Here is a 133,127-nt window from a genome sequence, read left to right on the forward strand (position 1 = left end):
CGGGTGGGGGGATGGAGAGCCCGGAGCCCACGGCACGCAGATCTAAGGACGGGAACAAGGAGCCGGGTGGGGGGATGGAGAGCCCGGAGCCCACGGCACGCAGATCTAAGGACGGGAACAAGGAGCCGGGTGGGGGGATGGAGAGCCCGGAGCCCACGGCACGCAGATCTAAGGACGGGAACAAGGAGCCGGGTGGGGGGATCAGAGAGCCTGGAGCCCACGGCACGCAGATCTAAGGACGGGAACAGGGAGCCGGGTGGGGGGATGGAGAGCCCGGAGCCCACGGCACGCAGATCTAAGGACGGGAACAAGGAGCCGGGGTGGGGGGATGGAGAGCCCGGAGCCCACGGCACGCAGATCTAAGGACGGGAACAAGGAGCCGGGGTGGGGGGATGGAGAGTGGCCATGAAACGGGAAGTGGGTTCTTTAACAAGGGCCACAGGCTGGTAGCCTCCGCCCAGACTGGCCAAGGGAGACCAGCCAAGACCAGGTGGGCAGTGTCGGCCCACAGACTGCAGAGACGCGGAGGAGCCAGGCAACATGGGAGACAGCAGGAGCTGAAAGCCAGGGCAGCCCTCCTCCTCTCGCATGGAGTCGCTGGTGCACCCTGGCACACACGCCGGCAGAGGGAGTGAGGGCAGAGTCAACCCTACGCAGCCTCTCCTGGCTGGGACGCAGGGTGCCGCGCCTTGCCCTGGCCGGGGCCCAGCAGTGCATCTGGGGGAGCCCGGGCGCTGTGGTCAGCCGGGCAAGCCGGGCTCAGACTGGGATGTCAGCCGCGTCCTCAGTAGGTGGCCCCACGGAGAGACGCAGGAGAGGCGTTGGAGGACTCCGCACACGCACGTAAAACTCAACCACCAGGAGCGGGGAAACTTTCTTGACCTGATAGAGAACATGTGCAACAAGCCTACAGCTAGCCCTACACCTTGATTGCTTTTTAATTTCCTTATTTTTTGAGAGACAAAGAGAAAGAGACAGAGATTTGCCCCGTGTTGGCCCGCCCCCCAAATGCCCCAGCAGCCCCAGGCCAGGCCAGCAGCTGAAGCCAGGAACTGGGAGCTCCGTCCAGCTCTCCCATGTGGTGGCAGGGACTTGAGCCGTCCCCACTGCCTACCAGGGTCTGCACTGGCAGGAGGCTGGAGCCAGGAGCCAGGCACTCGTCCAGGTCCCCACAGGGTGGACGGGGCCCAGCCAGGAGCCAAGCACTCACCCAGGTCCCCGCAGGGCGGAGGGGGCCCAGCCAGGAGCCAGGCACTCACCCAGGTCCCCGCAGGGCGGACGGGGCCCAGCCAGGAGCCAGGCACTCACTCCTGCAGTAGCAGCAGCCTCCTGGGGTCTGCACTGGGCAGGAGGAGTGGACCAGGAGTGGACCAGGCTCTCCAGCCGGGGGCAGGTTTCCCAGGCACCAGGCCAGGGTCAGCCGCCTCCAAACCAAACCCTGGAAAATGTCACCTACGGTCGACAGACGCGAAGCTGAACAATCGCAGGATTTTTACGCTGGAAACCAAGCGCCCTTGTAGCTGCTTCCTGATGGAGTAAGGGGAGGGGACACAGCTCCGCACGTGACCGACAGCCAAGCATCCGGACTATCTGCAGATACGAGAAGCGTGTCTATTTATAGCCGCAGCAATGACCCTGTTAACCCGGCTGCCTCTGCAGGGTCGCCTTCCAAGTGAGGCCACTGCCGCTGGTGCCGAGGGGTGGGGATGGAGCAGGGCCTACCTCCCCCTGGGGTCCCGGCCCCCCTGGCAGGGGAGACCTCTGGGGGGCGGCGCCTGCAGGGGCTGCCCCGCTCCTGCTGCTCCTGCTGGAGAAACCCGCACACACTGTGTCTGAGCACACGCAGGCTCCTCCCACACGAGGCTCCTCCCATGCATGGCTCCTCCCACATGAGGCTCCTTCCACGCATGGCTCCTCCCACACGAGGTCCCTCCCACACGAGGCTCCTCCCAAGGCTCCTCCCATGGGCCTGAGGTGCTGGTGGTCCCCATCCTGGCCATCACAGCTGCCATCTGCTGGGCCGAGCTCCCAGCTGGCTCAGAGGCTTCGGCTGCAGTCAGGACGGTCAGCCCGGGCCCCTGGACGAGCCCATGACGAATCGACAGCCGTCGTCGTCATAACCACATCAGGTACGGGAGGCGAGACAGCAGGGGGCACAGGAGCGGGAGCGGTCAGCAGAGCCCGTCGGTCATTCCGCCAAGGCCAGAGCTGAGGGGACCCCAAAGCCAGGGGCCGACCCCTGGGACAAGGCCGTGTGGCTGCCGAGCTCAGTGCACAGGGTGGAGGGAGACGAGGAGGGGGAACTGAGGCTGCTGGACGCTGAGGTCAGGGGGAGCCCGAGTTGTAGTCACACGTCCTGGCCAGGAAGCAGGTGTCCTACGGGGGCGGTGCTGCTGACACGAACTTCCTGCATGTGGAGGCAGCCGGAGAGGTCCCTGGGCATCAAGGCGGGGGCGGGGGTCTCCACTCCCTCCCACTCTGGTTCCTGCCAACCAGAGCCTCCCGTGCTGTCCACAGTGCAGGCAGGCATGTGCTGAGGCAGTGGGGGAGCTGGCTCTGGTCACGCTGGGCCTTGAGGACAGCATTCTCGCCGCTCTGAGGACCCTCCGCATGGAGCTGGGTTTGTGACCGTGGTGAGTGGCCCACGTGGCCCATGGTCAAGGGGCAGGAGCTGTCCTGGGGCCTGACTGCCCCAGCCACCGAGGAGCCAGGTGAGCCTGTAACATAAGAGGAGGACAGTTTGAGACTCACGGGGCTGGGGGACATCAGGTGGGGTAACGTGTGCCAGCCCCTTCTGTCTGAGGGGAGTCCCCTGTGTGAGGGGCTGCATCACCACCTCCACCTCCATCACCACCACCACTATCACCACCATCATCACTGCTGGCATCACCATCATCACCACCACCACCTTCACCATCACCACCATCATCATCACGTCCTCACTGTCTCAGGCCCAGAGCCTCTGGGGCAGGGGAAGGAGGTGGGGGCAGAAGGACACGTGCCCTGCCCTGCAGACCCTCCCCCAGCTCCTCCCACAGGCTGCAGGCAGCACGTGCAGCCTGGGGCGGGGTCCCATGAAGACCTGGCGTCTTGGGGCCGGCGCTGCACCCCCACCCCGCCCGGTGCACCCAGAGCCCAGGGAGATGGGGCCCAGTCTCGGGCATCCCCAGCAGGGGGCAGGCAGGAGTGGCTGTGTGGACTGAGCCGAGGTGAAGGGGAGGTGTTGATGTGCAACACAGCCTGGGTCCCAGTGCGGCTTGGGGAGGGGTGGCAGTGTGACATCAGGGACAGCGGGCGGGAGGGTGGGTGCTGTGGGTGAGAGGGGAGCCAGCGGCACCCCCATCAGTGAGGGGAAGGAGCCTGAGTTCGCTGGGCTGGGGGCCTCCCCTTCCCCCCACCCCCCGCTCTGTGCCCAGCACCAGGCGTCCTCCGGGTGTTAGGTGCGAGGACTCACCTTGCCCAGATTCCAGGCAAGGCCAGAGAACGGAACAGAAGATGCACCTGCCGACCTGGGTCGGGGTGGACCAGGCACCCGCTGGCCTGGGTCGGGGTGGACCAGGCGCCCGCTGACCTGGGTCGGGGTGGACCAGGCTGACCTGGGTCGGGGTGGACCAGGCACCCGCTGACCTGGGTCAGGGTGGACCAGGCACCCGCTGACCTGGGTGGATGGGGAACGTGTGACTCCCAACTGCTTGACCAGAGCCCAGCTGCCCCTCCAGAGGTCCAGGGCCTTGGCGTCGGACGCTTTACAAACATACGTGGGAGCAGGTGGGGACAGCCCCTGCCTGGCTCGGGGGCTTCTGAGGTGGGAGTTAACTTAAAAACTCGACTCCGCCTCTCGAGCCCCTCGGCCACAGGCATGCTCCTCCATATGGCCATGGGTGCCCGGCTCTGGGCCTGCTTCCCAACAGGAGCCGCCCCATCCTCACCCCGGGCCAGGCGCTCTCCTGGGTAGTGGGGTCAGGTTCAGGGCCTAGGGCAGACGCAGGTGCAGGGACTGACACCTTTCAGGGGTGCAGACAGCGGGGCCTGTCCTCTCTGGGGAGGGGGCCTTTCACAGGAGATCTGACCCAGGACAGTAGGCAGGTGTGCTGAGGGTGGGCGGGGCATGGGGCAGGTGTAGGGGAGGGCTGGGCACCTGCGGCCCAGTGGAAGCCATGGGGGAGGGCTGGGCACCGACAGTCCAGCAGAAGCTGGGGGGGGTCTGGGTCCCCTGGGCTTGGGCTGGTGGAACACCACTCCCGTCCTCCCCCGGCCTCTGCCCGAGGCCACGCAGTCCCAGCTCTGCAGGGCAGCGCTCCCTGTCCGCTTTGGTTTTATTTCCTGTGGGGCTACGGGTGTCTGGGGGGATGTGTCCGGGGTGGTGGTGCGCAGGGGCAGGGCAGTGACCTGGGCCAGGCACCATGCGGGCTCCTGCTGGCCAGGGCGGCAGCCAGGTCCAGCCCTGTGTGCCGGCTTCGCGGAACAAGGGTGCAGGTCCCCAGCATCCACGGGCAGAACTCAGAGGCTCCGCGAGGCCCCGTGGCTCCACTTGCCCATCCGGGACTTCCCCGGCTGGGCCTGTTGGGGTGGGCTGGGCAGTCTCCACCTGCCCCTGCCCTGCCCCGGAGGTCTGGGGGCTGGGACCCTCCTGAAGTGAGATCTCCTGGGGAGGCTCTCAAACCTGCGAACGCTGGCCGGCGCCGTGGCTCACTGGGCTAATCCTCCGCCCGCGGCGCCGGCACCCTGGGTTCTAGTCCCGGTCGGGGCGCTGGTTCTGTCCCGGTTGCTCTTCTTCCAGTCCAGCTCTCTGCTGTGGCCAGGGAGTGCAGTGGAGGATGGCCCAGGTGCTTGGGACCCTGCACCCCATGGGAGACCAGGAGGAAGCACCGGGCTCCTGGCTTCGGATAGCCCGCCGGTCATAGCGGCCATCTGGGGAGTGAACCAACAGAAGGAAGACCTTTCTCTCTGTCTCTCTCTTTCTCACTGTCCACTCTGCCTGTCCAAAAAAACAAAACCTGCAAACGCTGGCAGACCCAGAGCACAGCACCACCTTCCTGCCTGTAGGGGTTCCAGGGGTCCCGCTCTGGTCCCTCCCCAGGGTGGGGCTCCCCAGGGAGAGGCCTGCGGGGCACTGGGTCCCCAAGCAGAGGACAGCGGGGGAGTGGCAGCACCAGGACCCGGCCCCCTCTGGCTCCTGCCTGTCGCGGGGCCCAGCATGCCGCAGGCCGCAGCCAGATCTATCTGCGGCCAGAAAAAGGAAAACTCTGCAAACGGACGCCAGGCGGTCGTCCCCGCCCGGCCGGGAGATGGTCCAAGGCCTCCCAACAACAGGCAGGGCTGTGCCAGGCACCGGGGAGAGAGACGGAACCGAGCAGCGGTGCCGGCCCCCAGCAGCCTGGGAACAGAAAGGGAGGCGGAGGCCGGTCCAGCTGGGCATCCCTGAGAGGAAGAGGAGGGTGGGGGGTGAAGGTCACGAGGGTGGAGGTGGAGGTGACGTTCAGGCTCACGGGGCCCCTCCTGGGAGCTCAGCTGGCTGAGCCGGACGTGAGCAGGGAGGCTCTCCCCAGCCTGGGAGAATGCATGGCCACGCTTGGCAGGGAGGTGCCGCCGGGGCCGGCCTGGGAGTGCTGGCCGTTGGTCTCCTTTCTGACTGATGGGAGAGCATCTGGACTGGAGACGGTCAGCAGGGTGCAGGGCCAGCACGTGGGCTGGGAATGTGCCCTCCGGCAGTTTGGGAAGCCGAGGCATCCCGGAGTGGGGACCGGGATCTGCGCCCTGGGTATGGAGGGGCTGTGATGCTGGGGGGAGCCCTGGGGTCCTTCCCTCCGGCCGGGTCCAGCTGGATCTTCCCTGGTCACCTCCCGAGGCCCCTGCACCAGCCCTAGCTCCATGCCCAGCCCTCCCGTGGTGGGCAGGGACAGGTGGCGCCGGACCTCGTTGCATCCAGGAACCTGGGCTGGGGTTTCCCCCACAGGGACTGCTGGACGAGACCAGAGGTGGCTGCTTCGGTGGGGGAACCGCTCCCGCCTCTCCTACTGCCTGTGCTCTGCTCCTGGGTCAGCGGGCAAAAGTCCAAGGCTCGGCAGCCCCGGGGCAGCGGCAAGATCACTGGCACAGGGACCTCCGGCCGAGAGAGAGGAGAGTGACCGCCAGGAGTTACCAGAGACCGGGTGCAGGTGTGCCGGTGCCGAGGTTCGGCCAGCGCCAACTTCCGCCTCTCACAGCAGCCAGCGGCTTTCCCCGTCACAGCTGCCCAGGCCCCCAGCGGCAGGGGCAGAGCAGGCTTTGGCCCCCAGCCCTGCCTGCCAGCGCCGCGTGGACTCCAGACCAGCAGCTGGCCGTGGGGCCGAGCGGAGTGCCGAGACCCATTCAGCTGGCCGCGAGCCCTGCTCCCCAGATGCAGATCCGGCAGGGCGACGGCAGGCCGCACAGGAAGCCCAGGTGCAGCAGGGCCTCGGGAAGGGTGGGGGCCGTGCAGAGACCCGGCGGCCGGGCAGGAAGGCCACGGGGCAGCGTGACCCCGGGCGGAGGCTGCAGGACACCAAGGTCGCCCAGGCCCGGAGGAAACCTCTGTGGCAGCTCTGCCCTCCCTGCAGGTTCTGCTTCCTGGCTCTGGCCCCGAGCCCGGGAGGTGACCTGCTGTGTCCCCGCCCACCCTTCCCCCATGTGGTGTCCAGGCTCTTGGCCCCGCCTTCCCACCCCTTCCCCACAGAGCAGAGGTCACCTGAGCCCCCCCACCGCACCCACCCAGCGTCCTCAGCCCCCCGGGCCAGGGGACTCACCGTGGCCTGCCCCAGAGCCACAGGGGTCTCAGGGCCCCTCTGGCCCCAGCCCCGCCCAGCCTCTTGACGGGCACCCAGCCCCCAGCCCCCGCTGTCCCTGCGCTCACCTTGCCCGGGCGTGTGGGGTGACACTGAGGAGGCACTGGCTTTCCCTGGGCCCCCCTCCCAGGTGCAGACCAGCAGGTGCAGTGCCCCCCAGCAAGGTGGGGAGGGACCCCCTGGGCTGAAGCTGGAGGGCCCCTCCCCCAGCCAGTCCCGGGCCCCTGGGATATCCTCAGCCCTCCACCAGCACCGAGCATCCTGATTTCGGCCAGTGGCTGGTTGCCATGGAAATGTCCTTGGGACGTGGCGTGGAGAGGGCAGGAGAGGGAGAGGGAAGCCCCTCCACTCCTGCGGAGCCGCTGTCCGGGGACTCCCCTTCCCCGCCCACCAAGCCCAGGGCACCGGGATGCCAGACCGGCGTCTTCCTCCCTGGAGAAGACCCTGCTTGGGCTGCTGCCACTCTGCCTGGCGGCCGGCGCAGGTGGGGAGGGAGGGGCCGGGCAAATGAGCGAGTCAGGCGGTTAATCCTGCCGCAGATGTGTGCGAGCCGCGGCACACGCGCAGCCCTGCCTCCGGCTCCTCACTGTGCTCAGGGCGCTGGCCCCTCTGGGGATTCCTGGCTGTTCCAGACGCCGTCCAAGACGATGCACCTGGCAAGCCCGGGCGGCACAAAGCCTGGGGGGAAGCTGGCAGCATGGGGCTGAGCCGGCAAGGAGCTCGTGGCTCCACACCGCGGGCTCGGGCACAGCCGCCCGCCCAACACGGCGGTCCTCGGGCCACGTCTGGGTTCTGGCAGCCGCCTGCAGACTTGGAGGCCTCACCCGAGCCCCTGCGCTGTGACCCACGTGCCTCCTCCCGGGGGTTCCTGCTTCTCCCAGCTCCCCTGCCCCTCCCCCTGCTCTGACTCCAAGCCCAAGGTGAACGTCCAGCAGGGAGCCTCCCTGCACCCCAGCAGGAGTGGGAGACAGCACCCCATCGTCCCTGTGTGAGCCGGCCAGAGCCCCTTCCCTGCGGCCAGGCCAGGGCACCCACAACTCTGCCTCTGAGATGCGGCAGCTGCTGGCAGAGACGGCCGACGGCCCGAGCACTCGTGGCCTAGCAGTGAATGGAGGGGAGGGCGTGGACTCTCGGGGGGCTGTCCAGGGCCGGTGCCAGGCCGGGAGGCAGAGGATGGAGCAGCGGCAGCCGGCCTGGCCTCGGGTGGCCCCAGCCCGGGGAGCAGCAGCGGTCAGCAGGGCTGGCCTCCTCCCTCCCCTGCACTGGCCACTGACAGAACCTAACAGAGGGGTGCCCAGAAGAACCAGGGGCAGCAGCCTGGCACTGCTAGGGCCTGGGCGCCGCTGAGGAGTGGGCAAGAGGAGTCCTCCCTGGACAGCTCCCCTGCCTGCAGACACAGGGCCAGCAGCCGAGCCCCCGCCCCCCGCCCCGTGCCCTGGAGGGGCACTTCCAGCGGCCACAGGCCCTGCCTGAGGAGGTCAGGAGGCAGCCAGGTGCTGCCCCCAGAGCTGGCCTGTGCTGCCATGGCACCCCTCCCCCACCCACACTTCCTCCGTTCCGGAACTCACGGTTGGAGGTTATGGGAGGCCCACTCGTGTGGGACAGGCGGGGGAGGGGAGCGGGGCAGAGCAGGAGAAGCGTCCTCCTAGCCCGAAGCCCTGAGAAGGCCAGACGAGGGGGAGGGTCCGGGGCCCGCCCCTGCTGGAGGAGCGCCTTGTGGGGGGGGGGCCGGCTGGTCGCTGCGTGAGCAGCAGACTCCTTCGTCCCTGTCTCCGGGGCGTAGGCACGCGGAGGTGGACACTGGGGGTTTCTGCTGAGCGAGGATGCGGCCCTGCTTCAGACCGAAGACCCCTCGGCCGGCACCGGGCGACCCCAGCAGAACGCGGAAGCGGACGCTGTCTGCACGCCACGCCGTCCAGGCGGCTCGGGGCCGCGCGAGCTGGGGCGGGCGGCGGACCCGGCGCCAGGCGGGACCGGGGCCAGGGGCTCCCCCTCTGCAGTTTGGCCCGCGGGGCGCGAGCGTCTCGCTGGGGAAGACGACGGGAGAGCGGGAGAGCGCGGATCCCCCGACAGCGCAAAGTGGCTGGGGCCGGAGCTGACCCGGTCCCTGCGGGCGCCCCGGGACGCTCCTCCCCGCGCGCGGCCGCCTCCTCCCCCGCGGCCTCGCTCTCCCCCTCCCCGCGCCGCAGGAGGCGGGCAGGTCCGGGCGGGGCCGAGCGCACAGCCCCTTGCTCGCGGCCCCGCCGGGCGGCGCCGTGCCCCGCAGGACCAGCTGCGAGCCGGGCCGAGGACCGAGCCGCCCGCGGGCGCGGGGGACATGAAGTTGGGCACGCGCGGGCCTCGGAGCGGGGGCGCGGTGGGCGCGGGAGCCGTGCGTGTCTAGAATCCGCTCGGTGCGCCATGGAGCTCCGGGCGCCGCCGCCGCCGCTGTTGCTGCTGCTGCTGCTGGGGGCCGGCCTCCTGCCCGGTAAGTTTCGGGGCGCTGGGTGGCCCCCGTCGTTGGGTGCCGGGCAGGCGGGCATCCCCGAGGCGCCGAGGAGGGGCTGGCAGGCTCCCGGCTGCGGTCCCAAGCCGCCGGGTTGCGCAGCCCGGAGGCACAGGCTGCCCTGAGGCGCGCGCTGAGCCGGCCAGGAAGGAGTTAACCTGCTCGGGTGTCTGCAAGAGCCGGTTTGGGTGGGTGGGAGGGGGGGTCCGCCGGCCCTCTCAGGGGCTACAACTTGGTGGAGGTGGGGGCGCCTCTGCCCTGCGCCCTCCCGCCAGACCCCGCCTCCCACCTGCCCTGGTGTAGGGGCTTAGAAGGGTGGCCTCTACAGCCTCCCGCCCCCCCAAGCTCACGGGCAGGGGAAGTTCCCGCTCCCTCCGCCGCCCCCCCCTTTCCGGTGCCCTGTGTGGGTGCAGACAGGGGCTTCCTGGAGGGAGTTCTCCCCCCTGGAGCTCAGTGGGGAGTGGGGAGCATCTTACAGGTCACAGGGCCTGGGACGGAGGAGGGTGGGCTCTGTGCTGGGAGCTGAGAGCTGGCGACTGGAGCAGGACCCCCAGGGAGAGGGGTTTCCCCTCCCTCTCCAACCCCCAGGACCCCAGAGCTCGTGGGGAGGTGGGCTGGGCTGCACCGCTGTCCAGGAGAACCCCAGGGTGCCGGGCTGCTGGTCAGCTCTGCTCTTCAAAGGCCCCTCAGGCGTCGGGCACAGCCTCTCCCCTTCCTCCACCTCCCTGCCGGGCCCAGGGCACAGCCTCTCCCCTTCCTCCACCTCCCTGCCGGGCTGGGCCCCGTCTCCCACGCGTCCCCCGGCCCCGCTGGAGACAGCTGTCGCCTCTACAGTCAGCTGGGAGACGCGCCCGGCCGGTGCTCACGGGTAAATCTGGTTTTATGGAGCCTCACCCAGGGGGCCACACAGGGCCCTGGGGTGGGGGCCCTCAGGTGGCTGAGGGGGGCTGGCGAGAGGCTGGGGGACGCCCGGAGCTGAGCCGCCTCTGCCCGCTGTGCAGCCAGCGGCCGCGTGGAGACCCGGGCCCACGCAGAGGAGCGGCTGCTGAGGAGGCTCTTCAGTGGCTACAACAAGTGGTCGCGGCCAGTGGCCAACATCTCGGACGTGGTCCTCGTCCACTTCGGCCTGTCCATCGCACAGCTCATTGACGTGGTAGGTGGGGTGGGCTCCGCGGGGCTGTGTGTCCGGCCCGTGCCTGGTGAGCCACCAGCTCCGCCCACCTGGCCACAGCAGATGCGCCTGCGTTTGCCTGGACGGCCCAGGCCCTGCCTCTCGCCCTGGCCGGGCTTCAGCTGTCAGTCACACTCACAGAAGCCGAGACCGGGAACGGCCTCTGTGGAGGGAGGGGGCGGTGCCGTGGCCTGTGAGTGACAGCCGTGGGGGCCGTTTGTGCCGCTGCTGTGGCATCTGGGGCAGGACTGGGGCCCCACAAAGTCCCCACCCTCAGCCTGGTCCCTGGAGCGCGGGGTCTAGAGATTCTGCCTCGGTTTCTGTTTACCTGGGGCCTGTTTGCCTCCCTGGTGAGGGACCGGGGAGGATGCTAGGGTCTGGCAGGGGCCCCTCGGTCTGGACAGGAGCCCAGGGAGCCCCAGGTGTGGGAGAGAAGGGGGGAGGGGGTGGACTGTGATGCCAGCAGCCCGCGCCCTGTGCTAGGCAGAGGTTCTGTCCAGGGCCTGCGTCCTGCCCTCCAGTGGGCACGGCAGCACAGACCTCAGCTGTCCCTGGTCACCTGCAGGGGGCGAGAGCTGTGGATGGGCCAGCAGGGGCCGAGGAGACAGCCCCCATCTCCTGGTCGGCGGCAGCACAGCCGGCCTCGGGGGCTGCTGCAGCTTGCTCAGAGCCGGGAAGAGGGGCAGGTAGGGACCCTTGGGGTCCAGCTGTGAGGGCTCCTCCCCGGGGTCCCGCTCACTCCAGCCCCTGACACCAAAGCCTGGCTCGCCAGACCAGGGGAAGGGGGGCTTCCCAAAGGCTCCCCCACACCCCACAGGAACCCAGCCCGGGGCCTGCTGGGAGGGAGAGCTGCTGGCTCCAGGCTGCTGCTGCTTTGTTGGGTGGCCACCTTGTGGCTGAGGGGCAGGAGCGTCCCGGGGGCTGTGGGGGCCGTGGGCGACCCCAGGCTGTGCAGAGCCGTGCGGCCTCCACCCTCAGCGTCCTGGAACTGCCACGTGTGTGCCAGCTGTGCCACCCGCCGAGGGCTGCAGACGCACAGCGCTGGCCGGCAGAAGCCTCAGGCCTCGTGGGAGCCCCCCGGCTGCCGCCCCCCGGCTGCCGCCCTGAGCTCCTGAGAGCTCACCCCATTGCTCCACTCTGCCACAGCGCCCCCAGCTCGTCTAGGAGATGCCAAGGCCTGGACCCAACACCAGGCTCCAGGGAGAGTCCTGGAGCAGCTCCCGGCCTGCTCTCTGCCCTGCAGCTGGCCCAGGACACATGGGAACACACACAGACACACGTGTGCACACAGCTGCACACGCACATACACGCAAGGCCAGGCCCCGGTGCTATGCCGCGGGTGGGGCAGTCACACTGTGCCCTGGGCTGCGTGTGGGTTCACACCCCCACCCTGGCTGCACCAGAGGCTGTGGGGTCCCCAGCGGCTTCCTGACCTGATGCTGTCCCCATGAAGTGTCCAGACAGGAGGGCCGGGCTGCGGCTGGACTCTGCAGCCCTTCGTGGGGGGGAGGCTGCCCTGCCCCAGCTCCCTGGGGCGAGGCCGTGCAGGCAGCTGGAGGGCACGGCTGTGCTGAGGGCGGCAGCCATGTGCTCTGCTCCATGCCCCCCACCCCCGGCGTCCTGGGCAGCTGGGTGACCTGCCTGGCTGGCTCCACTGGAGAGCAGGGCCCGAGGCCTCTCCGCTTTCCCATCCCCGGGGGCCTTTCCTGCTCGTCCCTGGTCTGGGTCTGGTACCGGGGCGGGGGGAGGGGCACTTTGTGCAGGATGCTGCCCAGGCCTTGCAGCAGGGCCCGTGGGCAGGGTGTGGGCGCTAGGAAGTGGGCAGTCAGCACCCCCCGGTGAGAGGGGTGGGACTTCCTGTCCCTGCAGGACAGGCCATGCAGATGGGGGCCGGGGGTGGGGCCTTGGCCGGGAGTGGCCCTTCTGCTCACGCCCCCGAGTGCCCGCCCGGGCTTGGTTGCCTCTGGAGACGAGCCGCTCACTCCGTCCTGAGGTCCAGGCCCGGCCCGGCGCCCATGGTCAAGGACACGCAGGGCCAGACCGAGCTCCTCCTCCTCTGTGCCCTAGGACGAGAAGAACCAGATGATGACCACAAACGTGTGGGTGAAGCAGGTGAGTGGGGGGCTGCCCCGCCCCTCCCGCGGCCCCGCCCGGCCCCTGACCCTGTGTCCCCACAGGAGTGGCATGATCACAAGCTGCGCTGGGACCCGGCTGACTACGAGAACGTCACCTCCATCCGCATCCCCTCCGAGCTCATCTGGCGGCCGGACATCGTCCTCTACAACAAGTGAGTCCACGCTGCCTGGCGAGCGGAGGCGGGGGCGGGGAGCGGAGGCCGGGGCCGGCTCCAGGGCTGCGGGCAGAGCCCGTGGGGCCAGAGTGTGGACGCTCACCCTCGGCTCGGCTGGCCTCTGCCTCTGTCTTTCTCTCTGTGCAGTGGGGGGTGGGGGGTCAGGCCCCCTGCCCCACTGATGACCTCCAGCCCCAGGCTGGGAGGTTTTCACGTCAGGTGTCCCCGCCGAGCCTTGCGCGCTGTAGCGTGCCCAGGGTGGACCGAGAGGGCCCAGGAAGCACTGCCCTCCTTGCCTGATCCTCAGGGCTGCCCCCCCCGCCGCGTGGGCCCCCAGGCTGAGGTCCCCCCAGGTGGGACGCCCAAGCTGGGATCCTCGGGGCTCCCAGGACGCCGAGCTGCCATCTGGCCCTGGAGGTTCCCATTGACCTGTGGCCTCCAGCTGTGGGCTCCGCACTCACAGTGCAAATGCAGTCACCTCTGGCCCCAGCCATCTGCCCACAGCCCCTCAAAGCCCCCGGGGCACCTGCTTGACCTACAAACCTCCCTCTTTGCTGGAGTACCAGGGGCCCCTCCCCCATCTTAATTGAGTCCTGGAATGGTTGGGAGAGCATCGCCTTCCCAGGATGCATTAGGGAGGCAGGTGGTGCCTTGCCCTCAGGGCGGGGTCTCTGACTCCGTGAGTGAGTGAGATGAGAGCCCCAGTGCCTCCCTGGGGGACACTCTCAGCCCCCGACCCCTCCCCACCCTGGGGAGAAGGGGGAGTCCTCTGGGCTGGACTGGGCCAGTGAACAGCCCCCTGAGGCCACCCCACAGATCCCCTGCCTGACCCCTGGGAGGCAGTGGGTTGGACCCAGCTTCTGTGGGTCTGGGGTCAGCGCTGGGGCCCTCTCTGGGCAGGGAGGCCACGGTCTGGCCATAGCCAGCACACTGACTGGGTGATGGCCCTGCTGCTGGGCGGGGCGTCCTCTCGGCAGGAGACCCTGCTGTCCACCTGGGCTTCCCGAGGGTGGCCTTCAGCCTGCGGTGCTGGTGCCGGGGTCAGGGGCCTCACTCCCGTTTCCGTCGTCCCGCCCAGTGCCGATGGAGACTTCGCAGTGACCCACCTGACCAAGGCCCACCTGTTCCACGACGGGCGGGTGCAGTGGACGCCCCCGGCCATCTACAAGAGCTCCTGCAGCATCGACGTCACTTTCTTCCCCTTCGACCAGCAGAACTGCACCATGAAGTTTGGCTCCTGGACCTACGACAAGGCCAAGATCGACCTGGTGCGCATGGACAGCCGCGTGGACCAGCTGGACCTGTGGGAGAGCGGCGAGTGGGTGATCGTGGACGCCGTGGGCACCTACAACACGCGCAAGTACGAGTGCTGCGCGGAGGTGTACCCCGACATCACCTACGCCTTCGTCATCCGCCGGCTGCCGCTCTTCTACACCGTCAACCTGCTGGTGCCCTGCCTGCTCATCTCCTGCCTCACCGTGCTGGTCTTCTACCTGCCGTCCGAGTGCGGCGAGAAGATCACGCTCTGCATCTCCGTGCTGCTCTCGCTCACCGTCTTCCTGCTGCTCATCACTGAGATCATCCCGTCCACCTCGCTGGTCGTCCCGCTCATCGGCGAGTACCTGCTCTTCACCATGGTCTTCGTCACCCTCTCCATCGTCATCACCGTCTTCGTGCTCAACGTGCACCACCGCTCGCCGCGCACGCACGCCATGCCCGCCTGGGTGCGCCGCGTCTTCCTGGACCTCGTGCCGCGCCTGCTCTTCATGAAGCGGCCGTCCACGGTCAAGGACCACTGCCGCCGGCTCATCGAGTCCATGCACAAGATGGCCGGCGCCCCGGGCTTCTGGCCCGAGCCCGCGGGGCCGCCCGGCCGGGGCCCCGCCCCAGCCCCGTCCTTCTGCACGGCCCCCGCACCCCCGGCGGAGCCCCGGCCTGCCTGCCCGTCACCCTCCAATAAGGTCCCCCTTCAGCGGCCCGCGGAGTTGGGGAAGCCCAGCCCCTGCCCCTCGCCTGGCCCTGCCAGAGCCAGGTCCCTCAGTGTCCAGCACGCACCCCGCCCCAGCGAGGGGGCGGAGGACGGCCTGCGGTGCCGGTCTCGGAGCATCCAGTGCTGTGTTCCCGGGGACAAAGCTGCCCCGCAGGCGGCCGGCTCCCCCGGCTCCCCTGCCTCCCCCGGCTCCCCCGCCTCCCCTGCCTCCCCAAAGGCCCTGCCTGCTGCACTCCCCCCAGCCCCGCCCTCCCTCTGCACCTGCACCTGCACCTGCCGGAGGGAGCCGCCTCGGGTGCCCCCAAGCACCACGCTCAAGGCTCCGCCCCCGCCCCTGCTGCTGTCCCCAGCCCTGGCGAGGGCTGTCGAGGGCGTCCAGTACATCGCTGACCAGCTGCGGGCCGAAGACGCAGATTTCTCGGTGAGTCCGCCCCGCGGCTGTGGCTGGTGAGCAGATCTCGGCTTCTGGGGAAGATTCCGGAAGCCTGGGCCGCTGGGTTAGGGGCACGCAGCGGCTTCTCTGACACGGTAACCCTGCCCGAGCCTCCGGGGAGGCTGCAGTCCCGGGCCGAGCCCAGGCTGAGCAGGGGAGGGGTCCAGAGTGGCAGGGTCGGGCAGCTGCTGGCTACAGTGTTGCAGCACAGCATGAGGTCTTCCTGGGGGTGCCCTGGGCGCTCTGGCTGGGACTGGGGACGCCTGGGTGATGGGCGAGGGTGGGGGTGCAGCCCTCTCCAGGCCCTTCTTACTGGGGGAGGGGCTGCGGTGAGAGAAGCTGGGACAGGATGGAACAACCTGTGAGGCCTGCTTGGAGGAAGAGGGCACCGCCCAGCCCCCACTCAGTCCCAAGAGGCCAAGCTGGGGGAGGGGCAGGATGCCGGCCAGCTGCCAGGTCCCTGGGGACGGGTGGGCCCCAGACAGGGTCCCGGGCCCGTCCGCTCCCTGCTGCTGCTCAGGCTGTATGTATTGATGGGACAGAGGCTGCAGGCCCCCATGTCCACTGGCACAGTGTCCCCCTCCTCACCTCACTCCCGGGAGCTACAGCACCAGCAGGCCTGGGTGGGGCTGGGCCAGCTCTCCCGGAGCCACCACTCGTCCTCCCTGTCCCATGTAGGGAGTCACACCTGAGGGTCTCAGGGGTCCAGGGCTGGGTGTTAGACCCTGTGGAGCTGGGCCAGCCAGGCTGGGGAGGGGAGGTCCTCTCCTGGCCCACAGTGAGCACGCCCGGAACCCCTGAGGCCCCCGCTCCTGACCGTCCTGGGTGCTGTCCCAGGGCCCCGCCCCTCCATCAGGCTGGGTGTCACACCTGAGACCCGTGAGCGTCCCGCCCCGCAGCTCCTCTGGTCCCCAGAGACAGAAAAGAAACCCCAGGAGGCACTGGAAGGTCCCGTGTCACCGAGATGCGGGGGGGGGGGGGCAGCTCTGGGACACGTTTTGCTGCAGCTCCGGCACAGAGGCAGCTCCTGGCCCAGCCGTGCCGTGCTGTGCCGAGACCAGTGGCCGGGCCGGGCAGCAGGTGCACGGAGCCTTGGGAGCAGAGCCCGGGCCCCCCCTCTGGCTGCCCCCCATCTGCCAGCGGCTCCAGCTGCTTGACCTGGTTCTGACTGGGGAGGCAGAGCCGACTTCTCGGGAACCGGCCCGGAGACAGCAGGGTGGCTTTGGTCTCTGACCACGTGTCCTCGCCGGGGTGGGAGGACCCTGGGCACAGAGGGCAGGGGCCAAGGAAACTGGGACAGGGCTCTGTGGGGGCCACACCCCAGCCTTTCCGGGAACAGGGGTCCTGAGGGGGTCCCTTTGTGCTCAGGATTCCCATAAATAAACTAGCCGTTCCCCTAAAAACCATCAGAATCCCAGTGGTCAGAGCAGAGCCCACAGACAGGGAGGTGGCCGGCCTGACCACTCACATCCATGCACCTGCTGGCCCAGGGCATGCTGGGAGCTGTTCTGACAGAGCCTGGAGATTATTGCAGGCCCTTGCAGACAGCTGACCGTCCACAGGGACAGGCAGGGCGCTGGGCAGTGGCAGGACACCCACACGCCTCGGCTGCAGAGGGCAGCGGCTATGCTGAGAGTGACACCCTCACCCCAGGCCTGGGCGGAGCTCGGTGCTGCAAGCACATCCGCCCCCCCAGCCTGAGCCTGTCCGGAGATGCCGCCATGGGGCGGAGCCTGGGTGGGACTGACCTGGGACTGGCCACGGCCACCCCGTCCTCCCTGCTGCGCGAGGGTTGAGTGGGTGGCAGTGGGCAGCGCCCACACTGGGTCTGGAGGACAGTGTGGATGTCGGCCTGTCGGCTCTGGGGACCTCACCCACCGTGGGGTCCTCAGCGGCCAGGCCGTGCTGCCCAGCGAGCTCTTGGCCTCCTTCCTGGCCAGGGATTGTGGGCTCCACTTTCTCACCTCCACTGGGCCCCCAGCCTGGTAACGGGGGCGTAGGTCTGTTCACAACCCCGGGCCACAGAGTCCCCCAGCAGGCTCTCTCCTCTGCTTCCTTTGTTTAAGAATTTATTTATTTGAAAGGCAGAGTTAGAGAGACGGAGAAAGAGAGACAGAGGGACCTTCCATCCACTGGTTCATCCCCCAAATGGCCGCCATGGCCGGGGCTGGGAGCTCCATCCAGGCCTCCCGCAGTGCAGCAGGGGCGCAGGCACCCGGGCCATCACCTGCTGCTTCACCAGCCTCAGACCCGTGGTTGTGCAGAACCCAGTGCCGCCGCCAGCCCCTCTCTCACCTTCCCTTCCTCCCTCCAGGCAGGTGAGGTCAGGTGGGGACTCCACGCTAGGGTCCCAGGCTCCCACAGTGACCTGTGGACCATGGGGGCCTCCCAGGGGGGCCCTGCTCTGCCTGAACCCCACAACCCCCTACACGAGTGCCCACGGCGCCCCGCCAGCACCTGTGGCAGCTCCGCCCTCTGACTCTGGCTGGCCGGGTCGCTGTGCCTGCAGGTGCCCTGGGCGGCAGGCGGGAGGCGGGGCCCGAGGCTGACGCGTCCCTGTTTGCAGGTGAAGGAAGACTGGAAGTACGTGGCCATGGTCGTCGACCGCATCTTCCTCTGGGTGTTCGTGGTCGTCTGCCTGCTGGGCACTGTTGGGCTCTTCCTGCCACCCTGGCTGGCCGGCATGATCTAGGCCCCAGTGGAGGGAGGCGCCCCCGCCGCTGGACGCCCACCTGCCCCCTCGCCCATGCCCGCTCCAGGCACGGCCGGGGAGGCCAGGCGGGCTGGTGAGTTCCGTCCAACAGGGCAGCATCACAGGCGACTCGGCCACCTGCTGGCCTGCAGAGGGGACTTGCCAGGTCCCGACCGCCCACTGCTAGCCCCACACGCCCCCTCGACCCCCTGGGACCCCACAGGCCTCCGAGGAGTTGAGGTCCTGGCCTCTGCTTCTGCCCTCCCCCCTCCCCAGTCCCAGGCCCGTCCTCCTTCCCCCTAACGTGCCAGGAGTGAGTTCCTGAGTTCTCCACGCTCTGCCCAGCGGCCTTGAAGGAAGGGGGAGGCACCCGGAGGGAATCGGGCAGCAGACCCCTCCCCCGGCAGCCCCAAGGGCACTGACATTTCATGACGTCCCAGGGTCTTGGGGGCTGCAGAGTGCCCAGGTCCCAGGTTCTGCCTCCGTGCACAGCCTGGGGACCCTCTCTGGGGCTGTAGAGAGATGCAGGAAGGACTTCCTGTCTCATAGGCCAGGAGAGGCCAGGGCTGCCTTGAGCCCAGCTCACGGGAACAGTTAGGGGCGGGGGCTGCAGATCTAGGGGTCCCTGGTCCAGCGTCCTGCCTCATCTGGGATGGGGTGCATGTGGGTACCTGCTGCCTGGAGGGGGGGGCCACGCCTCACCCCCAGACAGCATTTGGTGGGAGGAAACCCCCCCTGGGGCCACAGGAGTCTCTGGACCCTCACCAGCCGGGGCCAGGCTTGGGGCTGAGCCTAGGGCCTCGGTGGTCTCCTCCCTGGGGCAGCGCCTGGCTCCCAGGGCCTGAGAGGAGTGAGTGGACCTCTGAATGACGGCTCGAGGCCTCCAGCACCAAGCCTGGCTGGTGCCGGTACAGTGACACGGGCCTGTGTCAGCTGCATCTGCCCACACACACGCTCAGCTCCCTTGGGCACCGGGGACCCGCCTGCTGAGCTTGGACCTGCCTGGCTTCTGGGAGCTGTCCAGGCATCGACGCGCTGCGGACCCCGGGCTCTCAGGGCGAGTTCACCCCAGGACCACGGGGTGAGGCTGAGGACACCAGGCCTCAGAGGAGGGCATGGACACAGACCCCAGACCCTAGTCCATGCCACGTGGGCAGATCAACCGCCAGCCTCAGGAGGGGCCTCGCTGTGGGCGGGTGGCCAGTGCCCCTTGCTGGCCAGAAGACTGTGCCGCATGGACACTGCCGGCTGCCGGCCACCACTGGGACCCTCACTTCTGTCCCTTTCAGAAACGACAGAGATCCCAGCACCTAAAGCAAAGCCACGGCCACCCCATTGTCCCCCCATCCCCCGTCCCTATTGTCCCCCCACCCCCACTGTGCTGTCCACGGGCACCGCGCAGGCCCTCAGTTGGCTGAGAACTGGCGACGCCGCACCCAGGCCGCGCCTGCAGGCCCCCGTGCGTCCCCTCCCCCAGCTCCCAGATGCTCCTGTTCCGGAACCTTGAGTGGTGTCCAGGGCCTGGCCCTCAGTAGTCCCATGCTGTGCCCGGTTCCTCTGCCCCAGGGAAGGCGCTGTTGGCCCAGGCTTGGTGCCTGTGTCTATGCTGACCGCGTGCTCTCTGTGTGTCAGGACGCTGGCCTCAGGGGGCTGGTCAATCCCTTGTCCACCTCACAACAGCGTTTCCCACTCCTTAGAGACTGGCTGGGGTGGGTGGATGGCAGGAGCCTCCTGTGGGACCCCCAGGGTGGCACACACAGCCTGGCCCGGCCCGTGGAAGCCCCGGGACAGGACCCAGGCTCCCCAGCCGTCCTGCCTCCTGCCCAGCCCCGCCCACTGCTCCCTGGAGGCAATAAACCGTGTCAGGAGCTCGGCCTCTGGGGTCATCACTGTCTCCCCAGAAACCGGGGACACCCCGGCAGTTGCATGGGACTCGGCCAGTCTCCCTGCCGTCCACGTGGGCCACGTCCTGGACACCAGGCCCCGGGTGGCCGGCTCAGGTCCAGTGCCGAGGCTGCGGCCGCTGCAGCACACACGCTGTGCCCCTGCTGCTCACTCCCACGACAGCGGCTCCTCACCATCCGGCTGACCCCGGGCCCATGGGCGGTGCCCCCATCGCAGGCCGCTGGCCCCGCTCTGAGCCGGGGTCGGAAGCACTGTCCTTGGCACAGGTCCCAGCCGTGGATGCAGGCAGGGCCAGCAGGAGGCGCCCTGTGCCCCCCTCCTCCTGTGACAGCTGCTGCTGCCCTAATCCTGCTGACTCTCGCTGTCCACACACAGACCACAGCGCCCACGCAGGGCCATGCCCGCCCCTCCCCCACCCTGGCTGCACCGACTACCCTCAGTCTGCAGGGTGGGCCCTACCAGGCTCTCCCCCAGTGCTGCCCTGGCCAGGAGCCAGCCCCCCGCTCTGCAGGGCTCCGCCTGCGCCTGGACTGACCCGCCCCCCCAGGTGTGGACAGGACGCTGGGCAACACCAGTGCTTCCGGGGGCCCAGGCCTGGGCTCTGGGCTCCTGGAGGGGGCGCAGGTGGTGGCTGCCTGGACTGCCCAGGTGCAGGGAGCCATCAGCCCTGGCCCTGCTGAATGGTGCGGCTCCCGTCCACACCGAGGGCCTCTCCGTGTGGCTGCTGTCCCACAGCGGGTGGAGCGCATGTGTCTGACCGCATCCTGCAGGCACCGGTCCCGTGCTTCGGTACTCACAGGGCTCTCCCTGCACGCCGGTGCCTAGGCGAGAGGGTCCTGACAGCTCCCTCACCGCGGGGCCCTCTGTCCCGGCCACGTCCCTCACTGTGATGGCCCCTCTGTCCCGGCCACGTCCGTCACCGTGATGTCCCCTCTGCCCTGGCCACGTCCCTCACTGTGATGTCCCCTCTGTCCCAGCCACGTCCCTCTCTGTGATGTCCCCTCTGTCCCGGCCACATCCCTCACTGTGATGGCCCCTCTGCCCCGGCCACGTCCCTCTCTGTGATGTCCCTTCTGTCCCGGCCACGTCCCTCTCTGTGATGTCCCCTCTGTCCCGGCCATGTCCCTCTCTGTGATGGCCCCTCTGCCCCGGCCACGTCTGTCACCGTGATGTCCCTTCTGTCCCGGCCACGTCCCTCTCTGTGATGTCCCCTCTGTCCCGGCCACGTCCCTCACCGCGAGGTCCCCTCTGTCCCGGCCACGTCCCTCACTGTGATGGCCCCTCTGCCCCGGCCACGTCCGCCACCGTGATGTCCCTTCTGTCCTGGCCACGTCCCTCTCTGTGATGTCCCCTCTGTCCCGGCCACGTCCCTCACCGCGAGGTCCCCTCTGTCCCGGCCACGTCCCTCACTGTGATGTCCCCTCTGTCCTGGCCACGTCCCTCACCGCGAGGTCCCCTCTGCCCTGGCCACGTCCACTGCGGGTCCTGTGTGATCCTCTTTCCCCAGGTCAGGTTCTTTGCTGTGGTCCCGGAGGTGACAGCTGCTCGCCTGCACCTGTTCAGGGGCCTTGGCCCGGCAGGTGTCTGGGGGTCGAGAGGGGTCTCCTGGACGTGCCCTCCCCACACCGTGACCACGCGTCTCTGCTGCTGGGGTGAGAGCTACCCCCAGCCGTGGGTGCAAGACCCTGATTCTGGCTCTGTGCTGTCCTCTCCCTGCAAAACCCCTGCACCTGTAGGGGTCACCGGTCTGTCCTGGGGTCACCGCCGAGGGTCCTGCCCCGGGGCTGTGTTCTGGTTCCTTTTGGAACCTTTGGTGGTGCGGTAAGGCGGGGTCTTTGCTCACTCCTGTGTGGCTGTGAGGGGGAATGAGAGCCGAGTGCCCCAGCCCCGTGCAGAGCCCTGGTGTCTTACAGCTCTGAGGTCCATCCCGTGACACGGAGCAGAAAGCCTCGCGTGAATAAAACGTGTGTCACTATGTCACTGTGTATGTCACTGCATGTCACTGCGTGTGTCACTGTGTGTCACTGTGTGTCACTGTGCATGTCACTGCATGTCGCTGTGTCACTGTGTGTCACTGTTACTGCATGTGTCACTGTGTCACTGTGTCACTGTGTGTCACTGTTACTGCGTGTGTCACTGTGCATGTCACTGCATGTTGCTGTCACTGTGTGTCACTGCATGTCACTGTGTGTCACTGTGCGTGTCACTGCATATGTCGCTGTGTCACTGCGTGTGTCACTGTGTGTGTCACTGTCACTGTGCATGTCACTGCGTGTTGCTGTCACTGTGTGTCACTGCGTGTCACTGTGTCACTGTCACTGTGTGTGTCACTGCATGTCACTGCATGTCGCTGTGTCACTGTGTGTCACTGTTACTGCATGTGTCACTGTGTCATTGTGTCACTGTGTGTCACTGTCACTGTGTCACTGTGCATGTCACTGCATGTTGCTGTCACTGCGTGTCACTGTGTGTCACTGTCACTGCATGTGTCACTGTGTGTGTCACTGTGCACTGCGCATGTCACTGCGTGTGTCACTGCGTGTGTCACTGGGACTTCTGCACCCCTCTGTGTGCAGATGCTGTCTGCCCCATGGAGGACCCCTCGTCCCTGTCCCCACGGCTGCTCTGAGCCTATGTGGGATCTCGCCCCAGAGCTCCTGGACTGGCTCAAAGGCGCCTGCAGACGGAGCGGCCCACGCGCAGCTGCTTGGGGTCAGCGGGGTCTGGGGTCCCAGCCTGCTCCAGGCCGTGGAGGGAGCTGCAGCGAGGGGCAGAGGGCGGGGCCGGGAGCCTCTGCTGAACGACAGCCTGGCTCCAGGACCCGAGGGGGGTGTGGGGTCTCGCCTGGGGGCCGGCACAGAGGCTGCCTCTTGGGGTGATGGGGCCGCTCCTCGGGGGCACTTCCTGGGAGCCTGGCACCCGGGGATGGGGTGTGGGGCGGGCTGCTGGCAGGAGGCACGGGTGTGCCAAGGCCCTGGGCGGGGGCGGCCTGCGGGGGCGGGGGTGCCTCAGGGTCTGGACTCAGCATACAGCCAGGATGACCTCCTGGGCCCTTCACTGCCCGCCATGGGAGACCACCTGCTGTGCTGGACAGAGCACGGCTTGAGGGCCTGAGAAAGGGTCAGGGAATCTGGCGGGAGCAGCTCCTCCCTCGCCAGCCACCCACTGCCCGCCCCCGAGACCGGGTGTTGCGGAGGCCTCCTGGGGCGTAAGCGTCCAGGGCGAGGGACACCGAGTGGCAGCTGTCAGTGGTTTAATTGGGCTTGGAAGCTCTACAGAGGGAAGGTCCCCGCTCTCCCCCGCCCCCCCTCAGCTTCTTCCCGAGGGCTCTTCCTGCCGGTGTCCAGCCCAGCCCAGGGCAGATGGCGCAGGGTCACTCGGGCAGCACATGGAGGGTCCTGGCAGGACAGAGGGGCATTAGGTGTGGCAGGGGCCCGGGGGAGTGCCCCACCCACCCAGGCCCTGCCCACCAGGCCCCGCCCACGGCCCCTGCCCACAGCCCCACCCATCTAGGCCCTGACCGTCCAGGCCATGCCCTCTGTCCCGCCCACCCAGGCCCTACCCATGGACCCCTCCATGGGTCCTGCCCATGGCCCCACCCACCCAGGCCTCCTGCCCTGGCCGTGCTCTGGCTCCAGCACCCACTGGAAGATGGCAACCTGAGCCCACCTGCGCCTGGGCCCAGCCCCTCTGGTGAGTCTGCCTGGGGCATCACCCCAGACCCCGCCTCCCTCACCTACACACCCCAGGCTTCCCGGGTTCTCCATACTGAAGCCCCCATTGCCCCTCCCCTGGGCCCCTGCACCTGGGCCAGGTGTCCCTGGGTAAACGTGAGCCCCACCCCTGCTGCCACCCCTCCATCGTGGACAGAATGGCCCTGGCCCCTGGCAGCCCCGCGGCTGGACGGGGCTCCCACAGCCGCAGGCCACTCGGCTGGACTGAGTCAGGCTCCCCTCCCGTCCCCAGCTCCTTGAGGCCGGTCAGGGAAGGGAAGGATTCGGCAGGCCCCTGACAAACAGGAGACACAGCACATGACACAACATACATGCTGCATGCAACACATGATACATACAACACACAGCAATGATGCACTATACACAACATACATATGACATTCAGCAACACTACACACACCACAAGGCACATGACACAACACTCACTACACACAATACACACATGGCACATGACACAACACTCACTACACACAATACACACCACATGGCACATGACACAACATACATACAACACACACCACATGGCACATGACACAACACTCACTACACACAATACACACATGGCACATGACAACACTCACTACACACAATACACAACACATGGCACATGACACAACACTCACTACACACAATACACAGCACACAGCACATGACACAACATACATACAACACACAACATACACAGCACACAATACAACATACACAACACACAGCAACACTACATACAACACATAGCACATGACACAACACTCACTACATACAATACACACATGGCACATGACACAACACTCACTACACACAATACACAACACATGGTACATGACACAACACTCACTACATACAATACACAGCACATGGCACATGACACAACACTCACTACATACAATACACAGCACATGGCACATGACACAACACTCACTACATACAATACACAACACATGGCACATGACACAACACTCACTACACACAATACACAGCACATGGCACATGACACAACATACATACAACACACAACATACACAGCACACAATACAACATACACAACACAGCAACACTACATACAACACATAGCACATGACATAAAACATACATTACAACATACACATTACATAGAACATGCTACATCAAACACACTGCACACAACATATCACTACATACAACACATCATACACACTACACAGAACACATGGCATACAGCACACATAGAATATACTACACACAGCACATAACACACAGCACACCATACACAACACACTACACACAACAGAAATGAGATACCACAACAAACCACATACAAACATATCAGGCACACAAAAGACACAAACACACGAGACACAGACATTGCCCTCGCCCAGGGGTGCAACTCTGGTGAGGCCTGGCCATGCCCCCCATTGGTCTCTGCGCTCTCCATCTGGGCCTGTCTCTAGCTCCTGCTCCCTTGGCCGGCCCCTCCATCTGTCCACCTGTCAACCCCTCCATCATCCGTCCATCTGTCCGTCATCCATCATCCATCCATCACCCATCATCCTTCCACCCATGTATCTGTCCATCCATCCATCATCATCCACCCTTCCACCATCCATCTGTCCATCATTCATCCATCATCCATCTGTCCAGCCGGGACATCTATCCATCCACCCGTCTATTCTTCCATCATCCATCCGCCATCCACATGCCATTCATTGCCCATCCACCCATCCACTCATCCATCCGTCTGTCCGTCCGTCCATCCAGCCATCCACTCATCGACCGTCTGGTGCCTGGGGACGAGCTGATGGTCACCGGGCCAAGCTTCCTGTGGCCTCTGCACGAGGGGAGGGAGGGAGCGTGTGAGGAAGAGGCGGGGAGGGCAGCAGGGCAGCCGGGCTCTCGTGGTCGGGAGGGGCAGCTCCTGCTTCCTGGGGGTTGGGGAAGGGGCCCCTACAGGACCCCAGAGGCCCAGGCAGCTTTGACTTTCCCGTTGTGACCGAGTGCGAGGCTGGGCAGTGTCTCAGCAGGGATCAGGCCCCGCCCAGCCCAGGACTGGGCAGCACCTGCTCTGGCACCTCTGTCCACAGAGTGGCGGCGGCCACGGGCACGGGCTGCAGGAAGCAGGGCCTCGCTGTGCACAGCAGGGGGCCCCAGGCGCCCAGGCCCCTCCGGCCTTGCTGTCTCCTCCAAGATGGGCATCGGGGGCCTGGCAGTCTCCGGCAGGAAGGAGCTCAGCTTCAACACGTGTGCTGGGGGCGGGGACAGAGTCAGCAGGGGGCATGCAGGGACATGGGGACCAGGGGGTGGTGCCGGCACCGGCTCCTGGGCCTCACTCACCCTGGATGGCCGACTCGCAGGCCTGGCTCACCAGCTGGAAGATGGCTGTGAGGGACTGGGGATCCCCCTGCAGGAGACGGTGCTGCCTGTGGCTGAGCGAGGGCCCCCTGCAGGGACCCCCGGAAGCCGCCGACCCCCAGCCCCAGCCTTACCCACCTTCTCTCCTCGCTCTCCTTTGGGACCCGGCAGCCCCTGGTGCAGGAGGCAACGGGGGGCCGAGTCAGAGACCCCAGGCAGTGCCGGCAGCCACAGGCAGCTGAGGGTCCTGCCCATGCTAGGCCGGTGCCCACCGGAGTGACCGCGACCTGGACACCTGTGCCCCCGCCTGCCCCAGGCCGGACACCGCAGCAGAGAGTCCTGCGGGGTATTCTGGGCGTGCTGCCCAGATCAGCGACCCCCACCGCGGGCCTGGAGCCAGGCCGGTGCTGGCCCCTCCAGCTCCCTGGGGCCAGCAGAGCTGCAGGAGCCCCGCCCTGGGGCTGCCGGGATGGGGTGGGGCAGAACCAGCCCTGGCTCTGTGGAGTCTCACAAGCCCGACACGGAGCCCTGGCTGGGGCTTAGGACAGGCCTCTGTCTACGGCAGCCAGGGAGGGGACTTACCGTGGGCCCCACAGCCCCTGGGGGCCCTCGCTCCCCACTGGCGCCCCTGGCCCCCACCGAGCCCTGGAACCCCTGCAAAGGTGCAGAAGGGGCTTGGCTCCAGTCCTGGGGCCCCTCAGCTCCCCCTCCCTCCAGACCCCCTCCCTGTGGCAGGGCCCTCCCCGCTCCCAACCCCCAGCCTGGCCCAGGCCCCGCCTCCAGCTGCAGGGAGCTCCAGTGACCCAAGTGTGACGAGTGGGGCTCCCCAGGGGCAGCCTGCTGGCTTGGGACAACATCCCGGAGGCTCTGGCTGGCTCTCAGCTGCGCCCCGACTCCCACTCCCCAGCCTTTGCGCCAGGGACTGACCAGGGTGGGGGCTGCAACCCCACAGCCAGCCTGGCCCCGCCCGGCCAGGAGCCCAGGGGAGGCAGAGAAGGCATCGACCCCCAGGACACGAGCAGGACACAGCGGTGGGCACAGCGTCCACTCTCCCTCCCAGGCTGGCCCCTGTGCAGCCCCAGGGAGCCCCAGGGAGCCGGTGGAGCCAGCACCTACCCGGGGGCCGGGGGGGCCAGGCAGGCCAGCTGTGCCTTCCAGGCCTCTCATTCCCTGTGGGAGAAGGCGTGAGCTGGGGTGGGTCCCCCACAGCCTCCAGGGTGGCCGCCAGTCTAGCCGACCCCGTGATCCCACATGCCACACCACGCCCCCCCATGGTGACAGTGACCGACAGGGCCACCTCTCCCTGGGGCTGGCCTCAGTCCCTTCCTGCCTGGCCAGGCCTTGGGGTGGGGTAGAGGAGGAAGCCCCTCCCCAAACCCAACCCCAGCCTCCACCTCCAGGACCCGTGGGGGCAGAGCCAGTACCTTCGGTCCCTGGAGGCCAACTCTCCCGGGGGGGCCCTGTGGTCCAGGGTGGCCCTGGAACAGGACAGAGGGGGCTGCCAGGAGGGGCCGGGGTCACTCTCAGAGGACAGTCCTGCCCAAGGCCCTCACCGGCCCCGCACCTGTAAGCCGGGCAGTCCAGGGTCCCCCTTCTCTCCTTTGACCCCTGCTGGACCCTGGGGGTGGGGGCAGAGATGGACGGGGCGTCAGGGAGGAGGGAATGGCGGGGAAGGGGCGGGGACAAGGGAGGGAGGGGTCACGTACCACAGGCCCCTGGACAGTGCGGCCCTGCGTCCCCGGCGACCCCTGCTGACCTCCAGGGCCCTGAGGTCCAGTCTGTCCAGGTGGCCCCGGCTCTCCCTGGAGACATAGGTGGGGGAGGGCCTGAGCTGGCCCAGCCCCCGCGGCCCTCCTGTTCACCAGGGAGCGCAGTGCCCGGCTCTGCTCTGGGAGGGTTCCGCTGAGACCCAGCTGACGATGGCGGCAGAGGCTCCAGGCGAGGGCGGCTCTACCCAGCCCCTCTGGGGACAGCAAGAAACCCCCGGGGGCTCCAAGAGAGCGCAAATGCAGGGGGTGGGGTGGGCACATGAGGGGGACTCCGTAGGGACTCAGTGGGATGGGGGGGGGGCGCCTCCCCTGCAGAGGCTGGCGGCCAGGACAGGACGCCCTCCCCTCAAGGCAAGTGCAGGGCTGTGTGCAGAACTCTCCGGAGGCAGGAGCCCACCCAGGCCTGGGTGGACATGACTCAGGGCCACACGCCCAGCCAGGGTGAGAGGGGTCCAGGCCACCCCTTCCATTTGCCTGGCCTCTCAGGACCCCTGCCTGACTGTGGGGTCCTTTCTCAGCAGGTGCGATTGGGCCCAGCCCCCGGCTCCCCAAGGGTCACCCTGGGTCCTAAGAGGCAGGGCTGAGCCCCCAGCACCACCCAGCCCTGGGCCCAACCCCCAGGGCCACGACACCCTGGCCCACCCTTCCCTCTCACTGCCCGGCTCACAGATCTCACAGTTCAGACCCCAGCCCCCTCTAGGCGAAGCCCGGGGATCCCCTGCTCAGTGAGGGGCTTTGCTGATGCCTGCAACAAGGTCCCCAGCTCGGAGAGGCCCCTCCCTGGAGGCCTGGGCGGAAGGGGCACCCAGGATGGGCAGGCCACCAGCTCAGTCCTGGAGACCAGCTGCTCCTGGGCCTCCCAACAGGGACACGGGGACACGCAGGATCCCAGAGCGGGGGTGGTGGTCAGCGCCCTGTGCATGAAGCCAGGGTGGGGGAGGGAGGCCTGGCCACGGGAAGAGAAGGGCTGGGTGGAGACTCAGGGAGTGTGTCCTGCCTGCCCTAGGCAGCTGGGCTGTGGTGGGCGGGCCTACCCCACTTCCACCAATGGCAGCTTTAGGTCAGGAGAGGTTCCCGGACTCACGGGAGGTCCTTGGGGCCCTGGGGGCCCCGGGGTCTCGGAGGAACAGGTGCAGGTGGAGGGGAGAGCCGGGCACGTCTGTCCATCCCTCTGGAAGGAAAGAGGTCCTGCTCACTCATTGGCCGCTGTCCCTGCTCTGCCCAACCCTGGAGCTCAGCCAGGCAGAGCTGGGGCCAGACCCTCCCTCGGGGAGGGGGTGTGGAGGGCCTTCCCCTCCCCCACTGCCCTCGCAGCCCACAGCCAGGCCAGGCTCAGCACCAGGTGCGCCGGGCGGCTGCAAGGGCCTCTGTACACAATGGCCCAAAGCCAAGTCCTGCTGCGGCCTGGCCCTGCTGGCCTCTGCACCGTGTGGCTGGGTCCCCAGAGACCCAGCAACTGCTGGGCCTGGCCTGTCCCCAGGACTCCCACCCCCAGCCAAAGCCACCTTCCCCAGGAGGCCCGCCCTGATCTCCCTGGGACCCTGGCGTGGCCGTTCCCTTTGCAAACACCAGGCCCCGTGGCCAGGGCCACACTGCCACCTACCGCCGCGGGGAGCTCACAGCACCGGTCCTCGTCGGCCCAGGTGTCGCTGCACACGACCTGCAGGCTCTGGAGCTGGAACTGGGAAGCGGCGGAGTCAGCTGGACGCAGCCCCACCCGTCAGGCCAGCAGAGCCTGGCAAGCGGAGGCCCAGGCTCACCGCGGCCGAGCTGCTCCGGGGGCCCCGGGCCTTGGCCAGCCTGCCCAGGGTGATGAAGCCGTTGGCCGGCGGGCTTCCTGCCTCCCCGATGGGCCTCTCGGCCACCTTGCGACAGTCCACGTACAGCCTGACCCTCGAGCGGCCCACAGCCACGTGCACCTGACAAGACAGCACAGCGGGCTCCCGAGGCCGGGCCCCCACTCCCCCCGCACTCTGGGAAACCCCTCCCCAGGCCCTGCCCGGGACCCTGCTGCAGGGCCTCCCAAAGAGAAGGGCGGGGACGCTGTGACCCAGAGCACGGCAAGGACCACAGGACAGAGGGCAGAGGCCAGGGGGCAGAGGCCGGCGGGGAGAGCGGGGAGAGCGGGGCAGGGGCCCCGGACAGGCCAGTTCCCGGGGCCGGGGCCGGGGCCGGGCGGGCGCTGCGGCCTTGGCAGGACCTTGTGGAAGCTCCCGAAGAAGATCTTCCTGACATCCTGCAGGTCGAAGGTCACCTCCTGCAGGGTGGCCCGGGTGTCGTGGCTGAAGTAGGTCAGCGACTTCCTGCCGGCTGGGCGGGGGAGGGGCGGCAGTGAGTGCCCGTGCGGGCAGCAGCCAGCCCACGCCGCACCCGAGCCCTCGGAGGAAGCCTGGGGGTGTCCCAGGCGTGGACAGCAGAGCGAGCGGCTTCCCTGAGGATGCCCGGCTGGAGGTGCCCCGGGCATGGATGGTGGCCCCCGCTGGGGCGGCGCTGACTCCCCTGGGGCTGCCCTGAGCTCCTCGGAGCATGGCCCCGCCCCCAGCCCCACAAGTCTCCCCCCGCCCACCCGGAGGGGACTGGGGGCCCAAGGTCACCGTCCAGCAGCACCCCCAGGACTGGCTGCAGGTCCTCGGCCGTCATCTGCCACAGCGCAAAGGCCTCACGGGGCGTCTCGGGGAGCAGGCGCGCCAGGAAGACGACCGTGTGCTCCGGAGGCAGGGCGGCCAGCTGGACGTCGCTGCGGGCACGGCCAGGCCTGAGTGGACAGCAGGGCAGCCCAGGCCCCCAGCCCTGCCGCCCGAGGCTGCTCTGCCGGCCATGGGGGACCCCTGCATTCCCTGTCCAGCTGCAAACAGAGCTCGGAGCCCAGACTGGTGGGGTCACAGGGCAGGGGTCTCCCAGGACACACCGGGAGTCCCCATGAGTCTCACGGGGCAGGTCAGGTACCTGGGACGTCGGGAACTCAGCAGGAAGAGCCGGAGGCACCTGGCCCAGCACACAGCCTCCGCCTCCCCCCAAGGCCTGGGGGGAGGGGTGGGGCCGGGGGAGGAGAGCCTGCAGCCCCCTGCCCGCAGTGGAACTCCCACCCCACCCCCACCCCGCTCCTACCAGACCAAAGGCCAAGGAGAAGGAAGGGGGCAGGTGATGGAAACCTGGATCAGCCTCGATGTGCCCAGCGATGGGTCGATGGGTCGGTGCCCAAGAGCAGGTGGATCCAGCCACGCCTGCCACACCCACCACACCCACCACACCCACTACACCTGCCACACCCACTACACCCACTACACCTGCCACACCCGCCACACCCACCACACTCGTCACACCCACTACACCTGCCACACCCGCCACACCCACTACACCTGCCACGGCCGCCACACCCACTACACCTGCCACGCCTGTCACGCCCGCCACACCCACCACACCCACTGCACCCGCCACACCTGCCACACCCACTATACCTGCTACACCCACTACACCTGCCACACCCGCCACACCCACTACACCTGCCACGCCTGTCACACCCACTACACCTGCCACGCCTGTCACGCCCGCCACGCCCGCCACACCCACTACACCCGCCACACCTGCCACACCCACTATACCTGCTACACCCACTACACCTGCCACACCCGCCACACCTGCCACACCCACTATACCTGCTACACCCACTACACCTGCCACGCCCGCCACACCTGCCACACCTATGCTGCTGCCAGTCCAGTGGGGAGAAAATGCACTGGGAGAGATTCTGGCCCCTGAGCCTGGGGCGGGGCCCTGTGACCAAGCCCCACCTGGCCTGCAGGGTCACCTCTGACGCCTGCTCCCCGGCCGTTTAATGTCCTCGTATAAACGTTTATGTCTTCATTGTGGAATTCCTGCGAGCCAGCGTGGCTCCCCTTTCTGGCCAACGCGCCCTAGGAGCGGCTGTGATGTGGGTGGTCCGAGTTTCTGGTTTACCACAGCCCTGTGTCCAAGGGGCCCTCAGGGACGTGGAGCTGGCAGGTTGCTCTGTCCGGGGCAGGAGCAGAGAGTGGCCCACAGCAGGACACGCTGTCCACCCCTCCTCCGGCCACAGTGCGACGTACGCCAGGGTCTCCAGGGCTGCTGGGCCCCGGGAGCCGCCGCCTGCCCTGCCTGCCAGGGTGGGGGTGTCTCCTCCTCATGCCCGTGCCCTGCCCACTGCGGGTCCCAGCACCCTCTGCCCTCGAACCTGGCCCTGCGGGTCAGCTGAGCATCCTTGAAGAGCGTGAAGGTTGGAGTCCCGCCCAGCGCCGAGGGCTCCATGGCCACGCCCCGGAGGGACGCGTACTCCTTCCCCACCAGGCCAAAGGCCACCATCAGGTCGAACCCTGTGGGACTCGGAGGGAATCCAGGGACCACCTGAGGGTGGGGGCGGGGGGAGGCAGGGAGCAGGGGGTGTGGGGGAGGGGCGCCCTGGGGCTGGGGAGGGACGGGCTTCTGCCTGGGTCAGCACGGAAGGAAGGCCCCACCCCTTCAAGGCCCCTTTCCAGTCAGCAGCCCCTGGTCCCTGTGCGGGCTCAGAGCAGCTGCGGCCCCAGCACTCACGGGGCCCTCACCATGGGCTCTGGCCACTCCTCCCTGTACCTGGGGCGCCGTCTCTGCTCAGGGAAGCCCCCCGCCCATGTCCCTGAAGCCAGGTGGTGTCCACTCAGCCTCTCCCTGGGGGCGGAGGCTCCCAGCCCTGAAGGGCAGGGCGGGACCTACCTGGCAGGAGGCCGTCTGTGTGGAGTGGGGGGCAGGCTGCTGGGGGGCAGAGAGCAGGGTGAGTGGCAGGGGCTTGGGCCCCCCATCCCGTGCCCCAATGAGCCACCGTAGGGGGCTTCATGGGCAACGGCCACCCCTCCCACAGCCCACGGTGGCCTCTGCCTTGTCCCTATCTGCTGCCCGCAAGGCCTGGAGTGGGGACGCAGGGACGGGACGGTGCCCGGCCTGTGCCAGGGAACACACAGTCCAGTAGGGCTGAGGCCGAGGCCAGGGGCCCCTGGGTACTGCACCCTGGGAGGGTCGTCTGATGGCTGCCGGCTCTGGGGGGCTGGGCCGCATGGGAGGCCAGGGCTGGGGTCCCAGCGCCCACTCACCAGTGCGGCCCGTGGCTGCCACAGCCACACTGTCCCCTGACGCGTAGACGGCTGAGACCAGGACCCGGTACTTGGTGGCAGCCAGCAGGTCCTGCAGGGTTGCGTTGTTCCTGGTCCCTGGCACAGAGATCTGGGGGGGCGGGGTCACCTGAGCACCGGGCCTCGATCCCACCTCGGAAGATGGGTGATGGGCGGTCCCACACCTCCGGAGACTCACCGACCGCTCTGGCCCTGAGCCGGAGGCCGGCGCATAGGAGAGCCGGTAGTGGAGGACGTGGCCATGGGGTGGTGCCCAGCTGGCCTGCAGGCTGCTGGGGGTCTCGGAGGCCAGGGCCAGGCTGGATGGGGGGCTCCTGCTCACTGCGGCTGGGGGAGCACACCTGGGTGGGGCTCGGGGCCTCCAGGGAGGGCTAGAGGACCAGTCCAGCAGCCCCGACCCAGAGCGGGGGGCCTGGAACCTGCTGGCACCATGGGCTCCCCGAGCCCCGCTGCCCGAGAGGCCCCCCCGCAGTGGCGGGTCTCCCAGGACAGGGGTTTGGGCCCTGGCCCACCCCAGGCGCACCTGAGGGGTCCCAGGCCTGTGGAGTGGGTGAGTGGGGTCCCCTGGGGTAGGGGAGGGGTCACCTACAGGGGGTGTAGTGGAGGGACACGGGGTCACTGCGTGCGCCGTCCCTGTGGTAGGCCCGCATGCTGATCTGGTGCTCTGTCTGCGTCCCCAGGCCCTGCAGGACGGCGGTGGCCAGGTTCCCTGGGACGGAGAGCTGGGGGAGAGGGCTCAGGGTCCACCTAGCTCAGCCGGGCCTTGCACACAGGTGTCCCCGACATGCACGACCCGGCTGGGTCCACACGGGGCCCACCCCGGCCCGCTCCCACTCCACACCTCGTGGGCCTTGCCCTCTCCCAGGGGCGTCCACTTGATCTGATAGACACGGACGCCGGACGAGGCTGCAGCCGCCCACGACAGCTGGACCGCACCCCCCGGCAGCTCCGTCACCGACAGCCGGCTGGGGCCAGGGGCCTTCTCTGGAACAGGGAGGGGCTGTCTGGGCACCTGCTTCCTACTGCCGGCCCCGCCCAGCACCAGCCCATCGCTCACTCGTGGTCACGTGGCCGGTCAGTGTGGCAGAGCTGCCCCCAGGGTAGAGGCAGCTGACGTGGACGGTGTACCTGGTGGAGGAGCGGAGGCCCTCCAGAGTGGCCGAGGTGGCGTTCCCGGGGACCTCCACCTGCAGAGGGGACACGGGCAGCCCAGAGGGATGGAGAGCCAGGCCCTACAGCCAGGACAGGCCTGGGAGCCCACGTGCGCAGTGGGCAGGAACTGGCACAGGATCAGCCCACTGCGCCCCGGGCCCGGGCCTGGGCTGCCTCCCCACACCGGGTGCCAGGCGTCCCTCACTGTGGCCCCACTGACGGTGACCCCGATTTCTCTGCTCCCGCCTGCACCCTGCCTCAGACACCCACTGCACTTGGGCCCTGGAGGCCGAGCCTAGGGAGACCCCCGTGCAGGATGGAGGGGTTAGGGTGGCTGCAGGAGGGGCTCAGGGGTGGGGCTGAAGGCACTGGGCCATGGGTGGATGCCAAGTCCCTCTGTGACCGCCCAGGACACTCAGGCCCCCGTGGTCTGCTCTCACCTGGCCTGAATGGCCGCCCTCGCTGGAGACGTAGCTGATCCTGATAAGCCTTGGCGGGGCCTCCCAGGACACGCGTGCCCAGGACACACGTGCTGAGTCGTGGTTCACGTCTGTGAAGCCCAAGTCCCTCAGGGCCTCCAGGGCAGCTGCGGAGCACAGCACGGCCTCAGGAGGGGTCTGGGGTCCCAGCCCCGTGGACAGCTCAGGAACCAGAATGGGGGAGGGTGCAGGCGGCCTGGGGCGGCACACTCACGGGTCCTGGCGTGGACTGCCTGGGCCTCACTGGCCTCCACCCCACGCAGGCTCTGAACGGTCACCTCGTAGTCCCTGCCTGGCTCCAGGCCGTCCAGCAGCACCTGGGGCTGCGTCACCCGCACCTGGAGGGCACAGCGCTGAGGCCACTGCCCCGCCCGTCTGTCTGCCCCGCCCCGGCGCCCCATACCTCTCTCGCAGTCTCCTGCTCGCCCCTGGGGGCGGTGGGTGAGCACCGCACTAGGTAGCGGGTGGCCCCGGCCGAGGGCTGCCAGGTGAGGTGGATGCTCCTGGGTGTCACTGCAGCCGGAGTCAGCGCCCGGGGCGGGGGCAGCGGTGCTGGGGGGGGCGACCACCGTAAGGGCCCTGTTCTGATGACGGAAGGGCCCCACCGAGTCCGGGCCAGCGGCGCCTGGCTGGACGCACGGGGGCGGGGCACGGACGCCCAAGTCGCTGTCCCAGCTTCCCCATGGCCTGAGCGTCCCGGGCCACCCCAAGGTCCTGTCTGGGGCCTTTCGCCCTGAGCAGGGGAGGGACGTGGCTTCCAGCGGCTTAACGGCCACATCCGTGTGGACAGAGAGCTGGGGAGGGGTGGTCCCACCTACCTGTGGTCACCAGGCCCTGCAGGCCCTGGCTGACCCCGCCCTCGTGGACAGGACGCAAGGAGACCAGGTATTCAGTGCTGGGGGCAAGGTTGTGCAGCTCGGCCGAGGACGCGGGCCCCTCCACCACCACCTGGGACAGAGGGACAGACAGGCAGGAAGTGACCGCTGGGGCCGGCGGGACGCCTCGCCAGTGCACGGGTAGGGCACGGGACACTGCCCTCCTTGTCCTGTCCCCAGCACCCGACGCATCCCATCCTGTGCTGTGCTCACCCCTGCACTGGCCCCCGCTGCTTCCACAACCGTGTTCTGGGGCATCTGCCTCGGTTCTCAGCATGGACGCGGTCATTGGTGACCCCTGCCCAGCCTTGGCAGTCCCCGGCCCCTCTCACCTCCTGGGGGGCCCCGCCCCTGGAAGGCCGCCACACGATCAGGTACTTGAGGGGCGGCTGTGCGGCTGGAGTCCAGGACAAGAGAATGCTGGAGGAGGTCACCTGGGCCACGACCAGGCCACTGGGCCCGAGGAGCGGGTCCGGGGCCGTCTGTGGGACTGGTGTGGAGGCCGCAGTCAGGGGTCTCAGCCGAAGTCCACTACGAGCTCTGCTTGCGCCCCCTGGTGGCCACATGAAGAGGGACAGGAAAATCGGCCCTCCCGGCTGCCCTGGACAGTCCTGGGGGTGGCGGGGGCCCCGGGGGTGCTGACGGCCCCGCCCTTCACCTGTGCCCCTGGGCAGGCCCCTGGCCTGGACTTTCTGGCAGATGAGGCGGCTGAGCAGGCCGGCCAGAGTGCGCAGCTGCGGGAAGTCCAGGACACTGTGCACCGTGAGGTCCAGCGGTGGGGACGCCAGGAGCTTCAGCTCGGCCTCATCTGCGTTCTTCACACCTGCGTGCAGGGCCCCCGGGCTGAGGCTGGGGCGTCCAGGGGGAAGTGGGGGCTCTGCCTCCACAACTGACCCATGGCACAGAGCGGGTGGGTGGCCGGCACAGGGGCCAGCCCTGGGGCTGCTCCGGGCTGAGGGGGACCCTGTGCTGCCTGGCCCTCCCCAGCCCGGGGATACAGAAGCCAAGGCCCAGAGGACACGGCGGGGCCACGGCAGGGGAGGAGTGAGAAGCCCGACCAAGGGCGGGGCCGCCTGGGACTCACCCACGGCAAAGACATCAACGTCCATCTCCCTGAGGACGCGGGCAGCCGCACGCACGTCATCCTGGGACTTGCCGTCCGTCACCAGGAGCACCACTGTGGCCGCCTCGGGACGCAGCCCAGCCTCTGGCCTCAGGTTCTGGTCCAGCAGGTGGGCCAGGGCGAGGCCTGGGGCCATCAGGAGCGAGGTCATGGGAGGCCCGGGCACCCTGCCTCCAGGCACTGTCCCCACAGCGAGCATGGGTCCTGGGGCACCCTGTCCTGGGCCGTCCTGCCTCTTCATGCTGCGGGCGCCAGGGGGGCAGAAGGCCCCTTGCCCTTGGCTGCCAAGGCAGCAGCCCCCGCGCCTGCCACCCGCCAGCACCCAAGGGTGCAGAGCCGACCAGAAACTGGACCGCAGGAGCCCCAGCTGGGGAGAGCACCCGGCAGAGGCAGGGGGTGTGGCCTGGGGTGTTTCCTGGGCAGGGCGCGGAGCGGCCGCACCTGTGAACGTGTTCCCGCCCTTGTAGCGCAGGCGGCGCATGGCGTCCTGCACCTGCTCGTTGCTGCCGAAGGAGTTCAGGGCCCACTCGGTGCGGGGGTCTCCGCTGTACTGGGTCAGGCCTGGGGCAGAGGGGGCAGCTTCCAGGGCTGCCGCACGGCGAGGCACTGCTCCCAGCCAGCAGAGGGAGGCCAGCCAGGGCAGCACAGCACGGCCGAGGCCGTGGTCTCCGCCCAGGGGGCCGCGGGAGGGGCGGGCCTGGCCGGGAGCACCCACCTACTTGCACCTTGTCCGGCCCAATGTCAAAGGGCGCGATGACACTGGCCAGGAAGGCCTTGACCTGCTGGAAGTGGACGTGGCCGACGCTCCAGGAGCCGTCCACCAGGAGGACGATGTCGGCGGGCGTAGGGGGTGTGCAGCGGAACTGGGAGTCAGCTGCGTTGGGGGAGGGGGAGGTGCTGGGCCAGGCTCACTACCACAGCAAGACCCCAGACCCTCTGGGCCCAGCTCCAGCCCCCTGGGGCTTCCTGGGGAAGGGGCCAGTGGTCCTCAAGAGTGAGGTGAGCCTGGGCCCCAGGTACCGGGGTCCCGAGGGCCTCAGGGCTCCCCAGGTTTGGAAAGCCCCACGTGGCCCCTGGGCGGTGGTCTCGGCCAACTGGACCATCCCCCGGCAGCAGAGGGTGGACACCGATGGCTGACGATAACCCACGGCACATGGCCACCCCTGCCCTCCCACCCGCACCCCGGGGGCTGACTCGGGGTCAGCACTGCAGACAGTGCCAGGCACCCTGTGGAGCTGTCTGGAGACCAAGCACCCACCTCGGTCCAGGCTCCCTAGTGTTGCCCAGACAGATCCAGGGCAGACCCCAGGGAGACCCCAGGCGTGGTCACAGTGGCCCCTTCCCCAAGTCCACAGTCCAGCCTGCCCTCAAGGCTCTGCCCTGTGTCGCGGGGACTAGGAGGGGCCCAGTACGGTGAGGGGGGCAGGCCCCACCTGAGGGCCACGAGCCATGGACGTGCGAGTTCTGGGGGACACGGCCCTGCCTATGGGGGCCATGGCAGACTGACGCCCCCCATCTGTCTGTGCCCCACCCTCTCACCAGGGTCTGGGCTGGCTGGGCAGGGCCTTCCCCCCCGGGGCCCCCCTGGGCCAGCTCCACGTGGGCACCTCTGGGGGGTCCTGTCCATCACCGCCCAGCTCCCAGGCCCAGGCTGGGGGTCAGGCCTGGGTGTGGGGAGGCCCAGGAGCCTGACAGACGAGCCCAGGCCAAAGCGGGGGAGTGTGGGGCCAGGTGGGAGGTGGGACTTCCTGGCCCACAGAACTCACGCTCGCTCCACTTGGGCCCCCCGAGCGTAGGCGGACCCTTGCTTGGGGGGCCTCCCAGCTCCCGCGGCTGCTCAGGGTCTGGGCTGCCCCCGCCGGTGGGGCTGGGCTCCTGGGCCACGCCCCTGCTCACCGAGCTGCTCCTCAGGGCCTGGACTGCAGCCGGAGGGGAGGACAGTCAGGGGCCCTGAGGGCTGCCTGCCCACCACCCCCCACAGGCCCCGGGGATGCTGGGGGAGGAGGTGTGGCCGCGGCGGCCTCAGGATCCAGGGTGGGAGTCCAGGGGGGACGAGGACTCACTGACAAACTCCCGCCGAGCCAGCAGGACGGGCCCCGAGCCCGTGAGCCGGAACACCTGTGCGGCATAGGCCTTGGAGGGGCTCAGGCCCCCCACAGTGGCCCTGGGGGTCTTGGTGGTCAGCTTCACCTCCTGCTCCGCGTCCCCTGGGGGTGGGAGAGGGCGGGCGTGAGGTGTGCACGTGTGTGGGTGGGGGGAGGGGCGCCCTCCAGGCAGCCAGACCTCCAGAGTGGGAGGAATGGCCCCTCCAGACCAGGCGTCCGTGCCCACCACGGCTGAGAGAGCAGGGGCCCAGGTCCAGCTCTGCGCTGCCTGTCGGAGGCAGGGGAGCACGGCGGTCACTGATCGCTGACCTTCCCTGAACACCCGCTGTGTGCCTGGCACCCCCAAAGTACGTCAGCGGGAAACCCATTTCACACACGGGAAGGCTGAGGCACAGGGGACCAGCACACAGCTACTCAGAGCAGGACACTGCCTGGCTCCGCCAGGCTCCCGAGCCTGGACAGTGCCACCCTTGGAGAGGCCACGAGGGCATGAGGCTCCACCCCTTGCCCCCTGGGTCAACACTGCCATTGTGGTGGGTGTGCAAGGCCACCAGCCTGCAGTGCAGCGTGGACAGGGTGACACGCGTGGGACAGTCCAAGGGCCTGGTGATGCCTGGGACAGCATCAGAGTCGCTGTGTGCACTCAGGGTCTGGCCTGGACGCTGGGCAAGTCCTTAGCCAGCGGAGAACACGGGCGGCATTGTCCCTGGGAGACCCTGGCCGCAGAGTCAGGGACGGGCACCAGCCCCTCCCGCAGGCCAGGGGTCCCCAGAGCAGAAGTGAACACAGCTGGGCAGAGGGGTCGGTGCAGCGCGCAGCGCCCCCCCACAGGACACAAGGCACCCAGGCCTCAGCACCGGCCGGCCAGGCCTGGCTGTGCCGATGGAATGAGACAGCTGAGGAACGATGGCAGGGTCAGGGTGGACACTGGGGTGGCAGGGTCGGGGTGGACATTGGGTGGCAGGGGCCGGAGTGGACACTGGGGTGGCAGGGGCCGGGGTGGACACTGGGATGGTAGGGACTGGGGTGGACACTGGGATGGCAGGGGCCGGGGTGGACATGCGTGGCAGGGGCCGGGGAGCAGGGGAGTGGACATGTGGGGGCTGGAGAGCTGGACGGCCCCGTCCGGGGTGTCCACGCCTGCACCGCTCTGCGCCCACTCAGACGCTCGCACTGCTGTCTCCTGTGCGGGTTAAGCCCCGGCCCTCGCCGAGACCGGAAGCAGCAGCCCCACAGGACCCTCTGCAGCAAACCGCGGCCCCGCCCCCCAGACAGGGCTAGCAGGGGCCAGAGCTCCACCCACAGAGTCGGGCTGTTCCCAAGCCTCCCCCCCCACCCCGCATGCCAGGCACGGGCGGGAGAAACCTGCCCCCCTCGCAGGAGCAGGGACAGGCGAGAAGGTGGACACAGGCCTCGTACCTGCCAAGGGCTTCACCTGCACCAGGTAGCCCAGGCCGCTGCCCTCTACCTCTGTCCACTTCATTTGCAGCCGGTCCTCGGGCAACACAGCCAGCCTCAGGTGGCCACTCGCTATACAACGAGGATGTGGTAGTCAGGGCTGGCCCCGGTGGGCTCGCCTCTGCCTCCACCCAGCCAGCTGCGGGGGCTTCAGGGGCACCTGCCCTAGGAGCTGAGAACCTGGCCTCTTGGGGGTGCACGGGGCCAGACCCCTGGTGGTCTCTGGGGGGTCTGGCTGCCCCCAGGGCGGGCCCCTCTAGCCCCAGGAGGCCCAGGCCAGCGCCCGGGAGGGAGAGTGACAGCCCTGTGAGACCAGAGGCCTGAGAGGCAGCAGCCACTGGGCCCTGGCTGGACCAGCGTCCACGCAGCTGCAGACCCAGACCCTGCACCGCTCACGCCACACACGAGCTGCCCAGGCCACGGCTGGGGCACGCGGCCCTGGGGGCAGAGGCTCCCAAGCTGGTGGCTGCCTGTGTCCCTGTGCACAACGCAGGGTCCGCGTCCGTGCACACGCATGCGTGAGTGCCGCACCAGCATGTGCACAGCTCTGCCCTTGTGCCGAGGCCGGAGGGGGAGGCCTCGGCCATCTGGCGAGAGCAGGGGGCAGGGGTCTGGGCCGGCCTCGGGGAAGCTTCCGGGGGCACGGGGTGGGGAGCAGCTATTTTCAGAAAATGGGGACAGAGCTGGGGCTTCTTCTGGCCGCCCCGCTGAGGACCACGGGGCACGGGTACACAACGGCCCATTCAGAGTGGGCGCAGCTGGGCTGAAAGGCCAGCCTGTGTCGGGGGGCCTGAGGAGCAGCCCCCAGCCTGCTCCTCCACTGGGCCCACCCGAGCTCCCTTCTGGGGCCAGCCCACGGGAAGACCCCACGGGGGGCTGCCCCCTCCCTTCGTGGCCACACCCTGCAGGCCACGGGGAAGGGCCATCTGGTGTGGACCCCACCCCAGGGAGCGGCACCCCTGCTCTGCCTGAACCCTTTGGACTGGGCCAAAACTGACCATGGAGGTTCCTTTCTCCGTAGGGCCTGTCCCACTGAGAAGGCCCAGGGACTGCCCGCCTGACAGGCACAGCGCCACGCCTGGGCAACTCCCCCATTCCTGGGGCCCTGCCCCATCTGGGCCTGACTCCCACCACAGAGACCGCAGCGGAGGCCCAAGGGGCACAGGTGCAAGCCAGCCTGGAGGCCGGAGCACAGCAGCCTCGGCAGGAGCCTGGCTGTGAGGGGTCCCGGGACCCAGAGCCACTGACCGGAACCCACCTGAGCCACTGCTTCTCAGTGGGGACCCCACCCCACCCCTGCCTCTGGGGGCTCGCACACACGGTGGGCGCGCGTCACCCTAAAAGGGAAGCCACTGAAAAGCCCAACAGGAAGTGGCCACGTGGAGGGGATGTCCAGAGGCCCTGACCGAGGACGAGGCGTGCGTGGGACGTGCAGGGGAGGGGCGGCTCTCCTCTGCAGACCAGTGCTGGGGGTGGCTCTCGGCAGGGCACCGGGACACACGGAACTGCACACACGCCATGTTTACAACAGAACCTCCCCCAACGCAGCCCGGGTTAAGCCCAAAGCCCAGTGGGGAGGGGGCTGGGCCACGGCAGACCTCGCCTGGCGTCCTGCCCAGAGCCTTTGTCGGCGCTGCTCGGAATCAGCTTGGGGGCCCAGGGCAGACGTGGCCTGGTCAGGTGGGGCCCTGTCCCCAGGAAGCAGCCCCCTCCACTCACCTTGTCCCCCACGTCCCAGGGTGGTGGCCAGCCAGAGGCAGAAGCTGAGACAGAGGCAGGGGCTCCTGACAAGGCCTGCGAGGAGAGGAGTCGCTGTGGCCCTGTGGCCGCCGCCTGTCCACCCGCCAGACCCCTCCCTGACCACAAGCCACAGCTCCTCACCCGTGCCCCCAGCTGGCCAGGGCCGAGGACCTGAGGCTGGAGCTGAAGTCGGCAGGAGGGCTGCTCACAGCCACACAGCTAGAGCGGCTGCGCGAGGACAGCGCCTCCTGTGCGACCACCCCATGCCCGGCACGGGCGGTGGCCAGAGGGCCCGTCCATGGGCTCTGGTTTGTGGGTGACCCGGGCTGTGGAGGGCTGGGAGTGGAGTCCCTGCCAGCCCGAGCCTCAGCCCAGCAATCGAAGGGACCTGGTTCAGGTGCCGGAGAGCGGCCCAGCGACAGGGGTGGGCAGGGAGGCCCAGAGGCCGCGTCTCAGGTACTGAGTGCCTCTCGCCTCAGGTACTGAGTGCCTCTCCACTGGGCTGGGGCCGTGGGAGGCCAGGTGACCCGACTCCCACCTGCACCTGCGCTGCAGGGAGACCCCAGGGGGCGGGCTTGTACCCACCTGTGGGCTCCCCTGGTCCTCCCAGGCCCCGTCTGAAGGCTCCTCGCAGCCCGTGCTGTGTGTGTCCCCTCCCCAGGGACCCCTCAGGCCCTCAGTGTCCACACCAGGGCAGGAACCCCTCCCTGAGGGGTAGGAGCAGCCACCCACCCCCGATGTGAGCTTCCTTCCAGGGAATTCAAATCAAGGTCCCAGAGGGGCCCAGTGACTAGCGACAGGCAGGACAGACCCAGGCCCTGGCGTCCTGGTTGGGAGACCCCTACCTGTGGGCACATCTCTAGATGACCAGAGACCCCAGGTGCACGCCCCTGAGCATTCGCTGGGTACGTGGCCTCTCCCACCCAGAAAACTTTCAGGCACAGTGGACATAGCCATGAAGACAAGCCGGGCGCTCTGAGTTTAAAACCCCAGGGCTCAGCCAGAGCCTGGGGCAGCCCCTTGGGGAGTTCTCCCAACCCTCCCCAAAGGTCAAGGTCAGCCTCGGACCATGGACCTGGCATCCCACCCCCACCCCACCAGGCCCCAGGCCTGCAGGTGGCACCGACCTCCTCCGTCGTCCATGGACAGTGTCCCTGGTCAGCTTGGTCCTGCTGTGGCCGCAGCGAGGCAGGGGCTCAAGGGAGGCCCCTCAGACGTCACAGCTCAGCCCAGCCCCCACCTCCTCCCTAGCCCTGGCTCCACCCTCCCTGACCACTGCCCAGGGCGGTATCTCGGACAAGGAGGGACACAGTGGTCCCAGCGTGACAGCAGGCCGGACGCCTGCTCTGCAGAGCAGTGGCCCCGGGCCAAGAGCAGGCAGACACCTGGCGCCACCTGAAGGCAGCAGGTGGGGGCTCCTCCGGGCCCCCTGGCCAATGGCAGCAGGGGCCACTCCAGCCTCCCTGTCCTCCAGGGTTTTCCACAAGCCCTCAACAGCCCCGCCCAGGACACCTTGCAAGGGCTGTTTTCCCCGAGAGCCACCGTGTGCCCCACCCTCCCCCAGCTCCTTCCGACGGCATGGGCTCCTTGCCGGGGTCACCCCTGCACCTCGAGCCTGCACTGTGTACCAGGACGCAGCAGGGCCAGCCCTGGGGTAGTGAAGCTGTGGTCCCCCGAGACCCCCACTAGGTCAGTCACAGGCCCCCGGCACAAGCTTGTGTCAGTGCGTCCGGTCCACCATGGGGACACCCAAACACCCCCACGGTGCTCTCAGACCACCGGTGATGGCAGGGCCTAGACAGGGAGACCCTGGGGCCAGGGGTGGGGGAAGTCTTGCAGCCCCCAAACCCAGAGCTCTCCCCCTCCACGGGTGGGGTCAGAAAGGGCAAGGCAGGGACCCACAGAGACCCGCTGCTTTCCCGCCAGGCCACACCGGATGGCTGGGAATGGGCGCAAGGCGGGGCAGCCACACAGGGAGGCAGCTCCCAGGCCACTGTCCACACACGCTCCCGACAGGCAGGGCTCCATGGCTTCAGCCTGGCCTGTGACTGCCACCTTTGCCTTATCGTGTCCTGCAGCTCATCCACCCTGAAGTGCTGACCAGGACAGGACCCTCGGGTGGCCACCGGTGGGAGACAGCGGATCCCAGACACAGGCTGGGGTGAGCCGAGGCCACGTTCCTCCACCGCCGCTGCCTGCCAGACCCGGCCCAGGGGCTGACACGCACTGCGGGGGGAACCTGGGCCCCCCAGAAAGGCCAGGGAGGCAGCGGTCCTGCCACATGGGGACGGCCGGAGCGGCGAGGACACTGGCTCACGACTCGGCTTCCGCAGACGCACAGGCCTGCCCCGCCCGGCTCAGCGCTGCGCCCGCCACGTACACCTGTGCTGGTGACGGGCCCCTGGGCTCGGCAGGTGTCTGTGTGTTCCTGTGTGCCGCGCAGTGCTGTCCCGGCACAGCCCAGGTCCTGCCAGGCCCCCACAGGACACAGCCTGGCAGCCCCGCCTGCCCTCTGCGGCAGGGGCCGTGTCTGAGCCCTGCAGGTGAGGCTGGGAGCGCAGCGGCCTCGCTGTGGGAACAAAGGCTCAGCATGTGCAGCACCCACACTTGCATGGGCCAGGAGGCTCTGCTCCCTGGAACACGGCCAGCGCTGGCAGCCGTGCGGAGCCAGGGGCTGGCGAGGGGCAGCAGCGGGAGGCCCAGCACACCCCCTGGACAGCCGTCCTCACGGGGCTCAGCCAGCCCCCGCCCTCCCAGAGGCCACTCCCGCCTGGACCCCTGCCAGGGCCCCAGGCCCCCTCCTCTGCAGGGGGCTACAGCCCCCGCCCCAAGGTGGGCCAAACCTCTTCAGCACACAGGGTGGGCGGCACAGCCACTGCTGGTCAAAGTGGGTGCCAGGCAACCGAGTGACGCCACAGCAGCTGCCACCGGCCACTCCTGTGCCAAGCAGGCAGGTCCTGGGGCGGCCAGCGTGTGTGGACAAGGCCACGGGGGGGAGCCGCATGCTCAGGTGCGGCAGGGGCACTCGCGGGTCTCGACTCCACACGCCCAGGCTGGCAGGGAGTCCTGGCCAACGACCCCTGCCCTGGGGGTGGCACTCCAGGGAGAGCGGGCGGTGACCCGGGGACGGTCTCCACCTCCAGGCCCTTCCCACCCCAGGACAGGGAGAGGCCAGTTGCCCCGCCCACACCTGGCCCTGGGTTTGCTTCTGAGACAGCTGAGTGCAGGTGCAGACAGGTGTGCTGGGGCCGCGCACAGAGCCGGCTGCAGCCGCCAGGGAGGGCTTGTGGGGTGAAGCTGGGGGCTGGACAGGGCGGATGGGGAACCCCTGGCGGGGAGTGGACGGGAGGTGGGAGCCAGCCGCTGTGGCTTTCGGTTTCCCGCCTCTGAAGCCCCCAGGGTTTTCTCCAGAAGGAAAGATGAGCGAGCGCAGACTCTCAAAGTTAAAAACATTTCAACGACACCAGCACGGCTGACACGCTGCCCGGGCCGCGGTCCCAGCCCCTGGGGCCGCCCGTGACACGGCCTCGCGCCCAGCCCCACGGAGTCCAAGGGCCGCTCTGGGTCCAGCGGGGATGCACGGACGCCTGCCCACGCGCCGAGGCGCTCCATGCCAGGCAGGCGGTGCCGAGCCCGGCGTCCCCCCAGACAGTCACCGGTTCTGGGGTCAAAGGGGAGGAGGAGGACGGGGCACAGTGCACAATGGTGGGCGCCCGCGGCTCGCCCTACCAGTTCTGGTTGTCCCAGTCCTCCTCGGCGGGGGCCGGCACCGCCTTCTTGGCAGCCTTGGCCCTGCCCTCGCCGCTGGCGCCCTCGCCGCTCTCCCAGCCGTCGCTGTTGCTGTTCCTGGCGGACGAGCCCCACACGTCCCAGCTGTCCGAGCTCCGCTTCTCGGCCGAGGCGTCGGCGCAGGTCCAGCTGTCGCTGCTCGGGGACTTGGCCTTGGGGGGCTCGGGGCTGCCGAAGGTCTCCCAGAAGCTCTGGTCCAGGGCGCTGCCCTGCGCGCTGTCCCCACCGCTGTTCTGGGAGCTGCGAGGGGCAGGAGCTCTGGTGATTTCCGCAAAACTTCACAGCCGGCTGCTCTGGGCCCACCCACCCCCAGCCCTGCGCCACCCAGCAGGGGCCAGCGCCCCGCGGTGCTGTGCCGCCAACACCGGGGCAGAACACAGGGTGAAGGCAGGGGACAGAGGCCTCCGCAGCCGCTGTCTGTCACCGGGGACGGCACTCGGACAGCAAAGCGCTCAACGCTGGGTTCTTACGGGGATCAGGACAGAAAAGCCCAGAAGCCCTCAGGCCTTCCCACCAGCCCCAACCCTGACGGTGACTCGGGGCAGCAGGGGCGAGGCCCGGCCCTGCCCTCGCCCTGGGCCGCGCCTGCGCCACGGGGAACGTCTGCCGCCGAGCAGCCGCTGCCCGAGGCCGGGGGGAGTGCGCCAGCCACAGCCTCGGCCGGGCGCCCGGGGGCCGCCTACCTCTCCTCTGCTCTCCCAGAAAAGAAGGTGGTGACGTCCCTCCAGCCTTTGCTGCTGACTCCCTGGACCTGGAGGGGGGGGGCTGGTCAGACCCTTCCAAGCACACGGGTGCACGTGCCACGCAAGCACACGCATGGACAATCGCAAGGTCCCACGAAGACACAGACAAGACTCAGAAGTAAGGGTGTCAAACGTCACACACAACACACACACGTGCCGGGAGACACAGCTCTCCCAGGCAGGGCCGCCTCGCGCCCGGCTCACCACACGCAGGGGACAGCGCAGGCCCCACCCAGAGCCCTCCCTGCGAGTCAGCAGCTCCAGGACCACCCCGAGGCCGTGCAGCAGTGGCAGGCGTGTGGGCACTTACCACGGGAAAGGCCACGGCAGCAAGGGCAGAGGAGGCGACAGGTTAGCGGCTGGCAAGTCCCCGCCAGGCCAAGCTGTCTCCATATTCCGCAAGCCAGAGGCAACAGGCACATCCCTGCCCCCCTGCACCGCCTCGAGGACGGTGGTCCCGCCGCAGCTGGCTGAGGCCGCCGGCCCTGCCCTCAGGGCGGCGCCCGGAATATGGAGACTGGCTCGGCTGAGCCCACGCCAGGCGGGGCTGCCCTACCTTGGACGCCAACTGAGAGACCCCACTGGACACATCATCAAAAATCCTTCCCTCCTTCACCTGCGTGGAGCAAACGTCCCTGTTGGAGCAGGTGCCCAGGAGCGGGCTGTGGGCCAGCAGCGATGCCAGCATCAGGACACCGCGTCCCCAGGGGCCCTGCGCCATCGTGACAGACGAGGGGCAGCAGGGGCCCGTGGCTCCCTCAGGGCAACATCAGGATCCCGAAACCCCCACCTACACCCTCAAAGCGGGAATAACAAAACAACTCCCAGGGAGGGAAAAAGATCAAGGAGGGGGAGAAGGCGCTGCAGGCACCAGCACCGGGCAGCGGAGAGCGCAGGACGGCCAGCTGGGACCCGGCACAGCCTGCGCCGTGTGCGTGAGGACAGCCTATGCCAGTGTGCGTGAGGACAGCCTGCGCTGTGTGCGTGAGGACAGCCTGCGCTGTGTGCGTGGACGGCTGGGACCCGTGTGTGTGAGGACAGCCTGCGCCGTGTGCGTGAGGACAGCCTATGCCAGTGTGCGTGAGGACAGCCTGCGCTGTGTGTGTGAGGACAGCCTATGCCAGTGTGCGTGAGGACAGCCTGCGCTGTGTGTGTGAGGACAGCCTATGCCAGTGTGCGTGAGGACAGCCTGCACTGTGTGTGTGAGGACAGCCTGCGCTGTGTGCGTGGACAGCTGGGACCCGTGTGTGTGAGGACAGCCTGCGCCGTGTGCGTGGACAGCTGGGACAGCCTGTGCCGTGTGTGTGGACGGCTGGGACCCGTGTGCGTGGACGGCTGGGACAGCCTGTGCCATGTGCTTGATGGAAGCTGGGACAGCCTGTGCCGTGTGCGCGGACGGCTGGGACCCATGTGTGTGAGGGCAGCCTGCACCCGTGTGCATGATGGAAGCTGGGACAGCCTGTGCGGTGTGCATGGACGGCTGGGACCTGTGTGCGTGGACAGCTGGGACAGCCTGTGTCGTGTGCGTGATGGAAGCTGGGACAGCCTGTGCAGTGTGTGTGGACGGCTGGGACCTGTGTGCGTGGACGGCTGGGACAGTCTGTGCCATGTGCGTGATGGAAGCTGGGACAGCCTGTGCCGTGTGCGCGGACGGCTGGGACCCATGTGTGTGAGGGCAGCCTGTGCCGTGTGCGTGAGGACAGCTGGGACCCGTGTGTGTGAGGGCAGCCTGCGCCCGTGTGCATGATGGAAGCTGGGACAGCCTGTGCTGTGTGCGTGGACGGCTGGGACAGCCTGTGCCATGTGCGTGGACGGCTGGGACCCGTGTGCGTGAGGGCACGAGGGGAGGATGCGCCTCCCCCGGGCGGTGGTGACTGACCCTGGAGGCCAGTGTCTCCCTGGGAGCTGGGCTGGAGGTCCTGTCTGAGGCGGCCCCCTGCCTGTAAGACCCCTGGAGGGGTGAGACCACCTCTGAGCTCGGCCCTGTGGGGGCCTGAGCACACGCAGCCATGAGTTACTTGGCCACGTCCCTCAGCCACGAGCCGCCAGCGCCCAGCCCCAGCCCCAGCCGGGGACACGCACGGCAACACCTGCTTGTCCACTGGGGTGGCCCAGGGTGCTGTGCCCACCCCTCCCGACCGGGACCCCAAAGCGTAAGCAGCCGTCTTTTACAGGACTTTGGTCTCGGAGTTCCAGACCTGAGGGGTTCCAGCGCTCGCCCGGGACCTTGGAGGCGGCTCATGCAGAGGCCCCTGGCCACAGAAGCCCCCGCCCCTCCCCCACAGGCCGCCGGCCGCGGCCGCAGCCCCGTTACCTTCTCCTGGGCTGGTCGGAGAATGTTCTCGTTCAGGCTGTGGCCCAACTCAGAGGCCTGTGGGAAGGAAGCCGCAGAGCTCACGGGTGCCCACGGGGGGTGGCAGTGGGACCGGCGTGCCCAGGGCCACAGAGGAGGGCAGCAGGGGCCACCCCACGTGCACGTGGCTGCTGCCCGCCCCAGGAAGGGCCCCCATGACAGCAGCGGGGCCCCGGGCTTGTCCCCACAGCTGCTGGCGGCTCAGCTTACACAGACACATCTGGGCGGCCCAGGCGCCCTGACCTGAGGACAGAACTGACCTCGCTCCCGCCCTACCGGCCGCACTGGGCTCCCAGAGCACCCTGACCCAGGCCCTGACCACCCAGACAGAAGGGAGGACAGAGGCCGGGGCTCCGGCAGACGCTGCTAGGGAGAGCCACGTCACGGGGACAGGAAGCACAGGCCACCTCCCCGTGGGCACCAAGGGCGGAGGGAGACCTCCCAGCAGCCCCATCTCGGCGGCCAGCGGGGACGAAGCCATTCTCCGCGGCCGGCAAGAGCATGCACCGCGCGGCGTGCACCGAGCACAGGGCTTTACCGGCTCTGGCTGCTGCCTGTGACCCCAAAACTCGACCCAGACAGCGAGGAGGCAGGTTAGGAGAGAGAGAGAGCGAGGTGCTACACGCAGCTTCCACAGCGCCCAGGAACACCTCCAGATCTCAGCCCTCGGCTGGACTGAGACCCCCCCGAGCCAGGGCGTCCCGGCCTCCCCCCGGCTCCAGCCTTCCAGACCTGGGCGAGCACCCGGGGAGGCAGCATGGCGGGAAGACAGCCCTCCTGAGGAGCTGTGCCAGCGGCCGTGAGGGACCGGCCTAACTGCAGGGCCTGGAGACTCCCCCAGGGACAGCGGGGGCCCTGGGCCCCAGCCCTGACCACGTGTCACGCACGGGGGTCACCAACCAACAGAAAGGCCATGGTGGACCCCACCGCCACCCGCAGCAGAGCTGCACCCCAGGGGCAGAGCCCCCTGCCCCGTTCGCCTGCTCGGTGAGGAGGCGGCTCCTGCCGAGGCAGAGGGGGCCCACCCCACCCTGACTCCCCGCTACGAGTGCTGGCGGGGGGCCCTGGAAGAACCAGCAGCGCCCAGAGCACGCGGTGGCGCCGTGAGGAGGCCTCAGCACGCGCCAGGGCAGAGCTCCTCGGTTACCTTCTGACTGGCCTGGGATCCGAACTTTGTAGCCTGCGAGGGAAACAGGGCTGGTGAGTCCCGGCCGGGCCTGGCCTGGCCTGGCCTGGCCTGCGCTTCCTGCCAGTGGGCTCCCACGACTCCGTCCCAGGGCCGGCTTCTCACAGCTCGACCAGCAGCGGCTCCCAGGGCCGCGCCGGCCGAGCGCCCTGGGCCTTCCCCTCAGGGCCCACCCACTCATCTCCTGTGTCACTGTCTGTCCCGACCGAATCCCCCCTTCACACCCAGGAGCAGGCAGACGTGAGAGAAAACCCAGCCCCTCCGTGTTCTGAAAGGGCCAGAGGCTGGGGCTCAGGGACACAGGAGCCCACGGCCTGTCCACCAGGTGAGCCACGTCTGCCCCGCCACAGGCAGCTCGTCTCGGACCCTTGGAGACACTGCACCTGCAGCTGCAGCTGCCAACGCCGCAGGCCACTCTGCTGGGGGCGTGAGGCCCTCGTGGGGGGTGAGCCCCGGGGGTCCCGACACAGCCCGGCTCCCAGGGCCAGGGCCAGACGGCACCAGGTACTTACGCCCTCCTTAGCTGCTGAGGCGAACTTGCTCGCTCCGGTGGTAAAACTGCTCCAACCCTGAGAGGCACAGAATGGCAAGGTGGCCGCCTCACTGTGACCGCCCGACCCCGCTGACTGGCAGGCCCCGCATGACCGCCCAACCCCGTGTGACCGCCAGGCCCCGCGTGAGGCTCTGAGGACCACACCTGCTCACCGCCCGCAGCCCGTCTCTGCACCTCACTTTGAGTTAGTCTAAAAAGCCCTCCCTGGGCCGGCACTGTGGCACGGTGGGTAAAGCCACCACCTGCAATGCCAGCATCCACGTGGGCACCTGTTCCAGTCCCCGCTGCTCCACTTCCCATCCAGCTCTCTGCTGTGGCCCGGGAAAGCAGTGGAAGGTGGCCCAAGTGCTTGGGCCCCTGCGCCCACGTGGGAGACCCGGAAGAGGCTCCTGGCTGTGGCCTGGCCCAGTCGTGCCCTTGCAGCCATTTAGGGAGTGAACCAGTGGAAGATCTCTCTCTCGCTCGCTCTCTCCTTACTCTCTCTGTAACTCTGCCTTTCAAATAAATAAAAAAGAAATTAAAAAAAAAAAAAAAAAAAAGCCTTCCCCTCGTCGAGGAACGGCTGCGCCAGCTGCACGCGGTGGCTGCCGTGGGCCTCAGAGGCGTCACCAGAGCGTGAGAATCCGTCTTAGAAGCAAAGTGCCCTCAGGGAACAAAGGTGACGCCGCGTCGCCGGCACCAGCACGGGCATCAGCCTGACCAGGCCTGGCAGTGACAGCGCAGCCGGAGGAGCCCTCCAGCTCTATCCCCCCTCGCTGTCACTCTGCCTGTCAAACACATCAACCTCAAGAACAAGAAACCCCAGCCCAGATCCGTGTCTTGGCTGGACGGCACTGGGGGCGGGGCAGGGGCCGCGCACCGCGCTGCAGCCGGGCACCCACCGAGCAGAGCGAGGACATGGCGCTGTTGAGGAAGTCGTCCTCTCTCTTCTGGGGCGGCACCGTGTTCCCAAACCCCACGTAGCGATTCTCCTGGGCCCTGAAAGCGAGCGCTGACGTCAGCCCGGCGGCTGCGGCACAGACCCCGACGCGCCTGCGCCCGACGGAGTGCAGGGGCCCACAGCCACAGCCGTGCTGTCCGTCTCCAGAAGGTCCCAGCCACCAGGACGGTTCACCCGGCGACTCCCTGATGGGCAGATTCCAGGGGAAGGGCCCTCTCCCTCCAATCAAACCTGGGCTGGCCAGGGCTCACCAGTCAACCTCTAACCCCGCACCCTCCACAGAGAAACTGGCCCTGCCCACGGGACCCCCAGCCGGGGAGCCCTCACCCCTGATAGGAGCCGAGGTCGTCGTTCAGCCAGTCCTCGAAGGCCTTGTCTGCGGACGCGGACGCGTTCTGAGTCTGCCCGGAGGCCCTGCGACCGAGAGCCAGTGACACCGACAGCCCCAGCAAGGCCACGGGCACGGCGACGGGGCTCGGGTCACACCGGCCCCAGCTGTCTGAAAGGCTGCTTGGGCTCAGCTGTAGGGGCCTGAGGGCCCCAGCACTGCGGCACCTGTGCTGCCAGCACCCCATCGGCTGCTGGGTCAAAGGGCACAACTACCCGAGTCCCTGCACCTGTGTGGGAGACCTGGACGGAGCTCCTGGCTCCTGGCGTCAGCCTGCCCAGACCTGGCCGTGGTGGCCATCTAGAGGGTGACCCAGTCCCTGCACCTGTGTGGGAGACCCGGACGGAGCTCCTGGCTCCTGGCGTCAGCCTGCCCAGACCTGGCCAAGGCGGCCACCTGGAGAGTGATCCACGGTCTCTCTCTGTCTCCCTTCGCTGTTGCTCTGCTTCTCAATCTTTTTAAAAAGCACAGAGCTGGCTTCCCGGCAGCCCTGCACCAGCGTGTGGCGGGGAAGAGGAGAAGAGGGGAAGAGAGGAAGGGGTGGCCCCAGCGCCCACTGCAGCCCCCACACAGGGTGCTCCCCGCAGCGGGACGTGGGATACAGCCACTCTGGGGTCAGCTCAGCGGTCACAGGGCCGCCCCGGAGGACGGCGACGCTCAGAGGGACAGCGTGCCGGCGACACACAGCCCTGCTCCCCAGGCTGCAGGGGGGCAGTGTCTGTCTGGGAGGGAGAGCGGCGCCCACGCTGGGCAGGGGGAGACGCTGCTCTCACCCCACTTATTTCGCGCCCCTGCTTGCTAAGGGCTCGTCCTGCTTCGGGCATTTTGGGGGCACCACAGCCGCGCGGGGATCCTGAGCTGCGCCCGGGGCTGGGCCAGGAAGATTAGGGGCGTAGCTACCGGTGGGCAGTGGCCAACGACGTCCTGGGCTGGGGTGGGGTCCAGTTCTGGGCAGGTGACGACTCCAGAGACCACGCTCTGCCTTCAGCCAGGGTGGCCACCTGACGGGGAGCGCAGGTGGTCAGGGCGTGCATCGCCTCCACGCGCCCCACCCTCCCCCAGGCCCCAGCGTGGGCCAGCGTGGGCCAGCGTGGGCCAGCGTGGGCCGTGGCCGCCTCAGTCTGGCCGTGCTTGGTGAACGGTGCAGCTCCAGCTCCAGAGTACAGGGACCCCACGTGAACTACGCCACGGCTCCACCGCTCCTCCGACGTCCTGACCCGAGAGGAGGGGCGGCACCGCACGCCGCAGTTCCTCGTCGCCCCTGCAATCGCGGCCCCAGGCCGCCCACTGCCCTGGCCAGGGCAGGGGCCACGCCAGCCCCACGGCCGGCGCGTGAGAACTTGCCTTGTCCCTGAAGAGGGCCGCGGCCCTGCTCTCGTACTTGTCCTGCAGGGACCAGCAGGGGTCGTAGTCGGCCTGGGACTCCAGGAACTCCCGGAACTTGGCGTTGCCCCCCACCTTCATCTTCTCCAGCTCCAGGTCCTTCCACTTGTCCATCGTGACCGAGCGCACGAAGCTGGAAGCCGGAGGTGGGCACTGGCCTCATTACCAACCCCCCGCCCCGGCCCCCCCAGACACGGGTGCAGGCGGGCACTGACCTGAGGTGCACGCCCAGCCCGCGGTGTCTCCCCGAGCACTCTAGGCAGATCCAGATGCCGTAGGTCACACTGACCCACTGCGGGTTGAAAGCGCCACACTCAAAACAGACCTGCAGAGGGGGCCACACACGGCTCGCCGGGGGCTCGGGGCAGGCCAGAGAGCCCGACGCCACACACAAGGACCCCGGGGGAGGAGGGAGGCCCAGGCGGCACGGCAAGCCTGGGCGGGGTGGCCGCTGATCCTGCCAGGAAGCCAGCACGAGGGGCGAGCAGCCCCAGGGGAAAGCGTCCAGCAGGAAGGCCAGGCAGACGGCCCCGGGCGACAGGAGGGCCGTGGCCCACGGCAGCCGCAGGCGGCCCCGACTCACATTGTTCTCGTCCCGCACCCTGACCTCCTTCAGAACTTTCCGGGTCCTCGGGCTGGCCATGACGCTGTGGAGACAGAACGGCCCCGTGACAGACCCACACGCGGTCCCTAAGTGAGCCATCGGCTCACGACACTTCACACCTGCCCCTTCACGAGGCCACTGGCCCACCGCGAGCTGCCCAGGCCACCCGGCGTCCACGTGCACGTGCAGCGAGGCCAGGCCGAGCCAGGTGCGTCCTCGTGTCCCTCTGCTTCAACCCCACGGCCCGCCACGACTGCGAGAGGTTCACAAACAGCTGTCTTGTCAGCGGGGGAGCCCCCGCCCCAGCACGCGCTGACCCCTGGCAAGGGCACAGCCCCCCGCTCCCGCATGCCCTGACCTTCGGTGTGGAAAGGCCAGCCTGGGGGTCTGGGGCAGGTCCTCGAGGGGCCACCCTGAGCTCCCTCTGGGTGCAGCAGGACCCCCGTGACCACCAGCAGGGACGGTGGCAGCCAGGCCCAGGTCCAGCAGAAAAACTTCTCATTTCCTAAGGATGCACTGGCTTCGGCGCGTGGCCGATTGACTCGCAACCAGAAAACTCACACAATCCAAGCTTCCAGCTGCAGGCAGGGGCGGAGCCCTGGTCCCGCGCACCCATGGTGAGGTGAGCCCGGCCTGGTCCCGCGCACCCCTGGTGAGGTGAGCCCGGCCTGGTCCCGCGCACCCGTGGTGAGGTGAGCCCGGCCTGGTCCCGCGCACCCCTGGTGAGGTGAGCCCGGCCTGGTCCCGCGCACCCCTGGTGAGGTGAGCCCGGCCTGGTCCCGCGCACCCCTGGTGAGGTGAGCCCGGCCTGGTCCCGCGCACCCCTGGTGAGGTGAGCCCGGCCTGGTCCCGCGCACCCATGGTGAGGTGAGCCCGGCCTGGTCCCGCGCACCCATGGTGAGGTGAGCCCAGCCTGGTCCCGCACACCCCTGGGCCTCAGGCCCCCTGCACACACACACTCCGTGTGGCCCCTGCCGTGTCCCCTCCTAGTCACACGGCAACGCCGGCTGCGAGGACACCGGCACCCAGCAAGCAGACAGCCCGCAGGTGCCACTTCCTGTCCAGATGCAGCTTAGACAGAACCACGATGGACCCGCCCACTTCATTCTGGCTCAGGACGGCCTGACCCCTGACCCCTGCACCAGCACCCAGCTTGACGCCATGTGAAGTTAGGAAACAGACACCGGATTCTGGGGTCCAAGGGGGAAAACCAAGCTTGCGCCGGGCACCCTCCTGCGCGGAGCCCGCACCCTCCTGCCTGCCGGGCCTGGGCTGGCACCGCTCGCCAGGTCTGCGGTCACAGTGGCCGCACGGGGGCCCGGGGCGCATTTGAGGGCGCGCGCCTGGGCGAGGGGTAGGGAAGTCCTAGGCCAGGGCTGGGGCAATCGCCACAGCGGCCGATCCTCAGGCTGATGTTACCGACGTGCAAACGGCCCTGCGCAGGAACGCAGGGAGCTGTGGCGGGGACGCGCGCACGGCCGAGGCCCCGTTCGGCTCAGGGAGGCCCCCGGGGCCCACGCCGACGTCCGCAGCCCCCGCGCCCTCCGCGCCGCCCCCGCCCACTCTCCGGAGCGTCCAAGGACCCCGATGTCCCCTCCTGCGGGGCAGAACGCGGGTGCCCGTCTCGCTCGGAACACCGCACGCGGCGAGGACCCGCGCCCGAGCCCGGCCCCCGCCGCCCCGAAGCCCCGCACCGCGCCAGCCGCTCGGGAAGGGTCGTCCCGCCGCCCTGGCCCGCAAGCCCACGCACGCGAAAGGCCGCGTGAGGAGCCCGCCCCCGCCCTCTCTCCCGCAACACCAGCGTCCGCACCAACGCGGGGGCCGGCAAGGCGGCTGCCACTCCGCGGGCGCCTGCGGCCGGACCGCGGCCTCGGAGGCTGCGCCCCGCCCGGCACCGGGCCCACGCAGAGCCGCGGCGGGCGGCGCCCCTGGAACCGCGGGCGGACTCAGGCTCGCGAGGGAAGGGGTGCGGGGGTCCGCCCGGGAAGGCCCCGCGCGCCCGACAGCGACGTCGCCCGACAGGGCCGGGAGCCCGCGCCAGGGAACTGGGCCGCGCGCTCACCTGGAGAAGAGGCCGGCCGGGGCTGGGGTCCAGGACAGGCTTGCTCCGCCACCCGCACCGCGCGCGGATCGCCCCCCGCGGCCACCAGCTTCCGGCAACGTTGCGCTTTGCAAGGCCTCACGGGAGGCTGTCAGCGCGGCGGGGCGGGACTTCCGGCCGCCACCCCAGCCGGTCGCCATGGAGACGCACCTTCCCTGTGGTCGCCGGGGTCCGGGCGGGAGGAGGGTCGGGGCTGCGCGGGGGCGGGTCCCGGGCACCGTGAGCGGGGTGTCCCCGCGGGTCGGGGTCTCGGGAGGAGGAGAGCGGGTGGGTCCCCGGGTGCCCTGCGCGGGTCCGTGGGGCGGAGTGGACGCCACTCAGGTTCCAGGCCCAGGCAGGTGAGCGGTGGAAGCTGTGGGCTTGGTGACCTCTCGCTGTCCATGGCTTTTGCTTTGTTTTTGACTGTGTGGTGGCGTCGTCGCCTACAGCAGGAGTTAAACTCAGGGCTGGCAAGTGCCAATGACCTTGGCCGTGAGCGTGGCCTGCCCGCTGGTGTCCACCCGGTCTCAGCGTGGCTGTCGCCCGGGATGGAGCTCTGTGGGCGCACCTTCCTGGTGGCGCCTTTCACCTGACAGGTGTACTGATTTAAAGGGCGGAGGTCCGGAGAGATCACCTTCCCTGCACTGCTTCACTCCCCAGATGACAGCGGCTGGGCCAGGCTGGAGCCGGGAGCCCGGAGCTTCTCCCGGTCTCCCACGTGGGTGCAGGGCCCAAGCACCTGGGGCATCGTGTGCTGCTTTCCCGGGTCATAGCAGGGAGCTGGGTTGGAAGTGGAGCGGCCAGGACCGGCACTGATGCCCACACGGGTGCCAGCGTTGCAGGCGTCGGCTTTACCGGCTACGCCTCGGCACCGGCCCCTTGAGGCGACTTTCTATTCCTGTCAGCTGGCAGAGCCCCACCCACAGGAGCCCTGGGTCTCCCTGGGGACTGTAAGCTCACCTGGACAAGCACCACGCCCATCTCCGCCCCAGGGCCTTTCCCACAGGTGTTTAGGGGGCTGTGGACCAGGCAGGCCCTCAGCATCCTCCAGGCAGTGGCCAAGACCCCTGGGGCTCCATTGGAAGTAGCCATCCTCCCCTGTCCTGGGGGTCATCAGACCGCGCCAACAGGTGGGCCAGGTGCGAGGCTCCCAGCAGGAGGCCACGGTCAGCATCATATGTCCCACAGAGTGGCCCAGGGCTGCCTGCCTGGGCAGCCTGGGTCCCTGACCTCACCTGTGATGACCATGAAAGAGGGAAGTTCCGTGACAGGGGGCCGACGGGAGGGGACCGTGTGGTCTGGGGATCCAGGCCTACCTGGTCAGAGGAGGAATGGGGCTCCCCTCCCCCATGCCAGGCCGGTGGTGCCTCCAAAGGAGCAGCACGGGACAGCGGGTCCGTAGTCCAAAGGACCCACTCCCTCCCTCAGGCCCCTGTCCGGTGCAGAGCCCTGAGGGTGCGGAGGCAGCCCCGCCCCCGGGCTCTGTGCCCACCTGGACTTGCTTGCCCTGAAGGGGCAGCAGGGGCTCACGACGTCCCCTCTGGGGAGCGGCCATCATGCGGACGGGCCCCTGTCTGTGGGGCTGGGCACCACACGCGCCCCTGCCGCAGCCCTGCTGTGCCTCCAGGTCGCCACAAAACCAAGCCCCAGGCGGCCTCGGCAGCAAGTTCCCTAACCCTAGCGTGGGCGGGGAGAGGCTTGGCCGGGCAGCTCAGCTCAGCTCACCAGGTCTCCCTGCCGCCAGCTGTCCTGGCGCCCGGGCCCAGACCCTGGTCTAGTCTCCCCCAGCCACTCACAGAAGTGAGCTCGGCGAGTGGAGGGAGGGGTGCGGCCGGCCCCACAGGTCCCCAATCGCTGGACCCGTGAGGTCATTCATGTCCCCTATGGGTGACATCCTCGTTGGTCTGTGCTCAAGGGGCTTCCCTCGCAGGAACTCGAGGTTTGGGGCAAAAGATACCTCCCAGCTCAGCTGCATGTACGCCCGCCCGACCAACCGGAGCCCACTCTGCCCTCAGAATTCCCCAGAGGCCTCTCTGCGGGACCGGCTTCAGGGGGAGGCAGGAGCTAGGTCCCGGCTCCCCGCTCTGCACTTTGTAACAAAGCCCTGCTTCTCTCCCCAGCCCAGGCCGTAGCTGGCTTGCTTTGCTGTGTGTCACCGAGTGGACTCCCTTTGGGGGCGCCTGCAGCAGTTTGTGAGGTGGGTGGCACGGGGCTCGGTTCCCACCTTTGCCTCCTCACTTCGAGCAAGGCTCATGCCGCCTGCCCAGGGCCCCCGGGGAGGGGAGAGCTCGCTGGAGCAGGAGCCCGGTTTGCTCCCGCCCTCTCCAGGTGAGGCTGGTGGCAAGTGTAACGCCGGGAGCACAGCCGTTACAGTGTAGCCGGGGTCTGCTCCCAGAAGCGGGGAGTTGAGAGCGCTTCCTGCTCGCAGACTCAGATGGGACCCAGTGCCCGGGACCTCGGGCTGGAGGCAAAGAAGGCGAGATGCTGAGGGTGTGGGTGTCGGGGTGCAAGGTTGTGGGTTTTGTTGAAGGGACCAGAGAGTGCTGCCTGGGCCCCCCGCGCTCCCCTTTGTAAGGCAGAAAGGGAGGGGGCGCTTACACGGAAGGTGCACGGAGCTGGGCCCCATCCGCAGGCACAGGGCCCACCGTGGTGTCCTTGATAACCAAGGGCCCCGAGCCGCGTGAGCCTCCAGGAAGCCCCTGCCCGCCTGTGGGAGCCCCCAAGAGGGCAGGTCCCAGCCAGCTCTGCACGGTCAGCATGGACACCCGCTCTGAGGGACAACGAGGGGGGCCCAGCGGCAAGTGAGGCTGGAGGGCGACCTGGGAGGACAGGCCAGCCACCGCCCCCTCGGCTCCCTCCAGACCCAGCCACCTGGGGTCCGCACCGCCGCCAGGGGGCGCTGTTGGCCTCATGGTGTGGGAGAGCAGATTCCCCACAAGGAAGCCAGCAGAGCTGAAAAGGTGGGTGGTGGAGGGAGGGGTCATGCTGACCGCAGGCGGTTCTGCCCGGATGGGCCCAGGATTCTGAGGGTCCCACAGGTGAGGATGGAGTCCAGAGCAAGAGCCCACGGGGAAGAGTGGCCGCTGTGGCCCCGTCCCGAGGAATCTCCTAGGACCCTGCCCAATCAGAGCAAGCGCCTGGGTGTCCCCCGCAGCCAGCCCTCACTAGAAGGGCGGCCTCTGTGGCGGTCCGGAGCCGGAACCTTCCTCCGAGGACTGAGAGGCTGGCCTGGCTGTGCTCCTGCCCTGTCCCTTCTTTCGGGAGGGGGAGCGTGGACCTCCCCGCCTGCAGCCTGGGGTCCGGTTGAGCGCTGGCGCCAGTCGTCCAGACGGCTGATCTTGGAAATGTCTCCTGATTTCACCTGGAAACGTTGTGCCCCTACAGGGGGCCCGAGCCCTGCCGGGGGGCTGCACAGGCCTGCTGACAGCCTCAGCCTGAACCGCAGCCCCGGGGGGCTCCTCCTCCTGTGTTTGCCACAAGGAGGGCCAGGGCTGCCCCCTCCCTCTGATGCCGCATTGGGCTCCCCATTGTCCAACCCAGGGAGTTCCGTGCACACTGCCAGTCTCTGGGGCTGAATGGCTCCTGCCAGGGCTGGGAGGGAATCTCGGTGGCTGCCCTGTGGTGTCGAGAGGCCTCTGCTGCCTTCAGCAGAGAGAGGTGTTGGAGCCTGAGAAGCGAGGAGGGGCCCTGGACTGTGGCCCCAGGGCTCAGCCCCCATGGCCCCCACAGTTGCTGCAGGGCGTGGCCACTCCGGCCAGCTGGCCGCGGGCCTCTTGGGCCTGCAGCCCCTCTCAGCTTTCCTTGGACTGGCACCGTGACGCCGGGGACACTCGGGTGCCCGTCACGGCCCTGCCAAGGAGGAGCAGGACGGGTGGGTGCCCTGGTGTCGGGGACGGAGTCGGAGGTCAGGGCCGCTGTCCCAGGAGTCAGGCGGCCGTGCACACAATGTCCAAATGGCACCCCAAGCCACAGCTCCCAGCTGCAGGCCCTCGGCCCCTCGTGCTGGCCCTCGGCTGCAGCAGGCCCTCCGGGAGACGAAGGAGCCGTGCCTGCCGGTAGCTGCAGCACAGAGCCGCATGCCCACGACTCAGAAGCGCGTGAGCTTCGCCCAGCTGGCACCCCCTCTGCGGTGGGACGTGGCCTGGGGGTGGGGTGGGGCGCCCTCAGGCCTGTCCTGCACCTGGGACCCCTGGGGCTCTCTCAGCCACTGGGCAACGTGGTGTCGGCCATGACCTTGGCCAAGGGGCTTGCTCTCCATTCTGCTGCCCTCTCCCATGGCTTGGGTTTATTGTATCTGAGTCAATTTCTTTCAGTGGATTTCCTTGGTGGATTTGATCCAGTTTCTCTCTACCATGACCACGGAAAGCCCCCGGCCGCTCATCCAGGCAGGCGAACTTGTGTGAGCGTGGCCTGCAGCACGGACACTGCACGAGGCCTTGGGGGCCTCCCGGGTGGCCTTCCATCCACCCGTCTGTCCGTCCCTCTGTCCACCATCCACCTTCCCTCCCGCCCTTTCTCAGGCCAACTTCCTGCCCCTCCAGTGGCCCTGGGGCTGTACCGGTGCAGCCGGCGTGCTGCAGGCTCCCTGCTCTCTGTCCATAAGTGAAGGCCCCCGCATACTCATGGCCAGCCCAAGGGCCACCGCTGAGGCCTGCCACAGCAAATCCAGACCTGGGGAGGGGAGGGGCCTGCACGGCCCCGGCCAGGGCAGGCATCAGTCGCCTGCCCCCACCCTGGTGGGCAGAGCTGGCCAGACCTCAGGCTTGATCATATCTGCAGTGGGGGCTGGGCGGTCGGAGGGGCCCAGGGTGAGACCCTTCCCCGGCTGCCAGTGGCCCAGACCCCACTCCGATGGTTGTGGTCCTGCAGACAAGACCTCTGCCCACCCGGGTCCAGCCCTCACTTGGCAGAAAGCCCAAGTTCTCTCCTTCCTTCCCCAGCCCAGGGCCTCTCTGACCCTACTCTGTCCCCACAGGCCTGTGGGGTGACCGCCATCCTCAACAACGATGAGAGGACCCAGGCGTGAGGACACAGCTCACCTCTGGGGACACGGCTCACCTCTGGGGACACGGCTCACCTCCAGGGGGACACGGCTGACCTCCCTGGGGGCATGACTAACCTCCATGGGGACACGGCTGACCTCTGGGGACACGGCTGACCTCCAAGGGGACACGGCTGACCTCTGGGGACACGGCTGACCTCCAAGGGGACACGGCTCACCTCCAAGGGGACATGGCTGACCTCTGGGGACACGGCTGACCTCCAGGGGGACACGGCTGACCTCTGGGGACACGGCTGACCTCCAAGGGGACACGGCTGACCTCCATGGGGACATGGCTGACCTCTGGGGACACGGCTGACCTCCCTGGGGGCACAGCTCACCTCCAAGGGGACACGGCTGACCTCCCTGGGGGCACAGCTCACCTCCAGGGGGACACGGCTGACCTCCCTGGGGACAAGACTGACCTCCCTGGGGACATGGCTCACCTCTGGGGACACGGCTGACCTCCATGGGGACACGGCTGACCTCCCTGGGGGCACGGCTGACCTCCTTGGGAACATGGCTGACCTCCCTGGGGACACGGCTGACCTCCATGGGGGCACAGCTGACCTCCAGGGGACATGGCTGACCTCCATGGGGACACGGCTGACCTCCTTGGGAACATGGCTGACCTCCATGGGGACACGGCTGACCTCCCTGGCTGGAGGCACCTGCCCAGCTTGCAGTGTCTGGACACGAGGGGCAGTGGGGTAGGGCAGCGCTGGGGGCAGCTGCAAGATCATGATTTTCTTTTTCCAAAAAGAAAAGGGAGAGAAGGCGAGAGATGAGAAGCGCTCCCCCGGCAGGGCAGGCCCCACAGCAGGTCCATGGCGCCCGGGAGGCCAGTGGCCCTGCAGACTGCTGCTGGGGTGAGGCTGAGGCAGGGCAGCTGGAAGGGCAGGGGCCAGCCCCGTGGGCCTGCAAGCACTGGGCACCTCCTCTCTCCACGACCGCCCTGCCGCCCAGGCCGGGCAGTGGTGTTGTGACAAGTGGGTGGCACCGCCCACCTGGGAGCCTGCTGTGCCCAGGGTGGGGAGAATCAGCAGGTGCACAGCCCTGCAGCCCCCTCCCCCCACCGCCTGCCCACAATGCACTCAGAGGCCGGTCCACACTGGGGGTCCCTAGAGCACTGGTGGGAAGATAAGAACAAGGGGGACAGGGACAGCACTGTGGCGAAGTGGGTTAACGCCCTGGCCTGAAGCGCTGGCATCTCACATGGGTGTCGGGTTCTAGGCTTGGCTGCTTCACTTCCAGTCCAGTTCTCTGCTGTGGCCTGGGAAAGCAGAAGATGGCATAAGGCCTTGGACCACTGCACCCACGTGGGAGACCTGGAAGAAGCTCCTGGCTCCTGTCTTCAGATCGGCACAGCTCCGGCCGTTGCAGCCAATTGGGGAGTGAACCATCGGATGGAAGACCTCTCTCTCTCTCTCTTTCTCTCTCTCTCTCTCTCTCTGTGTGTAATTCTGACTTTCAAATAAATAAAACCTTTTTTTAAAATTTAAAAATTTTTTTAAATTTAATTTAAAAATTTTTTTAAATTTATTTTACAGGTAGAGTTAGAGACAGTGAGAGAGAGAGACAGAGAGAAAGGTCTTCCTTCTGATGGTTCACTCCCCAAATGGCCGCCATGGCCAGCGCTGCGCTGATGCGAAGCCAGGAGCCAGGAGCTTCCTCCTGGTCTCCCATGGGGTGCAGGGCCCAAGCACCTGGGCCATCCTCCACTGCACTCCCGGCCACAGCAGAGAGCTGGCCTGGAAGAGGACAACCGGGACTAGAACCTGGCGCCCATATGGGATGCCGGTGCTGCAGGGGGAGGATTAACCAAATGAGCCAAAGTGCCGGCACCAAATAAAATCTTTTAAAATAAATAAATAAAAACAAAGAACAGGGGGGAGGAGGGGAGGGAAGTGGGCTTCCCCAGATGTGAGCGGGAGCCCGGGAAGTGGCCTGGGTGGGGCAGGTGTGGGGACCTTTCGGGGTTGGGGTGTGGTGGGAGCGACCGCCTGGAACAAAGACTGCAGGTGCTGTCCTGGGGAAGCCGGCACTTTTATTCTTCGCCCAAAGCATCCAAATGGGAAAGGAAAAGCCCCCGTGGCTTCCTGTGCTGAGGCCGGGAGTGAGGGTGCTGGGCGACACCGGCCCGGCTGTCCGGTGCAGACCCTGGGACAGGCGGACACGGGCAGGTGTCAGGCAGCAGCCCACAGCGGCGCAGAAGGCAGTGAAGCGTCAGGTTCCTGGGGAGCTGCAGCTTCGTCCCTGGAGAGGCAGATGCCGGCGAGGGCGCCGCGGCCTTCAGTGCCCAGGGGAGGCTGTGACGCTGCCTGTCGGGGACAGGGGGCCCGTCCCCGCCTTCCCGTGGGGCCTCTCCTCCAGCCTGTGGCCCCAGCCCTCCTGCACTCCCTGTCCCGCCCCAAAGCCGCCCTCCTTGGCCTGGCTGCAGTCCTGTCACCCGGGAGGCGCTGGGGCAGAGGCCGCCAGGCTGCTTTGAGGCCTGGGGTCCAGGCCAGGGTGGGAACACTGCGGGAAGGTGACGGATCCGTCCAGGGCCGTGCCCGGTCACATGAGGGGGGCCTGCTGGGACACTCACCCCACTAGGACAGGAAGGTGCGCACACAGCTGCGGACAGGGGCCCGGCAGATGGGGCACAGGTGCAGGTTGGGGGCGCACTGGGTGCAGACCAGGTGTCCACACGGCACAAAGACGACAGACACGGCCTGGTCCAGGCACACCTTGCACGTCCTCTCCTCCTGCAGCCGCCGCAGCTGCTCCTCCATGGCCACGGCCCCAGCTCCTGGGGGCCCCGAGAACACGCTGGCACCCTCAGGCCGGGCTCACCTGGTGCCTCCAAGGCAGGGGGACCTGTGGCCCCGATGCCTGGCACCTGCCAGCCCCCCAGGTGCCGTCTGCCCTCCCGTGCCGCTGGCCTGGGATGCAACAGCCCCCTCCCCCACCCCCAGGTGGGTCCTTACCTGCACCTGGTTCCCGGGCGCTTTCAAGCCAGGGCTCTGTTCTGGGTGTGAGCAGCTCAGGGGCCTGGTGCACAGGACCTGTGGGCAGTTGGGAACGTGTTCAAGGCCCAGCCCCAGGGAAAGCCAGGCCCGGCCGCCTCAAGGCCGTTCTGACCAGGAGATGGGGAGGTGAGCATGGCACAGGCTGAACTCATCACCGCCTGGTGGAATGCAGAGGCCAGGGTGCTCCGGGCGTGCAGCCCCCGGGCAGGGCTGGGCTCTGTGCCAAGGGGCGGGTAAGGTGAGAAACCAGGGGAAGGCAGGCAGCATCCGGGGCGGGCGTGCCCCTGCCCTGGCTGCCCAGCCCAGCTCTCCTCCTGGAGCAGACTGGCCATCCGCCGCAAGGGGGACACGCCCACTGTGTCCACCCAAAGCCCCCAGCGTGGGCGCTGGCTCCACATCAGCTGCTCCAGGCCACCCCTGGGGGCCGCCGGGCCTCAGGGTCATGGGAAAGAAGCAGGTGGCCTGCTGGTGTCCACCAGCACCCGGCCGGGGTTCCTGGCATGAAGGCACAGGGCAGAGCCCGACCCTCTCACCCCCACCGAGGGGCCTGCACTCGGAGGCGCCGCCTCACAGGGAGGGCCGTGAACCTGGTCACCTCGGACCCCAGAGCGTTGCCTGGGCCCCAGGGCACTGCGTCAGCAGAGGCAGGAACCCTGGAGACCCCACCCCAGCCCGGGTTTCTGGAGTTTTCCGGAGACCCTTCGGCCCCAGCCCGGGGCCCAGGCAGGGACTAGGAAAGCCGGCTACTGTGACTCCAGGCCTGGCTGCTGGCCGCTCCCCACGTGGCAACCATGGCAACGGGCTCGTGGTGGCCCCGGGGAGCAGGGTGGGATTCACACCACGGTGCTCACCAGAGGGGCTGGCGGGGGCTGTGTCTTCCGGTTCTTCCCACAGGTCCTGGAAGGAGAAGAGCTGTGCCTTGAGTTGGGGCGGGTGGATTGGGGGGACCCGCACCCCAACAGGAGGTGGGACTCACCCAGGGGCCGAGCAGCTGGGAGCCAGACTCCTGGATGCTGTGCACAAAGTCTCTTCCTTTCGACCGAAGCAAGAACTGGCACCTGAGGCCGGGGATGGCGGGCGGGGCTGACGGAGACCCCGCCCCTCCCCACCTGTGGACCCCGCCCTGGCCCAGACCCTCCTCCCCCAAGGTGGGAGCCGGGTCAGACCTGCGGCCGCCCCTGGGGCCGTTACCTGGGGAACCACTTGGCGTGTTCAGTCCAGGGGTCGTCTCCTCGCTCCCAGCTCTGCAGACCCCCGTAGCAGAAGAAGCACCTCACCTTGTCCTGCTGACCTGGGGGCGGCAGAGACGCTGGCCCCACAGCCCCAGTGCGCCCCTCAGGGTGGGCGTCCTTCCTGCCAGGGAGCCGGGGCGGGGGAGACAGGACAGCACCGAGGGCGCCTAGTGGCGCGGGTCAGTGACTGATGGAACGTTCAGGAAAGCGCTGAGCTGGCATGCGCATTGTTCAGAGGGGCCGTCACAGCCCAGGAGCTTGGGGGCCGGGGTGAGGTGGGGTCTGCCCCGGTTCCCGGAGAGAGGGGCAGGACACAGCCAGGCCAGTGCCAGGGGGTGCCGGCCTCCCCTTCCCCAGCCCTGGCCTCTGCTGGGCCCCTTGTCTGTCCCTCATGCGTGAGGTGCCCTGGGCGGCTGAGGCCACAGGTGGGGCCTCCATAGGCCCCTCCCAGCATGGGGCGCCCCCGCACCCCACCTCCGCCCACCTAGCGCCCAGCATCCGGCCTCCCGTCAGTTGGGCCTCTTACCCAGCAAGGAAGAAGGTGAGGGGAAGGTGAGGACTGAGCCCCACCCCCGCTGCGGTAATGACCACAGCAGCGGTGCCTCCACGGGGTCCCCCAGGGGTCCTGCTGCCCGGCAGAGCTGGGAACCCCCCAGCCACAGGACAAGCCAGCCCAAACCGCGACTAGAACAGGTGCCGGGGACACCTTGGGGACTGGAAGCCCGGCTGTGTGTGGAGAGCTGACAGAGGCTTCCCACCAGGCCGGGGGCCACCCCCTCCGCTCTGGGACACAGGCCTGGGGAAGGGACAGGCCCGCGCGATGCCAGCCCTGCCCAGTGTCCCCACAGTGGCTCCCAGAGAGGCAGGACGCAAGATGTGGCCACAGAGGATCCCACTTGCCGGGCCCACCCTGCTGTGGGGGTGTGGAACAGCATCCAGGCCCCACAGGAGGAAGCCCCAGACTCACCGGTGTGGAGGAAGCCCCAGACTCACCGGTGTGGAAGAAGCCGGCAGCGGCCAGCGGCTCGGGCCGCACCCCCGCAGTCAGGGGCCAGTCATAGAAGGAGGCCAGCCGCAGCTCCTCGGAGCCCATGCCAGGGCAGGCGGCCCCCGGGGGCGAGCTGGCCCCAGCCCCCTCCTCCTCCTCTTCCTCCTCTGCCAGGGTGCGCAGCTGGCCCAGGATCTGCCCGTCCACCTGGTCGTGGCCTCCCCGGGGGTCCTGGGCCAGGACACGGCCCCAGGGAACGTGGGGTTTCCGGGGCTCCCAGGCGGGGCCCTCGCCTGCTGCCCAGCTCCAGCACTTGGCCCTGTCTTCGGGGACCATGGGGCAGACACCTGCTCTGGCCAGGCCTGGAATGCGTCCAGCCTGCCCACCTCGGGGCTCCTGAGCCCTGGACACGGTGGTGGACTCGCTCTGAACAGCTGGCTGACGAGGGTAGGGACAGTCCAGCCCCAGATGCCCCGTGGGGAGCGCACAGGGGCCCACTGTGTTCTGGAAGGGGCCAGGCGGCAGCGGGGTCACATGCTCTGCCGTGTCATGGGGCCCCGGCAGGGCTGAGGCAAGGCCGGTGGCGGGGAGTGGTCAGGTTCTGCTCCCTTCCACAGGGGCCCAGAGGGGCTCACGGAAAAGGGCATGGAGACCCCCCGGAGGCATGGTCCAGAGGGCCTGGGGCAGGAGCCAGGTGCAGCTTCTGCGTGCAGAATTTAGAGCTCAGGTGGGGGGGGGGCAGTCCCCTCACAGGGACACCCTGCTGCCCAGGCCTGTGCAGGTCCTGGCCTGAGCTGTCCCCCCGCCCTCGCTGGGGGCACCACACAGGGCAAGCTCTGGGTTTCTGGAGGAACTGGCACAGAGCCAGACCTGAAGCCTGGGGCCGACCCCAGTGCTGTCTGTCTCCCTGGGGCGGCCCCTCCCTGTTGGAGCAGCTCAGGGCCCAACAAGCTGGGGGTTGGGGGGCTGTGCTTGATCCGGTTCAGAGTGGAGCCAGGCGGGCTGAGAAGGGGTCCCCACTCTGCCACTTCACCTGCCTCCGTGGCCTGGCCCAGGTGTCTACACTCACCCGCGTGGCTCTGCTCCACACTCAGCATGGCCTCGGCCTCCCCAGGGCCCCCAGCACTTCTCGTTGCATCGACCCTCAGCCCCAGGCTGCCAGGGACCCCTGAGACCCCAACCCTCTGTTGTTGAGGACCCAGAGCCAGCTGGGTGGTGTCGGGTGTCAGCCACACCCCTCCTGGCTCCAGGGCCTGGCGGGGGCCCCAGGGTGGGGCGGACATAAGACAGAGGGTCCCCACATGTGGCTCTGGGTGGCTGGGGGCTTCCTGAGCCTCCCTCCTCCCAGCAGCCTGGACCCTCAGGGCAGTGCCAGACTCTTTTGGCCGCTTCAGCCCCACTTTGTGCCCCCCCACGCCCCGGGCCTGCCGCCTGGCTGTGTGGGCAGGAGGACAGGGTCAGCTGTTTTCGAGGAGGGGGCCACATCCAACTCCAGGTTTGCCCAGAGCCCTCTGGACTAGGGACCCCCACAGTGGGCAGGCACAGGGGCCCTGGACCCCTCCTTCCCAGGCCACTGCTGGACACTGCAACTGGAACCGCTTTCCTCATTGCAAACAGGATGAAGGAGCCTGGGGGCGGGGGTGAGTGAACCCCTCCTGGAGCCACCCACAGGGCCCTTAGGGGGTTGGGGCATCGTCCCCTCTCCTCACTGCCCCCACCCCGCAGTCCACTGTCTGTGCCACGTAAGATTCCCGCCATCGGGAAGTCTCCCTGTCTTGCTTATGTAATTACAAAGAAGAAACCGGGAGCTAAACATAGCGGCCATGTGCCTGCTCCGGAAGCCGTGGGATGCTGAGAACAGAGGAGAGAGCGCCCAGCGCGCCTGCCCCGGCCGTGGCGCCCCTGCTTCTGAGGTGAGAAGGGGCGCAGGGCCCTGCCCACTGCCGTGTGCTCCTTGTGAGTCTTCGATTCTCTCCAAAGAAGAGCTGGGGACACTGCCGGCCTCCTGGCCGTGATGGACCTGGGACAAGACGAGGCTGCGCCAGAGCCTGGGGGTCCTGGGCTCCGGGCCAACAAGGAGGAGGAGGAGGAGGAGGAGGAGCAGGAGAAGGAGGAGGAGGAGCCTCCCCCGTGGCTAGTGTTCCTGGGAGCCCAACCGGAAGAAACAGTGCCAGGCATCCCACCCCCGCTGAGTCCCCAGGCCCCTTGGGGATGCACGCAGGGCTAAGAGCTCTGCTGCACACTGGCCTGCCGTGGCCTGCCCATGTCTCCACGCCAGGCACCTGGGTCTCTGCCACCCCAGCTCCCCAGGCAGAGCCCCTGCCCGCCCCGCTGTGAGGCCTGTGTGTGCAGGGGACCTTCTGGTGGGGGGTCCAGCCCGCAGCCACCCGCCACTGCGCTCTCTGCTGCCTCCAGGAGTCCTGGGATTTCGCACAGGTGGCCTCAGGAGCAAAGACGGGGGGCCAGCACTGTGGTGTAGCGGGTAAAGCCGCTGCCTGCAGTGCCGGCGTCCCATGTGGGTGCCAGTTTGAGTCCGGCTGCTCCACTTCCAATCCAGCTCCCTGTTGTGGCCCGGGAAAGCAGTGGAGGATGGCCCAAGTGCTTGGGCCCCTGCACCTGCGTGGGAGACCCGGAGGAAGCTCCTGGCTCCTGGCTTCAGCCTGGCCCTGCCCTGGCTGTTGTGGCCATTTTGGGAGAGAACCAGCAGATGGAGGATCTCTCTCTCTCTCTCTCTCTCTCTCCCCCTGTAACTCTGCCTTTCAAATAAATACCTAAATCTTAAAAAAAGAAAATAAATAAAAAGCAGCAGCAGCAAAGACTGGCAGGCCACGAGCTCCCCGCACTGGAGGCCAGGGCGCCTGTCCTCCGTGTCTCGGACCTGGGGTCCCCGCAGGGGTGAGGGGGCAGGAATGGGGGAGGGGATGCTGCGCTAAACTCCTGCACATCCGGGCCCTGGCCGGGCTGGACCAGGGTCCCCGCAGACTTTGCCAGGGCAGTGGATGCTCCCTGCCCGTCCCCTCCTCGCCTGCCTCCTGGCTCGAGAGCTCCAGGCAACCCTGTCAGCACATGCATGTGGTCATGGCTGCTGTCTTGGGGCAGCCCACCTGCTGACCACACACCTGCACCGCTTCCACGTGCTGTCCCAGCAGGTCAGAGGCCACGTTCCAGCTCCTGGCTCGGAGCTCCCTCTCCTGGACATACAGAAGGTGACAGCCCAAGACACAGGCCCCGTGTGTCCCCAGAGCGAGCCACGCTGGCTCCGGTGGAGGCACAGGAAGGGCCGAGGGGGCCATGCCTGTGGCCGGCGCCGTGGGACACGCATGTGAGGCTGCAGAGGTGGACGGGGTCAGAGGAGCCCACCTGGCTGCAGGCCCAGAGGAGCGGGCGAATGGGGCAGAGGCCTGGGCGAGGCCGAGCCTGTGACAGCCCCCGGGGGTCTCTGGTTTGGGCCCGAGGCGCGCGCATCCTCTGTTGGGGCTGGGACTCAGCCGCAGGCGACAGAAACTCGAAGCTGTGTAAAGAGGAAACGGGTCAGCCAGTGGGCTGGGCCGGCCCCGGGTGTCCCCAGCCGTCACCGCCCGCAGGCAAGGCGGCTCCCAGGCCTCTGTGAGGGCGCAGCTCATAGCCAGGGGCAGCGCCAGGGCGCCTGGGCCCCTAAACCACGGCAGAACATTCGCGGCCGTGGGTCGGAGGGGCCAGGCGCTGGCAGGCCAGATGGGGTCACGACGGCCAGGCACGTGTGAGGGGGACAGGGGGCCACTGCTGCCCCCTGAGAGGGGCTGCACTGTGCCTGCCGCGGCCCCTCCAGCTGCCAGACGCCCCCCTGCACCCCCAGCCCTCCAGGGTGAGCCCCGCTCACTCACATTCTGCCCCCAGCAGCCGTCCCGGGCACCGCCCCTCCCCCGCACCACCTGCAGTGCGTCTCTGTCACCTGAAGGCGGTGCTCCCTCCCCACCCCCGCTCGCGGCCTCCAGGCCTCACTTCTGTCCCACAGTCCGCAGCATCTGGGCGGCTCTGGGGTCTCCAGGCCCAGGTGCCTCTGACAGCAGCTGCGCCACCTCAATGCCGAAGGCCGAGGCCACTGGAGCTGGATGCTGTCCCTGCGTCCAGCCCGGCTCCCTCAGCTCAGCCTGGGGGCTCGGGCACAGTGAGGACAGCCGCCCTGCAGTCTGCAGAAGCAGAGGGCGGCAGAGGCTGGGCTGCCGGCCCGCCACCGGGAGGTCGTGCAGGGGGGCATAGGCAGGGTCTCAGGAGCAGGTGCGCCGGCCACGCCCACTGCGGGCTGAGCAGCTGCTCACTCAGGGGGGCCCTCGGGTGTGGTCGCCTTCCCTGCACCCAGCAGCGCTCCCTGCACCAGCACTCAGCCGCCAACCAGGGGCGGTGCCTGCTGCTGGAGGTGACCTGGGGGTGGGCAGCTGCCTCAGTCCTGGCTCCCACTGCCCCTCTCTGTCTCAAGAGCCCAGCCTGGCTGGGCACCCGCTCCACGCCCAAGTCCGAGTCTCAGTTCAAGGGTGGGTTCCTGTGAGGTTCCCGGTGCTCAGGAGGGGCTCAGTGGGCTGAGCGGGGCTGCAGAAGTGTCCCCTGCTGGGAGCTGCCCCCCCCCAGCACTGTCCACACGCTGGGCAGTGGATGCTGCGATGGGGTATTTAAGGACAGGAGGCTGGAGCCTGCGAGGTGCAGTGCATCACAGGGGCACGTCCAGGTTACCCCGAAGGCGTCGGGGAGGTTGGGGGAGCTCCGAGGACAACAGCAGGCTCGACGAGGATGAAGCAGCCCCAGCGCGAGGAGATGGTTCGGGAGGAGGCCGCCCGCCCCACCAGGGGAGCCCTCGATCGCAGCCGGGGTGCTGGCAGGTGGGCGACGCCCACCCAGGTGGACAGCGTCTGCGGCCAGCCATTCTGAGCCCAGCTGCTGGCAAGGCCGTGTCCAGCTGTCAGGAGGGCCTTGCTCCAGCCAGGGGTCATCTTCAGAACCCCCCCCCCACCCGCCCAGCTCAGAGGAGGGTCTCCTGGCTAGAGACTTTGGCACAGCCTCTGTGGGGGACATCTGGCAACACCGACAACCCGGCCAATGCCTCTGGACCTGGAGTCGAACCTGCGGCGGCCTCCCTCCAGGTGTCCTGGCACAGGTGTGCCCGCGCCTCAGGGGCCCCTCCCTCGAGAGGGCGAGGCGCCGGCTGTGGCGCTGACCATCAGGGGCTGTGGATCCCCAAGTTCCAGCTTTCCAAGAACTGGGGTTCAGACAACGGGCGAGGCAGACAGAGCAGCTGGGGGCCTGGGGGCTCCCTCCAGAAGGGGCTGGGGGTGGTGGTTTCTGCTTCCCACCTAGTACGCTCTGAGGCTTTTTAAAACTATGTGCCTGCCTGACTTCGGAATAAACAAAAGCTGAACCCTTTCCACGCTGCGACACTGGAGAATTCCACAGCTGTGGAGCGACAAGACCCCCGTCCGCCAGGGAGGTCTGCACAGGAGCCTCACTCTGCCCACAGCGCAAGGAGCGGCATTTCCCTGGCAGGGAGCACCAGCTGCCCCCGATGTCCAGTGGGCCTCCTCAGTGCTGGGGGCCTTCCTGCCCCCAGCCAACAGGGCCAGCCCAGGCTGGGGCTGTGCACCACAGCAAGCTCCACCCCCTGACCTCCTCCCGGGCGGCCCACAGCCCTGCCTGCCTCCCCGTGCCCCGGACAGTGAGGGCCCCGCCCATGCGTGCACTATGCAGGTGGCCACACGCCCCAGATGTCCACAGCCGCACTCCAGTCCCAGAAGGGCCAGGGGCTCTGCAGGGTGGGGAGCCCACCCCTCCAGCCACCACCATCAGCTCCTCTCTGAGGCCACAGCTCCAAGCCATCAGCCACAGCGGCAGGGGGCCGAGTGCCCTGGTTCCTGAAGGCTCTGTGGAACTGAGCCAGGGCCACCTGGGGGCTCCGTGGTCTGACCCTGCTCCTGCCGCAGGAGTGGGGCTGGGGGTGAGCCTACTGCCCACGCCCACCCCACGGCGGCCAGACCGTGGCTCTCTGCAGTCAGACCATCAGCAGAGGCGTCCCCCGGGCGCGGCTCTGGGCTCAGCCTCTCAGCACCGTCCCTTCATTCAGTCCCTCGGTTCCCTGCCAACCAGCAGAGGGCAGGCCTGATTCTCGCGTCCGCCGGGTCAGCATTCCGGCTGCAGAGAGGTGGGCAGCAGCCTGGAGGGGGGCGGTGGCGAGCAGGGGCTATCGACCCCACCCGCCCCTTTCCTGGCCAGTGGAGGCCTCTCCTGGCCACACTGCCCGCTGAGCCCCGGTCAGCACCGCAGTACAGACCTGACCCCCACCCTCGCAGTGTGCTGGGGAGCCCCCCACCAAGTTCATGTCCTCCTGAGACCCCTGAGGCAACCCCATTCAGAAACAGGGTCTCTGCAGATGGCACAGCAGTGGGAGGAGGTTGCCCCGGACTCAGGTGGGCGCTGAACCCAGCGACAGAGACGCCAGTGAGGCACAGCCGGGAAGCCAAGGGCGGCCACTGCAGGCCAGGAGCCCCACACAGAGCGCGGCACTGCCCGCGCCTGATTCCAGTCCCGGGACCCTGAGCTCAGACCCCGCCTCGGCCGGGAGGAAGTGAGGTCCCCGTGTTCTGTGGCCCTGGTCCCAGGGCCCTGGCTGCCTCAGCCCTGGAAACGAAGGCACCCGCAGCCCACACCCGCCCGAGACCCCAGCGGCCAGTGTGGCCTCCTGCAGCTGCCTGGGCATGCGTGCAGGTGCCAAGTGACAGCCGGTGTGTGGGGGCCATGGCCTGGCGCCGGAGGCTGCGTGCACCACTCAACCCTGCGAGGGGGGGAAAGGTGGTCCCGGGGGCCGAGAACCTCGGAGTGGCTGTGTGGAGACCCGGGGGCCGAGGACATGAGTGGCTGCGTGGAGACCTCGGGGCCGAGGACATGAGTGGCTGCGTGGCCCCACGCCCCACCAGGGGCCACTGCCCCGTCCGCCAGAGGGAGGTGAGCTGGGGAGGCAGGGGGAGGGGCTCTGATCATGGACACTCCTGGGCCCAGAGATGGCTGCCCTGCCGTCCTAGACCCTGGGAGCAGGTGTGCAGCCCCCTCTCCCCATGTTCTGGGCTCAGCCACAGACAGGCGGAAAGGCTACCCTGCCCCTCAGCACCCTGCTGGCCACCGTGAGCCCCGTGTCCTCCTGTGCCCACCACCAGCCTGGACACGCCTCACTCGTCTTTGGACGCAGCCCAGATAAAAGCACTGTCTCCCCACGGCCAGGTGCATCCAAGCCTCAACCGTCTGCACCCAACCTGGGCGCCAGCCGTCCCTCCCGGCTCGGTGCTGCAGCGAACATGCCCGCCTGTCCAGCGCTGGGCCAGCGCTGGAGACTGGAGCCGAGGCCGGGAGCCGTGGTGCGGGCCTCCCCTGAAGTGGTGAGATGTTGTCAGGGCCCGGCTGAGCCGGAAGCCCAGGCTGCCCTATCTCAGGGGCACAGGGACTGCCCGGCCCTCACTGCGGCTTAGCGCCTCTGCTTGGCCTCTCTGGGGTCATTCCTGCCCCTCGTGCCGGCCCAGCATTCCCTGCGGCAGGACAGGACTGATTCGGGCCACATGCGTTCATGGCACCTGCCAGGGCCGAAAGAGAACAGCCACCTGGACGCCATGGTGGGGCGTGGCCGCGGTGGGGCCGAGGGGACACCTCCGGGAGTGACCGGGAGGGGCTACGGGCAGGGGCCTCCGCGGGGCTGGCGAATGAGAACGGGGCCGGGAAGGGGCGGCCTGGCTTGAAGCCCGCTCCCCAGCCCCGCGCACCTGTAAATGCGGCGTTTCTCCTTCGGACCCCGGGATGACCCCAAGGCCCATAAAGATGGACGTGCCCAGGGCTCCCGCTGCCGTCGCCGCCAAGCGAACCGCACAGGAGCAGGTGCACAGCGGGCGCCGCCGGGTCCCAGCCCGGCCCCACCGCCCTGCGGGGCGCGCCCCACGTGACTTCTCGGGCTCCGCCCCCGCCTCCGCGACCTCGCCCCGCCCCCGTCGCGCGAGACTGAGACCCGGGAGAGAAATCCGTCCCGCAAGGCGGGGAGGCGCAGGCGCGTGCGTGCCGGCCGGGCGTCATTCCCGGCGTGCCTCGCGCGCGCTTACGACGCGCAGCCTCGTCCCTGCCGCCGCCGCCGCCGCTACCGCTGCTGCCGCTGCCGCTGCCGCTGCTGCCGCTGCTGCCGCCATTGGAGTTGGCGCCCCCTCTGTGCGCCCCCCGCCCGGCTGCCGCCGCCGCCCCGCGAGCCAGCACCGCCGCCGGCGCCCGGGAACTTGGCGTCGGGGGCCGCGCGCGGCGGGGACAGGCCCGGCCTCGCGGGAGGCCCGAGCCGGCGGCGTTCATGAAGCATGTCGGCCACCAGCGTGGATCCCCAGGTAGGGCCGGGCCGGTGTCGCGGGGCCGGAGCCTGGAGGCCGGGCTAGGGCTGGGCCGGGAGCCGGGGCCGTGCTGCCGGGACCTGGGGGCCGGGCGGGTCCTGCCGTGGGTAACCGAGTGTTCCCTCCGGCCGCGTCCGCTGCAGGGAACAAAAGGACAAGACGCTAACGGTGAGCGCGGCCCCGGCGCCCGGAGCCGGCGGGGAGGGGGCGGCTTCCCGAGAAGCCGGGGAGCGCCCGCCGCCCCGGCTGCCGAGCCCGGGGCGGACCGCTGCCGGGCGCCGTGCGTGTGGCTCGGGTGTAGCCGGATCCGGCTGCGGCGCGCCTGGGCTGTCCGGAGCTGCCGGCCGCCCTGCGCCGCCTCCGCCGAGCTCCAGACCGAAGCGTCGCTTCCGGGAAGTGCCTTGAGTCGGGAGCCGGGCGGTGACCCTGTGGCTTCCTGTTCCAGCGCACAGTGGTTCTTTGCAGCCGAAGGAGACGGTGCCCGACGCCGACTTCGAGCCCTACCTTCCCGGCCAGTCGAGTCAGGTGAGCCTGCCGCGCCCCCGCCCTGGCTCTGCGTCCCCAGGCCCTCCCTGGAGCGCGGAGCCTCCCCTGGCGCCCCGGGCAGCTGGCCGGGCCGGGCCGGGCCGGGGTTCGTGCATCGGTGTTTGGTGTCTTTTTCTTTCTCGAGAGAGAGTGGGAGCCGGTGAGCCCCCTGCACCGGGTCACTTCCCAGCCATGGCCGGGCCAGGGCTCCATCCCCGCCCCTGTGTGGGTGGCGGAGACCCAAGGACATCGGAGCGGTCACCTGCTGCCTGTCGGTGTGGGCAGCAGGAAGCTGGAGCCGGGACTCGGGTGTGACGGGGGAGGCAGGGAGGCCTGTGAGCCTGCCTGACGGGGGAGGCAGGGGGCCTGTGAGCCTGCCTGACGGGGGAGGCAGGGGGCCTGTGAGCCTGTCTGACGGCGGAGGCGGTGCTGCTTGCTGTGCTGAGTCCGGCACCGCAGTCCAGGGGAGCGGCCGAGCGCTGGGCCTGGACTCGGCCGCCCGGCCTGGTGACTGGCGCTGGTGACTGCCTTCCCTGTGCCTCGGTTCCTGGGGTAACTCCTGGCTGTCGGCACCTCACGGGGTGCCCTGGGGGGCTGGTTGTCCTCCACCCCTTTGGAACGGAGCGCTGTGCGGCTCGGGGGCTGTTCTGTGGGTCGTGGGTATTCGTGGCATCCGTGGCTGCCAGCGCAGGGCGTTCTTAGCAACGCCCCCTCCCCTAGGAAAGCTGTGGTACCCAGAGCCGTCTGCAGGATTCCCTGAGAGGCCGCTGGGCCAGTCGGCAGTTAGGAGGCTTGACCGTAACAGCATCGCTTGAGCGTGCTTGCCTTGGTAGCGCCAGGCCTGCCGTGCTGGGGTCAGACTCCTCTGTCCGCCAGGGCTTTGCTAGAACGTTCTCCGCTGCTGGGTGAGGCGGCGGCCGGCAAGTTGGGGAAAGCGTGGCGGGAGGTGGGCTTGACCACCAGGTCTCCTGGTGCTGCAAATCTGCCCCTCCCTGGGCAGGCAGGCGTGCGGAGCCGCCTGGGCCGAGCGAGGGTGACAGGCGGGTTCCGAGGTTCCCGTCAGTTATGTGCTTCCCTGCCTTCTCGGGGGACACAGGACCTCTGTGCGGGATTTTAGCCAGCAAGTGGGCGGCAGCTTCCTTGACACACGTGTGTACGATTAGTGGATTTACTTACTGGAAAGGTAGAGCCGCGGAGAGGGTGAGATCGTCCTCCGTTGGTCCGCTCCCCAAATGACCGCTGCCAGACGGAAGCCGGGAAGTCCCTCGTGGTCTCCGCACGGTGGCGGGGCCCAAGGGCCGTGCTGTTCCCGCTGCCTGCCCGGGTCATTAGGGCGCAGAGCAGCTGGGACTCGAACCAGCGCTGCTACTGGGGTGACGGCGTCGCACACGGGCCTCACCTGTGGCGCCACAGCGCTGGCCCCTGAAGTGTGTCTCTGTGACACTTGGGAGGATTCTGTGGCCGTGGGAGGATTGTGTGCCCGTGGTGGTCCGGGCAGTCTGCCCTTGGAGAAGCCGTGGAGGGCGCTCGCGGGCCGAGGCGGCGGGGACGGTAAGGTGGTGGGGAGTGTTCTCAGCCAGGCGAGTCACTGGCTGCTGCGGGTGGCAAGTCCACGTCCTCTGCCTGCAGTGGAAGGAGGCACACGCCCGGGAGACTCCCGAGTCCTCGTCTCCCTGTGCCGTCCTCACAGATGAGGGGCCGCAGCCTCTGGCTGGCGGACGCTCGCCTCTCCCCGCCGCGTGCTGTGTCCGTGTGGGGCCCGGTGCTGCTCTGCTTCGGCCGCACGTCACCTGGGAATGGCTGCCCAGGACCTGCGCTCTGTGATGGGGAGTCTGGTTCTCAGGTGCGGGCGATGTCTGGTGCCCAACGTGGCCGGTGGGGTAGAAAAGCCACTGGGCGTGGCTGGTAGCTGCCAGCGTGGAATCTGGGACTGTGTGTGCATGTGTGTGTATGTATACACGTGTGTGCCTGTGCCTCACAGCTTTGTCCAGGTGTTAGGGTGTGCCGTGAGCCGCGTGTGCTTGGAGCTTATAGTTTTATGACTTGGTTTACGTGGAGCCGGTACCACGGTGAGAGAGTGGTCACACCCATCAGCCCCAGGGCTGCCTTTTTTTTTTTTTTTTTTTAAGATTTATTTATTTTATTTGAAAACCAAAGTTACAGAGGCAGAGAGAGAGAGGTCTTCCTTCTGCTGGTTCACCCCCCAAGTGGCTGCAACAGCTGTAGCTGGGCCGATCTGAAGCCAGGAGCCAGGAGCTTCCTCTGGGTCTCCCACGCGGGTGCAGGGCCCAAGGACTCAGGCCCTCTGCTGCTGTCCCGGCCACAGCAGAGAGCTGGATCGGAAGTGGAGCTTTGCCGTAGCGCTGGACCCGGGGCTTCTTGTGAATCCCAGTGTGGTCTGTGAAGTCAGGCGGAGGCCACCGCGGTGCTGTGTGTGGTGGAACTGCGTTCCTGAGGTGCTTTGGAAGTCTTCAAGAGCCTGCCCGCGGGGTTGGTGGCACTGGCACGCCTGGGTGTCTCCCTGCTGTGCCTCACAGCAGTTAGTTTTCTGCCCTCCTCGCCCTGGGGGTGGCCGGCTGCAGGAACTCCGTGTCTGCTCTGTGACTTGCGTACACTTGGGGAGGGGGGCCGAGTGCAGGCTCTGGGTGGGGTGTGTCCATCTTGACTTCTCACTGGGGTCCCGGAAGTGAGAGGAGACTGGGATGGGCCGGAGCAGCCCCGCTCAGGGTTCCCAGCTCTGACTCCCAGCGGGGTCTGAGCCCCCAGCCTGCTACCGCCAGCACAGACGTGTGCTAACCTAGGCACCTGGGCGGGAGGGCGGCACGGGCCTTGGCGTGGCCCCGAGTGCTAGCCTGTCCATGCCCTCATCTGCCCCTTGACCTCTGCAGGCACAGGGCGTGGCAGAGCCAGTGGGATCTGCTGGGCACACTTGGGCCGTCTGCTGCTGCTTTCCCAGGCCATGGCAGGGAGCCGGATCGGAAGAGGAGCAGCCGGGACTCAAACCGGCGCCCACATGGGACGCTGGCACCATAAGCGGAGGCTTCGCCTGCTGTGCCACAGCGCCAGCCCCTGACCTTGTGACTTTAGTTCACGTCACTGCACATGGGGCTTTGTACTGGGAGCTGATGGCCGGGAGCGTCTCAGCCTTGGCCTGCTCCCACACTGGCGCCTTCTCTCTCCCACCGGCAGGGGAGACGGCCCAGGGCCGCGTCTGGCTCGGCCGGTTCGGTGTCTCCTACGCTGGAGGCCGGCTGACCCCCGTGTGTTTGTTTCTGCAGAGCAGCACTTACCCCTCGATGAGCGATCCCTACCTGTCCAGCTACTACCCGCCGTCCATCGGATTTCCCTACTCCCTCAATGAGGCGCCGTGGTCCACTGCGGGGGACCCTCCGATCCCCTACCTCACCACCTACGGGCAGCTCAGTAACGGAGACCACCACTTCGTGCACGATGCCGTGTTCGGGCAGCCCGGGGGCCTGGGGAGCAGCGTCTATCAGCACAGGTTCAACTTTTTCCCTGAGAGCCCCGCCTTCTCTGCGTGGGGCGCCGGCAGCTCTCAGGGCCAGCAGACTCAGAGCTCGGCGTACGGCAGCAGCTACACGTACCCGCCGAGCTCGCTGGGCGGCACGGTTGTGGACGGGCAGACGGGCTTCCACAGCGAGACCCTCAGCAAAGCCCCCGGCATGAACAGCCTGGAGCAGGGCATGGTCGGCCTGAAGATCGGGGAAGTCACCACCTCCACGGTCAAGGCGGCGGGCTCTGTGGTCAGCAGCGTGGCGCTGGCGGGCGTCCTGTCCAGCAGTGGTGGGACGAGTGTCAGCATGCCGGTCGCAAAGCCAACCTCGTGGGCCGCCATTGCCAGTAAGCCCGCAAAGCCACAGCCCAAGACGAAAGCCAGGAGCGGGCCTGTAGCCGGCGGTGCCCTGCTGCCCCCCCCCATAAAGCATGACATGGACATCGGCACCTGGGACAACAAGGGGCCCGCGCCCAAGGCCCCGGCGCCGCAGCCGGTGGCGCAGCCTCCCCCTTTGGCCCAACCACAGTATCCGAGCCCTCAGCCACCTCCCCCGGCCCGCTGGGCGGCCCCTCGCAGCCGAAGCGCAGCCTTCGGGCCGAGTGGAGGGGGCGCCAGTGACGGCAGCTCTCCCGGGAGCGGCCAGCCCGGTTCCGCCCCGAGTGTCGAATCCCACCCGGTCCTCGAGAGGCTGAAAGCTGCGCACACCTACAACCCGAAGGAGTTCGACTGGAACCTGCGCAGCGGGCGCGTGTTCATCATCAAGAGCTACTCGGAGGACGACGTGCACCGCTCCATCAAGTACTCCGTGTGGTGCAGCACGGAGCACGGCAACAAGCGGCTGGACAGCGCCTTCCGCGCCACGGGCAGCAAGGGGCCCGTCTACCTGCTCTTCAGCGTCAATGGCAGCGGCCACTTCTGCGGCGTGGCCGAGATGAAGTCGCCCGTGGACCACGGCGCCAGCGCGGGGGTCTGGTCTCAGGACAAGTGGAAGGGCAAGTTCGACGTGAAGTGGATCTTTGTCAAGGACGTGCCCAACAACCAGCTGCGGCACATCAGGCTGGAGAACAACGACAACAAGCCGGTGACCAACTCGCGCGACACGCAGGAGGTGCCCCTGGAGAAGGCGAAGCAGGTGCTGCGCATCATCGCCTCCTACAGGCACACGACCTCCATCTTCGACGACTTCTCCCACTACGAGAAGCGCCAGGAGGAGGAGGAGGTGGTGCGCAAGGTGAGTCTGCCGCACGCGGGGCCTCCGGGTGGGTCCGGTGGCGGCTCTGCCCACCCAGGCCTCCAGGAGGACCCGCGGTGGCATCTCGACGGAGCCGACGAACGCCCGCTCTGCACTTCGGCCCAGTGGCTGGGCCGTGACGTGCTTGTGCTCTGCTCAGGAGCTGGGGGCACTTTGTCGCGAACGTCTTTTTTAAAAGATTTATTTACTTATTTAAAAGGCAGAGTTACAGGGAAGCGTAGGCAGAGAGAGAGGTCTTCCATCCGCTGGTTCACTCCCCAAAAGGCTGCAGTGGCCAGAGCTGAGCCGATCCATAGACGAGGGCCAGGAGCTTCCTCCGGGTCTCCTCTATGGGTGCGGGGCCCAGGGCTTTGAACCGTGCTCCGCTGCCTTCCCCAGCCGTAGCAGAGAGCTGGATCGGAAGTGTGGCAGCTGTACCCGCTGTGCCACAGCACGGATTGTTTCTGAATCGTGGTCTTGCTTTGTAGCCTCTGTCCAGTCAGGAGCACACAGAAATAGTGTCCCTGGGGTGCTGCAGGACTGGCTGTGCCCCGAGCCCACCCACCTGGGGGCGCCTGGCCCAGCGTCACAAGCTCTGGTCTGCAGGTTGGTTCTTATCTTTCAGCAAGCCAGCGTCCTGCAGTTCCTGGCAGTTTGTGGCCACTCCATGCGGGTGTGGGTGTGGGTAGGTAGGGATTTAGACAGTTTTTGGTAAAAATTACCATATCTGGGTGCAGTGGCAGGAAACCGGTCTGGGTGGGTCGGGTCTGGAGGTGGCTCTGAGTGCCGGTCGCAGGTCGGGAGCCCAGCCCTCGGGCGTCTGCCCAGAGCAGGGTGCGTGCAGGTGGGGAGGGCAGGAAGCCGTGCCCCGAGCGGCCTTGGCCTGAGTTCGCCTCTCCTGGCTTGGCGTCAGCGCCCCCTGGCAGGAGTGTGGGTAGGAGGTGGGTCTGACCTCTGCCCAGTCCTCTGGTGAGAGGGCCGCCTCGCCCGTGAACGTGCGGGGTCTGCTGTCTTGGACGCCGCGTGTGCTGGCAGCAGCTCGGCGTGCGCAGCACCGGGGCTCGGCCGCCCCTTCTCTCGGAGGGAAGAGGCGACGCCGCTCATTTCCAGTTGCTGGAACCTTGTGTTTTAGCTCTCCGGTGAAAAACAGGCAGTCACACGGCACATGGCTGGCTTGCCCCAGAAATGCTCGGGAGGCACTGTCGTGGGACTGGAGTGAGCTGCACCAGGCTGGCCAGCGCCTGAGGGGCCGCTGTGCCGCGTGGCGTGGGGGCCGCCGTGTGGAGCCCGGCTGTCTGAGTTGCCGACTCTAGTCACACAGTAGGGGTAATTGCGAAGGGGACTGTGGGCCCTTGGCGGGCTGCACCCTGGCATCCGACCATGGGTGTGCCGTGTTTCCTCTTACGAGGTGTAATGTTTGGGTTTTCCGAAAGTGCTTGTCCCAAAGGTGGTGAGAAGCTTAGGGACAGAATGCTGCCCTCGCCCTGCGTGGTGTGTCCGCCCTCTGGTATCCTGAAACTTGGGTTGTGCCGGCACAGCCCTTAGCGGCTGCGTGCTTGTCCTGGTCTCTAGTTAAGCCCTGTGGAGAGTGACCTGGGCCGGGACTGAAGCCTTGTGGGCTGGCGTCTGCTCTGCGGGCCGCACCGGCCCTTGGAGCTCTGCTGAGTCACCGCACGCCGAGGGCACTGAAGAGGGCGCTGATGGGCTTGCATCCTGTGGAGCTCATCGCGCGTGTGCAGAGATGGAGTTGGTTCCCGGGGGCCCGGGCTGGACAGGGCCCTGGCCGCAGCGGCTGCCCCAGGCTCCGGCTGCATTCTGGGGGTTCGGCCAGGTGCTGGAGTTGTCTGCACTTTCTGGTGCGAGGGGTCTGGGGCTCCTCCTGGGGACAGTTTGCCGAGGTTCTCGGGACGTCTAAGGACAGACTTGGTGTTGAGGGTTGAGCCCTAGCGTGACACCACAGGGCGCTGTCCAGCTGGGGGTTTGCAGACTGACTGACGGCAGCTGAACCAGCCCAAGTCCTAGGTGGATGCTTTTGGGTGTTAAGGTTTATTTGAAAGGCAAAGTGACAGGCAGAGAGATCTTCCATCTGTTGGTTCACTCCCCAAAATGGCCGTGATAGCCAGGTCTGGGCCAGGCTGGGGCCAGGCTTCGGGGACTCCCTGTGTCTCTTACATGGGGGAGGGGCAGGGGGAGGGGGAAGATTCTATTTGCTGACCCCCCCCCCCCCCAACCATGCCCACAACAGCCAGGACTGGGCCAGGCTGCAGCTAAGGAGCTGGGAACTGGAGTCTGGGTCGCCCACGTGGCAGGGACCCAGGCACTTGAACCGACTGCTGGCTCCGAGGGTGTGCGTCAGGCTGGGCTGGGCTGGGCTGGCAAGCAGAGCCGCCGTGGAGCGGTTCAGTTGACACAGGCACTGTCTTGACCACTGTGTGGCCCGTCCCAAGAGTTTTTCCAAAGAGGATTTTTAAGGGAAAGCAAAATAGAGATTATTTAATTGTCCTAGTTTTAGACTCCAGGGCGGGAAGGAAATTTTTTTTTTTTTTTTTTTAAGATTTACTTATTTATTTGAAAGGCAGAGATGAGAGAGAGACAGACACCATCCACTGGTTCACTCCCCAGAGGCCACCACAGCCGGGGCTGGGCCAGGCCAGAGCCAGGAGCTTCTTCCGGGTCCCCCACGTGGGTGCAGGGCCCGCGATCTGCTTTCCCAGGCACAGCAGGCGCTAGGTGGAAGCGGAGCGGCCTACGTCAATCAGGCCTTAAACGCCGGGTGCCCTGCTGGGCAGTTTGTCCACTTGTGTGTGTCTCGATAGGAAAGGGGTCCGTGTGAGGGGCGCCGAGCGTTTCCGCGTCAGACGCGACCCCTGGACGCCGTGCAGGCGGGTGCTGGGGAGAACCCCGCTCTGCTCCCTGGGAGAGCAGGGCAGAAACCTGGCAGAGCAGCCTCGCCCTGACCAGTCGGGGGGGCGGGGCCTTCATCAGCCCGGGACAGAGGCTGGCTTTCCTCTTACTGAAAGGGTAGCAAGAGGTCTTCGACTGCTGGTTCCCTCCCGGCGCCCACAGCGGCCAGAGCGCAGTTGGCTCCCCGTGTGGGTGCAGGGACTCAAGTGCTTGAGCCGTCACCCGCTGCCTCCCAGGGCGCTGGGACCCGGGAGCGGAGCTGGCACCCACGCCGCGTCTCGGCCGCGGGGCCACGTGGCCTCCCCTTGAGCTCAGTGGGTGGGGCCTGGTCTCCGCCCCCGGGAGACGTAGATGGGATCAGGCACAGAAAGGGCGGCCGCACCCCCTGCTGACCTCCTCCTCCTCCTCCTCCTCCTCGCAGGAACGGCAGAACCGGAGCAAGCAGTAAGGACGAGCCCGCGCCTCGTGTCCCGGCAGCTGGCTCTGAGGCCGCAGCGAGTGCCGGTGCTGTCCCCGCGCCAGCCCCGCGGCGTCCCGTGCACGGGTCGAGTCGCCTCTTCCTTCTTTGTAGTTGGCTTTGCCAGATGGCTCTGCATTCATTTGTATTTTTTGTACGTATGACACTATTGTAGAACTCACTAATAAAGGGTTATTTTTCTTGTCTGCTTACCAGTCAGACTGACCTAAGGTGAAATGAAGCAAAACAAAGAGCCGGATGCGTCCCAAAGAGCTGCTTCTCGCGTTGGCAGGAGCTGCGTTCTCTCTCGTAGTCCTCCCGCAGAGGCCCCGCCGTCTCTCACCCTCTGTTGCCGTAGAGCAAGCGTAGGAAACCATGTTTGTCTCGTCTGCTCTGACGCTGCGTCAGGTGGCTGCGTCTCCTTGCCCGGCGGACGCCTGTTTTTGTCACCCATGTCACCTGGCGGATGCCGACCCGCCCACTGCACTCGTCTACTAAACGGCTGCATTTTAATTTTTTTTTTTTTTTGACAGGCAGAGTGGACAGTGAGAGAGAGACAGAGAGAAAGGTCTTCCTTTGCCGTTGGTTCACCCTCCAATGGCCGCCGTGGCCGGCGCTCTGTGGCCAGCACACTGCGCTGATCCGATGGCAGGAGCCAGGTACTTAGCCTGGTCTCCCATGGGGTGCAGGGCCCAAGCACCTGGGCCATCCTCCACTGCACTCCCTGGCCACAGCAGAGAGCTGGCCTGGAAGAGGGGCAACCGGGACAGAATCCGGCGCCCCGACCGGGACTAGAACCCGGTGTGCCGGCGCCGCAAGGCGGAGGATTAGCCTAGTGAGCTGCGGTGCCGGCCTGCATTTTAATTTTTTAAATTTGGTGACCATATTTTGTGTCCCTGGAAAACCCATTGTCCACAGCCTTGCCCGCCCGGAGCGAGCGCTTTGGCCCTCGGCCCTCCGCCGACCCAGCGGTGCCGAGGAGCGGGGCCGTTTGCGTGTTCCTAGTCGCTGGCAGGCGCTGTAAGGCCACCCTCACTCGCCGGGGTTCCACGGCTGAGAGCTGAGCTTCCGGCGTAGGGTCTGCCCGCACGGACGGCGTGACAGACGCGGCCGCCAACGGTGGCGAAGACCGAACCTTTACAAGGGGAATTGCGCGTGTCTCGTGGGAGGCGGACCCATGGAGAGCTCAGCGAGAAGTGCGAGACGGCGGCCGCCACGCTCACACGCCAGCTCTGCACGCCGCGTGAGGGTCTGCGCTGACCGAGAGCAGACCCCTTAAAATTGCATTCCAGAAGACCCGCTGGGTCAGTCACACCACGTCACCGCTGGTGGAGTGGAGGGCGGCGTGGGCGGCTGCCTCCAGGTGAGCCTTAATAAACGCCCTGCTTCCACGCCGCCCTGGCTCCTTCACCCGCTCCAGGCCCCACGCCCACGCCGCGCCCTGGCTCCTTCACCCGCTCCAGGCCCCACGCCCACGCCGCGCCCTGGCTCCTTCACCCGCTCCAGGGCCCCACGCCCACGCCGCGCCCTGGCTCCTTCACCCGCTCCAGGCCCCACGCCCACGCCGCGCCCTGGCTCCTTCACCCGCTCCAGGCCCCACGCCCACGCCGCGCCCTGGCTCCTTCACCCGCTCCAGGGCTCCACGCCCACGCCGCGCCCTGGCTCCTTCACCCACTCCAGGCCCCACGCCCACGCCGCGCCCTGGCTCCTTCACCCACTCCAGGCCCCACGCCCACGCCGCGCCCTGGCTCCTTCACCCGCTCCAGGCCCCACGCCCACGCCGCGCCCTGGCTCCTTCACCCGCTCCAGGCCCCACGCCCACGCCGCGCCCTGGCTCCTTCACCCGCTCCAGGCCCCACGCCCACGCCGCGCCCTGGCTCCTTCACCCGCTCCAGGCCCCACGCCCCTCGGCGAGTGTCGCAAGCCTGGCTGTTGCGTAGATTGGCAGTCCCACGGGGTTGCAGAGCGGCTGCAGCCCCCGGCCCGCAAGGCCTCCTGGGGTCTATGCACCTGGACCCTCTGGAAAACTCAGCAGTGAGCTTTGTGTGTGTGGCTTTTCTTTTTGAGGTGAAATTTACAAATGAAGTGGGCACGCCTAAGTGCGTGCGTGGGCGGTGCAGGGACAGGTGACTGGTGTGTGTCACCCAGGTGGCCCCGCCCTTCCCAGGCGTGCCCTCTGCCAGAAGCCAGCGCGAGAGGCTGGGGAGCGTGCCCCGCCCTCCAGGGGCTGGCTGCTCGCGTCTGCCGCCGCCTTCCGTGCCTGGGGCCCTGCACTCCGGGACCGAGAGGCGGCTCCTGGGGGCGGCTGCAGCAGCCTTCTGAGGGGTCAGCGCTGAGTGGGGGGTGGGGGCAGGGACTGGCTGGCCAGCCTGCGTGGCAAGAACGCAGTGTCGCCACCTAAGGTTGCCGCCACCCCCAGGGGTTAGTGGCTCCTCCCCATGTTAACGCGAAGCCCCTGCGGAGCTGGTCTCGAGTCTCAGGCTCAAGGCTGCCTTTGCTGTCAGCGCCCTGCCTGCCGTCCCGCAGTGGTCAGGCGAGAGGCTGCGTGACGGGACCTGCCAGCCCGCGCGCGCTGGGACCGTCCCTCGGGAGCCTCCTGTCCTGTCCAGCACCGATGGCCGCTTCCTGACCTGGCTGGAGGCCAGCTGGGAGCCAAGGCCGGCGAGGAAGGGACTGCAGCCCCCAGCCCCAGCCCGGAGCTGTCCCCGCTCGGTGACACCCAGGTCCCCAGGTGGCGGTGTCACGTGGCAGCATGGGCTGCCCGGGGCTGGCCCCTCCTGCCCGCTGGCCCCATGTGGCAGCTGTGCCGTTTCTCTGGGGCCTTTGGTGCTTGCATGTCAGGTTTTTGGGGGAAACCAATTGTTAGAGAAGTTTTATTTTTTTAAAAAAAGATTGATTTATTTATTGAAATGCAGAATGACAGAGTGAGGGAGACACAGAGATGGACCCTCCATCTGCTGGTTCACTCCTCAAATGCCAACGGCATCCAGGGCTGGGCCAGGTTGAAGCCAGGAGCCCCACTGGTGTCCCACGTGGGTGGGGGGCAGCCGGTACCCAGACATTAGCAGGGGGTCGGATGGAAGCAGAGCGGCACCGTCGTGCGGCCGCCAGCATTGGAGCAGCCCCGGGGAGGCCCCTCGGCCTGGTTCATCCATGACAGCCACGCCATGTGCCTTTCCCGGGCTGGGAGAAGACCCAGCTGAACATGTGCCGCCAGGTGCCGGGCTCCTCCCCTGCAGGGGCCGCTTCCCGGAGCCCCATCTGTGTTCACTGAGAAGGGTGAGAGCGCCCGTGTGCAGGGTGTGGGTTTGCTACTGGGGCGTCCAGTCTGCTCCTGGCCCACGGGAACAGGCGCAGTTCAGTGTGCTGGTGGCACCTGGGCACCGGGAAGGGGCCAGAAGGGACGACCAGGCCCCCCGGCTCTGTGGGGTGGGCCCAGCCCAGGCGCCGGCCCTGGCCTTTCTCAGCTCCAGAGCAGTCTGGGGCCAGCGGTCGTCTTTGGACAAGGGTGCAGTGGAGCCCCTTTCCCTTAGGAGGCTCCTGCATCCTGGGGGGGCAGTGCCCTCTTTCCCGTCGACACCCAGAAGGACCAGCCACTGCCCACATCCGGGTGGAGCACTGGCCAGTGCGTTCCGAAGAGAAGCGTCCTGGGCACGCCCGTCCTCTGCTGCATCCGAGGCCTTAGCTCTGGGAGGGCCAGGGGGCCAGGGTCGGGAGTGGGCGGGGCTGTAGCCCTGCTCCCACAGGCCCCATGTGTGCCAGCCTGGGTAGGGGTCTGACACCCGGGGCCTGTGTGGTGCTCCTGCACCTTGCGGCACCTGAGGTGGGGCCCAGGGAAAGGTGAGTGTGCCCAGCAGGCCGGCTGCCCCCACCCTGGGGTGTCCTCCCTAGGGTGCCCCCCGGGCTGCCCCGATCCAGGGCAGGGCAGGCAGCAGCTGAAGGTGGGGGCTGGGCTCCTGGCCCGCTGGCCTCCACATGCGTGATCGGCATGGCTGTCGGGGGCTCCAGGATGGGTGCAGGGCCAGCCACAGCCCTGTTCCTTCGCCCAGTAGCCGTCCAGGTGGGTGTGAGGAGGCCCTGCCTGACCCGGGGGTGGTCTCAGGTCACGAGCAGCACTGGCCCCACCTCTCGGCAGGCCCCCCCAGGGATGGGGCTGGCAGAACGGGTGGTGAACTGCGGAGGGGGCGTTGTTGAGGCCGAGGCTGCTGGCAGGAGGGCACGGAGCCTCCCAGAGTCCACAGATTCTCTCCTGCCCTGGCCGCCCTTGCGTGCCACGTACACACGTCTGCAGGGGCACACACTCGTCTGCAGGTGCACACACACATGTCTGCAGGTGCACACACACGTCTGCAGGCGCACACACACATCTGCAGGAGCACACACACACGTCTGCAGGGGCACACACACATGTCTGCAGGTGCACACACACGTCTGCAGGTGCACACACGTCTGCACACACACACATCTGCAGGAGCACGCACACGTCTGCAGGCGCACACACGTCTGCACACACACATCTGCAGGAGCACGCACACCTGCAGGGGCACACACACGTCTGCAGGAGCACACACACATCTGCAGGGGCACACACACATGTCTGCAGGTGCACACACACGTCTGCAGGCGCACACACGTCTGCACACACACACATCTGCAGGAGCACACACACGTCTGCAGGGGCACACACACGTCTGCAGGGGCACACACACGTCTGCAGGGGCACACACACCTCACGTCTAGGTTGGAACGGGTGGGTGAGATTGGGAGACGGTGGTTTCAGAGAAGCAGGAGCCCTTGGGGAGGGTCTGCCTTCACCTCCTGCCACATGATGTCATTCTGTGCCCTGCGTGTGGGGAGCATGGATGAAGCTGGCCGTGGGCATCTCTGTGGGCTCTGGTCTTGGGCAGGGGGCTCCGCGAGGGCTGTCACTCTGCCTAGAAATGGCTCCTGGGCCTTCCAAACCAGGGTGCAGACTGCTCACCCTGGGTGCAGTGTGGCGGAGGGTGTGGGCAAGGACATGGCAGAACGTCCAGTCGGCTGGGCCAGGGTCTCCATGGCATGGGGCGGGGACCTGGGCATCACCCAGCTGGTCGTCACTGGGCTTCACCATGCTGCTCTAAGCGGCCGTCCCACCCTGCCCTTGCCCCGCCCCCGCCGTGTCCTCAGCCTGGGTCACCCTCCTGAGTAGACGGGTCTGTGCAGTGACCCTGAGGCTGGGCACAGCGCCCTCGGGTCTGCGTCGTCTTCATTCTGCTCCCCACTCCCATCGTTTAAGTGGCCCCATCCTGAAAGGTTGTTGATGGCAGCAGTGATGGAGATGATGGTGGTGGAGGTGATGATGGTCGTGATAAGACAGTGGTGGAGCTGCAGATGGGGAAGGTGATGAAGGTGATGGTGGTGATGAAGGTGATGATGGAGGTGATGGAGATGATGGTGGTGATGGTGGTGCTGGAGGTGATGAAGGTGATGATGGAGGTGATAAAGGTGATGGAGGTGATGGTGGTGATGGAGATGATGAAGGTGATGGTGGTGATAGAGGTGGTAGTTGTGATAGTGATGGTGGTGGTGGTGGGATCGTGGTGACGATGGCCACTGAGTGAACCACGTCTCCAGCCGCAGGTCAGGGAAAAGAGGCAGGCACAGAGGGTGAAGGCGCTGGTGAGCTCTGACACCGAGCGCCGGAGACCACGTGCTCACGTTCTTGTGCCTGCGGCTGCGGCTGCATCCTCGGGCCCCTGCTGGTTGTGGTGATTCCTGCCGGCCGGTTCCACGGGAGCCCGTGTTACCCTCTCCCTGTTGAGGTCCTGCCCCCAAAGTCCTGCCCAGACTTAGGCAGCCCTTGTGTCCTGGTCCTTGGGAGGGGCTCAGAAATATTTGTTAAATGAATGACTGCACGAGCAATGAATCAGTGAGTGAATGAACAAAGAGCACCCCGGGGTGCCCGCGTTCCCCAGACTGGGGCTCGGCTCGCAGAGGTGTCCTGGCCTCCAGTCCAGGTGCAAACCCTGCAGCAGCTCCATGGCGCCCTCGTGTGGCGAGCCCAGGCACTGCACGAGACTCAGATCCGGAGCCTGCCCAAGCCTGCCGTGCTGGTGGATGTCCCCGCCCTGCCCCTGCTGTGGCATGTGGACAGTGTGCCGTACGCACTGGACGGGCCCAGCCTGGGGCACACCACCCCTGTCTCGTTGGTCTGCTCACAGGGCTGGATTTCCCTGAGCTCGGTCCTGGCGGGGGCTCTCAGGAGAGGGACCCGGGGTGGCCACGCTCCAGGATGGCCCAGGGGTCCTCCTGATGGCCCAGGGCTTGTGGAAGGATGGCCAGAATGCTGAGCGCCGGGTGAGGGAGGGGCTCCCCTTCTCTGGGACAGCCCTGACCGGGTCTGCGGACGGGCTGAGGGCCAGGTGGGAGCCCAGCCCCGGTGCACACAGCCTGGCTTTCCTCCTGTTCATCTGTGGAAACGCCTGGTAGGGGTCTCTCCTGAGTCGTTTCTGGGCCCAGTCCCCATCACTGCTGTGAGTGCTCTGGCCAGCGGAGCAGGTGTAGGGCTGAGGGCAGGCGTGGGACCCTGCTGTGGTCACCGTTGTGTGCTGGCTGGCGCTGACTCCCCGGAAGGAGTCCGAGTGGCCTGTGTGCCGGGACTCTGCAGGGACAGCTGTGAGCTGTGAGCATGTGGGCGGGAGGAGGTGCCTCTCACACTTCCTGCGAGCCACGGCCTCCCTGCCCCTCTCTAGCCCAGCCTGCTGCCCTGGCTGAAGGGGAGGGTGTGTGGTCCAGAGGGAAACATGCTGAGCAGGGCGGTGGTGGCTGGACCAAGGGGAGCGCTCAGGCCCAGGGTGCTTGTCAGGGGCCTCTGCTGTGCCGGGCCGGACTCTGCGCGTCCTGCCTCCTGGGTCCCTGTGGCACCCTGGGGGCTGTGTGCACAAGAAGACCCCACGGCCTTGCTGGTCACCAAGCAGAGGTGGCCGCAGCCTCGCTCCACCCCCTGGGAGGCCCCTTCCAGCCCTCATCGTCTGACCAGGCCAGAGGGAGGGGCATGTCGCCATTTTTCTTGTTTGTTCTTGGTTCCTCTCCACACACGGCCGTGCCCTGTACCCCACCCCACTCGGACCCCCGTGGCCCAAGCACTGGGGTGAAGGCTGGGGGCTGCCAGCTCAGGGCACAGCCAGGGGCAGGCGCTGGCACAGGGCCTGCCTGCCTCACCCACCCAAGTCTGGTCCCTGCAGCCGCCCGCCCACTGCCGTCCAAGGGCTTGTGTGTGGGGGGGGGGGGGGAGGCACTTGTCAGGGGGACTTGGAGGGGTTTGGGAGGTGGGGCCTCAGCTTCTCCCCACAGCGTGCTGACGGGGCTGCCAGTGTGAGAGGAGGGGGAACAGCTGAATCTGGACACCAGAGTGCGGCCTTGGGCTCAGCACCTCGGGTCTGAGCCGCCTGCACTGCGGCAGACCCAGCCTGGGCTCTGTGGTCGCTGGGCAGGGAGCCGTCCACCGAGCACCCCACACCTGCTGGCAGCCGGCGGCCCGTCCTGCAGCCCCAGGAACCCCAGTCCTGCCCAGGGCCAGGGCCCACGCGCAGTGCCGCTCAGGGTTCTGGGGGAGGGTGCTTGGAGGACACCACCCTGGGCTCCCAGGAGCCCCCACCAGAGCCCCACCCAGCCAGAGATGTGCCAAGGGCAGCCCCTCCTGCATAGTTCCCAGAAGGAAGGAGAGCAAGGCCGGTCTCCAGCCCTGGCCGGAGGTGGGTTTCCCTCTGAGCAAGGGGCTGCGAGGTCAGGGAGGTCCCAGGCACTTCCCATGCTGTCCTGGAGAGAACCTGGGGCCATCACCCCTCCTAGGAACGCAGGTGCCCTGGGGAGAGGTGGAAGCCAAGCCCAAGGTCAGTGCCGAGGTCAGGCTCGGGTGGGGGGTGGGGGGCGACCTGGGCCCCTGCCCTGCCCTGCAGGGGGCTCCTCTCTGCAGGGCTCTGATTTGGGAGTGGGAAGATGGAGGTACTGGTGGGCTGTGCTCGCGCATGTGGGGGCGGAGCAGGGGCGGCTGGGGCCCTGAAGCCGAGGGGCCCTGTCATCTGCCCAGGGTCTAGGGCTGGACAACCGCAGGACACCAAGGACCCTGCCGGCCCGGAGCCCGGCGAGAGGGCTCACTCGCAGCTCAGTGAGAGCACAGTGAAGCCAGGCTGGGACTCCTGGGGGTGTCCCACTGGCCGGCACCGCACCGAGGCCTGCAGCGTCGCTCTGGGGGATGGGGGCGCAGGCGGGCGCAGGGAGGCCGCGCCAGGAGCCGGCAGGTGGCGCTGGCTTCCGAGGACAGAAAAAAAAAATCCCTGCAGCAAAGCCGAGTGGGTGTCACTGCGGCTGTGGCGGGCGGCGGGGGAGGGGTTTGTCATTTTCTCCCGGGCTGCGGAGCCTCACGTGCCTCGCGCCCCGCAAAGCCCAGAGCGAGTTTGGGGGCGGGATGCGGTCCCACGCTCCCACCCGCCCCTGCTCGGGTTTTGGACACGGGCGCAGCCCCCCACCCCCCAGCACAAACCCCTTCCCAGGAGCTCAGGGCACGCGGCCCGGGAAAGGACGGGCTTGGCGGTGACCTCAGCCCACCCCGCCCCTCGTTGTCGTGGCAACTATCCAGGCGCCCACGGTCCAAGCAAGCAGTGCTTGGGACCCTTGGCCCCGCGCGCCGCGGCGCTCCTGTCCCGCGGGGGCCGCCCCAGCGCCAGCACCGCGGACAGCGCCCCGGCTCGCCCGCGGGTGGCCCCAGCCGCAGGGCGCGGCCGCTGGTGCCTGGGGCTTCCCGCCCCGCCGCCCCCCGCGGACCCTCCCTTTGTCTCCGGGCCCCCGCCGCCCTCCGCGGGCACCCGGGCGCGCCGCGCTGCGGACACACGTGGCCCGGGCCGGTAGCCGCAGTCCCGCGGGTCACGGGCTCCCCCCCCACGCCCCCTCCCGCCCCCTGCGCCGGAGGCCTGCGGGCCCCTTTGTGTCCCGCGGCCAGATCCCCGGCCCGGCAGCTGGGCCGCCCTCTGGGCGGGCGCATTGTTCGCCGGATTTGTCCGCGGCGCGAGGGGCCTTCCCCTCGGGAGGGGCGCCGCGCCGCCGGGCTCGCGGGCCATTTCCATGAGAAAGGAGCGGCGGAGGCGCCTCTCTTGGCATTCACCGCGTGCCTTAATTGTATGGACATTAAATCAAGGTCCGCTGTGAACACGCAGAGGGGCCCTCGGGGCTGCGGTCGGGTCGGGGCCGGGCTCCGGCTCGCGTGGGGTCCCCGCCTGCAGGGCGCGTGGGCTCCGGCGTCCCTGGCGCGGGGCGGGCTGCGCCCTCGGTCCACCCTCGACTCGGAGGAGCCCACTCTTGTCCGGCTCCAGGGCAGAGAGGGGCCCCTGGCGCGTACCCCGGGGCGTCCTTGGAGCCGGAGCCCGCGGACTCGGGGCGAGGGAGACACAGGAGCCCGCACCGCCTGGGCAGCACGCGCCGCCCCGCGGCGGCCCTCTCCCCAGCCCGACCCCGGAGCGTGCCCCAGTTGCGGCTAAAATGAAGACTCGGCAGAAGCCAGCGAGCCCGCCCTCCCCGTGCGCTGCAGCTGCGTGCGGGCAGAGGCCGCTCGCCTGGCTCGCACGGCCCGGCCCCGAGTGCAGTTACCCGTTCGGGCGGGAGCGCCGCCGCCCGCTGCTCCTCGGCCGTCGCCGCCTCCGCTCCCCGCGCCCGCGGGCCCCGCAACGCCGCTGCCCCGGCGGAGGAAGCGCCAGGCAGGACCCCGAGCGCCGCGGCCCGGCTGGGAGCCGAACGTCCGCCGGGTCCGCGATGCGGGCGCCCAGCCCCTGCTCGCCTGGCCCCGCGCTCGCCGCCGCCGCCGCCGCTGCCTCCGCGCGTATCCGCGCCCGGCTCCGGCACCGGGCGATTATCACTGGGGCGCGCGGTGACGTCATCCGGACACCGGCGCCGCCGCCGCCTCCCGGAGGTGTCCTTGAGAACTGCGGGGCACGCGCGCCGCGCACTGGCGCGCACGCGCGCCGCGCGCCCGGGGCCTCCCGAGCACACGCGCCGCGCGCCCGGCTCTCACGGACTCAGTCCTCGGCTCCCTGGACCGTGCTCGGCCCGCTCCGCTGCACGCGTGCCCACAGAAAGACCTCTGCCCCTCGCACTCGGACCCGCGCGCGGCACCAGCCGCAGCCCCCTTGGGCGCACGTCGGCACCCACCGGCCACACCCTCCACCAGCTCGCTTTGCCACGCGCACGCCGCGCCCGCACAGTCAGCCGCACCCGCAGACGCCTCCGCAGCGAGCCTCTCGCGCGGGATCAAGTCTCCCGTCCCCCGCCCCTGCAGCACCGCGGCTCAGCGCGCGCACTCCCCGCGGCCCTTCCAGCGCCCGCTCGCCGCTGCGGCCCCGCCCGGCTCTTCCTGCGGAGGATGCTGATGAGATGGGAGGGGACCGTCCCCACTGCAAGCCTGCTCCCCTTCCTCACTGGTAGCCACGGGGATTGGGAGCACCCGTGGGCAGGGACCAGGGAAGTGGGCAACACGAAGAAGGCTCGCCCCCGGGGCCTTGGGCCACCATGATCCGGTCCTCTAGGGCCAGGGGTCAGCACTTCCCAAGCCGGGCCAGTCCTGAAGGTCTTTGTTCGCAATGCCCACCGCCGAGGAGCCGCAGGCCCAGGCGCGGCTAGCAGGCCTGTCCCTCTCCCTCCATACAGGGCCAGCCCAACCCCTGCCCCAGCTGCCCTGGGGGCAGAGTCTGGCTGACCCGCCAGCACCACCACAGGCGGAGGTCCAGCGGCCTCTCTGCCTCTCGGCCTGGCAGAGCCATGGACAGCGACTGGGAAGGGGGTCAGTTCTGCCCCCTTCCCGTCCTCAACTCCGTGAGGAGGCCCCTCCCCCTGTGGTGCGGTGTCAGTCCGGCTCTTCCGAGCCAAGGCGTTCGCCCTTGGCAGGTGTCGGGACGGCGCTGCCCGCTCTCCTGGAATGCACAAGCCCCCACGCGTCCAGCGGTGGAAGCGGGCCCTGCCCCTGCTCCGGCCGAAAGCTCCGGAAGGCGCTCAGCAGCCTCGGCCGCGGCCCCCGGGGCCGGCGCGACCCCTCAGGACCCCACCCTAAGGCGGCGCTAAGGGTTCCAGGGCGGTCTGCGCGCCCAGCTCCGGAGTCCGCTGTCCATGGTGTTGAAACGGGACCCCAAGGCCCGCCCGGCCTCCGCGTCCTGCTTCTTCCCACGGAGGGCGGGCGCGCGCCCAGGCCCCAAGGACGCACTCCCCGCCGCCGCCCTTGATGCGTGTCCCTCCCTCGCACCGCAGGCTTGCGGGACCCTTCCGGGGCCGGCCGAGACCCTGCGTTCTGCCCCCTTACCTAGGCCGGAGGTCTCCCCGGGGCGGGGAGGGGACTCGGGGCCGCGCCCCTCCCCTCGCGTCGGACCCGCTTTGTGCGCAGTCCGCCCGCGCGTTTCTCTCGCTGTTTCGCCCTCTCTAGTCCCAGGCACCCGCAGCGGCCCAGGCTCGCCCTTGCGCGTCCCAGCGTCCAGTGTCCTGGCCCGGGCGGGCTGGGGGAAGGGCCGTCCAGCCGTGGGGGTGGAGCCGACCCTCAGCGCGGCGGGAAGGGGAGCGCGCCGCCCGCCACGGTGCGCCTGCGGGGCCGGCCCTTCCCGCTGGCCCCGCAGCCTCCGAAGGTTTTACCAAAGTCCGCTCACAGCGTCCGGCCGCGTCGCCTGTGCCCACGCCCGCACCACGGATTTGTGTTCGTGTCTCCATTCACCTGCTTGCTCTCCGGGGCGGTGGCACAGAAGCCCCACGCCCGGCCGGGTCAGGTGGCAGCGGCGGCGAGGGCGGGGACGTGGGCCGAGACCCCCGCCCCTCCGGCGCGCCATCCGTGAAAGCCTGAATGGCGTGGGATTAAACAAATCAGCCAAAGCCCCTGGAGTGCCCCTCCCCCTCCGCCCCGCCCCGCGGGGGGCCTGTGACTCCCCGGGAAGGAGGAGGGCGGGCTCACATCTGGGGAGAGCTGGCCCTGGACCCCCGCCCTCCTAGCGGGCAGGAGGAGCCCGGCAGCAGATGTGGGGGAGGGGTCCTGGGGGCCAGCACCTCCCCCCAGTCCAAAAGCGTCCTAGTTCTCGCGTGGGTGGGCAGCCTGGTGAGGCATGGCAGACTGTCTCCCACCCTCCAGTAACCCCAAGCACCTCTCCTGTGGGTAGCCCCCCTACGCCCTCCCCCCAAGAGCGGGGCAAGTGCCTGGTGCCCATCTAGGACCTGGGGCTGGAAGTGTGGACAGGAAGCACCCCACCCCCGCGCCCCGAGCTCAGAGGCTGGGGCCAGTGCTGGGGAGGGCGGTCCTCCCCTCCTGGTCTTGCTCCTCCTAGTCCTTTGTGGGGAGGGGGCCAAGACCCCTGCCCCCTGAGCGCAGCAGGCAGGACTACAAAGGCGGGATTGTGAGCCCGTCACAGTGGGTGGGGGCCGCGCCTGGGCCCTCGGCATGGAAATGAGGCCGCGGCTCCCCTGCTTGCCTTTCTGCGCTCTGCCTCTGTCCGGAAGGGGCAGCAGGAGCAGCCTTCAGGAGGGCCAGGTAAGCCTGGCAGGGCAGGGCATCCCGGAGGCCGTCCAGCTGCCCCTTGGGGTCTGTCCAGGGTGGGGCGGAGACAGGCGCCCAGCTGGGCCCGCGGCCTGTGGCGGGAACTGGCCTTTTGTTCCCTGGGGGCTGATTCTTCAGCCTGAGGAATGTCCTTGGTGCGTCCAGTCTCCTGCAAGTCCTATCCCAGCTTCCAAGTGGCTCCTGGCCACCCACCGTGGCCAGGGAGCAGAGCCTGGGCCGGCCCCACCCCCCGCCCCTGGGGCTCCCTGTCCACAGGGGAGGGCCTCAGCTTTGGGGCAGCAGCCTCCCACTGGCCCTACCTGGGGTCTTGCTGTCCCCAGGTCACCCTGGAGGGCCATGAGGGAGTAGGCTGCCCAGGACCACTGCCAGAAAGCACGAGAAGCCGGGAGGAAGCAGGGCACGGGGCCTTGTGCGGAAGGACCCCCGCTGGGGGCATTTTTCTGCTAGGAACCTGGGCCTCAGCGCTGCTATGCCAGGCCCTGTAGAGCTGGGAGCAGGGCCTCCCAGGGCCTGGTCCTCACCCCGCCTGAAACCCCTGCCCCAGCTAGGGCTCCTTGGAGGCCCAGAGCTGGGGACCCAGTGCGGCCAGCGCTGAGCTGGCCCAGACCAGCTGGGAAACGCTGGGCTTTCTGTGGGAGCGCCCAGCGCCCTCCCTGCCCCCAGGACGCCCAGGGCCCTCCCTGCTCAGGCTCTGCTGCCCCTGGGGTCTGAGCCTCGTCGCCTCCTTTCCCTCCGATCTCAGTCTGGCTGCCGTGCACCCGGTTACCCAGCTCTCCTGCCTCCCCTCCTGGCTCCCTCTGCAGACAAGAGGTGCCCAGAGGGTTTCTCCGGGGCTTGTCCTGGCTTCCTCCTGGCGATGCCGCCCCAGCCCGTCCCTGGCAGGCCACTGCCCTGAGGGGGTCGGCTTTGGTGGGAGAGCTGGGAGAGAGGCCCAGCAGAACACTTGACCCCCTCCTGTCTGACCAGCGCCCACGCTGCAGGGAGGGGGGCCCGAGAGCCCTGGGGTTCCCAACGTGGTGCCGTGTTGGGGCTGCGGCTGGCCCAGCCCTGGGGGGCCAGCTGGACCCAACAGGCAGGGTCGAGGAGAGCTGGGACTGCACACCCGGGGAGAGGGGTCACAGAGGAAGGGCCTGTGGGTGCTGACGCGTCTTCCTCAGACACCCGTGAAAACCCTTGCGTGAGCACCGGGCCGGCAGGCACCCGGCGGAGAGCCCGCAGCAGGCGGCGGAGTTGGCGGAGGCCGCGCTCCCTTCCTGTGCTGTTGGCTCGGGGCAAGCGTGGACGTTTTCCAGTGACCGTGGAGACAGAAAGCTCCCGAGTGGACGGAGGCGAGGCCTGGGGCCGCGGAGACCCGTGGGTGGGCGTCCTGGGGACCGTGAAGCCGGGTGGTGCGTGGCTGCTGAGTCCCGGAGGGCCCTGGGGCTCTGAAGAGAAGGCTCTCAGGCGCGGGTTCCCTCTCTAGTCCGTGGCCTCTGACGTCTGCTGTTAGCACCGCGCGCTTGCTGGGCGGTCTGCCGGAGTGGCCTTGGACTGGGGTAGGAGTGGGGGCGGGGCAGGGGCGGAGACTGGGGTCCTGGTCACCCTCTGCCTTCCTGGGGACCGCTCTGTGCAGCTCTGCCTTTCTCTGTCTTTCCCAGTCTTCTGCCTACAGGAGTCTCAGCCCTGAATTCTCACGACGGCGTGGATGACTGCCGGCACCTGCGGCCCATCTGGCTCCTGGGTGGCTGCGGCCGCGGGAGGCACGGGGGAGGGGCTGCGTGTTCACCCACACCCGTCACCGCCCCTCGTCCCTCCAGCCCCAGGGGCCGTTCTGTGCCTGCAGCTGCCTGCGTCTGTGCACGGCCCCGTTAGAGACTCAGTCCAGGGTGCCCAGTGTCCCCTGAGGTCGGACAGCTGTCCCTGCCCCCAGACCGGAGCAGGAGGTCCTGAGGCCCCCAGAGGCCAGACTGCCCATGGAGCCCCGACGGAGGAAGGGCTGGGGTGTCCTGAGCTCCCGGGGCAGTGGCTCCGAGCACAGGTGCTGTCCCTGCCGGAGCGGCGTCCTGGTTCCTGGGAAGCACCTGGGTTCTGAGCCGCAGAGCAGAGCCGGCTGTGGCAGCCATCACCAATCACCAAAGTCAAGGGGACCCTGATCCCTGTGGGAGGGGCTGTCTGCAGGGGGTGGGGCCTGGCTCTGTGGGAGGGGTTGTGCTACAGGGAGTGGGCTTGGGCTCTGTGGGAGGAGCTGAGCTGCAGGAGGTGGGGCCTGGGCTCTGTGGGAGGGGCTGTCTGCAGGGGGTGGGGCCCGGGCTCTGTGGGAGGGGCTGTGCTACAGGGGGTGGGGCCCGGGCTCTGTGGGAGGGGCTGTGCTACAGGGGGTGGGGCCTCTGTGGGAGGGGCTGTGCTGCAGGAGGTGGGGCCTGGGCTCTGTGGGAGGAGCTGAGCTGCAGGGGGTGGGGCCTGGGCTCTGTGGGAGGGGCTGTGCTGCAGGAGGTGGGGCCTGGGCTCTGTGGGAGGGGCTATGCTGCAGGAGGTGGGGCCTGGGCTCTGTGGGAGGGGCTGAGCTGCAGCGGGTGGGGCCTGGGCTCTGTGGGAGGGGCTATGCTGCAGGAGGTGGGGCGTGGGCTCTGTGGGAGGGGCTGAGCTACAGGGGGTGGGGCCTGGGCTCTGTGGGAGGGGCTGAGCTACAGGGGGTGGGGCCTGGGCTCTGTGGGAGGGGCTGAGCTACAGGGGGCGGGGCGTGGGCTCTGTGGGAGGGGCTTGCTGCAGGGGGTGGGACCTGGGCTCCCTGGACCTGGCTGAGCTGCAGGGGTGAGGCCTGAGGGAAGCTGTAGAGCCGAGGCCTCTGCTCTGCCTCACCCATGGGACTCCCCTCTCAGGCCCAGGCTCTGGGAAAAGGAAAACCTTGCCTGGGGCGGCGGGTGGGGGCTCGACAGGGAAGAGCCTGGAAGGGCCAGAGTGAGTGGGTGGGTCCCTGGTCCAGGGCCTGCCCTGATGGGGGCTCCGCCTGCTGCTCTCCTGGGCTCCCTGTTTGGGGCCTGGACTCCCAGGCTCTGCCCAGGTGCTGGTGTGACCCACATGGTGAGTGGGCTACATTTGCCCCGGCTTGGCACTTCTCCCTGGGGTACAGGGATCCTGGGGCTGAGGGATGCAGCTGGGGTCACCCCCTGAGGTGGCAGAAATGAGGCAGGACAGCAGCGAGGAGGGGGTCCTGGCTGGGTGGGGGGAGCCCGAGGGCCTGCGGCCTTGTGGGTGCCAGGCATGTGGGCGTCTGTCGCTCAGCTTCAGCCTGGGCAGGGGGCCTTCCTGGGAGGCTCACCATTGGCTTCGTCCCGGCAGGAGCAGCCACCCCCAGTGCCTTCTCACCCCCGGCACCCCTGAAGCTGTGCGATCTGCAGTGGTCAGTGATGTGGCCGCCGGCTGGCTCAGAGCCTTGCTTCTCATGGGACAGGACTGGCCACGCAGCGGGCCCCATCCACAGGGCTGTGCCTGGAGCCTATGCAGGCAGGCCGTGGCCGCTGCGATTCCTGAATAGCTTCCTGCCCTCCCCATGGGACACCCCCCAGGGCTCAGACACGCCCAGGCTTGGGATGGGGCCACCTCCCGTGGCGTGGCTGGAGAAGGGGCAGCTCACGCCTCCATTTGGGTGAGGGTCTCCTCCCTGGCCCCCCCGACCTCCTGATGCTCCCTGGGGGCCTTGGTGCCTCTGGGGTGGGGGAGGCTTCCCCATGCACCCAGTTTTCCCTGAATCTTGCTCATCTTTGCTGGTATCCAAAGCACGGGGGGAGCTGACCTGGTGGCCAGAGTGTGCGTTTTGGGATTGAACAGGCCTGGGCCTAACCCGGCCCCTGCTCGCTGACCCGGCTCCTGAGCCTTGGGGCCAGCTGGGACCCTCGTTCCGGGGGGCGGGGATGGGGCCTCACCGCCATCGCGACTTTGCTTGTTGGGAGTGGGGGAGGGGCCAGGAGGACGGAGGTGACCACCAGGGGCCAGTGGCTGCTCCCAGAACTGGTCAGAGGCCACAGCAGCAGGTGGCCGCCACATGGACATGCCCAGCACTAGGAGTGGGCGAGGAGCCTCAGGTGGCCCTGGCCATCTCAAGCTGCCTGGGGCCCTCTGCCTCCGCCCCTGCCCCTGCCCCGCCAACACCCAGGGGCTCTGGGGAAAGGGACCCTGGAGGTCACACCCATGGCCAGTCATGAAGTGCGGGGGGGCATGCAGGGGTCCCTGAGCCCAGCCCAGGCTCAGGGTGACACTGGCCCTGCTCCGTGCGGTAGGGAGCAGATGGCCAGCAGCAGCCGTCGGGGCCCGTGGTGAGGGGCACCCCATGCCTGAAGACCCCTCCCCTCCCCCGTCCTATTGGCTCTGCTTCTGCAGGGCAAGCTTTGCTCCAGGACAAGAGAAGAGGAGGGGCTCCCCAGCCTCCCCCGCCCTCTCTCGCCTGCCACTGCACACCCGCCCGGGCCCAGCCCTGCAGCCTCTCCTTGCCCTCTGGCCTGGACCCCTGGGCCCCAGCGCCGGCCTAGGCGTCTGGTTTTCAGGGGACTTAGAAACACGCTGGCCTGAGAGTAGCAGAGGGTTGGTGTTGGCAGCACCTGTGGGGACCATGGCCAGGCCAGGGGCCTCCTGACGTTGCTGTGGGGGCTGAGGGGGAAGCAGTGGGCAGGGAGGGTGTGGGGAGACCAGCTGCAGGCCTGAGGGCCCCAGAGACGGAGAAGCCACCTGGCCGGAGCAGGACAGCAGCCAGGGGAGGGGCTCGGTGGGGCCCGGTGGGCATGTGTGGAGTCCATCGCACCTGTCTCCTCTCTCCTGTGCGAAGCAGTGACAGCTGACCCCACCGCGGGACGGTCCCAGCAGAGGAAACAGGTCAGAGACGGCAGTGACCACTCAGCCTCCAGCTGGTCAGAGGGTCGACGGGCCAGTGACCGAGATGCCCTGTCCATGTCCTGAGAGCCCACAGGCTCCTGGGGTCTCCCTGAAGCTGCCTTGTGCCCACGTGGTTCTGGTCCCACCTGCCTCCAGGACAGCGCCCTCATGTGGCCGGGGCAGGTGGGGAGGGGCAGAGAGGGCTGGGACAGCCGAGCCGGGGTCCATCCAGGGGCACCTGCTGTAGGCCTCGGCGCCCACAGGGCGGGGGCAGCCGCACTCTTTCTGGACCCATAAGGAGCTGGGCCAGGACCAGGGGAATGTGGACCATGCCAGGGAGCGGGGGGGGCCGCGATGTCCCTGGGGAGGGGTGGGAGACCTCGGAGCCCCTCCCCTGTGCCTAGAGGCACTGCACCTCGGAGCCCCCTCCTGATGTCCAGGTGTCGCAGGAAAGGCACTGGGCCTCACGCAGAGGCCCCTGGGTGGGCGGCCTCTCGCCCCACCTGCTCCCCATGGCACCGGACACTGAGGTGGGCGTCGCCTGCCATGTCCCCAGGCTCTCCTGGCAGCTGCAGCCAGACCCAGGCGCTATGGACAATGGTGTCCTCTGCCCCTGAGGGCACAGCCCTGTGGGTGCCCCATGCCCCCTCGCTCAGGTCCCTCAGGGTCTGTGACTCCACGGGGACACCCAGGACGCTCTCCCCGTGCTAACCTTACGCATCTGCACGCCCACCACACGTCCTGTCTGGGAGCGCCCGGCCCTGGACTGGGCTGCAGGAGGCCCTGAGAGCGGAGCCCAGTGTGCCCCCTCCCGCTGTGCACTGTGTGGGGTGTGGGTGTGGCCTCACGAGCACCCCAGAGGTTGGCCTGCTTTGCCCCGCCTCCTCTCTTCCTCTGGCCTCTTCTTGGTGCTTGTTGTGAATGGGTGCGTCCAATAGGCAAGTGCTGAGCACCCACTGTATACACATCCCTGCTTGGTGTGGGACCCTAGACGTGACTGAGGTGGGCTGGCAGGTGGGAGCCCCGGGGGCAAGGGGCAGGGTGAGTCCCTTCTCCTTCCAGGTGCCCAGCCCAGGGCAGGGACAGCAGAAGGAGGCGGGCCATGGAGCTGGGTGGCCTGGCTCTGGCTGCGGGCAGGGAGGCGTGTGCAGCCCACACCTGTCTGATGGCCCCCGGGAATTCCTGCTGGCTGAGCAGGTGGGGCAGTGAGGGCAGGGTGAGCTCCCTGGGCCGGCTGGGCTCTGACCCATTTTATGCACTGTGTGACCCAGAGCGTGGACACGCTCCAGCCCCCACCAGCCATCTGCTTCCTTCCCGTGGGTCAGCCTCATGGACACGAGCCTGGACCGCGGCCCCACGGGGACCCTCGGTCCCCTCCCCCACCCTAGCCCCCAGCTCTGATGCCTGTGCTGCTCTGCCCCCAACAGCCAGAGCCCCCATCTCCCCCACCGGCCAGGCCAGCCCCCAGGCACGGGAGCCTGTGGCCCTGATCAGTGACAGCTCTGGGCTCTGGGGCCCTCTGCAGGGACCCCCTCCAAGACCCCACGCCCAGTGTTTGCGAGCAGCACAGGTGTTCACCCCATGTGGCTATCGACAGCTTCCGGGGTGGAAGGCTGAGCGCTCCATCCTGGGCTGGGGGCTTGAGGGCTCCCAGCCTCTTGGGCCTCTGTGTGGACGGTGGCGCTGGGCCACGTCTTCCCGCCTGGCCGCCGCAGGCTGCCGTGGGGTGGAGCCACGATTCAGGGTGCCCCACTGGGAATGGTGACGGAGGAAGCGCTGGGCCCATGGGGTCTCGCTCCCTGACAGAGGGCAGATTTTGGCAGACATGGCGCCACGCTGCCCGGCACCCCTGGGTCAGGCGCACGGGGCAGTGTGCAAGCTCCCAGGGTTAACAGAAAAGCCAGGCACCTGCAGAAGCCGAGCCTCAGGCTGGATCAGCCCAGCCAGTGTTCAGAGGTCCTGGCCCTCCTCCTCATCCTCCTCGCCCTCCTCGTCCTCGTCCTCGTCCTTGTCCTCCTCCTCCTCCTCTCCCTCCCCCTCCCTTCCGTGTGCAACTCCTCCCCCCTCCTTCTGCTCCTCCTCCTCCTCTTCCTCCTGTCAGCCTGGAGCCCGTTCCTCTCCATGCTGGGGGAGACCCCGCCCTCCCAGCTGACAGTTTGTTGGCACCGCCCCTGCCAGCCCACCGCTAGCTCTGATTGGCCCAGCTGCTCTCTTGAAAATGCCATAGCAACCCCTGGCCGGTTGCCTAGCGATTCTTCCCTCTTTCCCCCTAAAGCCCAAGCCAGTAATCCACAGGCCATGGCATGTGTGTGCACATGCGTGTGCGTGCGTGCATGCATGTGTGGTTCTTGGCAGTCTGGAGGTCCTTGCACGCCTACTGCATCACCACCAGCTGGCGTGCCCTCCTCTTGGTTTCCTGGTGCTTGACACCAGCACCGGGACCAAGGGTCCGCTGTCAATCCCGCCAGGCTGCGTGGTAGGGAGCAAAGGCGTCCCCCATGAGGAGGCACTGGGCCTGGCCGCTCCGTGGACCAGTCTGAGTCCCTCGGGGGCGGCGCCAGGATACATGGGAGTGGGAGCGATGGGACGCAGGAGTCCACTCAGACACCTCCCTCCCACCCTTCTTAGGGCGGCCTCTGGTGGACACGGAGGGGCCGAACCCTCCGGCTGCTGCTGGGGTTCACTGCTCACACAGGAGGCTGGAGGAGACGTCCATGCAGCGCTGCCGGCAGCACTGCCCGACACGCTGTGAGCGGCCCAAGCAGGACAGCACCTGCTGCAGCTGCCCTGCGGGTGGCTGTGAGCCTCTGGGAGCCACAGCCGGCGCCTGTCTCCCCGCCCCTCCATCCTTACATCCGTGGACGGTTGTATCTGGGGAGAGGACCACAGGGGCCCTGGGCAGAGGGCGTCTGGGCTGTGGGGACCTGTTTTCTGCGCCTGGGTCAGGTCAGCAAAGCGTGGCAGAGTGGGCAGGCAGCCCAGAGACCCCAGGGGCTCGGTGGGTGGATGGCCCGGCTCCAACTTCCCAAAGGCAGTGGGAGGCAGTGGCTGGAGGTGGCAGCAGATGCCTGGAGAGGGTGCTACGCGTGTTCTGCTTTGGGCCACCCAAGAGCTTAACTGGTGTGGTCAGCACCCTCTGAGGCCTGAGTCCCAGGCCGCAGTCCCCAACCCGTGAGGGCGGACACAGGAGCCGTCCGCCTTCCCGGGGTCCTCTTGGACAGAGTGTGTGTGTGCACGTACATGCACGTGCCCGTGTGTGGGGCGTGCTGGGTGACGACCATGGCGCTGGGCACCTTTATCTTGGGAGAACGGAAGCCACAGGCTGTGTCCCTGGCCAAGCCCCTCTGGATTCCCAAACGTGCATCTCCCATCGGTGGCCAGGGGAGGCCCTGCTCCCGGGGGCCGGGCAGCCTGCCGGCCATGGTGGCTGAGATGCAGGAGAGACCGAAACCCCCACCTCCTCCTTGCTGGCTGAAAACCAGGCCTGGGCTTGATCCGCGTGGGGTCCTCTGGGGGCAGCAGGGAGGCCCCTGTCAGCTCAGACCCATGGGCTCACTCAGGCCAGTGGGCGTGGGCAGGCAGCTGCACAGGATGGAGTGGACCAGCGCAGGCTAGCGAGACTGAGGCGTGGTCAGCCCCAGGGGCCAGCAGGGGTCTCCCCTGTGCAGCTCGGAGTGGGGGCCCCGAGGCAGTCCTGACTACTGGGGTTCACTCGCAGGGCTCCTGGTGCGTCCAGGCCTGGGAGAGTCCAGGGGAGCCCTGGGCGGGTGGGGGGAGCTGATGACCCGGAGGCACCTGGGCAGGGAGGTGGCTCCGGACACGCTGGTCATGGAAGACAGGTCTCCAGGGACGACGCCAGGAGCTGAGATCCCAGTGGGAAGGCCGGAGAGGGGCTCACACGGCCCTTTCTTGGGAAGCCTGTGGCCCCACACGCTCACCTGGACGTCTCGGCTTCTGTCCCACGGCCACCCACCAGCAGGTCCTGGGGCCTGGGGGCACTTGTCCGGGGCCAGCCCTGCAGCCTAGGCTGTCCAGTTGCTAAAGAGTGAGGCGCATGCAGGCTGAAGGTGCGGCTCAGGGGCTGCAGAGCGGCCACAGACGCCCCAGCCCAGCCCTGCAGCCCCCAGTTCCTGCTCGAGCCTCAGCCGGGCCCAGGAGGAGCAGGGGCCGTGGGCTAGCACCGCCTTCCTCGGCAACAGCTCTCCTGAGTGACAGCCCACAGCCCACCCTTCGCCCCTCCGGGGTGTGCAGCTTTGGGTGGGCACTGGCCTCGTGGTCAGGACGCTGGGTGAGGGGCCCGCGTCCCCCACAGGAGGGCCGGCTGCCAGCCCCAGCTCCCTGCCGGTGCAGACGGGGGCAGCAGTGACGGCTCAGGTAGCTGGGTCCCTGCCGCCCACGTGAGACCTGGATTGAGTTCCCGGCTCCCGGCTTTGACCCAGCCCAGGGCCAGCCGTCGCACGCATTTGGGGAGTGGGCCGGTGAGCGGGAGTCGGCTGTGTCTCACCGAGCTGCTCAGTGGGAGGACCTGGGAGTTAGGGAGCTGACATCCCGGAGGGCACCTGCACTCCTCTCTGTCCCTCCTGGGCCCAGCCCCGGGACCCCCGAGCTGCACCCCTGCCTGAGCATTCCAGCGCTCTACACGGACAGAGCCCTGCAGTGTAGACGGACACAGCCCGGTGCCTTCTCTCCCTTGTTTGCAGCAGACCGAGGCCGCCCCGCTTCACCCGCACCGTCCGTCCGTCCGTCCATCTGTCCACCCAGCTGCCTAACCACCCCTCTATCCTCTCTGCCTCCCTCCCCTCCCCCCCGCCTGTGTCTCTGCATCCCTGTCTGTGTCCCTGCTCCCCTGGGGACACACAAAGGGCGCGGCGTGGGATCCCAGGCTTATCTCTCGAAACTAATCTAGCTCAGCGGCATTAGTGAGGCCGGCGTCCCTTAGACCTCGGTGCCCCAAGGTCAGTGCCGACCCTGGACAGCCGAGGGCCCAACACCTGGTTTCCCCGGGGGAGGGGGACTTGGGAGGGACCATCCCTGCGGGGCCCAGAGGAGTTGCGGGTGGGAAGAGGTGGTGTGGAATGCAGATCAGTTTGGCCAAATCTGGGGGAGTCCCTGGGGGACAGAGGATGATTCTGGGGGCTGATCAGGGTCGGGTGTACAGGCCCCATCAGGAAACAGTGACGACCCCTCCCCAACACCTTTCCCAGGGTCTGCAGATGGGCGGGGCCTCCACAGGTGGGCAGGCCTCAGGCAAGGAGACTGGAGGTCTCTGGGTCTCCAGGTGCCTGTGGGCGCCACAGCTCGTGCCCCAGGGTCTGCAGGGGTCAGCAGAATGGGGCCTGTGTCCTGCCTCGATGGGCCCAGAGTGGCTTCGGGGCTGAATCTGGTCAAGGGTGGCTGTTGCGACCCCTGGACAGAGCCCCTAGTGGGGGGTCCCACCCCCTCTTAAGAAGCCCATGTGGACCTGGGGGCCCTGCTGGTAGCCAGTTCATGGGCAGAGGGCAGAGGGCAGCTCCACAGAACCGACCCCTCCCCGGTCCTCTGCACCCCAGGAGTCTAGGGTGGGGGGAGGGCAGGTTCCTCACAGCAGCAGGCTTTGCGGGAGTCTCAGCCGTGGTCCCCTCGTGGCCCTCGGCCCCCGTGTCACTTGTCGGGGGGGCTGTCCCACCCATTCACGGTCAGCAGAGGTGGATGCTGTCCACGAGGGCTGGGGACCACGCCCTGTGCTCAGCTGGAGCGCAGAGCAGATGTCCATGTAGGAGGTGGCCCCCCCCACCCCCGTGTGGTCTGGGCCAGTGGCCAATATGGGGGAGGGGCGGGGGAGAGAGAGAGCCCTTGGGACCTGGGCCTGGGGTCCATGGGGTCAGTACCTACCGCCTCCTCCAGACCTGGGCCTTCCAGGGCTCCTGGGAGCTGGCCACACTGTGCCGCCACTGCCTGGGGGCGGCTGGGGCTGCCCCTTTCCCTCCCCCTCATCAGCGGTCCATCAGCCTCCTCCAGGGGTGGTAGGAGCTTCCATGGGGTCCCCTGGGAGCTGTGGCCTTGCAGGCTGGCCCATGCCTCTCAGGGACACACAGAAGGGAACCATCTTCCAAGTCGCCTCCTCTCTGCACTGACACGCGGTACTGACACTTGGGTACTCGGCGGGCGGCGGCCACGGGCGGTGGCCACGGGTGCCCGCACAGCCTGGCCCTCCCCCACGGCCCTGGCCTTCATTACTCTGTCAATTTGGAAAACAGGGCATTGGAAATTAAATTGCTTTTAAAATAGGTCGCCAATTATAACCGCATTCTATTAACGTGAGAGCATCTGGAATCTGTATCCGTTTACGGCAGTTAAAGCCGAGCCAGCGCTGATCGCCACCGGTCAGCGTGGGCATCCCAGGGGGCGCCCCTCCTCCAGCGGGAGGCACAGAACCCTCTTGGAGACCCCGCCCCTCGCCCCCAGAACTCTCCCGGAGACCCCGGCCCCTCGCCGCGCCACGGCTCTGAGGCTGTGAAAGCCGAATCCGCCGCTGCCACCCGGCCCAGGCTGGAATCGCTTCGGCCACACCTGAGCACGGTCCCGCCCACAACACCTGTCTTCCCTGGGAAGGCACTGAGGGCTCCAGCGCCCAGGTGGCGGTCATCTCCTGCCTCAGCCCGAGGCGCAGCCGAAGGCGTGGGATGGGATCTACCCCAGGACCGGCATCGCCTGGGCTGGGCTGTGATGGCCTCTGGGGGGAGGGGGACAGGGCGGGTCCAGGCATAGACTCAAGCTCCCCGGCCCCTGTGTGCTCAGCGTCCTCGGGACCCAGTGCCAGCCTGCACGTGTTAGCCCGAGGACACCGTGTCCTCCATCCCGAGTGGGCTCCCTGCAGCTCAGCAGGTGGTGGGGACAAGGGCTGCACCTGTCGTGGGCACTCGTGTCCCCTACTCCCTCCAGACGCCCTTGCACTGCACTCCCGTCGAGGTCACTGTGTCCCAGTGTGGGGAGGAGAGGGAGAGGGAGCGCGGGGTCTCCCAGCCGCTGGTTCACTCCCCACGTGTCCACAGGCGCCAGAACGGAAGCCGGGACCCTCCTTCGGGGTCTCCCACACAGCTGGCAGGAACCCAAGGGCCTGAGCCTGTACTGCTGCCCCCGGGGTGTGTCCACCGGACGCTGGAGCCGAGCCGGAGACAGGCACGGGTCCCAGGTTCTCCGATGTGGGACACAGGTGCCTCGGCCCCTGGAAGCACGCCGCCCTGCCCAAGTCGCCTTGAGCTCAGAGCCTGGGGGGCACTCGACCCCCACGTGCAGGTGCCCTCATGTCCCCTCTCGGCTGGGCTGGACGTGGAGCACGGGCTCAGCGCAGCGCCATTGAGGACGGATGTGTGGCCGTCACCCCCGTGTCCTCTGCAGTGGTCAGCGCTGGTGCTATGCCAGGCTGAGCCATCTGAGGCTGTGCGTGGCCCCTCCTTGGGGCCATGACCCGTGCCACGTGGCCAGGCGACCACTGTGCAGGGCTGAGGATCTTGTGTGTCCTGAGTCCTCATGGTCACCTCCTGGGCTCCTTCCTCAAATCCCCTAGTGTGGGACGGAGTCCTGGCCCCCTCCTCAGTCCCTGTCACACCCAAGGCTGAGGCCCCGGGGGACCACTGGCTCTCAGCACAGCACCCTCCTGTCCGGGAGGAGGTGGCCTCTTGCCACTCACCTGGACCACGGAGTCCCTAAGTGACCCCAGGGCGGGGCCGGGCTGGTCTACACTGGACGGCCGGGGGAGCAGGGGGCTGGGCCCCCGTCAGCCTTGCTGGACTCGCTGTGGCAGCTCCCCCACCTGGTGACCCCCCTCCCCGCATCAGGCTGCACCACCAGGGAGGACACCAGGGACCCCGGCCCGGACCTCCCAGCTTCCACTGTCCAGTGTCTGTCGCTGTCCTCCCTGGGCTCTGGGCTCTGGGCTGTGCTGACACCAGTGGCCCTGAAGCCCTGAGAATGGGGCTCTCCCAGGCGCTGTTTGCCTCCCGGCTCCACCCCTTTCTCTGCCCCCCCGGGGGGGTCCTGGGCAGCAAAGTGGAGCCGGGACGCCGGGGCCAGGGCACCAGCCACTGCTGAGTCGGGGCTGCCCCGTCCAGGAAGCAGAGGGAATGGGCCCGGGAGCTGGGCGGCTGCGGCAGGATGGAAACGCGCCCCTCCCTGGCGACCCCCACGCACGCCCCCTGTGTGCAAGCCCCCACACCATGCATGGTCTTCCTTGCATATCTCTGCCCCCCACAGTGCACACCCCTCCCCACCTGTGCAAGGCCCCCCCCTTGCATGTCCCTCCCCCCTCCCTCCGTGGGTGCCCCCTCCACTGTATGTGGCTGCCACACCGCAGTATCCATTAGGGCCCCACAACCCTGTGGCAGCGAGGCAAAGACCCCCCGTGACAATGGGAGCTTGGCAGGAAGGAGCCGCAGGGGCAGCAGCGGGGGCAGGGGCAGCAGTGGGGTGCTGGGGCGGCAGGGGGCAGCAGCGGGGTGCTGGGGCGGCAGGGGGCAGCAGCGGGGTGCTGGGGGGCAGCAGCGGGGTGTAGGGGTGGCAGGGGGCAGCAGCGGGGTGCGGGGGGCAGGGGGCAGCAGCGGGGTGCGGGGGTGGGGGGCAGCAGTGGGGCAGGGGGCAGCAGCGGGGTGCGGGGGTGGGGGGCAGCAGTGGGGCAGGGGGCAGCAGCGGGGTGGGGGGCAGCAGCGGGGGCGGGGGGCAGCAGCGGGGGTGGGGGGCAGCAGCGGGGTGGGGGGCAGCAGCGGGGGCGGGGGGCAGCAGCGGGGGTGGGGGGCAGCAGTGGGGTGGGGGGCAGCAGCGGGGTGCGGGCGGCAGGGGGCAGCAGTGGGGTGGGGGGCAGCAGCGGGGGTGGGGGGCAGCAGTGGGGGTGGGGGGCAGCAGCGGGGGTGGGGGGCAGCAGCGGGGTGGGGGGCAGCAGTGGGGGCGGGGGGCAGCAGCGGGGTGGGGGGCAGCAGTGGGGTGGGGGGCAGCAGTGGGGTGGGGGGCAGCAGCGGGGGCGGGGGGCAGCAGCGGGGTGGGGGGCAGCAGCGGGGGCGGGGGGCAGCAGCGGGGTGGGGGGCAGCAGTGGGGTGGGGGGCAGCAGTGGGGGCGGGGGGCAGCAGCGGGGGCGGGGGGCAGCAGCGGGGGTGGGGGGCAGCAGTGGGGTGGGGGGCAGCAGTGGGGTGGGGGGCAGCAGTGGGGTGGGGGGCAACAGCGGGTGCGGGGGGCAGCAGAGGGGGCGGGGGGCAGGGGGCAGCAGTGGGGTGGGGGGCAGCAGCGGGGTGCGGGGGGGCAGCAGCGGGGGTGGGGGGCAGCAGCGGGGTGCTGGGGGGCAGCAGCGGGGTGCTGGTGCGGCAGGGGGCAGCAGCGGGGTGCGGGGGGCAGGGGGCAGCAGTGGGGTGGGGGCAGCAGCGGGGTGTGGGGGGCAGCAGCGGGGGCGGGGGGCAGCAGCGGGGGCGGGGGGGCAGCAGTGGGGGGGGCAGCAGCGGGGGCGGGGGGCAGCAGCGGGGGTGGGGGGCAGCAGCGGGTGCGGAGGGCAGCAGTGGGGTGCTGGGGGGCAGCAGCGGGGTGCGGAGGGCAGCAGTGGGGTGCTGGGGGGCAGCAGCGGGGTGCGGGGGGGCAGCAGTGGGGGGGGCAGCAGCGGGGGCGGGGGGCAGCAGCGGGGGTGGGGGGCAGCAGCGGGTGCGGGGGGGCAGCAGTGGGGTGGGGGCGGCGGGGGGCTGCGGGGCCTCTCTTGGATTCTTACAAAAGAACAGGGGCGTTGACCCCTGCCTGACCGACTGCCCACAGCAGAGCGCAGGTGCCTGTTGTGGGCGAGGACCCCCCATGGCCGGCATCACTGTCCCCTTTGGGCGACAGCCTGGTGGGCCCAGGCGAGGGGCGCCTGTCCCGGAGCCCCTCTGTCCTGAGGGATGTGGCCCTGCGGGCTCAGCGGTGGCCACCCTTGGGCCGGCTCCCGCATGGGTGGCCAATGCTCTCCCAGCATCCACTCTGCTCTTTGAAGGGACAGGGCCTTGGAGGTTCCCAGGGGCACTGGGTTTGGATCCGACTGGACAGCCCCTGTGGGGGTTAGTCTGGGGGTTGGGGTCTGGGCAGGGAGAGGCTGTGTTCTGACCCACAACGCAGCCACATTGTCCGTCCATTCTGATTTGGGGGTGGGCTCATGCGGCAGGTGGTTCCGAGTCTGCCTATGTGTGTACATGTGTGTTCACGCGTGTGCATGCTTATGAGCTGGCGCTTGCATGTTGGTGAATGTGTGTACACAGCCACACGCACGGCTGTGCTGCCTCTGCATGTCCCTGCATGTGCGAGTGTTCGGATTCCGTTGCATGTTTGCATGCACGTGTGTGCGTGTGCACCGCCGCCTCTCGTGACGGGCACCAGGCTGCTGCACCCGAGCCCCCTGGGGTGACGCCGTGAGGTCACCCTCTGGGAGCTGGTCAGGGTGTTAGCCCTGGACTTGGGAAGGGGTGGGAGGGAGGGAGGGGCATCTGCCACCCACAGCCGCAGAGGGCAGCATGCAGGTTGCTCGCAATCGTCTTAAATGAGGACAACTTAGGCCTGCGGCAGGCCGCACGGCACCTCCGGCGCCCGAGGCCTCGGGCTGAGCCCCCACCGTCACCCTGGCTGCTCTGCTGTGGGCTGGGCCAGGTCGCATGGACGGCCAGGCTGGGAGAAGCCCATTCCACACGCACGGATCTCCCTGGACAGAAAGCAACGCTGCCTCCTTGTGGGGAGGGCACCCTGGACTCGCCCTCCCGGGCTGCACCCGGTCAGTGGGCAGGCATGAGACAGCACAGCCAGCACCCACCTAGAAAGACGTGCGTCTGGGGGCCAGGCAAGCGCTCGGGTGCAGCTGGGATGTGAGTGAGGGAACAGCCGGGCTTTGTCCCGAGGCAGGGGTGCGGAGATCAGAGATGAGAGGCGACCCCTGGGCGGGGCTGGCCGCCCTCCGCCTCGCCGGCCACGTGGCTCGGGCGCGTGTGATCGCACTCAGCGTGCAAAGCTCGAAGCATCTGGCCTTCCGGGGTCAGGGCGGGGCCCTGCGTGCAGCTGGACCCGGAGCTCCTGGCCCAGGCTCCGCCAGTCGCACTACTGATCCCTTCTCTTTGTGGGGCGGGGGTGGGGGCTCGCTTTGCATCTCAGCCGCATTTTTTTCTGACTGATCCACCTGCACGCACACAAAAGTCCCTTTCTGTGCTGCACAGGGCGTAATTTCAGCTTCAGGACTGAAAGGGAACCAGCGTGGTGGCTGGTCTCTGTCTGCACGTGTCTGCTCTGCCCACTCCCACTGCCGTCTCGTCGGTGACGACCTAAGTAGGACGTGTCTCCCGGCGTCTCCGAGTGCCTTTGTTTCTGGGACAGCCACCTATTATGATGTCACACAGTGGGACAGTAATAGGCCCCCCATGATGAAAGAGACCCCATTGTGGTGCCGTGGGTGGGGGGTGGGCAGACAGGGGCTCGGAGGCTGGAAGGAAGGGAGGGGGCGTGGAGGGCGGTGGCCCTGCTGACCGCACAGGTTTATAGACGAGCAGGAAGGACTTGGCAGGGGGGGGGGGGGGCTCCTGTAGCCCTCGTGGGGTCGGGACTCAGAGTCCCAGAGCACGAGCTCAGGGGGCTGGCCTGGGCTCCTCTGTCCACAGCGGAGTCTCACTGCCGGTCCCGGTGGTGACCGCACGTGGCCAGACGAGGACAAATCCCGTGGACTCCACGGTGACTCAGCGCAGCTGCGGCAGAACAAGGCTGCCTCCCCCTCACAGGTGCAGCCGAGAGCCGGATAAAATTAAACCTCACGTCTGACCTTGGAGAGACCTCGTGGCCAGCCTGGGAGCAGGGGTGGGGGTGGGGGACTCCTCACGGCAAAAGGGCAGCTGCACGCGTGTGTGGGACGACGCAGGGCCCCCGGCCCCGGCTGCCTCTCCAGTGGGCGAGGGCAGGAGAACAGCCAGGGAGAAGCGAGCCTGCCCTCGCCCGCCCGTGCAAGGGTCCACAGCCACCCCCACGTGCCGGGAGAAGCCACTAGGGCTCTGGGTTCCAGACCACTCACCAAACTCACGGCAGAAGGAAGATTTTCATTTGCTGTGACCTCAGAATCTGAGTGCAGGAAATGGAAACATTTGTGAGGAACACGGGGAGGCTGCTGAGCAGTCGTGCAGCCCCGGGCTCCAGGGAGCTCACCCAGGGGAGTCGGCACAGCCCCGGGCTCCAGGGAGCTCACCCAGGGGAGTCGGCACAGCCCCGGGCTCCAGGGAGCTCACCCAGGGGAGTCGGCACAGCCCCGGGCTCCAGGGAGCTCACCCAGGGGAGTCGGCACAGCCCCGGGCTCCAGGGAGCTCACCCAGGGGGGTCGGAGCAGCCCCGGGCTCCAGGGAGCTCACCCAGGGGAGTCGGCACAGCCCCGGGCTCCAGGGAGCTCACCCAGGGGGTCGGCGCAGCCCCGGGCTCCAGGGAGCTCACCCAGGGGGTCGGAGCAGCCCCGGGCTCCAGGGAGCTCACCCAGGGGGTCGGCGCAGCCCCGGGCTCCAGGGAGCTCACCCAGGGGGCTGGGACAGCCCCGGGCTCCAGGGAGCTCACCCAGGGGGTCGGAGCAGCCCCGGGCTCCAGGGAGCTCACCCAGGGGGTCGGAGCAGCCCCGGGCTCCAGGGAGCTCACCCAGGGGAGTCAGTGTATCCCCAGGCTCCAGGGAGCTCACCCAGGGGGCTGGGACAGCCCCGGGCTCCAGGGAACTCACCCAGGGGGTCGGTGCATCCCCGGGCTCCAGGGAGCTCACCCAGGAGGTTGGAGCAGCCCCGGGCTCCAGGGAGCTCACCCAGGGGGTCGGCGCAGCCCTGGGCTCCAGGGAGCTCACGTGTGGGAGTGGAAGAATTGGCACTGTGGGCATGACCTTGTCCTTGGCCTCACCTGTGGATTCACATCGGCGCCCATGGGATCCTAACATGAGAAGTGTGCTTGGGGGGGGGGAGTAGAGTGTGTGCACACGTGCAAGAGCGTGTGAGCACATGTGCGTGTGATCCGCGGTGACTGAATGTGAGGAGGTGCTGGGCCAGGTTGGCACAGGACAGCCCAGGGCATGGACGGGTCGGGGAGGCTGGGTGCCTCCACGCTGGTGGCAGGAAACCTCGGTGCCCACAAGGGGGTGCTGGACTCCCACACGGATGAAAGCCGGCCAGGAGGGGCAGTCAGAACAGGTTCAGGGAGGGCCTTGCCGCTCTCACTGAGGGAGGACACGTGGGACGCCCCCTCCCGGCCCGAGGGGTGAGCAGTCAGCGGAGTCTCGCAGCGAGGGTCGGCTTTGGCCTGGGGCTGCGCCCCATCCCATATCACAGGGCCTGGGTCCGATTCCTGGCTCTGGCTCCTGGTGCCAGCTTCCTGCTGCAGACCTGGGGGGCAGCCGGCGATGGCTCAGGTACTCGGGTCTGGGGGCCCTCTGCTGCGCCCCATCGCCGCTGCTGTGTGGGGTCAGGAGCAGGCCAGACTCGGGGTGAGGGGCCCTGTGTGGGTTCCTCCGTGGACCTCGCTCTGCCCTGGGCATTGGCCTCAGCATCACTTCGGGGTCCTGGGAGCCAGGGGACAGGCGGCTTAGGAAGAATGTCCCCTCCTCCTCCCACCCTCCAGGGAGGTGTCAGAGCCCGGCCTGTTGGGACTCAGCCAGCTGACGCGCGTGTGTCCACACGTGTGCCTTGTATGTGAGCACATGTGTGCACAGGAGCTTGTGGGAGGAGGGATCAGCAAAAGCAGAACCAAGCCCAGGCACCGCCAGCAAGCACACCAGGGTCAGCCACTCCCAGGGCCCCTTGCTTTGGGCCAGCTGCTGTCCCGGACCCTGGCTGGGCCTGAGACCCTGGACCTCTCCTCCCTGGCCAGGCCCAGGCTGTGGGCAGGCCTCGCTCTTCTCTGTAGATGCAGCCCCTCCCGCCAGAAGCAGCCCGTCCCCCCTGGACACAGTCCCTCCTCCAAGTCCCTCCCCCAGGCACAGCTCCTCCCCCAGACACAGCCCCTCCCCCAGACACGGCTCCTCCTCCAAAGCAGCCCACTCTCCCCAGACGTGGCCCCGCCCCAGATGGGCGTGTCGAGGGCACCAGCCATGAGCTGGGACCCAAGGGGCAGCGGGTTCTTGGGGTCTCCTGAGCTCACCCCAACCCCAGCTTCCCGTCATGGGCACCCTGGGGGTGGCAGGTGATGGCTCCAGAGGCTGGGCCCGTGCCCCCACGTGGGACCCCTGGGCTGAGTTCCTGGCTCCCGGGCAGTCAGGGGTGGACTGGGGATGTCTGTCTGTCTGAAAGAAATATGAGAAACGAGATCAGGCCGTGTGGTTGCAACAGGGGTGACCACAGAGCCCCGACACGAGCTGCCCAAGCCCCCGGCGTCCAGACCCCTGGGGGTGAGCCAGGGCCGTGTGGTGCAGGATGAGGGTCTTCTGAGGGGCAGGGGGTGGGTGGGCTCAGGAGGACAGGCTGAGGTGGGGGGGGGCAGGGACTCAGCAGAGGAGTGGGCGGCCCCTGCCTGCCCAGGGGTCTCCAGGCAGGGCCAGGTTTTACTTGGGTGAGGAACTGAGCGAGGTTGAGGGGCCGGGACCCCGAGGGCTCAGAGCACCAGGGCAGCCTTGCTCACGCCACCCTGGCCATCAGCCAGTGTCCTCCAGGGAGCGCCCAGCACCTCGCTGGCCACAGGAAGAGGTCGGCCCTGGTGGCAGTCTCAGGCACTGCTCAGGGCGGCATTACCGTGTCCCCCCTCCCGCCCAGGCCCCTGCACCCTCCAGCCTGGGACACCACGGGGCCCGCCGCCCGGTCCCTGCTCTGTGCCGGGTGAGTTGCCCACTCAGTGCTGCCGCAGGGCCCGGGCGGCCCCGTCACATGGAGGACACGGGAGCCCCAGGGCTGGGTGGTCCCCCACGTGGAGGACACAGGAGCCCCAGGGCCTGGGTGGCCCCCCACGTGGAGGACACGGGAGGACTGGTCATGAGATGACATTTTTTTCTTAATTACTCTGTTAATTTATACACAGATTCGCTGCATGCAATTAGCAAATTGATTCGCAGCAGTAACAGCCTCGGTGGGGGGTGGCTTTGCGCCCCGCGCAGGCCCTGTGGTTCTAGGTCGCAGGTTTAAGGGGAAGGCGGCCAGGCTGGGACACGGCAGGGCAAGGGGGACTGTGCAGTCTCTGCGGATGCCGACGACTCAGCTCAGCCCCGGGCCCGGGGGAGGGGTTTCCAGACGTCAGGGACTCTTTCCACCCCACAGCCAGGGGCTCGGGGCTCCACTCTCCGGAATTTGCCTCTGCAGCTCCTGGTGCTGGCCCCAGGGAGATCCCTCAGGACCCCAGCCGTGCGTCCAGGGCCAGCACCCAACACCCACAGCCGGAGAGAAGGCACCAGGGCTGGGGGATTCCGAGTGGCTCCGTGGGCTTCTGTGTGCCCGTGTTTGCCGTGTGTGTGTGTGTGTGTGTGTGTGCGTGCTGTGAAGACATGCCTGCATGTGTGTGCTACACCTGCCTGCACGTGTGGATCGTGTGGTGTGCGTCTGTGGACCGGGCAGACGCAGGGGGGCTCCTGTCCCCCCGGGAGGCTGTGCCCCAGGTGCAGCAGGGGAGGTGAGCACGGGGCAGGGAAGGGCCAGGCAGGTGCCCACGGGAGAGGCCGAGAGGGACCCTGAGCTCCTGTCCTGGGGAGAACAGGCGGTAGACGGCCCTGCTCTGACTGGCGAGACCCCAGGGCTCTCGCTGTGCCGGGGGCGGTCACAGGGACTCTCCGGAAGACAGACCAATAAGGAAAACACTCAAGCAGGAGGCTGCCACGGTCCTGATGTCAAGCAGCACAAGGACCACAAAGCCCCAGAAACCGCAGCTCCTGGGGACCACAGTGCCCAGCAGCACGGGTGGCCCAGTCCCGAAGTCCTCGACGAAAACCAGGGGGGACAGGCAGGAGCTGGGTCCGGGCCCTGAGGTGGGCCAGCGCTTGCTGCCCTGCTGGCCTCTGAGACTCCCTGGGCGGGCCCAGGGCACAGGAGGAAGGTCCCGAGGAGGAGTTCTGGGCAGTCCGGCCAACGGATTTGCAGCTGCTTCCTCCATGGTGCACCTGCAATTCAGCCAACCAATTGCTGTGAATGGCTGAAGACAACTTGGGCAAGAGAGGGCGCGCCAAGCGGCTGTGCCGGCAGCCTGCGGCGAAGCCCATCCCCGCACACGCTCACGTGACCCTTGCACACGTGTGCCCACATGCGTGTCACACCCTCACATGCACGCTCCTGCACTCACACACACCCACTGGTACGTGCGGTGCTGAGTCCCAGAGGAGAGAAAGGGGCCAGCGTCGTGGTACAGCCGATTAAGCCGCCACTTGTGACGCCAGCATCCCTTATGGGCACTGGGTCCAGTCCCGGCAGCTCCACTTCTGATCCAGCTCTCTGGCAGTGGAAGTGGAAGATGCCCTAGTCCTTGGGCCTCTGCACCCGTGTGGGAGACCCGGATGGAGCTCCTGGCTCCCGGCTTCAGGATGGCCCAGCTCTGACCGTCGCAGCCATCTGGGAAGTGAACCAGCACATGGGAGAGCTCTCTCTGTGTCTCTCCCTCTCCAACCCCGTAACTCTGACTTTCAAATAACTAAAATAAATATTTAAGAGAGAGAGAGAGAGAGAGACTTCTTGGTTGGGCCAATCTGGGGACCAAGGTGGGGAAGGCGAGTGTCACTCCTGGCCTCCCCCACACACACCCCTGCTGATCTGGTCTCTGGTCCCCAGGACGGCTGAAGCTGCCCAACCCCCACCCACAGGCCTTGCCTTCTCCAGGTCTCCACCCTCTGCAGAGGATGCACAGGCCCCGCGTGGGAGCAGCGGCTGCACCCTCGGCCCCCAACCCCAGCGCTCACCCCCGAAGCTCCTGGCCTCTCTTGCACCTTGGCATCCACGCAGAGTGACCAGACTGTGTGGCTGCCCCGTGGGCGGCTGGCCCAGGGCCCAGCCCCGAGCTCCCTCCCGGCCTGTGTCTGGGCAGGGTCCCTCTGTCCCCCACACCCCCTAAGCCCGGGCCCTGCTTCTCCCACTGTGGGGAGCAAACCGGACTAGACTGAGTTACTGGAATTAAGACTTATTCTATGCATCTGCTCTCCCACAATATGGCGCTGGGAGAGAAGTAAACAGCTTCCGCACAGCTGCCTCCAGTTCAACCAATAAACTGTAGGACTTGCTCCTGATTGGAGAGCAGCGTACTCGGTGTGTGGGCAGCCGAGTTGGGATTGGCGGAGGAGGACTATAAAGGAGGAGAGAGACGGCATGCAGCAGGAACATCTATAGGGAACATCTATGGGGAACATCTAGCTGAAGGAACACCCGTGCAGCCCCCGAGAGAGCCGGCCGACGGTGTGCCGCTCCCCTGCGGAAGTGGGGAATGTGGCCAGGGGGAACTGCCCTTCCACGGAGGTGGAAGGGATAGTAGCCAACCCGGGAAGAACCAGCAGCAAACCCGGGGAGGGCCGAGCAGACGAAAGAACAGCGCAGGGTCCTGTGTCGTTCCTCCACGAAGAGGGGGAGCGACATAATGGTGCCGTGACTCGGATATGAAGCCTAGGCAGGGCTTAGTGTCGTTCCTCCACGAAGAGGGGGAGCGACATCCCACCATCTCCAAAACAGTCAATCAGTCCCAAAGGGGACCACAGACCCTGCCCGGGGCTCCACCCACTGCACAGTCCGTGCCCCATGGCAGCTGTATGCACTGGGCGGAGCAGTGGACGCTGGCCAGGTGGGAGGGCACCAGTCCCCCTCCCCCACCAGAAGCCCAGGGAGAAGGGCGGCCCCACGATCTGGAGCCCTGCTCGCCTGCCCAGTCCTGGACGACACCACGTTCAGGCCTCGTCTCTCCGCCCTGCCCTGCCCTGGCTGGCTGGTCCACCATGGGCACCTGGGCTGGGCTTTTGAGTGTTTGCCCTGGGGCCTGGGCCTGGCAGGACACCCCCAGGCGCCCTTGTCTCCTGGGTCCACCCTCCCGGCTCGCTCAGCTTGGAACAGACACCGTGATGTGGTGCAGCCAGCCCACCTGCTAATTCACCATTCATGCGCGCGCTGGGGGGGTATTCTGAGAACGCCTTCGGCATGTTAGTGTTCCAGAGACGGCCCCTTCCCTGGGCGCAGCCAGTCCGCTCGGCCAGGGAGGGGGCGCCTGCCGCTCCTGAGTGGCTCGGGGCCGCGGGGCCTGGGTGTCATCGGGCGCCACTCTGGTCCCTCAGGCTGACTTCACAATTCTGGGGCCCCCTCAGCCTGGCTCGTCAGGTGTGAGATCAGCAGCCCCAGCCTTCCAGGGTCCCGAGCACCCGGGCACCTGCCCCCGATGGGACACGCAGCGGGCGCAGGGTGGGTGGACTGGGGGTCCCCCAGAGCCCCGGCTGCTCCCGCCAGGACCTCGGACTGCATCTGTGGGCAGTGCAGTGACGGCCCCACCCCACCCCCGCCCGCAGAACCCACGGGCCCTGGTTTGCTGCTGATGCGCCCAGCCTGTGGGAGGTGGTGTAGAGACCCCGGGGCCGCCCTCCGCTCGCGGCATCTGCCAGGGCCCCTCCCACCCCACTGGCTCGTCCACGAGAGCCCACACCCCGTCCCCACACCGGTGGGAGCCACCCAGTCCCAACTGTGCTCCCCGCGCTGGAGTCAGTGAGAAACTGCCAATTCCTTTCTCAGTGAAGAGCTATCTTGATTAAATTAAATGTCGGCTCATCCGCAGCGCCTGCCCCGTCCACCCGGGCTCCGCTTCTGTGTCCGTCCCACGCACCCCGGCCAGCTGTCAGGGCAGTGGGCTGGTGGGAGTCTGTCCACACTGATTGCTGACCCCGCCGGCCTCTCCCCATGCCAGCTGCCCGCTCCGCCTGCCCGCTGACCACATGCTGACCCCTGCACCCCAGCCCCTGCTCCCCTGGGTTCTCTGCCCACACCCACACCTCCCTGCCTGTGGCTCCAAAATGCAGCAGCCGAGAGCCAGCGCGGTCAGCACTGGGCAGCGGTGCCCTTGGGAGTGGGCAGCCGGCCGGCCCAGCCTCACGGGGTCCAGAAGCCCCCTCCCCAGCTCCGAGCTCCCCAGCCACGCGTGGGTGGGTGGGCTTAACCTTGGTCACAGCTGGGGAAGGGTGGGGGGTGCACAGCCTCTGCTGGCCAGCCCCTCCTCCGCCCGGCTCTGCGGCTCCCAGCGGCTCCCCTTGGCTGCCCCCACCCGTGTCAGCAGGATGAGGACCCCCACCCTGCTCGCGGCTCTGCTTTCCTTACATTGAACGCACCTGGTGTGGGGACACCAAGGCCCTGGGGGACATGCGCTGACCCGGCTCCCCTGTCAGCAGGTCCCAGGCAGGTGGGGTGGGTCAGGCCCGGAGCAGGGGCTGCAGGTGCCTGGTGCTTGAGCTGAGAATGTCTGGAGGGGAGCAGGCCGGACGCGCGACGCCGGGAAGGACTCCTGAGGGCTGTGGGAGATCACAAGATGGCACCCGAGGGGCAGCGCTGTGGCTCAGCGGGTTAACGCCCTGGCCTGAAGCGCCAGCATCCCATATGGGCGCCAGTTCGAGACCCGGCTACTCCACTTCCCATCCAGCTCTCTGCTGTGGCCTAGGAGAGCAGTGGAGGATGGCCCACGTCCTGGGGCCCTGCACCTGCGTGGGAGACCCAGAGAAAGCTCCTGGCTCCTGGCTTCGGATCAGCACAGCTCCAGCCATTGTGGCCAATTGGGGAGTGAACCAGCGGATGGAGACCTCTCTCTCTCTCTCTCTGTGTAACTCTGACTTTCAAATAAATAAACAAATCATTAAAAAAAAGATGGCACCTGAGCCCTGGGCGCAGAGGGCCTGGGGGTGAGAGGCCAGGCCCAGGGGGCAGGGATGGACAGGAGGGCCAGCCCCCCAGCACGTGGAGACGAGAGGCGGACGGAAGCTGGACATCTGAGCCTGGGTCTGAGAAACACGCTCAGCTGATGTGGGGTTGGCCGTGAGCACCTACTGTATACGTGAGTGCCTACTGTGTGGGGGCCATCACAGCACCTGCTGTGCGCTCCAGCCTGGAGAACTGGGCCCCCACCCCATCAGAACCAGCCACTCGGGGCTCCCGGGCGTGGCCCCTGCACCAGGCAGCCCTGAGCAGCCCCGCTCCTGGCGTCTGGTGCTCAGGAATTGTGGCTCCACGGAGCCGTGGCGCACTGGCTCTGCACCCTGAGCCCTGCGGCCACCCGCCGTCTGCGTTCCTGAGACCAGTGTCTCTGGCTGTGGGTGGGGCATCCTGGAAGGTGCTGGGCTGTGGACGACCAGGAGCGGCCCCAGTGCAAGAGGAAGCCCCCCTCCTGGACAGAAGGAGCCCTGGCGCTCCAGGGCCGAGTGGACGCCGAGCACAGAGAGCAGTGGTGCCCACCGGAGACGGGAAGGAAGCGTCCACGAAGACACGCCTGGCGCCAGCACAGCCCTGGCCACACCGCGGCCAGAGCCCCTCCTCCTGCTTTCTGAAAAAGAGTCCTCCCTCCCTCCCTCCCTCTCCCCCCTCCCTCTCCCCCCTCTCTCCCTCTCCCCCTCTCTCTCCCTCCCCCTCCCTCTCCCTCTCCCCCCTCTCTCCCTCTCCCTTCCTCCCTCTCCCTTTCCCTCTCTCCCTCTCCCTCCCTCCCTCTCCCTCTCTCCCTCCCTCTCTCCCTCTCTCTCTCACTCTCCCCCTCCCTCTCCCTCTCTCCCTCTTCCCCCCTCCCTCTCCCTCCCTCTCTCCCTCTCCCTCCCTCCCTTTCTCTCTCTCTCCCCCCTCTCCATCCCTCCCTCTCCCCCTGCCTCTCCTTCTCCCTCCCTCCTTTTCTCCCTCCCTCTCTCCCTCTCCTCCCTCCCTCTCCCCCCTCTCCCCCTCCCCCCCTCCCCTCTCCCTCTTCTCTCCCTCTCTCCCCTCCCTCTCCCCTCTCCCTCTTCTCTCCCTCTCTCCCCCTCCCTCTCCCTCTCTCCCTCTCCCTCCCTCCCTTTCTCTCTCTCTCTCTCCCTCTCCCTCCCTTTCTCTCTCTCCCCCCTCCCTCTCCCCCTCCCTCTCCCCCTCCCTCTCCCCCTCCCCCCTCTCTCTCTCCCTCCCTCCCTCTCCCCCTATCCCCCTCTCTCTCCCCCCTCCCCCTCCCTCTCCCTCCCTCCCTTTCTCTCTCTCCCTCTCCCCCTCTCCCTCTTCCCCTCCCTCTCCCTCTCTCCCCCTCCCTCTCCCTCTCTCCCTCTCCCTCCCTCCCTTTCTCTCTCTCCCCCCTCCCTCTCCCCCTCCCTCTCCCTCACAGTTTACACACTGAGGACATTTGCCTGGGACGCTGCACGGGGCATCCCTCTGCCCGCCCCCGGGTGGCCCCTGGGTGCCGGGAGGGGACTTCCCTCAGCAGCCGTGCAATCAGCGCTGGGCTTCCTCCCCCTGATCTTGTCCACCCCCGAGAAGAAGCCAGGGAAAAAAGATGGCCCCCAGGAGTCAGCACCATCACGGGACGTGGTGCACGGAGTGCAGACATCGGGTCTGGGCTGCAGCAGACCGTGGGGTGTGGGAAGCCCGGGCCCCCTTTCCTCTCTGGCCTGAAGCGCTGTCCCTGGGGGATGTTGTCCGGCTCGGGGCTCCGGCCAGCAGCGCTGCTTGGGCCTCTGTGATGGGCACCGTGTGGCCGGGCTCATGCTGGGAGCAGAGGGCGGCTCAGCACCAGGCTTCCCCCTCGCCCCTCTCCTGCCACCCCCGTCGTGGGCCAGGAGCCCAGCCCCCAAGCCCCGCTCCCCAGGGACCAGACGTCCTGCAACCGTCAACAGCCTGGATCATGGCAAGTCACCGAGCTGGGAGAGCTCGGCACTGGTCCTGGAGCAGAGTCGGTCATGAGAGGTGGGCGGGGGGAGCGAGGCACCTCCCACCTGCTGGGGCACTCCCAGATGCTCCCAGTGAGCTGGGGCTGAAGCCAGGAGCTGGGACTTGGTCCAGGCCGCCCTGCAGGAACCCGAGACTCCCAGGATCCTCAGGAAGCTGAAGTAGGAGCCGGCGCCGGGAGTCAAGCCCGGGCTCCCCCACGGCGCTGTCCCTCATGGCTTTCCCACTCCAAGGGGATCTGAGGCCGCACATGTGGGCCCCGGGAGGGAAGCTCAGGACCCCCGACTCCCAGGGCGCCGGAGCACGGTGTGCTGCACAGGTCTGAAGGACTCCAGTGTCTCACTTTGGACCAACACGCGTGTGCGACATTCCTCCAGCCTGGACCAACACGTGTGCTACATTCCTCCAGCCTGGACCAACACGCGTGTGCGACATTCCTCCAGCCTGGACCAACAACACGCGTGTGCTTTCTCCCACTTTTGAGTTCTCTGCCTAACACGTGTGTAACACAGTCCTTTGAGCTGGGCGGAGGCAAACACAAATTTAAACAATGGGTTCTGTCCTCTTGGGAGAGTTATAGGGTCCTCTACGTTCTGAATACAGTCACAGACCCAGCACATGCACCCTGGCACAACACACACACACACAGCACACACACGCAGCACACATCCCAGCACACACACGGCACACACATCCCAGCACACACACACACGCAGCACACACACACACGGCACACACATCCCAGCACACACACACACGCAGCACACACGCAACACACACGGCACACACACCCCAGAACAACACCCACACGCACAGCACACGCGTCCCAGCCCAACACACACCCCTGGGCGCAGAGGCGACCCCCACAGAGCCCCTGCCCCTGCCAGCTCTGGAGGCCGCACACGCCTGTGTCCGAGGTGGTCCTGGGCGCACTCGGCGCTGTGGGCCACCCTCCTCCCGGGGACTAACAGGCCATGTGTCACTTGGTGACGCCTCTCAGGGCCCGATGGCTGCCACTGCACCCCCACCCCCGAGGGGCTTCCCGGGGCACTGCCCAGACCCTGGCCCCACGGCCTGCTTTGCCAGACACAGATGAGACCCCCAGCCGGGCAGGGGCAGAGCTCCCTTCCCCAGTCCACTGGGCCCTGGGATCCTCTGACCTCCGGGGGGACTGCATGGGGTCCCTGTGTGACCACCCAGAGCGCAGGAATCGGAAGCAGGAGGGTGGGGGGTGGGGGTGGAGCTAGGGAGGGGGAGGGGCAGTGGGGAAGCAGCCTGCCTGCTCTGCCAGGACCGCCCAGCCCCCCAGGAAGTGCAAACCACCAAGCCACGTGTGTCCCCACCCACGTCTCCACACGCGTGTCTCCACGCCTCCCTCCTCTGCGGGCCCTCACTCCCAAGGCTAGCTGAAGTTGCTCCGAGCAGCAGCACCAGGCCGCCCACCCACTCCACCTGTGCCCCGCCCCCACTCTGTGGATGGTGCACAGGCCCCGCCCTCTTTGGGACATGTGAGTTACAACCTTACAGAGACGCAGAGGCAGAGAGAGAGGGAGGGGGTCTGGGGGTCTTCTATCCGCTGGTTCACTCCCCAAATGGCTGCAACAGCCAGAGCTGCGCCGATCCGAAGCCGGGAGCCAGGAGCCTCCTCTGGGTCTCCCATGGGGTGCAGGCCCAAGCACCTGGGCCGTCCCCCACTGCCTCCCGGGCCACAGCAGGGAGCTGGAGCTGAAGTGGAGCAGCTGGGACTGGAACCAGCGCTGCAGGCGGAGGCTTGGCTCAGGCCTCTGGTGGCTCAGACCTCTGCCCAGGATGCCTCACCCTTGTCCGGTGGACTTGATCTGGGACCAAGACGTCCCACTGAGCAGCTCTTCTTGGACGATGCAATCAGCCAAGATTGCAAAGCCAGCAGCCCGCAGTGTGGGCCCGGGAGGGAAGGGGCTCGCGGCCCACAGAGCCCCTCCGAGCAGGGCCCCGGCCCAGGGCGCCCACAGCACGGAGACGGAGAAGGCGACGTTGGTTCCTGGAGAACCGTGGGGCGGCCTGGGCAGGCGGCAGGAGACCCCTCCCTCCGTCACCTCCCCCAGCAGGCACAGGCCGACCCCTGGGGCTGGACCAGCCCCCGCCCAGGAAGTGTCCTGTGTGTCCATCCCCTGCGCTCCGAGGCCCGCACCTGCCCACTGGAGACAGACTGGGGCCCAGGCGTGCGCCCTGCCGACCTGTTCTGTGAGGCCCTGGTGACCTGGGCCCCAGCCCCCACCTCACTGGACCCGACCCCAGCCCCCACCTCACTGGACCCAACCCCAGCCCTCCATTCAGGTGGGGGCCGCACACCACCCACCAGTCCCACACAGAGCTGGGCCTGGAGCCCCTACACGGGGGACCCGGGGCTGGCTCCCCATCCCCGTCCTGGGCCCCCACCTCTCCTGGGACCCTTTCTGCCCCCTCCCACATCCCTACACCTCCTGCTGGGTGGAGACCCCAGGACCCAGAGGAACCCCCTGTGCACCCCAAGGACACAGGCCCAGCCCCTCACACACACACACACACACACATGCATACACACACAGGCCAGCCCCTCCCCCAACAGGCCTGCCCCTCCCACACACACATGCACAGGCCTAGTCCCTCATGCACACACACATGCGCACAAATGCACACACACAGGCCAGCCCTCTCACACACATGTACACGCGCACATACACAGGCCAACCCTCTCACACACATGTACACGCGCACACACGCACACGTGCACACACACACACGCAGGCTGCCCCGGGAGGGCCTGCCCAGCGGCTCTTGCTAACGGAAGGGAGCCCCGGCCCGGCCGAGAGCTGCACGTGGTCGCGCTGCGAATCCCGGCTCACCCTGACCTGGCTGAAGCCGTCCCCACGCTGACGCGCCTTCTGCTGCTTCAGCGACAGAGGGAAGGCCGGCATTCACATGTCCGAAAACTGGCGTCCGAGTCACGGCCTCTCGGCTCCTGGGTGGTGACGGGGAGTGTGGGCCAGCAGCTCCCCCAGGCAGGTCCTCTGGGTGCAGAACAGGACCGGCTGCGGCCCCGCCCCTCATGACGAGCAGCTGGGGTTTTGGGGTCCCCAGCACCAGCACTGAGGCAGCGGAGTCCTTCCCTCCCCACCCCTGCCCTGGGGCAGGCCTCGCCCCGGCCCCCTCCCCACTTGTGCCAGTCCATGGTGACACCGCCTCCCGCCTGGCTCCACAGGCCCCTCCCCCAGGCACCCATCCTGCGGGACCCTGGCTGTCAGTGTGCTGGGAGGACCTTGCAGCTGGACACCACGGAGAGAGGCTGACGGCCGAGTCTCGCCGTGACCCTCCCTCTGCCTGCCTGGCAGGACCTGCCCTGGCTCCGTGTGCGGGGTCCTCTCCCTGGCTCTGTGTGTGGGGTCCTCTCCCTGGCTCCGTGTGCGGGGTCCTCTCCCAGGCTCCGTGTGCAGGGTCCTCTCCCTGGCTCCGTGTGCGGGGTCCTCTCCCAGGCTCCGTGTGCGGGGTCCTCTCTCTGGCTCCGTGTGCGGGGTCCTCTCCCTGGCTCCGTGTGCGGGGTCCTCTCCCAGGCTCCGTGTGCGGGATCCTCTCCCTGGCCCCGTGTGCGGGGTCCTCTCCCTGGCTCCGTGTGCGGGGTCCTCTCCCTGGCTCCGTGTGCAGGGTCCTCTCCTAGGCTCCGTGTGCGGGGTCCTCTGGCCCCCCTAGGCAGCTGCTTCTACCTGACAGCTTCGCTCTGCAGCTGAGCCCCACCCACGATCGCCCATGGGTGCCCCCCGAGCTCCCCCCGGAGTCCCCTACCCACTGAGCCTCCCTGAGCCCCCCAGGCCTCTCCTCTGGGCAGTGAGGGCCTGGGAAAGGCACATCAGCTCCCCTTGCCCCTGTGTGCAGAGCTGTCTGTGCCCAGCTGCTGTGGACAGCGTCCGGTCCAGGGCGCTGTGCCCAGGGCGAGGGTGCTGATGGGTACAGGACATCCTGGCCGGCTCACTGCATGTGGTGGCCTTGGCCTCCTGCCTGCGGAAGGTCAGCTGAGCCTAACCTCATGGGGGAAATACTTGAGGGCTGGCCACAGGCCCACAAAGGGCAGGGAGTGGACCCCTGGCTTGGAGCACCCAGGGCCAAGGGGGCTGCGAGGGGCAAGTCCTGCAGGGGTCATGGACGGGAGTGGGTGTGGGCACTCACAGCCGGGGCATGGGGTTGGGGTGGGGAGGAGCTCTGCAGCTCACAAGGAGACCTGGCCAGGGAGGGCAGGAAATGCATCGAACCCCTGGGCTGGGCTGGACAGAGCCAAGGGAGGGAAACTACAGAGGAGCCCAGGACGGGTAGGGCCAGGAGTGGCAGAGTCCCAAGCAGGGGGCTAGGATGAAAGGGGGGGCCCAGGGGGAGGAGGGCCCAGGTAGGGGAGGGGCCAAGAGGAGGAGACCCAGGGGGAGGAGGGGCCACATCCCAGGCTGACACCTGCTCCAAACCCATCGGGAGCCTGGGCTCTGTGTACCTCCTAAGTGCTCCGTCACCTCCACCCCAGCCACCCTCCAGCCCTGGCCACCCACTCGCCACACCCATCCCATGTCCATCCCTCTGCAAGACAAAGACCGGGGAACACATGGACAGCACAGGCGATGTCCGGGGCATTGCCAGGTCATTACCCGAGAGCCCCCTCCAACTGTTCCTGCAGGGCTGCTGTGGGTGGGGAGGGGCGAGGAGGACTGGATCAGGAAGCCTCAAGGTCTGATGACGGTGATAAAAAAGCCTCGCTCGGGCAGGTTAAAGCCGCCCTGGCTGAACCGGGGAATCTGGATCACAGCTCCGTCAGCACCTTGGACAGAGCCCCAGGCACACTGCAGCTCTGGGCCGGCTCCCAGCACCGTGGACAGCAGTCCAGGCCAAGGCACTGGCAGGGAAGGGAGGCCGGAGGGCTGAGGTCCACTCTGCCAACAGCCCCGCCAGGACGCGCCTGCCCTTGTGCGTCCTGCGCTCCGGCCGCCTCCACAGGGCTGTCAGCTCGCATCTCAGGCATGATGCCACACGGCCCCAGGGGCTGCAGGGTCTTCTTGGGGCAGGTGTCCTAACTGGCCCCTAAGGGGCTCATGAAGGGAGCAGCCCAGCTGTTCTGCAAAGCTGGGTGTGGGTGCACTCAGGGGAGACTCCTGTGTCCCCTGGAGCTGCCCCCTCTACTGGGTGGAGGGAGCCTCCCCGCCCCCCGCCATGGCAGCCTCCACGAGGGGTGCAGATGGGAGACAGGACAGTCTCTTCTGTGTTCTGCAGTGCATCAAGCAGGAAGCTCGGGGCCCCTACCTGCACGGCCCACGCGTCCCGGCAGGTGCACCCGGATGCGGCTTGGCTGCAGGCTCACGGCTCCTGCGCCGGCTTCCTGGCAGGGCCTCTCCCCCCCCCTTGAGAATGCACTGCCTCCCTCGTCAGGGCCCCACAAGCACGAATCCCGTGAGCCCTGAAGGCCACTCAGCCTCACCCTGTCCTTGCTGATGGTGGGAAGGGACACACAGTATGTGCGCCCACTGCATTTCCATGGCCACCACATGAGGGGTCCACGGGAACGCTCGCCCTTGAGACTGGACCCTGGCCAGTGCCGCTTTCCCCTCCTTCAGCTCAAACATCAGGGAGTCGTGACGCACACACGTCCAGCCGTGTCCACTCTGAGCCACCCAAGGCCTCCCTGTCCTGTGCTTCCGGCAGCTGCAGCTGGCCCAGTGTCCCCGCCCCGGGCCATTCCCCCCAAGCTCCTCCCCCAGAAATCCCCTCCAGAGAAGGGAGGCCCTTGACTGCTCCAGCAGGGGAGGGGGGCTGAGGGTCTCCGCACTCTCTCTCCCTGCCTGCGGCTTCTGTGGAGAGATTGCGTGCTGCCCATGCTGCCTGGACTGTCCACACTGCCTGCGGCAAAACAGCCAGTCCTCCCCTAGCACCCCGGCACCGGAGGCCTCCGACCAAGCCCTGAGAGCCGGCCCTGGGCGTGGTCAGCAGGAGGAGGAGTCCCCGGGGCCCTGACTGCCCAGAGCCGGCCACAGAAGCAAGCCTGGAGCACGAGCACAGGGCGGAACCTCCCGGGACTCGGCCCAGCCCCCGGCCCCGCTCCCGGCCACACTCCTCCAGCCTCCGCCACCGCTGCCACTTTAGTGTCCTGTGCACCGCGGAGCACTCTCCGAGCCGGCCTGCGGCCTCTGAAGCATCTTGGCTCCGGCGGTCAGAGGAGCAAAGCCCTGGCTCTCGCGATGAAAGATTCTCCAGGCCAACACCCCCCGCCGACGTCCTGGCTCAGACGGGAGGCTGAGGCCAGGCGCTGTGCCAGGGTGAGCAGACAGCGGCCAGGCGCCCAGTGTGACCCCCGCAGCCCCTGATGCCCCGAGCTGGTCCCCGCCACGGCCCTCTTGCACTTCACGTCCAGCGGAGCTGCTTAGGCCCTGGCCTCAGCCTCGGAAGCTGCCCCCGCGGCCCCCCCCCCCCGCCCCGCACCTGCCTGGGGCTCACCAGGAAGCGCCGGCGAAAAGCCGGGATCCGCTTCCCAAACCCGAATCCCCTCCAGACCCATCGCCACCATGCTGGAGGCAGAAAGCACACGAGGTGGGGACCAGCCTGCGGGGCACAGCGTGCGGGGCCTGCTAGGGGTGCGGGGAAGCCCCGCACGCGCCTGCCCAGATGCATACCTGGTGCTGGCAAGAGGAAGAGGCCTGCCAGGGAGCGCCCAAGGTCAGCTCCAAGCTTCCAGAAGGCCCTGGCCTGGGCCTCACCGCGCCGGCCTCGCCTTCTGCGCCCTCTCCTCTGGGGTGCGCCCCTACCCTGGCCCGGATTCCCCCGGCTCTGGGGGCCGTGCGGACGTGGGGGATGGGCTTCCACGCAGCTTGGCCTGGTGTCTGGGGTCTGCCCCTGAGGGAGCCTGGCTGTGGGCTGCGGGGTGGGGGTACAGCCCCGCCCAGGACCCCCTGGAGAGCAGAGCCAGAGCCCGCCCCCGCCCCGCCCCCTGCCCCTGCGGAAGCCTGGAGAGGGGATGTGTCCTGATCTCCCCGGTGGACCCCAAAGGCAACGGCAGGGAAAGAAAAATAGGAAATGGGGTTCAGGAAGTGCAGGAGTGTGGTGCGTCCTAGAGCGAGAGAGGCCGCCCACGCGGGGAAAGGACTTTCAAGCTTTGTTTACACCGAATCCAAACACAGAGCGAAGCTGGGCAACAGGCCCCACTCAACGGCGGGCAGGGCGCGTGGGCCAAGCCGGCGCCTGCGTCAGTGCCCAGCCCGGTCCTGGCCGCTCTGCTTCCCGCCCAGCTCCCCGCTAACGGCCCGGGAGAGCGGCGGGATTGCCCGGGTGCTGCACCCCGCACCCACGTGGGAGACCGGAGGAGCTCCTGGCTCCTGGCTTCGACCTGGACCCCAGCTCTGGCTGTTAGAGTCATTTGAGGAGTGAACCAGAAGATGGAAGACCTCTCTCTCTCTCTCCCTCTCCCTCCCTCCCTCTCTCTCTCCCTCTCCCTCCCTCTCTCTCCCTCCCTCCCTCTCTCTCTGACTCTGCCTTTCAGATAAATAATCTAAGGGGGCGGCACAGGCAGCAGCACTCAGGGCTGGGGCCTGCAGACAGGGCTGTGTCCAGGACACAGAAGGCAGTAGCCTTGTCAGCCCAGGTGCCCAGGTCCTGCCCCAGGCTCTGCCCCAGGGAACCGGACCCAAGACACGGCACCCACTCTGGGCCTCCTCCCCATGGCTTACTCTGTTCCGGCTGCACGGGACAGATCCAGGGAGCAGGGGCGGGGGCAGGGCCCCTGTGGCCTGGACACGAGCGGCCTCTGCAGAGTGCCCAGGGGCGGCGAGGCTGGCCACGGTTGCCTCCGCTGGTGCCTCCGGAGTGGGTGGAAATCCCCCTGGGCGGCCCGGCACCTGCTGTTCTTATTTCCCGGCGCTCAGGGACGTGCGAGTCTCCTCACTGCCGGGGCTCCCAGCCTCCACGGCCTCCCTGCCCCCCTTGCTTTCCGAGCCTCCTGGCGGCACTGCCCAGGCCGACGCTGGCGCAGACCTTGTGTTTTTCAGAAGCCAGAGCTCAGCTCCGGGAAGGGTGCCTGTACACCAGGCAGCAACGGAGCAGACCCAGGTCCCCCGGCGAGGGGCCTATGGGGCGCCCGGCCCCACCTCCTGGAACACAGCTCCCTACCCCGTGCCAGCAGCCCCAGGTTCACCCCCACCCCGGCCCACATGGGCGTCACAGGCTCCCTGCCTCTGGCCCCCGGGTGGGTCTGGCCAGTGAGGTCACAGAGGCGGGAGACCACAAGTGTTGATCTGGGGGTCAGGACCCAGCTTGGCTCCCTGTGACCGCTTGTCCCTGCCCCTTGGCCAGGACCCCCGGTTCCCCTCCCCCCACTCCTGTGGACCCAGGCTCCGTGAGCCAGGCTCGGCCTTCCCCGTGGGGGCTGTGTTGGGGCCAGCAGAAGATGAACTGGAGGCCACCCCAGGGTGTCTGGTTGTCACCCACGGCAGGGCAGGGACGGCCTTCCTGGGAGGGTGGCACTGGGAGGACCAAGGGGGCCCGGACAGGAGCTGCGGGCAGGGCCCAGGCAGCAGGGTGAGCCGGGGCTGCCTTCACCCAGCACCCACCCCTCCGATGAAGGAGACAAGGAGCCCAGCAGGGCCCCCTGTGGGGGAGGGGAGACAGAGGCCATCCCCCTGGCTGATGCGGCCAGCAGGCAGGGAGGCAGCTGTGCTGCAGGTGGGAGGGGCTGCCAGCAGGGGCGGGCTGCAGGTGCCGAGGGTGGGGAGCCCCGGGGCGGCTGCTTCCCGTGGTGTGGAGCAGCTGCCCCCAGGCAGCTGGTTAGCCCGTTTCCTGGAAGCTCCCGCTGGACCCCCGATGCGGGTTCAGGTGCGGCAGCTGTGTCTGAGATGTGGACTGCAGCCATTCCAGCAAACTTCGCACCCGCTCTCCTATTTATATCTGACCTGGATCCTCCACGCGACTCTCAGTGGGCAAGAGGCAGCTCCCGCGAGAGGAACGGGCACCCCACCCCACCCCACCCCCGGCCACCGCGAGCCTCGGCACACCGCGAGCATCTCCCAGCCACCGCGAGCATCTCCCGGCGCACGCCGGGTACCAGGCCCCAGTGCCCCTGACCCATCACTGCCCTGCACCCACGACCCCGAGAGGTGCTCCCCTCCCGGCAGCCAGCGCCCGGGCCTCGCAGGCTGGACACACTCAGTGGAGAGGCCGGGGTGTGTTCCTGCTGGAGCGATGGCCAGGCCACACAGGGCGGGACGCATGGCCTCCAGCAGCCGCCACAAGGGGCGGACACACAGCAACCAGCAGGGCAGCCCCGCCCCTTTGCCACTCCCTGCTCAGGCAGTGCCAGTGCCTGAGGGGGCAGGCGGAGGGGGAAGGAGGGGGCAGGCGGGGGGAGGGAGGGAGCAAGTGGAGGGGGAAGGAGGGGGCAGGTAGGGGGAAGGAGGGGGCAGGTGGGGGGAGGGAGGGGAGAGGTGGGGGGATCGGGGCAGGTAGAGGGGCCTTGGGCCAGCGTGGGCTCCCCGCTCCTCTGCTGATGCTCTCCTCTTCCTCGGGCTCATCAGACCCACACGCGTGTGCAAACATTCTCAATTCACAGATTCTGTGATACGCCGCCCTGGGAATGTTAGCTGGTCTGTGGAGATGATGAGAGCAGTGGGGATGTGATGATGGTGATGATGATAGTGGGAGGGAGGGAGGGGGCAGGTGGGGGGAGGAGGGAGCAAGTGGAGGGGGAAGGAGGGGGACAGGTGGAGGGGGAGGAGGGGGCAGGTGGAGGGGGAGGAGGGGGCAGGTGGAGGAGGAGGGGGCAGGTGGAGGGGGAGGAGGGGGCAGGGGGAGGGGGAGGAGGGGGCAGGTGGAGGAGGAGGAGGGGGCAGGTGGAGGGGGAGGAGGAGGCAGGGGGAGGGGGAGGAGGGGGCAGGTGGAGGGGGAGGAGGGGGCAGGTGGAGGGGGAGGAGGGGGCAGGTGGAGGGGGAGGAGGGGCAGGTGGAGGGGGAGGAGGGGGCAGGTGGAGGGGGAGGAGGGGCAGGTGGGGGGAGCCCAGCCTGTCCCTGTGTGTGGCACCTGGAGGCTGGGGCTCCCTCCCAGAGCCTGCAGTGGGGAGGAGGGAGCTGCGGAGGCGCTGAGTCTTGGACCCAATGACCCTTCCATCACCTTCCCAGGAATCCCAGCAGCCATGCAGGTGTCCTGGCCCACAGTGGCCTCAGAGGCTGCCCCGATGGCAGTGCCCACGTGCCCCTCTGAGCCAGGAAGGCACCAGCCCCCGGCCCCGGTACCGAGCACACGTCAGCATCGCAGGTGAGCCCTAGGCCACAGGGATGTGGATCAGCAGCAAGGACACCCCTGGGGGGTGGACAGATTGGCAACGGTGCGGCTCGGGACAGACCCCCGGCACCACGACCCCTGGCTGGTGGCCAATCCCAGCCTGGTCCCTGCCATATCCCCAGCTGGTGTTGCCTGGTAAGCCTGGCACAGGGCAGGACGGCACAGACCTGGTAGGAGCAGGGGTGCCGGGCATTGTCACCCTCAAGCCCTGGTGGCCCCAAGCACTGGTCTACAGGGCCCGTGAGGGTGTGCAGAGAACAACAGGTGGGCAGGGGCCTCCATGTGGGCAGCAGGGGCAACCGGACATCTGCCCCAGTCCAGCCCCATCGACGACCAGTGCCCGAGGCAGGCGGCATTGGGAGAAGCTGTGGTTCAGAGTGGCCGTGGATGAGCAGGGCCTGGGGCCCCTGGTGAGCAAGGGGCTCTGTGTCAGCCCTGCTCGGCCAGCGGCAGGCCGCAGGCAGGCTCTGGGGAGCCCAGGTATGCCGGTGCCACAGCTTCTGGAAAGTTCCGCCAAGCTGACTGGGGGCTTTCCTTCCCTTGAGGAAGACGTGGCTACGGGGCGGGGGGGGGGGGGCGGGCGGGAGGTTGGACTCCGACACCTGGCACGGCAGTCACAGGAGGCTGCATGTGACAGGACGTGGGGGGCCCCGGGCAGCTCTACCGCGTGCA

General features: G+C 68.0%; 6 protein-coding genes and 1 long non-coding RNA gene across 26 annotated transcripts; 4 read left to right on the top strand and 3 right to left on the bottom strand.

Annotated features, from left to right (window-relative positions):
• Nucleotides 1–5,562: 5,562 nt before the first annotated feature.
• On the top strand, nt 5,563–6,831 carry LOC149123290 (uncharacterized). Its single transcript, XM_089306917.1, has 2 exons — nt 5,563–5,761; nt 5,957–6,831. The coding sequence occupies exons 1-2, from the start codon at nt 5,563–5,565 to the stop codon at nt 6,829–6,831; spliced, it is 1,074 nt and encodes a 357-aa protein (XP_089163043.1).
• A 1,655-nt stretch (nt 6,832–8,486) lies between these two features.
• CHRNA4 (cholinergic receptor nicotinic alpha 4 subunit) lies at nt 8,487–20,217 on the top strand. Of its 5 annotated transcripts, none has more exons than XM_051829140.3 (6): nt 8,487–9,270; nt 10,290–10,441; nt 12,527–12,571; nt 12,637–12,746; nt 13,828–15,160; nt 17,739–20,213. In XM_051829140.3, exons 1-6 carry the CDS (start codon nt 9,204–9,206, stop codon nt 17,862–17,864), a joined length of 1,833 nt encoding a protein of 610 aa, XP_051685100.1. In that variant the 5' UTR covers nt 8,487–9,203; the 3' UTR covers nt 17,865–20,213. The 5 variants fall into 5 exon arrangements, with proteins under 5 accessions (XP_051685100.1, XP_051685102.1, XP_089163042.1 ...); XM_051829142.3 differs by lacking the exon at nt 8,487–9,270 and adding an exon at nt 10,030–10,156 and having other exon boundaries at nt 17,739–20,214; XM_051829141.3 differs by lacking the exon at nt 8,487–9,270 and adding an exon at nt 11,025–11,145 and having other exon boundaries at nt 10,310–10,441; nt 17,739–20,215.
• A 2,788-nt stretch (nt 20,218–23,005) lies between these two features.
• Nucleotides 23,006–42,897, bottom strand: COL20A1 (collagen type XX alpha 1 chain). Of its 5 annotated transcripts, none has more exons than XM_070051346.2 (35): nt 42,795–42,897; nt 41,647–41,721; nt 39,889–39,999; nt 38,428–38,571; nt 38,131–38,283; nt 37,080–37,238; nt 36,806–36,925; nt 36,326–36,490; nt 35,900–36,064; nt 35,574–35,731; nt 35,185–35,314; nt 34,770–34,918; nt 34,581–34,704; nt 34,328–34,473; nt 33,793–33,922; nt 33,577–33,719; nt 33,325–33,457; nt 32,914–33,062; nt 32,697–32,826; nt 32,323–32,358; nt 31,808–31,946; nt 30,192–30,334; nt 29,798–29,907; nt 29,358–29,516; nt 29,201–29,278; nt 28,682–28,768; nt 27,535–27,630; nt 27,393–27,446; nt 27,253–27,306; nt 26,945–26,998; nt 26,411–26,482; nt 25,967–26,002; nt 25,811–25,877; nt 25,537–25,722; nt 23,006–23,167 (listed from the first exon to the last, which is right to left on the bottom strand). In XM_070051346.2, exons 1-35 carry the CDS (start codon nt 42,808–42,810, stop codon nt 23,079–23,081), a joined length of 3,960 nt encoding a protein of 1,319 aa, XP_069907447.2. In that variant the 5' UTR covers nt 42,811–42,897; the 3' UTR covers nt 23,006–23,078. The 5 variants fall into 5 exon arrangements, with proteins under 5 accessions (XP_069907447.2, XP_089163041.1, XP_089163039.1 ...); XM_089306915.1 differs by having other exon boundaries at nt 32,323–32,361; XM_089306913.1 differs by having other exon boundaries at nt 35,574–35,794.
• A 2,207-nt stretch (nt 42,898–45,104) lies between these two features.
• Nucleotides 45,105–55,822, bottom strand: ARFGAP1 (ARF GTPase activating protein 1). Of its 6 annotated transcripts, XM_008253422.5 has the most exons (14): nt 55,669–55,822; nt 53,586–53,649; nt 53,218–53,327; nt 52,964–53,135; nt 52,520–52,620; nt 51,559–51,645; nt 51,173–51,269; nt 50,251–50,307; nt 49,700–49,732; nt 49,091–49,120; nt 48,514–48,570; nt 46,756–46,815; nt 46,140–46,207; nt 45,105–45,696 (listed from the first exon to the last, which is right to left on the bottom strand). In XM_008253422.5, exons 2-14 carry the CDS (start codon nt 53,643–53,645, stop codon nt 45,393–45,395), a joined length of 1,236 nt encoding a protein of 411 aa, XP_008251644.3. In that variant the 5' UTR covers nt 53,646–53,649; nt 55,669–55,822; the 3' UTR covers nt 45,105–45,392. The 6 variants fall into 6 exon arrangements, with proteins under 6 accessions (XP_008251644.3, XP_008251646.3, XP_008251647.3 ...); XM_008253424.5 differs by lacking the exon at nt 49,091–49,120; XM_008253425.5 differs by lacking the exon at nt 46,756–46,815 and having other exon boundaries at nt 46,140–46,201.
• Nucleotides 55,823–55,921: 99 nt separating this feature from the next.
• Nucleotides 55,922–62,117, top strand: LOC149123291 (uncharacterized). 4 transcript variants are annotated; one of them, XR_016215689.1, is made up of 3 exons: nt 55,922–56,045; nt 57,807–57,883; nt 61,982–62,117. It is a non-coding gene; the product is annotated as an uncharacterized LOC149123291 (long non-coding RNA). The 4 variants fall into 4 exon arrangements; XR_016215688.1 differs by having other exon boundaries at nt 61,961–62,091; XR_016215690.1 differs by lacking the exon at nt 61,982–62,117 and adding an exon at nt 60,662–60,797.
• A 635-nt stretch (nt 62,118–62,752) lies between these two features.
• On the bottom strand, nt 62,753–66,546 carry BIRC7 (baculoviral IAP repeat containing 7). 2 transcript variants are annotated; one of them, XM_008253427.4, is made up of 7 exons: nt 65,964–66,546; nt 64,930–65,029; nt 64,715–64,796; nt 64,590–64,635; nt 63,697–63,774; nt 63,315–63,518; nt 62,753–62,983 (listed from the first exon to the last, which is right to left on the bottom strand). In XM_008253427.4, exons 1-6 carry the CDS (start codon nt 66,292–66,294, stop codon nt 63,319–63,321), a joined length of 837 nt encoding a protein of 278 aa, XP_008251649.1. In that variant the 5' UTR covers nt 66,295–66,546; the 3' UTR covers nt 62,753–62,983; nt 63,315–63,318. The 2 variants fall into 2 exon arrangements, with proteins under 2 accessions (XP_008251649.1, XP_008251650.1); XM_008253428.4 differs by having other exon boundaries at nt 62,753–62,887; nt 65,964–66,433.
• Nucleotides 66,547–74,065: 7,519 nt separating this feature from the next.
• On the top strand, nt 74,066–83,179 carry YTHDF1 (YTH N6-methyladenosine RNA binding protein F1). Of its 3 annotated transcripts, none has more exons than XM_008253429.5 (4): nt 74,074–74,330; nt 74,779–74,858; nt 78,137–79,606; nt 82,932–83,179. In XM_008253429.5, exons 1-4 carry the CDS (start codon nt 74,297–74,299, stop codon nt 82,956–82,958), a joined length of 1,611 nt encoding a protein of 536 aa, XP_008251651.1. In that variant the 5' UTR covers nt 74,074–74,296; the 3' UTR covers nt 82,959–83,179. The 3 variants fall into 3 exon arrangements, with proteins under 3 accessions (XP_008251652.1, XP_008251651.1, XP_089163044.1); XM_089306918.1 differs by having other exon boundaries at nt 74,167–74,330; nt 78,142–79,606; XM_008253430.5 differs by lacking the exon at nt 74,779–74,858 and having other exon boundaries at nt 74,066–74,330.
• The last annotated feature ends 49,948 nt before the right edge of the window (nt 83,180–133,127 follow it).

Source organism: Oryctolagus cuniculus, chromosome 11, assembly GCF_051225735.1.
Source record: "Oryctolagus cuniculus isolate XC-2025 breed Fujian yellow rabbit chromosome 11, ASM5122573v1, whole genome shotgun sequence".
In the NCBI taxonomy this organism is placed as follows: domain Eukaryota; kingdom Metazoa; phylum Chordata; class Mammalia; order Lagomorpha; family Leporidae; genus Oryctolagus; species Oryctolagus cuniculus.

What these genes read in the sequence shown, in the direction of transcription:
- LOC149123290 (XM_089306917.1), top strand. Translation starts at nt 5,563, where the DNA reads ATGGCCACGCTTGGCAGGGAGGTGCCGCCGGGGCCGGCCTGGGAGTGC. An exon ending in GACCGGGATCTGCGCCCTGG is followed by an intron (nt 5,762 to 5,956) that starts GTATGGAGGGGC and finishes TTTCCCCCACAG; the next exon opens with GGACTGCTGGACGAGACCAG.
- CHRNA4 (XM_051829140.3), top strand. Translation starts at nt 9,204, where the DNA reads ATGGAGCTCCGGGCGCCGCCGCCGCCGCTGTTGCTGCTGCTGCTGCTG. An exon ending in CAAACGTGTGGGTGAAGCAG is followed by an intron (nt 12,572 to 12,636) that starts GTGAGTGGGGGG and finishes GTGTCCCCACAG; the next exon opens with GAGTGGCATGATCACAAGCT. An exon ending in CCGAAGACGCAGATTTCTCG is followed by an intron (nt 15,161 to 17,738) that starts GTGAGTCCGCCC and finishes CCCTGTTTGCAG; the next exon opens with GTGAAGGAAGACTGGAAGTA.
- COL20A1 (XM_089306912.1), bottom strand. An exon ending in GTCCCTCCACTACACCCCCT is followed by an intron (nt 33,063 to 33,324) that starts GTAGGTGACCCC and finishes GTGCTCCCCCAG; the next exon opens with CCGCAGTGAGCAGGAGCCCC. An exon ending in GGACAGAGGTGCCAGAGCAG is followed by an intron (nt 23,168 to 25,536) that starts GTGCTGCCCAGT and finishes CTGTCCTGCCAG; the next exon opens with GACCCTCCATGTGCTGCCCG.
- ARFGAP1 (XM_008253422.5), bottom strand. Translation starts at nt 53,645, where the DNA reads ATGGCCAGCCCGAGGACCCGGAAAGTTCTGAAGGAGGTCAGGGTGCGG. An exon ending in CCTCAGCAGCTAAGGAGGGC is followed by an intron (nt 49,733 to 50,250) that starts GTAAGTACCTGG and finishes TTTCCCTCGCAG; the next exon opens with GCTACAAAGTTCGGATCCCA. An exon ending in GATCCCAGGCCAGTCAGAAG is followed by an intron (nt 49,121 to 49,699) that starts GTAACCGAGGAG and finishes GTCTGGGTCGAG; the next exon opens with TTTTGGGGTCACAGGCAGCA.
- BIRC7 (XM_008253427.4), bottom strand. Translation starts at nt 66,294, where the DNA reads ATGGTCCCCGAAGACAGGGCCAAGTGCTGGAGCTGGGCAGCAGGCGAG. An exon ending in CACGCCAAGTGGTTCCCCAG is followed by an intron (nt 64,797 to 64,929) that starts GTAACGGCCCCA and finishes CCCCGGCCTCAG; the next exon opens with GTGCCAGTTCTTGCTTCGGT. An exon ending in CGCCCGGGAACCAGGTGCAG is followed by an intron (nt 63,519 to 63,696) that starts GTAAGGACCCAC and finishes CGGGGCCCCCAG; the next exon opens with GAGCTGGGGCCGTGGCCATG.
- YTHDF1 (XM_008253429.5), top strand. Translation starts at nt 74,297, where the DNA reads ATGAAGCATGTCGGCCACCAGCGTGGATCCCCAG. An exon ending in CCACCAGCGTGGATCCCCAG is followed by an intron (nt 74,331 to 74,778) that starts GTAGGGCCGGGC and finishes TTCCTGTTCCAG; the next exon opens with CGCACAGTGGTTCTTTGCAG. An exon ending in TTCCCGGCCAGTCGAGTCAG is followed by an intron (nt 74,859 to 78,136) that starts GTGAGCCTGCCG and finishes TTGTTTCTGCAG; the next exon opens with AGCAGCACTTACCCCTCGAT.